The sequence below is a fragment of the Scyliorhinus canicula genome, chromosome 19 (assembly GCF_902713615.1).
Source record: "Scyliorhinus canicula chromosome 19, sScyCan1.1, whole genome shotgun sequence".
Lineage (NCBI taxonomy): Eukaryota > Metazoa > Chordata > Chondrichthyes > Carcharhiniformes > Scyliorhinidae > Scyliorhinus > Scyliorhinus canicula.
Genome location: NC_052164.1, coordinates 29663580 through 29785475, shown reverse-complemented (window position 1 = coordinate 29785475; position 121896 = coordinate 29663580). Strand labels below are relative to the sequence as shown.

The 121896-nt window shown below is 45.1% G+C and overlaps 1 protein-coding gene across 3 annotated transcripts; it reads right to left on the bottom strand.

Moving 5' to 3' along the window:
- Positions 1-15949: 15949 nt before the first annotated feature.
- Positions 15950-88405, bottom strand: LOC119954445 (glucocorticoid-induced transcript 1 protein-like). Of its 3 annotated transcripts, XM_038779659.1 has the most exons (9): positions 87942-88405; positions 74913-75061; positions 41354-41443; positions 28653-28769; positions 27742-27885; positions 23820-24039; positions 22640-22760; positions 20172-20551; positions 15950-18452 (listed from the first exon to the last, which is right to left on the bottom strand). In XM_038779659.1, the coding sequence occupies exons 1-8, from the start codon at positions 88288-88290 to the stop codon at positions 20191-20193; spliced, it is 1551 nt and encodes a 516-aa protein (XP_038635587.1). In that variant the 5' UTR covers positions 88291-88405; the 3' UTR covers positions 15950-18452; positions 20172-20190. The 3 variants fall into 3 exon arrangements, with proteins under 3 accessions (XP_038635587.1, XP_038635588.1, XP_038635589.1); XM_038779660.1 differs by having other exon boundaries at positions 15950-20551; positions 74913-75058; positions 87942-88404; XM_038779661.1 differs by lacking the exon at positions 41354-41443 and having other exon boundaries at positions 15950-20551.
- Positions 88406-121896: the final 33491 nt, after the last annotated feature.

Below are 121896 nucleotides of genomic sequence, written 5' to 3'. Positions count from 1 at the left end.
GGAGTCAAAGACATTGGACAGTTGCAACACAGTGCCTGCTGTACCTGTATACTTGCCTTCAATGACTGGTGTAAGAGGACACCCAGGTCTTGTTGGACACCCAGGTCTTGTTGCACATTCCCCTCTTCTAATTTATGGTCATTCGGATAATAGGCTGCCTTCTCGTTTTTGCTACTGAAGATTTAAACATTACAAAGCAAGAAGAAAAAGAAAGCACCCCATCCCACTCTGCACCAAATTCCCACTCATCAAATTTGCGAGTTTAAAACTTACGCTGGCTGTGCCGCACTTGATGTGGTCTCTCCCACTGCTCACAGAATGTTCACCTTCATTGGCAGATATATAGAATATAAAAGGAAGGATGATATTGATGTGACCATCAATTCACTCAGAACGCGATTCGAAGTAAACTGTGGTTTTAATAGTCTTATAACTGAGCCTGCCTGCGACCAGAAGAACTGAGGGCAGGCTCACACGGCTGCAGCACTTTATACTTCTGGTAGTGGGAGGGGCCATGGGCAGAGCCACGGGTGGAGCCCTGTACAAGCTCCTCATCTCCCCCTATGGGCAAAGCCGCGCACCGGCTCACAGACAGAGCCCACAAGGACACAATACCATAAATACAATAGTGTGAATTACATTCACCACATTCACCCCCTATAAAAAAATCAAGTCCGGCGGGGGTGACGGGTCTACAGGTTGAGCCGGTCCAGTGGCCGAGTCGTCCTTTGGGATCGGCGGAGCACCGGGGTTGCAGCCTCTTCGGGTGGCTGGGTGGTGACGGTCGGTGTGGGTATGGGAGTGGACTCCGAGGGTGTTTCGATCCGAGCTCCATACCTGACCGGTGCGACGGACGAAGGGGGGTGCAGGAAACCTATAGGCGCAGGGAGTGGGCAGGAAACCTATAGGCGCGGGGGCGCAGGGCGTGGGGGTTTGGTGGGGTGTAGTGTGAGGGGCACCTCGGCAGTGGTGGTGGTAGTAGTGGATCCTGCAGGCGCCAGGTCCCGGAGGGAAACTGTGTTCTGACGGCCGTCGGGTTATTCAATAAAGGCGTAGTGTGGGTTTGAATGTAGAAGTAGTACCCTCTCTACTAGCGGGTCCGTTTTGTGTGTCCGGACGTGCTCGAGGCGATGCCCTTGTCGAGCAGGTACTGACGCAGCACGTCGCTCATGAAGGACGAACCCCTGTCGCTGTGTACGTAGCTGGGGAAACCGAACAGGGTGAAGACACTGTGCAGGGCACTGATGACTGTGTGGGAGGTCATATCGGGGCATGGGATAGCAAAGGGGAAGCGGGAGAATTTGTCTATGACGTTGAGGAAGTACACATTTCGATTGGTCGAGGGGAGTGGCCCTTTGAAATCGATGCTCAGGCGTACAAAGGGCCGGGATGCCTTTACCAGGTAGGCCTCGTCTAGTCTATAGAAGTGCGGTTTGCACTCCCTGGTGATGGCTTTTACCTCCTCGGTGGAGAAAGGCAGATTTCGGGCTTTGACGTAGTGGGTGACTCCCCAGGTGGCAGAGGTCGTTGTGGATAGCCTTCAGGCGGTCGTCTTGCGCGCTGGCGGGACAGGGAATCTGGGGGCTTGTTGAGCTTCCCCGGTCGATAAATGATGTCATATTTGTACGTGGAGAGTTCGATCCTCCACCTCAAGATTTTATCATTTTTTATTTTGCCGCTTTGCGAGTTGTCGAACATGAAGGCAACCGATCTTTGGTCGGTGATGAGGGTAAACCCCCTACCTGCGAGGTAGTGCCTCCAGCGCCGCACGGCTTCCACAATGGCTTGAGCTTCTTTTTCGACTGAGGAGTGTTGAAGTTCCGAAGCGGAGAGGGTCCGGGACAAGAAAACTACTGGTCTCCCTGCCTGGTTCAGAGTGGCGGCGAGAGCGGCCTCTGAGGCATCGCTCTCCACCTGAAAGGGGACGGATTCATCCACTGCCTGCTTGGCGGCTTTGGCAATGTCCTCCTTGATGCAGTTGAAGGCCTGGCGGGCCTCAGCTGACAGTGGGAAGAGTGTGGTCTTAAATAGTGGGCGGGCTTTGTCCGCATATTGAGGGACCCACTGGGCATAATAAGAGAAGAATCCCAGGCACCTCTTGAGGGCCCTGGGACAATGAGGGAGAGGGAGCTGTAAGAGGGGGCGCATACGGTGCGGGTCGGGGCCCAGGAATCCGTTTTCTACGGCATAGCTGAGGATGGCTAGTCTGGTAGTGTGAAAAACGCATTTCTCCTTATTGTAGGTGAGATTGAGTTTCTGGGTGGTTTGGAGAAATCAGTGGAGGTTGGCGTCATGGTCCTGCTGGTCATGGCTGCAGATGGTGACATTGTCCAAGTACAGAAACGTGGCCCGCAGCCCGTACTGGTCCACCATTCGGTCCATTGCTCATTGGAACACCGAGACCCATTAGTGATGCCAAAGGGGACCCGGAGGAAATGGAAGAGGCAGCCATCTGCCTCGAACGCCGTGTAGTGGCGGTCCTCCGGGCGGATTGGGAACTGGTGTAAGCAGACTTCAGATCCACCGTGGAGAATATGCGGTACTAGGCGATCTGGCTGACCATGTCTGCAATTCTGGGGAGGGGGTACGCATCGAGGTGCATGAACTGTTAATGGTTTGGCTATAATCAACCACCATCCGGAACTTTTCCCCGGTCTTGACGACCACGACCTGAGCTCTCCAGGGGCTGTTACTGGCCTCTATCACTCCCTCACGTAGGAGCCGCTGGACTTCGGCTCTGATGAATATTCTTATCCTGCAGGCTGTACTGCCTGTTGTGAGTGGCTACTGGTTTACAGTTAGCCGTTAGGTTAGTGAAGAGTGGAGGTGGGTCGATTTTTAGAGTCGCTAAGCTGCATATAGTGAGTGGAGGTAGAGGTCCGCCGAAGCCGAGTGTGAGGCTCTTGAGATTACATTGGAAATCGAGCCCGAGTAAGAGTGGGGCGCAGAGTTCGGGGAGTACGTACAGCTGGAAATTAGACTAGCTGGCGCCCTGAATCGTTAGGGCCGCAACAGTGCGCCCTTGTATTTGGACCGAGTGCGAGCCCGAGGCAGGCCATCTTGGCAATCTAAGATGCTGTGCAGGGAAGATAGGGAGCGAACAGCGTCTTACCAGGTCAGGATGTACGAAGCTCTCGGAGCTCCTGCAGTCGAACATCATCGAGCTCTGGAGGTGCTTCGGACGCGACTGGTCCTACGTGACTGCGTCGAGTTGCGGGTAATCGGCGGCTCGATCAGCAGTGCTGGAGTGGCCCCGTGATGACTGTCCGCGGAGGTCGTAGTCGTCGAGGTGAACATCAGGTGATGGCCAAGATGGCGGCCCCCGTTGATCGCACATGGTGGGTGATGAAGAAGATGGCATCCAAGGTGGCGCCCCCTGTGGATCGCACGTGGCGGGCGGCGAGGAAGATGGCGTCCAAGATGGCAGCCCCCATGACTCGCACATGGCCGGCCACGTGGGGGAGGATTGCCGAGATGGCGGCCCCCATGAGTCGCACATGTCGGGCGGAGGCGGAGTCGGCAGACATGCTGCAACGTTGCGGGGCCAGCGGGCCTGCAAATTGGGGGAGCGATTGTTCTGGACAGCAGGGGAGTTAGAGGGTTTTGATTTCGCCAGGCATACTCTGGCATAATGTCCTTTGCAACCGCAGCTGCTGCAGGTCACGGTGCGGGCCGGGCAGTGCTGCCGTGGGTGTTGGGACTGGCCACAAAAATGGCACGCTGGCGCTCCATAGTGAGTGGGTGGCCGCACGGCGCAGGCCTGGGGCAGTCGCTGGTCGGGGGTCCACGATGGGGTCGCTTAGTCCGCGGGAAATGAGTTTAGACTTCGGAACGCGACCTCCATTGTAGTTGCTAGCTCTACCGTGTCCTCCAAGTTCTGGGCCCCTTTCTCGAGTAGTCGCTGGCGCACATAGTTAAACCGGAGCCCCGCAACGTAAACATCACGGACAGCGAGTTCCATATGCTGGGAGGCCGTTACAGCCTGAAAGTTACAGTCCCGAGTGAGGGCTTTTCAGTCGCACAGGTAGTCCTCTGGCGACTCTGCGGGGCGCTGGCGGCAGGTAGTGAAAATGTGCCGCGTGTAGACCTCGTTTACCGGCCGCACGTACAATCGGTCGAGCACAGCGAGGGCCTCAGTATGGGAGTCGGTACAATTGAGTTGCGTAGAGATGCGATGGCTCACCCGTGCGTGCAGTAGACTGAGTTTCTGCTCCTCTTTAGTCTCGGAGGTGATTGATTCAGCCAGGTAAGCCTTGAAACACCGATGCCAATGTAGGAAGATTTCCTTCGCCTCTGCAGCCTGCGGGTCGAGTTCTAGTCGATCAGGTTTGAGGGCTGATTCCATAGTAGTTTTCTTCAAGTTTTCTAAGACTATTAAATTGATGTGACTATCAATTCACTCGGAGCGCGATTGGAAATAAACTGTGGTTTTAATAGTCTTACAAGGAGGGCAGCAGGGTAGCATGGTGGTTAGCATAAATGCTTCACAGCTCCAGGGTCCCAGGTTCGATTCCTGGCTGGGTCACTGTCTGTGTGGAGTCTGCACGTCCTCCCCCTGTGTGCGTGGGTTTCCTCCGGGTGCTCCGGTTTCCTCCCACAGTCCAAAGATGTGCGGGTTAGGTGGATTGGCCATGCTAAATTGCCCGTAGTGTCCTAAATAGTAAGGTTAAGGGGGGGGGTTGTTGGGTTACGGGTATAGGGTGGATACGTGAGTTTGAGTAGGGCGATCATGGCTCGGCACAACATTGAGGGCCGAAGGGCCTGTTCTGTGCTGTTCTATGTTCTAACTGAGCCTGCCTGCGACCAGAAGAACTAAAGGCAGGCTCACACGGTTGCAGCACTTTATACTTCTGGTAGTGGGAGGAGCGGAGCCGAGGGTGGAACCCTGTACAAGCTCATCATCTCCCCCTATGGGCAGAGCTGCGCAACGGCTCACAGACAGAGGACACAATACCATACAATACAATACAGTGTGAATTACATTCACCACAGATATAATGTTGGAATTGTACAAGACAGTGGTGAGGCCACAACTGCAATTCTGGTCACCACATTACAGGAAAGATGTAATTGCTCTGGAGAGTGCAGAAGAGGTTGACAAGAATGATGCCAGGGCTAGAAAAGTGTAGCTATGAAGAGAGATTAGATTCTTTGGGATTATTTTCCTTGGAACAAAGAAGGCTAAGGGGTGATTTAATTGAGGTGCACAAAATAGAAGGGGAAGAGATAGAGTGGACAGAATAACATTGTTTCCCTTGGTGAAGAATCCTAGAACCAGAGGACATAGATTCAAGACAAGTGGCAGAAGAGGGAGAGGGGACATGAGGAAGAACATTTTTATGTAGTGGGAGTCTGGAATTCACTGCCCGACTTGGTGGTGGATCTGTACCTTAAGTGCTGTAAGCTACAGGGCTATGGACCGGGTGCAGGAGGGTGGAATTAGGAAGGGCATCTGGGTGTCCTCAAACAATATGGGTCAAATGGCCTCCTGTGCTGTAACCTTTCACTGGTTCTACCAGAAACAAGGTGTCTGAGTCAACCTGCCATCCAGTAGCCTAGAAAGAACAGTCAGCGTGATGGATTGCATATTGCTTTGGAAATAAAACGGAGGAGAATCTACATTTAGAAGAATTGGCAGAGGAGCCTGGGGATGCAGATTGGCAAATGTATGCTTCGCATGAAGGTCATAAGCTTCCCATGAGAAAATATAAGCCTGTATTCATTGTTTGACTGACTGGGAAACTCAGAATTGGGATGTCAGGAGGAACTGGGTTGAAAAGATTCAAGCAGATACTGATGAAACTCAGCATCTCCAAAATGGAACCTCCTGAAGTGGCAAGTTCTCTAATGTCAACTAATATTTATTGTCAACTAATAGTCATTTTTTCTCAATTGAATCAGAGGATTATAGGTTACAGCCCACTGTGGACTGCAAAGCAGTTCTGGGGATTGCTGTTGTGTTCCCCCAAAAGCACCGTCTTTTCAACTAGATGTTAAATCAAGATAGGAGAGTAAATATAATTGTATTCAGGACTAGGTGGCATCAAGATGAAATGTTTAATATGGGCAAAGTCAATTCCCTTTGACCGACTGACTATTCAGTTACCTGTGCCAGTTTTATAGGAGCTCAGAACCATGTTGATGATTGAGGATCAAAATTGTTTAATTATTGAAATTGAAGTAAAATCATCATTTTCAAACATAGAAATATGCCAAAGAACTTTACAGGAGCTTCACAAAATAAAGTGACAGAGCCACACAAGTGATATTAGGGCCGCTGACCCAAAGCTTGGGCAAAGGGGTATGTTTAAAAAGGAGGAAATCAAGCTAGAGGGGTTAGACAGGGAATTCCTGAGCTTAGTAGCCAGGTAGCTGAAGGCACAGTAACCAACACACAGCAGTTACATATCGCATATCAGGGATGCTCAAAGAACGAGAATCAGAGTGCAGATATCTTGGATGGTTGTGGGCTGCCAGGAGAGAAATATGGAGGGGTGAGGCCATAGAGGGATTTGCGAACAAGGATGAGAATTTTAAAGTTGAGGCATTGCTTCACCATGTAGGGCCCTGAGAACAAGTATAATGGGCAATTGGTACTTGATACTTGTCAAGACTCGGGCAGCAGTTTTGGATGACATTACTGGCATTTAAAGAGATGCCTTGGTAATGTGTAATTTTAACCATAGTTAAATTCTGGCCTATGTACAAGTGCCTGCTGTAGCCTTTGGCTCTTGGGGGGGGGGGGGGGGGGGGTGGGAAGGGCTCTCGACTTGGAAATTGGGATATGTTCTTAGAATGGGTGGGGTAAGTGAGGTAAGATAGAACAAAGTGTACAGTCCCATTGAAAGACTCTACTCGTGTGGATGTCACAATCGTTTGTCTTCAAGACTTTTCCTGTGCAGTCAAACATCTGGACGATCAGAAAAAGTAACCATAAATATCCATAAATTACTGGAAAATAAAATTGCTGCCCACGTTCATTAGTTTCACTTCTGTGTGCTACTTGCTTATTTGTAGGTTTAATTGTTCAGTTATGATCAGTACCGAACAATTGGATACAACGACATGCATTTTACATTAGAACATTTACAAGTGACCTACTTGCGCAAGATTGAGATCATTGGTGTGCTCAAACTGACTGACGCCAGTTCTTTTTTGGATGTGTAACTTTGCCTCCACTTATGCCATTCCAGGCCCTCCCAAGTCAGGTACAATCTGAGCCAAGTGAATCTTGAAGGACATTGGCTTCTGTCCAACATATTTTTCCAACTTCCTGACCAATGAATTTTCCATTACTCACAGTAACCACCCTTCCACTATCCAGAAGGAAATACATCCAAATTAATGAGTGGAATAGCAGTTTTGTATTGGGAACTCAAGTCCCATTTGGATATGGGTCGAATCAGCCCATAACACATTTCCCGCAAAGTGAAAGGATTTTTATCCATAAGTTGGGTGTTCAAGTTTAACTTATAGACAGTTGAGAGAGAATATCGTGCTACGTAGAAACACAACCCTCAGTTTGATTCCTATGTTTTAAAAAAATATCACTTCCTGCTCCATTATTATTGATGGCAACACACTCCACGTGAGAATCCACCATTGTCTAATCTTGGGAGGGGATATTTCCAAAATATGTTTACCCCCACTACAGTGCTCCTAGCATCACAAATTTTCCATGCTTACTGCAGGGATCTATGCCAGTTTGGAGCCTTTCAGTATTGATGATTGTATGCTTAAAAATAAAAATGCCAGCAAACACCAGAAGTAAAGCCACATGTTTGTAACTTGGCTAGCATGCAATAAAAACCTCAAATTCAAATGAAGACTTGTTACTATGGCAGTGTTATATTACATTGGTTGAGAGTAGAAAACATCACCTCACCACACAGATCGGATTTCAACCTACATTTCACAGCTCTGACTGTGCAACAGATCCAAGCAGCCGCCTGAGCAGATAAATATGGCCCACAGGAATGTGAGCATCAAGAAACACAATACAGAGTGCCCATCAGATTGAATGGGGATCAGGTGATGCTCCCTCGTTTGCAGCACAGCCAACTTGGCTGGATTCCTCATCTGCAAGATCTGCAAAACATAGAAGATTTCCTCTTTCGCTTAGGTGACAATGGTGTTGTGGTAGAGGGGGGGGGGGGGGGGGGGGGAGAGAAAGAGGGGGGACAGAGAGAAAGAGAGAGAAAAGAGATGGAACGAAATGGAAATATAAATGCGATCCTTCCCAAAGGAGACAACAAAATAGGGTCACATTATAGACACATATTCCACTCCTCCACATGACATGCTGCTCAAGATAATTGATGTGAAGGTCTCAGCTACTAACCTTCAGAAACCAATGTGCAGGGGCTGCTGGCTGGGCTAAGACTTGGATCAACAAGTTCACTTCCTACTTGTTGGGAACACCTGGATTTTACTTGGCACTTGAGGTTATACCAGAGTGAAAACCTAATATAATTAAGTTGGGAAAGTCTCTGGAAGTACATGCAAATAAAACCATTGCTGTTCAAATTTGCACGAACAGCAATATTAACAAATGAGAAGGTAATCCCATAAAGTATTCAAACGTGCATTTCCTCAAGCAGTCAAATACCAGAAATATCAACAAAATGTTGATTAAAAATAAAACCAAGCAATGGTTCTGGAGAATGACTTTGCAAAACTCTGTTGCTTGGGTGTGATGGTGGCAATGGACAGGATAGGGTGTGTGTGTGTTAATGGAAAGAATTTGCTAATAAAACTATACTCGACACAGATTTGTTTTCTCACCTGCCAATATTATTACTGGATGCGATGCCAACAACTCAAATGACGGAAGAACTTTAAGATTCAGATGGTATCCCTAAATAACGTTTTGTCTAATTAGGGAATTTAACTGACAATTGATAATCAAGAGCCAACTTCTGGTGGTGGCCATGGTGTGTGTAGACAAAGTCAAGGCGGTGCTCTATCGCCAGATCAGGTTTGGGGTACTTTACCCTGCGAAGCTTTGGGTGACGTATGAAGGTTGGGAATACTATTTTGAGACCCCAGAAGTGGCCAATGAGTTTATCAAGGAGCATAAACTGGGAGAGAACTGAACAATTCTGAGAGACTGAGGTGCTGGAAATGTGAAGTAATTGGGAATATGGGTAGGGTGGGGTTTGGAGGGGGGGGGGGGGGGGGGTTCTTTTCCTCCAATGGGGAGGTTTTTTAAAAAAAAACTGTTGATTGACAAAGGGTAGGACCTGTACAGGGCAGACTCGGGGGTGAAGAGGGGGAAATGGACGGTTCTTAGATGAACTGAAGTTTCCACAGCTGGAGGAAGAGAGAAGGCGGTACAGGAGCCCCTGGGGCTGAGGGAGATATTTGACAGTATAAGGGGTATAAAGTCTAGGAAGGCCCCGGGGTTGATGGCTACCCTGCGGAATTTTTATAAAGGAGTTTGCGACGGACCTAGCACCACACCTCTTGGGGGCATTTAATGAGGCACTGGAGAAGCGGAGCTGCAGGAGACGATGACATAGGCAACGATCACGTCAATACCAAACAAGGGGAAGAACCCGATGGAATGTGGATCGTATAGGCCCATATCTCTGTTAAAAACACTTAAAAGTGCTGGCTAAGTTTGTGGCGGGAAAGATGGAAGGTTGTATCCCGGGTACACAAACAGGTTTCGTAAAAGATCAGGCACCTTTCTACTAATATACGGAGGCTGTTAAATGTGATTATGACCCCGTCAGGAGCTCAGGTGCCAGAGGTAGTGGTGTCCACGGATGCGGAGAAGGCATTTGACGGGGTGGAGTGGTCGTACCTGTTTGTGGTCCTGGGAAGGTTTGGGCCTAAGTTTGTGGCATGGGTGCAACTATTGTATGTGGCACCGAGGGTGAGTTGCGGACTAATGACATGGGTTCATGCAACTTTGAACTGCACAGGAGAACAAGGTAGGGTGCCCGCTGTTGCTCCTGTTTGCGCTGGCTACTCAGCCTCTGGCAATGGCTCGTTGGGGGTCGGCAGAGTGGCAAGGGAATGCAAAGTGTTCCCGGTGAATGAGTTGGGTCGGTGATCCAATTTAGGGGGGGGGGGGGGGGGGGGGGGTTGCCATTTAAGATGGCTAGAGCCAGGTTTAGATATCTGGGGATTCAGGTAGAGGGGAATGGGCGATGCTTCACAAATGGAATTTAACAAAACTGGAGGAGGAGGCTTAGGAGAATCTCAAGAGGTGGGACATGCTGCACTGGACTTTGGCAGGGAGGGTCCTAGTCGTAAAGATGAACATTCTGCTGAGGATCCTGTTTATATTTCAGGATATTCCCAATCTTTATACCAAAGACTTTCTTTCGGAAACTGGACACAATTATTTTGGACTTTGTATGGGCTGGGAAGGTGCCAAGGGTTAAGAGGACCCTGTCACAGAGGCATCAGAGAGGGTTGGTGTTGCCAAACCTGCTACATTACTATTGGGCGGTTAACATGGTGAAGGTGAGGAGGTGGTGGAAAGGAGAAGGGGTAGAATAGGTGAGGATGGAGGAGGAATTGTATAGGGGTCTAGCTTAAGGACTATGGCGATGGCACGTTGCCAATGGCGCCGAGCAGAAACTCAGGGAGCCCTTGATGTAATCCACGGTGAATATCTGGAACCAGCGGAGGAGGCACTATAGGATAGAGGGAATGTCGGTGTTAACGTCATTTTGTGTAAACCACAGTTTTGTGCTGGGGGGATAGATGACACATATAAGAAGTGGAGAGAAGTAAGGCTGGTTAAAGTGTGGGATTTGTATCTGTAAGAAGGGTTTGCCAGTACAGATGAAGTAAAGGAGGGTAGAGCTCCAGAGAGGAAGTGAGTTTAGGTAGCTGCAGGTAAGTGACTTCGCACGGAAGGTTGAGAAAGAGTTCCCCAGATTACCATGGTACATCCTGCTGAAGTGATGATTGCTTCTGGATGTGGAAGGGGAGGGCAGGATCAGAGACATTTGCAGGTGTCTGGGATAACAGGGAGGTGAGCGGTTAGTGAAGATTGAGAAGTGGGAAGGAGGGTTTGGAGGGGAGATAAACTGGGGAGTATGGAGTGAGGCACTAAGAGTAAATGCAACCTCCTCAAGTACAACGATGAGCTGATACAGTTCAAGGTTGCACACAGGGTATATGATGTAGGCAGGAATAAGTGGGCGGAGTGTGGGCGGGGACCAGCCAATCACACATCGATGTTCTGGGGCTGCGAAAAGTTGGAGAGATTATGGGTGGGAGTGTTTGCAGCGCTAGCAAGGATAGTGGAGGAGGAGGTTGAGATGGACCCTTCGGTGGCGATATCGGAGGCTGGAGTTGATGGAGGGGAGCTAGGTTGATGTTGTGGCCTTCTCCTCTGATTCCACAGCGACACATGGTATTGGAGTGGCAGTCAGCAACGCCACCAGGCTGGGGGACATATATGATTTTCTTCAGCTGGAAAAGATCAAATACGAGTTAAGGGATTCAGCGGATCAAATATGAGTTGAGGGGTTCAGCGAAGGGTTTTGAGGCAAGGTGGGAGATGTTTGCGACCATTTGAGGAGTTGTTCATCGCTGGGGGGGGGGGGGGGGGGGAAGCAAAATAAGGGGTAAACATTTGTACAAACTGTATAGTTGGGAAGTTTGTTTCCCGAATTGTGTGTTGTAACTTTTCTTATACGTTTGGAGTAAAATATATTTTTTAAAAAGATAATCAAGAGCTGAATGCCAGAGGTGAGGGGAGAGTGACTGTCCTTTAATTAATAATTATCTTTTTTATTGTCACAAGTAGGCTTCAATTAATACTGCAATGAAGTTGCTGTCAAAAGCCCCTATTCACCACTTTCCAGCACCTGTTCAGGTACACCGAGGGAGAATTCAGAATGTCCAAATTACCCAACAGCACGTCTTGCGGTACTTGTTGGAGGAAATCCATGCAGACACGGGGGAGAACGTGCAGACTCCGCACAGTGAGCCAAGCCAGGAATCGAACCTGGGACGCTGGTGCTGTGAAGCAACAGTGCTAACCACTGTGCTACCGTGCCACCATCATCAAGGCAGCAGTTGACCGAGTATGGTATCAAGGAGCCCTAGCAAAACTGGAGTCAATGGGAATTAGGGGGAAAACACTCAACTGGTTGGAATCATATTTGGCACAAAGCAAGATGGCGGTGTTGGTTGGAGGTCACTCATCTGAGGTCCAGGTCATCTCTGCTGAAGTTCCCAGGACAGTGGCCTAGGCCCAACATCTTCAGTTGCTTCATCAATGACCTTCCTTCCATCAGAAGGTCAGAAGTGAGGATGTTCACAGATGACTGTACTAGATTAAACTCCATTTGCAACTCTCAGATACTGAAGCAGTTCAAATCTAAATGCAGTAAGACCTGGACAATATCCACGTGTGGGCTGACAAGTGACAAGAAACATTCGTGCCAGGCAATGATCATCTCCAAGGAGAGTGGATCTAACCATCCCACCATGACATTCAATGGCATTACCATCACTGAATTCCCAACAATCAACATCTTGGGGTAACCATTGACCAGGAACTGAAAAAGACTAGCCATATAAATACTGTGGATACCAGAGCAGGTCAAAGGCTAGGAACTCTGCAGCGAGTAACTCACCTCCTGTGCCCCACCCCCCTCCCCCAAAAGCCTGTCCACTTGGTACAAAGCACAAGTCAGGAGTGTGATGTCTGGGTGAGTGCAGCTCCAATGACTCTAAGAAGCTTGACACCATCCAGGACAAAGCAGTCCATTTGATAGCTGGGACAAAATCCTGTAGTTACCTCCCTAACAGCATGGTGGGTGTACATATAATAATAATCTTTTACTGTCACAAGTATGAAGTTACTGTGAAAAGCCCCTAGTCGCCATATTCTGGCACCTGCTCGGGTAAGCTGGTATGGGAATTGAACCTGCGCTGCTGGCCTTGTTCCGCATTACATACCAGTTGTCTAGCCCAGAGCTAAACCAGCCCATATAATGCAGGAGGCCACTTGGCCCATCGAGTCTGCACCGACCCTTCAAATGGGCACTGTACTCATGTCCACCCATAACCTATCCCATGGCCCCGTAGTCTAAACTGCACATCCTGGACACCAAGGGGCAATTTAGCATGGTCAATCCACCTAACCTTTGGGCTGTGGGAGGAATCTGGAACACCTGGAGGAAACGCACACAGACAGGGGTAGAACGTGCAAACTCCACACACGAAGTGACCCATGGCTGGAATTGAACTCTGGTCCCAGTGAGACAGCAGTGCTAACCACTGTGCCACCCTACACCTCAAGGGTTGCAGCAGTTCAAGAAAGCAACACATCACCACCTTCTGAAGGGCAACTACGGATGGGCAATAAAAGCTGGCCTAGCCAGCGACACCCACACCTCAAACTGAATTTAAGAAAACACCCATTATATTGTGCAATTTATTTTTTACGTTCCAAATTCTCATCCATTATTTCAAAATGAGGCACCATATATATCTTGTACATTGTTACCATAACTTCGGTTTGCATGGATTTAACCCTGATGGATGTTGGGAGCAGCACGATTGAAAAATTGTATAAGAGTTGCGACAGATGGCTCTGCAACTTAAATGCATCTGCAAATAACCCAGCAAGTGATTAGTGAACATTTGGATTTCTGCAGGCAAATAAAAATATAGAATCAGGCCACGATAGTCGAGCAAAGATTACTGACTCAACCGCAGCAGCTCTGCTCCAACTTAGAGATAACAAACCAGCTCAATTATTCCTAATCCTCGGAAAGAGGCAGTCGAATGGCATCCACCCACCTCCCCCAGGTAAAACAAACCTCACTGCCAATATCTTTCATAACGGTGTTCAAAGCGTGTGTGGAGGGATATTTGATAGCCTGTGTTGAGGATTTTAGGAATATTAGCTTCTAAATATTGGTCTGACAAGTCAACTGTTAAAACCTGGGGTTATATAGTGTGTTTGACTGCAGTGGTCATGTTGTTTTAAAAAGGCTTTCATTTTGTTTCTCGGAAACAGGTGAAATTGACCAGAGGAATGTGGTTTGATTGGGGAAGTCCCTGGATGGTTAATGTGCTTTGCAGTCTGCAGAGATAATTGGTTTTTCAGCTCGAGCAGATGGTGTCATTGCTGGGTGGAGCCTAGAAATGCAGGGAGGCAGTTAGGTTTTGGAAAGGCTTTGGGAGAAAGAGGCGAATTCCGATCTGCCTGAAACTGAGCCCACAATTCTCTCAGTATGATAATTCTAAAAGAGTAATAATCTGTAAAGCAGCCTTGTCTGGAGACCAGGAAGAAGCTGAAACACACCCTGTGAACCTATCTGGGCACCAGGAGGAAGCTGAAACACACCCTGTGAACCAGCTTAACATATTCAGCCAGAGTCTGAAGGGGTTCTAATAGGCGTCAAATCTGTTTTATAAAGCAAGTATTACTCTATGGGCTGCTGATTTTTGATTGAGAGCTGTATGTTTCTTTTCTTGTTGTTTAATGGGAAATTGAGTAGTGTTAATGAGTAATTGGACACTGTTCTTTTCACATGTGAAGATTCATAATAAAGTTTTGTTTTAGAAATAACAAAGCACTATTTCTACATGTGATTACTTCTAGAGCTAATCATTTCTTCCGCACAGTCTTCTAAATAAACTAAAATATTGATGTTTCGGTCCAGTATCCTAGCTACTGTTGGGTATGGTCTGGGATCGTAATACCTGTGATGGATACAATTACATCAATACATGAAACAGAGTTTATGCAGCATAGTGAAGGAGACACTTTGATTCGCTATTGTCCAAGTTAAATTTCCCAGTTAGTATTCAGAAAAAGTCAAAATCAAATGAACTGTATCTTAAAAATCCCATGTGAGTGCTAGAGTTGTTGGGATGAGTCTTGCCATCAGCCATAACAGCATAGAAAGCAAATACACTTCTCGGTATAGTTCCATCCATCAGATTTGCAGAACAGACAATCCTCATTCAAACTACTAAGTTATTTTGTTCTGGATACAGAGTTTAAAATCAGACAACAGGATTTCTGCAATATGGTGTACTTTTTAAAACTTGGAACAGATGCACAATCCCCAACAGGCTGCCTGCAGAAACAAAGATCAGAACTGGGATATCAAAGAAACTATTGTTAAGTTGCTGACCATTGGTGCATGCAAACCCACAATTCAGTTCAGTAGTTGTGCTGTACAGTATAGGAAACACCCATGTTTCTTGGAGACGTGCTGTCAGTGCTTTTTGGCCTGCACCCACCAGGCCATATTTGTAAGCATACCAATTGTAAGAGGAACAATAATTTATACTGTGCGACAAGTGCTGAGGTTGGCAAGTGGACTTGGATTAGTAGAGGACCATCTAGAATGCACCAGGGAGGTTATTGTTTAAATTCAAAGCAGGCAGATCCACTCAGAACAAAATTTAAACAAAGGCTGGGCAGTTCACTGTCCCTTGGTGCATTCTCCATGGCAACACTTCTACCAGAGTCCACTTGCCAACTGATCAGCAAAATCATGTCAACTCTGTACTTTTACTAATTGATGCCTGTAGACATACGAGTGGAATATATTGATTGCAGTTTACTTGCCCTGTAAGAGTTTTGTAATCTTGAGTAGATGCTCTGATGCATGCAGTATAAGCTGTTGTTCCTTTTACAATTTGTATCCGTGCAAAGTTGTCCTGATGAGTTCAAGGCTGAAAACTTTGACAGCATGTTTTTTTGAGGTTCAGTACAACCAAATGGCTATTTGCATACTTAGGTTTCTGTGAAGTAGAGCTCAGTGCTGAACATGTGATGCATCAGAGCATCTACTCAAGATTACAAAATTCTTACAGGGCAAGTAAATGCAATCTATATATTCCACTCATATGTCTACAGGCATCAATTAGTAAAAGTACAGAGTTGGGATGATTTTGCTTAATGAAAATATGTTTCAGTGAGACCATAATCCAAAAAGAAAAACACAACAGGTTTGCAATGGAAATTGGCACTTTTATTTTTGTATTTTCTGAAACTGAACCTACTTCTTAAAAAAACACACACAAATCCACACGCTAAACACAGCTCATGTGGCCAATACATTTGTCCAAGCTTAATGTTCTGAAACATATGTACAATGTCAACCAAACCCCCAATAGTGTGTATAAGACAAAATAATCCTACAAAGATAGAATTCTAGGCCAATTCAAACCTTTAAATACAAAACTGGTGTTACATCAACCAATTTGGTCAGCAATTCACTCATAACATTCACGTGGTATTATCTGCAGTTGTCATAACAGTTCATTCTGATCAACAAATACACAGTAGAAAATGCAATACAGTTATAATTCTTCGGATATGTTCATTTTGTTTCTCAATGTGGATACACATATCAGTGTCTAACAAAAGGAAATGTGTCATGGTAGAGTGTTTTAAAGACAGAATAATGCTATGCTTACAATGCCTTTGCGTTATAAAATCAGCTAGCTGGTTTCACACTTAATTTATTTACAAGGGTCATATAGATATTTTTGCTTTGAATTTTTATTTGCTTGATTCTCAAGTTATAGTAACTAAGGAGATTTATTTTTGCAAAGTAGAATTTAAGCGTTAAGCCAAAAGGCGATTGCAACGTTCTTTTGTTTTAAAAGGAGGCAGCACAGGAAGTGTCATTTGATTTAGATTTTAAAATATGGCTAGAGCAAAACTTCAACAGTAAATTTAATCAAAGATTAAAACAGCAGGAGGAAAACAAAAAGTTTTACCTTGTTCTACCATTGATGCAGTTGTTCAAGACTAGGCAACTTCAAAACGTTGAGGGCCATTTAATACTGTTACAGTACTTGGCTTCTACCACTAGAAGGTGCTAGTTCACTTTATTAACAGAACACTGTTTATTGCTACCCTTTTTCCCAAAAGATGCATTTCTCTGTTACGGTAGCTTCTCCAACATTAGACAATACAACATTGCAGTTTAAAACTCAAAACTTTCACTAGTCCAGATGCAATGTTGGATTTTACTACAAATTTGCACCACCGTCAGTAGTTGTTTTAAGATATAGAAATGGGTAGTTGGAAGATGGGAGTCAGGTTGGCAATATGACTTAATTCACAGTGAAAAGGAAGTAAAATCAGCTTCAAAAGATACTGCCACATTACTTCTGACTTCATACAACTGGTGCAAAGTACGGGAAGCAAAGGTCTTCTGGAACCAAAAATGTTTTTTTAATGGCCCTCAGAAGAAGTTTGCACTTGCAGAGTTTGTTGTTGCTAGACATTGCTTTTCCAGTGGTAATATAAAAATCAAGATATTTTCTACAGCTCGAGAAGACACGGAAATTATACCTTCCAACCAATTTAGAGTAAAATTTTCAAATTGGTTAAACCTTCATTTCCCCCCCCCCAACCTATTAGATTTGTTACACTTGCATCAATGCAGTGTATAGAAGACTGTTCAAACAATAGTTAAATAAGGCATGACCAAGTGCAGAAAGAACTGTATCTCAAGAGTTGCACTTTGGACTACTGCATACCAAATTCCAGAACAAAAAAAAAAACAAGGCTAAGTCTTTACTGAAAATAAAACTGAAATGGCACTCCAGACATTTGGTTCACTACAAGGATCAAGGGAACAACCGCCACAAGTATACTTGACACATTTTTAACTAGCGTAGCCATGCCAATATTGGGAGTGGACAGCCATTTTACTCCACAGATACATATCCTATAACCAATGCCTGGAGGTGGGAGGGGGAAGAGGGGCAAGCGTAGGTCCTGGAAAAATATCAACTTCAAATAGCATGGTCTTTCACTGAACTTGCAAAGTGCAATTTGATAATTGCACTGCACTGTTCAACTTAGCATCAAGCCTCTTTCAAAGGTCATCATAAAGTACAAACCAATATGTTGGGACACTTACTGTCTACAGTTTCAATGCGTAGGCAATGGAAAACAAAATTACAGATTGAACTGAAACTCAAAATGCACGAGCAAATAACACGCCATGACACAATTCTTTTGGGCACTCCACTCTAAATTTGTTTCCGAAACCATAATTAACCACACGATCTTCAATGTGAGACGATAAGATTAAAGAATCTAAATGCTGGTGCTTTTATTTTGACAGGCTCTGTATCAGAATATACCTGCAAATTAAACTGGAATGCAGAGGAACTATGTTTTTTTTAATACATATATATCTGTACACTTTGCTTTTAAGCTAGAGGTTTCAGATAGTTTTTTTTAATACCCAAGTTAGATCTTAAATGAAGCTAGCCCTTTAAATGGGTACATCAATTGTTTAAATAAATACCAAAAAAAATACACTTCTGTATATGTAAGCCCAGACTTATATTAAGTAAATTTAAAAATAAATTTCAGTAGAAAAAGCATTTGAAACAGTGACAATGAGAAAGTAAAGCCAAGCAGATTGTTGTTGGACATAACCAGGTGCAAATAAACCTCATGCTCTTCACTTGTTCCCTCTTTACTCCTTCAAAACAAAAAGCAAACTATTTTTTAAAGTAGTGAAATCAAATATACTGTTGAATTAAGCCATTTGTTCCAATCAACTAAGTTTTATTTTCAGTATGTAATTTTCGGTCTGATGTTTAAAATCTTAAATTTTCCTTCATTACTGAAGAGAATAGCAATTAGGTGCAGAATAGTTCAGAACAGGCAGACCTAAATCTTCTGAGTGGCTAATAGTTTTAAATACATCCATTAAAAAAATCCTCCCCAACATGGAGACAAAGTTTACAATGTGTTACTGAAGTTAGTTGCAGCAATCAATCTACAAAAATCTTGAATACATAACATTTGGCCAGGAAATTATTCTGTTGTGTAATACGCAATAGCAGAATGCAACATGCCAAAGCACATGTGTGCCTTGTCAAGGAACAGAAGTGTTTGCCAGCTAATTGCACAGGTTAGATTATAATTGCAACAGCAATTCAGTTGCATTCAGATTGCTCCCCCAACTTGATTTTAAATTAACCCAGCTACCTTTCACACCAACATTTTATTTAACCTGAACAAATTAATTTCATCAATTCCCAATATTTGAGTTGGTAACCTGATAGGTCTAAAATTCAAGTTTCGATTTTAAAATACCCTCCTGCGCCATTGTGGCATTAATCGGAATGTTTCAGGGGCAATTCTCACCCAGTCTCAATTTTTTTTAAAGCGAGAAACAGGCAGTGATAATTTTGCTCGATATTGGGTAAACAGGAATTTAATTCTTCCTGTGGCATTTTCACTGACAGGCTAAAGTTGTTATCATTGTACACCTTTCACCCATGAAAATATATGACTAATCAGGCTTTGAAGCAGATAAAACACCATTTACAGTTCAGTTTCTTTGCTGAGCTTATATGTCAGATTGGCAGGAAACATACTTGCGGCTACAGGATACTTGCTAAATTCCAGTATTTCACTGTGCTCAATTGTAAAGCAGCACCCAATGGTCTATACTTGTACCAATTCTAATCAGTAACCTGGGATTTCTAATTAGATTCAATATTCTACAACCTTTAAATCAACAGCAGTTGCACATGTCACCTTACGGTGCAGTACACCGCTTAAAATGCTAAACCTAATGCTTTTCATAAAGTAAAGAGCAAGAAAGTTATTTCAAGGAAAAAGCTTCCAATGTGCATTTAATATATAAACAAATTTATTTTCTAAATACTGTAGCAGTCTCACACACAAGGTACTATGAGGTTAAAAGCTGACTGAAAAAAAAAACCCCAGTAAAAAGTGGCCAACATTTAGAATGGTCCTATGTCTTTACATTTTTCCTTAAGGTAAGCTTGTGCTTATTGAAGTTGCACTTGCAACGTGGGCTCAAGCGAAGAAAGTAAATGTACTGCTATGGTTTAAAGGTAAATAAAGGACTAGCAGACATTTTTAAAACTTTATTTGAGCATATATATGCCTAAACTTTCTATTCACATAAGCTGTTTGACAGTTTGGTGCTAAACCATATACATTCGGCACAAATAATTATAGGCAAATCCTAATACTTGGCCCATTCTCCCCTTAAAGATGGATGCTTAACTTGTTGGTTTAGTATCAGTCTGTCAGTCTGTTTACATACAGAACAGTTAAATCTGCATTCAAGATACAAACACATTGAAGGCCAAGAAAGCCAATATCGGTAGTATTTAACACGATAAACTGGTTAGGGGTAAGTTTGCAGTCAGCCGTTTACCTTTTGCAGATTCTCCAGTCTAAATTACTAATGAGCTCTGGAAAAAGGCACCTTCTTCAGCCTGAGCAAGTTTCCAAGGATCAAACGGTAGAGGTTGTTCCTTAGAAATCTCAGTAAAGTCTGTGGTCCCTGAATTCTCCGATGGTTGCTGGAATGAGACCTGAGTTGTAGACTGACAAGAGGTCAAAGTGCTCGGTGATACCCCTGTGCTCGGAGGGGTTGATGAAGCAGATGTTGGCAAGTGCCTTAATATTAAGTCAACAGTTGGTAAAAGAGGCTTAAGAATATGGACTGGGCAGAAGGCAGAGCCAGTGGGGTTGAAATTAACTTTGTTTTTATCTGGACATGAGTACAGCAAAGCCTGTCCAAAGGAAATAGCCCTGAAAAAGAGCACACAGAAATTATAAAGTCACAATCATATTTAATTGAACAGATTTGAAAGCATTTCAGCCCAGACAGAAGTACTTGCATTCAAGGTGAAATCTGATAAACTATCATAATTTACATACTGAATTTATAAATATGAGTTTTAGATTAAATGGAATTGTACCAAGGGTATTTTGTTACTAGCTTGCCTTAAGGTTAAGCATTGCAACTGTAGTCCTGCAGCTAAGCAAACAATAAATTAAAAAACTCCACAGCTTTATTCCTATTCTCACACCTGTAATGAGTTTGTACAGCAACTGTTTGGAATTTTTACAAACTTTGTTCATGGGACGTGGGCGTGGCGTACCCATCACTAACTGTCCTTGAAGGGTCAGTTAAAAGTCAACCAGATTGCTGTGGGTCTGGAGTCACATGTAGGCCAGACCGGGTAAGGAGGACATTTTCCTTCCCTGAAGGACATTAGTGAACCAGATGTTTTTTGTTTTTTTTATGACAATCGACAATGGATTAATGGTCATCATTAGACTTTTAATTCTAGATTTTTTTTATTGAATTCAAATTTCACCATCTGAAGTGGCGGGATTTGAACCTGGGTCCCCAGAGCATTACTCTGGGTCTCTGGTTTACTAGTCCAGTGAGAATACCACTACGCCACGGCACCCCACTTTTCTCACACTATGCACTTTACACTAGAGAAAGACAAAATATCCCAAAGCAAAGATCACCTAAATCCTCTCAAAGGCACGTAACTAGTCTGAGCATGTGATTTCACAAAATCATAAACCTATCTTGTCCTGCCTCTCTTTTTTTGTAAAATTTGATCCAATGACTTCAAACATTATTTTGCAGCCAGACAAAATGAGTTCCAAAAAATTTGATCCAAAGAAAATTAATTTCAAAGTACCCAACTGTGTATATCAGTTTCTCCAGATTTTGGACACTGCACAACATATTCAAAGAGCAAGGTACAGCATTGACTAGTTTGCAGAACACTTTTAAGATTTAAACCTTAATAATCCACAGCCTTTCAATTCCAGCACCATTAAATGATGCATTGGTCACAGTGACCGTTCTGCTACAACGTGCACCTTGTTACAATAAGCTAGTTACTTTCGAATTCAATCAGCCTACTGTTCCATGATCTGCACATTCCTTACATTTATTTACTTGTTCATATTCTATTGAAATATTGATTGCAAACTATAACCTGCAGATTGAGAAGATAGGTTATTTAATCTATGACATTCAATATGGTTGAATTGTTTCTTTATGCAACAGCAGAATTTTAAAAGAGGGATCAAGTGAGGCAGAACCTGACACTAAAGGGCGAAATTGAATGAAGCCCAAGTGAATTGAACTGAAAGCCTTCACCTAAACTTATTTGTGCTAACTTAAATTTAACCAAAGCAATGCCGCTCCTAATTTAAAGACAGACAAATATTAATTCAATTCAAAACAAGCATTATGGCTGGACATTTACAGCCATTCACACCAGTGGGATCGTCTGGTCCCAGCAACGGCCCAACCCCACCGTTGGTTTCTTGGCCGCGATGGGTGCATTCAACGGGAAACCGTGTTGACAACAGTGGGACCACAAGATCCCGCCGCCAGCCAATGGTAGGCTGGCCTCTGCTGTGAAACACACAGCGAGTTGGGGGAAAAGCCCACTAAGTGTCCCAAAACAGGTCATTTTAGCTTCAGAACTTGGCTTATCAGTAGTGCCTGAATCACGACAGGCAGGGCTGAATTTAGAGGCCGAGGGAGCAATAGTTAGAAATTAACTGTGTGGTGGACGGGGGAAGATCCCTACATAACTCCAACAGAACCAAAGGCTCAGAAATTTGAACAGAAAACAAAAGTGAATAAGTGATCTCATTAATTTGGGAATGTAAAAATCAATTCAGATACACAGAGCAGATGCTTAAAACAAATAAGTCCCCAACCTTGAGCCGCAATAACAACATTGTGGAAGTTTGTAAGGAAAATTGGACTTATACTTAGCCAAATTGAACAATCATAAAATGATTACATCATATACGGACTTCTTCTCAAATGTGTTTAGATGCACATCTTTTACTTACGGTGTTTCTTCAAATGCAGTTACCCGTTCACAACCTTCTGGAGGCTCCCGCTTAAACATGTAGCTGTGGTTTGGTTTGGGAGAGGAAGCATACTTCAGGAGAGGGGAGCTTGTGCCACTATCTGTGTTATTGAAAAAGCGGAGGAAGTGACTTAACAATGTTGGTTTCAGAACCAAGACAGCTGGAATTGCAATTATAGTTTTATAAAAGTGACAATATCCATGCTTTTGTTGAACTGGCTCAGTGAACTCCAGAGGGGGAACTGCATTAATGCATATTTTAGAGGCAACTTAAGCAAAAGAAGCCATATATTTCCTAACCAAGCAGTTTTTCCATATTTCTGTATGGAACATTTCTTCTGTAGACAGCTACAAATGGAATATCCAGCATTGCCCCGATCACTGAAAACCTTCAGATATTTTTATCAATGCATGGTAAAATGTAAATTAACAATCCAAAGTCATTCATTTGGCAACACTATTTAGTTGAAAGTAATTATTTTTAGTTGAATGTAATTATTTTTGTTGGTTGACAATATCAATACATTGCTGATCACCCAACTGGATTGCTTTGTTGTCAAAGTACCATTAATAGATGCAGAAATATGGGATTAAATAAGGCCAAACTGTAGTTCAGAAAAGAGACCCTGCAAAAACCTAGAAGCATACTGCAAAAGGAGTTAGAATAAATAGTAGGAGGTTAGAGTGTGCTTAATGCTAGAGAAAAGCTGCAATAGGAATTGACTCCTCAAAAGAACCGTTATGTAAATATTGTCTTGCACTCTTATTATATTCATTTATACTCTTTCCTATGTTATTCAGGTTTTAACTATTGTTGTCCAATAGTTATTTCAGGCAGGACAAAAATGCAAAATATGCTCAGATCCCAGCCAGGGCTGCTATTGAACTATACAATACATCTTTGTCTTATGCACACCAGGCAAACATAGGATCAAGCTTGGCTCCAATGCCCATTAAAATTGAATAAATTGCTGATACTCTGTGTAGCATTACAGAACAAACGCATTACCACAATGGTAGAAAGCTACTCTCACCCGTGTGGCCATACCCTGAGTCAGCACCTCCAGGAGGGGGCAAGGTGGAAGAAAACTTCAGTTATATTTTATTACAAATGATTTAGGTGGAAAACAAATCTCCCACCTGTGCGTTTATGATCTCACCTTTGTCCCGAACAAAAAATGATACATCTTCTATTATACAAGGCCCCTCTTCCTGGCTTCCATTTGGATACGAAGGAGATGGGGATGGGGACGGATATGGAGAGGGACTACTATAGCCACTGGTCTGTTCAAGAGGGATAGGTGAGGGTTCACTCTGAGAACTGCTGCTGTGTCGTTGAGAAGGAAAGGGTGCCCTGTGCCCATCAGGTGCATCCATTATCTACAAAGCATATGTAGTAAAGAGGAAAATCAATGATTAAAGATGGAACACTCCAATTCACAGTTCAACGACTAATGAACATAACAATAGTTCTAACTTGTAGGCAAAATATTTGGCTGCAGCAATTTGAACAAGATTTATAAAATATGAACTGCTTGTATTTGGTTTCTTCACGTGTTCCAGATTCTAGGTAAAACTCTGCTGGCAGTCATCGCCACAGAACCAGCTTATCCTGCAATAACCACATTACCGGAGTACAAAATTCAAACAATAAAGTAACCTTGCCCAAAAGCAGTGTATTGGATAGATTTGTTTGGTAGCATGTTTGTTCACGAGCCTGAAGATTCAGAGCAACCACCACATCAATTTAGAGCCAACAGTGCAAGAATGCAGCATTGGCTCATTTTTCGAGATGCGTTCCTTTGTGAGAATTGATGCAGATTGATCTGCTGTTCCGCCATTGCTTGAACGGCTCCTGACGTTATAGCCACTATTCTTCCCTTAAATCAAAACAAAATTATTTAAAAATTTTTCTTTTATAAATTTAAAGTACCCAATTTTTTTCCCCCCCAATTAAGGGGCAATTTAGCACGGCCAATCCACCTACCCTGCACATCTTTGGGTTGCGAGGGCGAGACTTGCGCAGACACGGAGAGAATGTGCAAACTCCACATGGACAGCGACCTGGGGCTGGAATTGAACCCGGGTCCTTGGCGGTGTGAGGCAGCAGTGCCAACAACTGCGCCGCATGTCGCGTAGATCAACCAGAAATTAAACAGCAATTTATCTTATTACCGTCTGGCAGACCTTGAGCTTTGAAAAGATAGTTGCTGCTTGTAAATTATTGCACAAGTGTTTTCTTTGGGCAAAGTTTAAAATATGGTATATTAGAAAGGCAGTTCGCCAGCCACCAGTCCCCCGCCACAAATAAATCATGTTTAAAGGTCAACTGGACAAACATTTAAATCCATAAACTATAAAAGTTGAATTTGGATGACTAGTGATCAAATTTAGCTGAACTTGAAATTCCACTAAATATATGAGCCAGTTGGATTTCGGAATACAGAAACCAAAATAAATTATAGCAATTCCCATGGTATAATATAAAACAATGATAGGAGCTAAGTTGTGGAAAAAAATCCCACAAATAACAAAATCCCACAAACAGCAATGGAAATATATTTCTGGGTAATCGGTTTCATAATGGCATGGTTGATGTATCAATACTGACCAAAATACTGGGAGAAAGCCCAAGTTTATTTTTAAAATCTCTTCTGAAAGTTGGCACCTGGTGTTACGACACCCTGGGGTAGGGCGTGTCAATGAGCCCCCATTGACCCGGAGTTGCAATAAGTCTTAGAAAAATACGCAAGCCGTTGGCCCCTGGCTGCCCATTAATTACAGACACCAGATTTTAAAATTTAAACACAATTCCTTTTAATTTAGAACAAACTATAAATGAAATGAAATACGCAATATGCAACAAATACAACAGGTTGACCGAACCCCTTTTATGATAAATAGGTTCAGAAATAGAGTGAGGAGAGGGTAAAAGAGAGAGAGATGGGAGTAGGGAGGGGTAAAAGAGAGAGAGATGGGAGGAGGGAGGGGTAAAAGAGAGAGAGAGAGGGGGAGAGGGTAAAAGAGAGAGAGGGCGAGACTCAGGCAGGATCCAACCACCGCCTGTTACCGGGCAGAATATGGTTTTTAGGCCAATTCATTGGCCAACAGCCAATCAATTGAACCAAGTCTCACCCCATCACTCAGGTGCTGAAAAGTCTGAGTTCTCCTGTTTGAACACTAGCACCATAAACTATGTTGCAACTTTTTGAATTGCTCATTCACTCTGCTGCTCGACTTAAGACACATGTCTATTAAGCAGCCATGGATCACAATGATAACGACAAAAAATGAAGGGGAAATAAAGGAATCACCAAGAAGGACCCTTACCCTAGACAGTATTGCATTAAACTACTGGCCTAGACTACCCGCTCAGGTTTCCAGGTTAAAAACCTAAACTCATGACCTGTCTCAAGCCACAGAAGTACCAACACCACAGCTTAGTTAGTTATAGCATCAACCTCATCTCATCAGCGCTATGAGATCTTTCACACCCAATGGCACAAGGTGACAGGGCCTCAAGTTTAAAAACAGATCTGACAGACAACACCTCCAAGAATGCAACTTTCCCTATAGATTCTAGATTGTGTTCAACTTCTGTAATGGAGCTGGAACGTGCAACTATGTCCAGTTTTTTAAAAAAGTATTTTTATTCTCCTTTTTCACAATTTCTCCCAAATTTACACCCAATCAGTAGCAAATGCAATGTCAATCTCCATATCAATAACAACGATCCCATCTCCCCACCAAACCCCCAAAACATTAGCCCGCATGTTAACAAATGACAAAAAAGAATTAGGAATCACCCATAGTCACCATTAACACATACGCTCCCCCTCCTCCTCCCCCCTAATGTTAGATGTAATCTAATTCTCGAAAGTGCATAATGAATAACACCCATGAATTGTAGAACCCCTCCAGCCTTCCCCTCAGTTCAAATTTGACCTTCAAGAGTCAAGAATTCCAGCAGGTCCCCCCGACACGCCAGGGCACAGGGTGGAGAGGCTGATCGCCATCCTAACAGGATCCGCCTTCGGGCAATCAATGAGGCTAAAGCTACAACAACATCTGCTTCCACACCCGTTTCCAACCCCGGCTGGTCCGACACCCTAAATATGGCCTCCCGAGGGCACGGGTCCAGTTTCACATGCACCACTTCAGAGATTACCCTAAAAACCCCCTTCCAGTAATCCTCCAGCTTTGGACAGAACAAAACCATATGAACGTGGTTTGCACCCCCCCCCCCCGCCGCAATGTTCACACACATCTTCTACCCCCTCAAAGAGCTAGCTCATCCACGCCTTTGTAAGATGGGCTCTACATTCTACCTTCAGCTGTATCAGTCCCAACCTCGCCCATGAGGTGGAGGCGTTTTCTCCCTCCGAAGCACCTCACACCAGAATCCCTCCTCCATATCCTCTCCCAACTCTTCCTTCCACTTTGCCTTGATCCCTTCCGGCGGTGTCTGCTACTCTTCCAAAATAGCCCGTAAATGCCTTCTCCAGTCCCCCCGTCGTCAGCACCACCTCCAGCAATACACGCACGCACACACCGCACTCCATTCAAGCAACATTTTCAGGATTACGACTCCATAGATATCAGTAACCTTCAGCTATCTTGCACAAACAAAAAGTCAATGTGAGCATGTTTATCAACCATAGGAACATTGCAGCTCAATAAAAAAAATTTAAAAAAACTTGTCTGCACACACTGGTTTGTAAAAGCTCACTGGATGCTGAACAGAGCAACTGCTGTTGCTAATGTCTTCTTGCCTAGCTCAGGAAGGAAAAAGCCAATTTCAGTATACCTTGGCCTATTCCACTGTAATTCTTGCCAACACCAGCAATCAAACCAGGGACACCATCCTAGACTGAATAGCTCAGTAATGCACCACACAATACATCTGACCTTCAGTTATAAAGGGAACAAATTCTCATGCAAGTTATTTGAAATTCCAGTACAAATTCAATGGGAACGTTTTGTAGTTAGGACTGGATGTTTGCATCAAGTCAAAAAACAATGCTCAAGGGAAAAAAAAACATTCGAGTGACTTAATGAAGAGTTATTAACGAGACTACCTACCCTCAGTAACTCTTTATCTCCAGGTTCTTTAATAAACATTCCTTCAATTTCCTGATTTATTGCCTCCAAGCTGTTCCTAAGGCGTGGAATTAACTTTGTGATGGCGAGGTTTGCTGGCAGAATGGGCACAAATCTGGAAGGTCCCTTTCAAAGGCAAATTATAAGAAAAAGCAATGAACATGAGAAGTTTACAATTTTAGGTGCACACAATAGAATGGATTGTTCATCCTCAACGGATCTACACTAAACACGCACCTCTCCTTGGTCAAATATTCAAAACAAACATGCCGTTGGGAATTTTCAATGTTTTATTTTTATTAACTGTACTTTGTCACTTAATATCAGAGGGCAAACTTAATCTAACAAAATAGTGTTGTATAATTAAAATCTCATCAATTCAAGCAGCATCAGCTATTCACTGAGGCAGTTAAACAAAACTGTAAAAGATAAAAGACATGTAGTTTCCTGATACTTTTTAAAATGCTGTAAAGGCTGTGTGGACTGACCATCGAAGTGGACAGCAGAAGAAAATGTGAATAAGGCGGCTGTTGGGATCTTATTCGCCCTCAGTGCTTACTTTATTTCAATTTAAAATAAGTGGCAACTAGAAATCTCATGTTACATTTCAGTATTAAATGCACACGGTCTACAGCAGGTAGACTGATAACACGTTAGCCAACAATGCAGGTCCTTCAATTATTCAAGCCCTGCCCTTAATAAGATGCCAACAGAACAATATGAATTTCGTTCTCCAGTTGGATTCAAGACATGCAACCACCCCTATGATCATGTTCAAGACTCAGTCAATAACAACCATAGTAGGGTACAAGTTTGATGCACAAGCAATTTCAATTACTACTGTCTTGCGCATACCAAATCTGGACAACTTTTGTCCGCAAATAGCATCTTACCTGCTGCAACACGCCGATAGCAGCATGATCTCCATGCAGAGGTGATTGGCGCTCTTTGTCCTTGCTGTACTTCTTACTTAGTTTCGTGCGTTGAAGTTGCTGTCTGAGCTTTGCAATCTGGTCAGAGGCCACAAAAGAAAAAAAAAAGTTTAAGAAACATTCTTCATTTCAACAATGCTTTTACTACATCCTTCTTTACATGGATAGTATTATAAGAGAACAATTTGCAATGCACGAATCAAATCAATGTTTTCAATATTCAACTGTTGTGTTCTGTGATGTAACTGTTGTAGTGATGTATACAGAACATATAGTTGATTAACTATGAAGTTGATTTAATAAACATGTGGACAAGGTAACTAAGGAACTATACAAGACGATGGCTACTAAGTGAATTCTCCTGGAGCTACTCTTAAGTGCAACTGTCTTCTTGTACGTCTTGCTACCAACTGCCCAGTGTCTTGAGTCAGGTGATAGATCTCTATCGCCACCAGCTGGTTGGAGGTTGCATTACTAACTATACAAAGAACTGTGACAGGCAATATCAAAACATGTCCCTTCCTCTGAAACTGTTAACACTTGTATATAAATATAACTTTTACAAAATATGATCTGCATTGTCTTTTTACACGTCATATATACAGGTGCACCTGTGCTTCACACAACATGATCTGCCTGATGAACATGTCCCTGGTGCACAGTTTATTGAACATGCATGACAACATTGCCATGCTAGGATGCCAAAGAAGGCCCTACAAAATCCAGGAGGGGTCTAGCCCTCCCAAACCTACAATTCTACCACTGGGCGGCGACGGCCTAGCGAATAAGGGGATGGATCAAGGAGCCAGAAGCCGAGTGGGTGCGTGCGGAAAAGGCCTCCTGCGTGGGGACTTCCCTCCTGGCCCTCGCCACGGCAGCACTCCCATCCTCACCCAAAAAACACTCCAGCAGCCCGATGGTGATAGCCAACCTCCAATCCTGGAACCAACTGCGGCAGCAATTTGGCCTGACCAAAATGTCGGAAAAAGCAACCATCTGCAACACCATAGGTTCACACCAGCACTGACTGACGCCACCTTCAAAAAGGTGGGATAGGACAGAGGGACACTGACAGTCAGGGACCTATACACGGACGGCAGGATCGCAACACTGGACGAACTGACAGAGAAATTCCAGCTAGCCAGGGGGAACAATCCAAGGTATCTACAACTCAAAAACTTCCTACGAAAGGAGACAAGGACGTACCCACAACCGCCACTACTGGAAGAACTACTGGACGAAAGCATACTAGACAAAGGAAACTGTAGTGACACGTATGACCGACTGGTAAAGAGGGCCGACACCGTACTGGACGCAACAAGAAAGAAATGGGAGAACGACTTGGGGATTAAAATAGGGTGGGGACTACCTCCACCTCCACGTGCGCAAGGCTCAGCCTGACGCAGCTAAAGGTGGTATATAGAGCCCACTTAACAAGAACCCGTATGAGTAGGTTCTTCCCGGAGGTGGAGGATAGATGTGAACGGTACCAAGGAGGCCCAGCCAACCACGTCCACGTGTTCTGGTCTTCCCCCAGACTTGCAGGGTACTGGACAGCCTTCTTCGAAGCAATGTCCAAAGTGGTGGGGATGAGGGTGGAGCCATGCCCGAAAGTGGCTTCGGGGTTTCAGACCAGCCAGATCTATTCCTGGGGAGGAGGGCGGACACCCTTGCCTTTGCCTCCCTGATCACCAGCTATAGAATCCTGTTCGGCTGGTGGTCAGCAGCACCACCCAAAGCTTCAGACTGGCTGTCCGACCTCTCGGAATCTCTCCAAATGGAGAAAATCAAATTTGCCATCCGAGAGTCAGGCGACAGCTTCCACAGAACGTGGAAGCCATTCACTCAATTGTTCCCGGACCTGTTTGTGGCCAACGAACAAGCATAAGAATAGCCAGGTAGCCAAGAGTCGGGGGAAAGTAGCCAAAGCATAAGAGGTAGAGATAGACTAGGTTTTGGGGAGGGGGGGGGGGGAAGACAGCTAAACCTCAGAGGAAGGAAAGGCAAACCACAGGAGGCCGGGGGGGGGGGGGGGGGGGGGGGGGGGGGGGGGGGGGGGGGGGAAGAGAAGAAGAGGAGAAGGGACAGGGAGCAAGAGAGGAGAACCAGGGAGGTGGGTAGGGGGAGGCAGGGAAAATGACAGCCGGAAGGAAGGCACGGGATACGATAACAAACTTGGCATCTCCAGAAACAGAGAACAAGGAGAAGACAGGCAAAAGACAGGAGAAACGGCTGAAGTGGATGTGAGCGCAAGACGACAACGGCAGTGAGATACGTCTGGGAGAAGCAAGTGACAACACCAAACACATTCGAGTATTGCCCACTGTAATTGTTTCGCCAGCACCCAAATGTGTATTTACCTCCCCCAGTCTCCACCCCCAGCTCTCTCCCCCCCCCGCCCCCCCCCCCCCCCCCCCCCCCCCCCCCCCCCCCCCCCTCCCCCCATAAACAGTCGCCTACTTGTGTTGTAAATAATTTTGCCAGTTGTGCAGAGTTGCTGCTGTTGAGCTGGTGCACAATACCCGACCAGTTATTCTTATTTTATTTTTTATGATGACTTTTGTTTTGGTATTTTTGGGTGTGCCTATATGTATATATTTCTTAGTGTACATAACAGTAAATATACTTTCAAAAACCCAATAAAAACATTTATAAAGAAAAAATGACATCGTCCCATTGGTCTTCTGAACTTTTATCGGCTGCTCGATGTTGCTTTAACTTCCGCAAGACCTGTTTTCTGGCGGGTTGTGTACTATCAGCGTGTTTGGCCTTTTGACATGATGTGTCCAGAAGCCCGGTTTTCTTGCTGTTCTCTTTTTACTGCAATGATTCTTGCTGCATTGTCGTACGCTTTCCGGCCGGTTGGCCACGTTGCCAATGCCTTCCTCTTCAGTAGCGCAGGGGCGACCCACGGTATCCTCCCCTTCCTGCTCATGGGAGGACTCTTGACCGCGCCTCTTTTTCTTTTAGCTCTGTGGCACACGTCATGCCGCTGGACTGTGCCACGCGACTATTTTCTTGTGGATCGTCTGCTGTGCTGGCTGATCCTGGCTCTTGCTCTACCATTGCTGCTTTAGCTGGACCGATAGTTTTGGTTGATCCATGGTTGCGCCCATATGCTGAGTTGCATGCCCATCACCGGGCGAAACATCCAGTGTCGACATTTATTTTTGGATGACTGTGCAGTCAACTTCAGGAGCAGTCTGCAAAGCCTCGCACTCTGGGTTGGCTCAACATCCCTAATGTTGGTTGCTGCTCCTTCATTTTGTGTTTGAGCCCCAATTGGTGGCTCATCCTCACTTGATAGGACAAATTATGGGTCATCTTTTGCTGAAGAGCCGATTAGTGGCTCATCCTCATCTGATATGTTTTGTGTGTCTCTGTGGAACTACACCCAAATGTAGTACATTCTAGCACGTCTCTCGGTAGAGTGGCCTCGAGTTTTGGGGAGCCCACTGCCGGAACCATTTTGTGTGCAGTGCCGATTCACCATACGCCTCTGGAACCAGTTTCTCCAGAATGGGATTATTTCTTTAGTCATCAGTCTGTTCGCAGTTGAATTGCTGTCATCTGATGCGTCTGCTACTGCAATCTCACTCTCAGCCTCTCATACGCCATCTTCTAGCGTTCACACATCATTGTGCTGCGCAGCCTGGGAGTTTCGTGTGATTACCTCGTCACTGCCGCCAAATAAACTGAATAGATTTTCATAGTCTTCTTCTGGTTCAGAATCGGATTCTTCTCTTTTCTCATCATAATCATTGTCATCATGATTATCATAATGATCACCATCGTCTAGCGCTCGTAGAATTGTGTGTTCATGCAAGCGACCAATTTCCAAGTCAGTCGTGGGTCTTGCTACAGAACCTTCATCCAGCTCTCCATGCTCTGGAACTTCAGGAGGACTAAAGAAATGGAAGAAAGGCCATTTGGTACAGTTTGCATAACTGTTCTACCAGTGGCCCGTCCCTTATGCTTCTGCTTCGTTTTAATGGTTTTCAATGTGACATTTTTTTCATTCTTCAAGTCAATCCAGCACCCTGTGCAGTCCGTGATTTGAAAGACAAAAAATTCTGACCCATCAGGATGCGACTCCATCTGGTAGGTTTTTGTCAGTACCTCATTAGTGAAACTCATTTGGCTCAAACCTGAACTTGAGTGAAGCTGTCCAGGATCTAAACATCGTATGTTTACAGGCTTGTAGATGCTTTAGGATATGCATATCATGCTCCTGTATCATGCCACTGAGCAAATCTTCATCTTTGAAGACTTTTTTTTGTTTTTTTTTAAATAAATTTAGAGTACCCAATTCATTTTTTCCAATTCAAGGGGCAATTTAGCATGGCCAATCCACCTAACCTGCACATCTTTGGGTTGTAGGGGCGAAACCCACGCAAACACGGGGAGAATGTGCAAACTCCACACGGATAGTGACCCAGAGTAGTGATCGAACCTGGGACCTCAGCGCTGTGAGGCAGCAGGGCTAACCCTCTGCGCCACCGTGCTGCCCTTCTTTGAAGACTGTTAACCAGAAATCTTGAATTTATTTTGGCTGTTCCATCGCTTCATCTGGTTTGCCATCCTCTATTTTAAATGTTGTATCTCATCGGATAACGGTGACATTATATCTCGTTGCCCATCACAATTATTCTCGGTCGCAGCGCTGCCTGGAATGTACAGCCGCTCAAACTAGGTCCAGGGCCTCACACTCGTCCTCTTCTATGATGTACTCGCATTTCGTGTCCACAATGGAAAATGGAATGTGACTTCTGTTGTGAACCCATGCTTTGAGTTCACATACACCCTGCGTCTCAATCTCCTTCCACTGTAGTCAATCAGTAGTCTCATTTGATTGACAGACTGAGGTTGGCCCTCGCTCTCGTGTCGAGCTTGCATTTTATCAATGTGTTCTTCAGCATCTCTGGAATTGTCCATCTGCCTTCGATGGTATCAGTTTCATTATCACTATTGTCTCAACTGGTCAGTAAGACTTCTTCACTTTTCAGAGTGTCCTTGGTGAAATAATAATAATAAATCATATTAATGGAAAACTGTTCTGCAAGGAACATCTCATCAACTGCAGGATGCGAAAAACATTGCTTGGCAAAATGATGCTTGGCAAAATGATTTGTACGGCCACACTTGGAACATACTTTCCCAAATGCTGGATATTGCTGTGGCCCATGACAATGGCTGCATCGCAGGCACAAAATGGTGGACCCGATAAAATGACCGCCTGCTCAGAGACCACGATTTTAAAAAATAAATAAATTTAGAGCACCCAATTAACTTTTTCCAATTAAGGGGCAATTTAGCATGGCCAATCCGTCCAACCTGCACATCTTTGGGTTGTGGGGTTGAAACCCACGCAAACACGGGGAGAACGTGCAAACTCCACACGGACAGTGACCCAGAGCCGGGATCGAACCTGGGACCTCGGCGCCGTGAGGCAGCAGGGCTAACCCACTGCGCCACCGTGCTGCCCTGACCACTATTTGTATTGAACTGCGTCAGTGCTGATGGCGCTGGAGTCTTCATCTAGATTGGAGCCAAATGTTTTGTGGTTGAGCGTACTGATCTGCTGAGCAGCCAGCTCACTCGAATGGCAGATCATGATAGCGTCTTCTAATCTAGGCCCGTCTTCCTGCAATAATCTCGCACGTATTTTATCATTCGATATCCCAAACAACATCTGGTGTCAGATCGATGACTTAAAGAGTACTAAAATTGCACCACTGCGCCTTCTGCTACAAGTCGGTTACAATGCTATCTAAAGATTTGCCTGCTTTTTTGGTAAGCGTACAAAATATGTATCGTTCAAATGTTTTTTTTTTTTTTTCCAGAGAGCAATGCCAATCAAAGTACTTTATCACCTCATTGTAGCTCTTGCTTTCCTCTTCGCGAATTGTATTGTTCTATTGCTTGAGGACCCACTACAGTGAGCAGCAACGCAATACGCATTTCGTCAGGTTGCCAAGGATCTTCAACATAGAGGGCTGGATTCTCCGCCGGTGGGATACTCCATTTTGCCAGCAGCCCAGGGGTTTCCTGACTACTTGGGGTTGTCCCACAATGGGAAACCCTATTGACCAGCCGGCGTAATAGAACCTCCCGCCGGCGGTGTGAAACAGAAATGTGGCACGGCAGGGCAGAGAATCCAGCCCAGAGTCTAAATTGCTGCTCGAACACACTCCAATTTTCATCTGCATTACTTGATTCTTGAAACTGGTGAAGTGTCTTCAAATCTTCCATCTCTAACTTCACAGTAGTTTGTTGCATTGAGTCCAGATGGCCATAGTTCACCAGGTCAGCGGAAGAACGAAAAGCGAAGATTCTTCGGCATATTTCACCCAGTCTTCTCCGTTGTTACCTTTTAAGTGTTCCATACTCCTGGTACCATATGGTGTTCTGTGATGTAACCGTTGAAATTATGTACATAGAACATATAGTTGATTAACTGTAAAGGTGATTTATTAATAAACACGTGGAAAAGATAACTAAGGAACTGCTATACAGATGATGGCAACTAAATAGAACATAGAACAGTACAGCACAGAACAGGCCCTTCGGCCCTCAATGTTGTGCAGAGCCATGATCACCCTACTCAAACCCACGTATCCACCCTATACCTGTAACCCAACAACCCCCCCCCCCACTTAACCTTACTTTTATTAGGACACTACGGGCAATTTAGCATGGCCAATCCACCTAAATGAATTCAGTATATTTCTCCTGGAGCTACTCTAAGTGCAACTGTCTTCTTCTGTGTCTTGCTACCAACTGCCCGGTGTCTGGAGTCACGTGATAGATCTCTATCGCCAACAGCTGGTTGGAGGTTGCATTACTAACTATTTGCACAACTCTGCACAGGCATATCATCACACCAGCATTTAAAAAGATACCTTACAGAAGAATGGCTAGGTAGCCCTAGGCTTGGATTATAACAGCACAGCAAAAGTGAAGCAAGGAACTCCATAATAAAAACAAAGCGCTGGAAAACCTCAGCAGTGTGAAGTATATATGGAGAGAGAAACAGAGCAAAGGTTTTGTGTCAAATATAACATGATCGGAGTCGGAACTGAAGAGAGAAAATGTGATGGGTTTTATGCTGTTGAAACGGCGGTTGGGACGGTCAGAAAGAACAAAAAGGGAAAGTCAATGTTAGGTTATGGAGACATTAGGTGACAAAGATATCACGGAACAAAAGGCAAAGGGAGTGATAATGGGTGTAGTAAAGAAACAAGGCATTGGTGCAGCGTTAATGGCAGAGTAAAAGGACAGTTTATTCTGAAAGTAAAATCATAAAAGAAGATAGATTGGCACTTGCCAAAAGGAAATTAGGGCAGATTTTGTAGTCTAAAGTTTTTGAACTGAATATGGAGGCCAGAGGGCTGTAAAGTGCACAATCAGAAAATGAGGTGCTGTTCTTAAAGCTTGAATTGGGTTTCACTGGAACATTGTAGCAGGCAGAGGGCAGAAATGGGAGCACGAGAGCAAAGTGGCGAATTAAAATGGCAGCATCTGAAAGGTTGGGGTCATGCTTGCAGATTGAGTGAATCCGCAAAGTAGTCACCCAGTCTGCAACTCGTCACCCAGTCTGCAACTGGTCTCCCCATGTGGAGACCACATTGTGAGCAGTGAATACAGCATATTAAATTGAAAGTACAAGTAAAGCTCTGCATCACCTGGAAAGGGTGCCTTGGACAGAGAGGCGAGGGGAGAAAAAAAAGGGCGGGTGTTACAATCCTGACATATTTGTCCTTATTCAGCCGCAATGTTCCAGCAAAGTCCAACACAAGCTTGAGGGACAGCACCTCACCATCTATTTGGGCACTTTCCAGCCTTTTGGACTAAATATGGAGTTCAACAACTTCAGACCATGAACACTGTCCTCAATTTTGATTTTTGCACAAGTAGAAGTCTGTATCTTGTTTTCACTGTAAGAAGTCTTACAACACCAGGCTAAAGTCCAACAGGTTTGTTTCAAGTCACTGGCTTTTGGAACACTGCGCCTTCCTCAGGTGAATGAAGAGGTAGGTTCCAGAAACATATATATGGGGGGAGGGTGAATGTAATGTGACATGAATCCAAGGTCCCGGTTGAGGTCGTACTCATGTGTGCGGAACTTGGCTACAAGGTTCTGTTCGGCGATTCTGCGTTGTCACGCGTCCTGAAGGCCGCCTTGGAGAACGCTTACCCGGAGACTGCTGAAGTGCTCCCCGGCTGGAAAAGATCATTCCTGCCTGCCGATTGTTGCGCAATGTCCATTAATCTGTTGTCGCAGCGTCTGCATGGTCTTGCCAATGTACCACGCTTCGGGACATCCTTTCCTGCAGCGTATGAGGTAGACAACGTTGGCCGAGTCGCATACGTATGTACCACGTACCTGGTGGGTGGTGTTCTCACATCTAATTGTGGTATCCATGTCGATAATCTGGCACGTCTTGCAGAGATTGCCATGGCAGGGTTGCGTGGTGCCGTGGTCGCTGTTTTGAAGCAACCTCAAACAAACCATTGTTTGCAGCAAACTACCCAGCCTTCAGAAGAGCGACCACGACACCATACAATCCTGGCATGGCAATCTCTGCAAGACGTCGACATGGGTACCACCATTACACATGAGAACACCACCCACCAGGACGGCAGCGCAAGGCAGGTCTAGGCTGGAACAATATCCTATGCATTTCTGTTACCAGGAATGGTTTGAGTGCTTTCCAAGAACCCATGACATCAATAACAATGCCCTCAGGTATATTTTGTCATCTGTTGAAAGTCAGAAATACAGCGAGATGCATTTGGCTGCTTCTATGAACAAATTGCATTTATGCAGTAACTTATCTAATTTCAGAAAATCTTCAAGAGCTTTAAAGCCAGTGAAGTATTTTAAGGGTAGCTGCTGATGTAGTGTAGGGAAAGGAGATGACCAAAAAACTGTAGCCAATTAAGTGGCCAGATATCAGTGAGCGATCTTTCCCAGAATTAAAATTATGACCATAACACCATGAGAACTCCCCTGCTCATCAACAAATAGTGCTATTTTTACATTTACCAGAAGGGACACACAGGCCTGGTTTAATGTCTCAGCTGAAACGTGGGATCTCTCATAGTGAAGTACGCCCTCAGTACAGCTGTGAAGTATCAGTCCAAACAATGTGTTCCAAGTCTCTGGAGCCACCACCTTCAAGGAAAATTAGGGATGATTAACCAATGCTGGTCTTGCCAGCGATGCTCACATTCCATGAAAGAATGGGGGGGAAAAAAGTTTCAGCCTATGACTTGTTGACTCGGGTGAGGATGCTAACACTGAGCTCAAGGTGAATAACTATGGAATGTCTTGATTTGTGTACAACCAACTATTTTTCCCCACAAACAATTAGCGCACATCCTGCTGGCTGTCCTTGCGATTGCTTCTCCAATGAGTATGTACAACTTTGGATTTTATACAAAAGTTTTGGTCCACTTGGAGTTCTTTCTGTGTCAGCAATGTTGAGACCGTGGTTTGTATGTGTGATGAAACGGATGAGAGGACTGCCAGAGGTTTCCAGTTGATCACAACAAGATTTGATTTTTAAACAGAAATCTATGTATATATATTTTAAATCAATCCAATTAATTTGCCTCACTTTCCCAAAAACATTTTCTCCCACAAAATCCCAGACCTACCATCATTCCATTACATCACATGTCTCCTCCATGTTCAGGCATTAATGTATGCATACGCAGTCATATCCATCTCCTCCACTGGAGAAGTGCCTTATGACCACTTGACAAAAGTGCTCTAGGCAGCCAGAAATAAATAAATTGCATTTGTATAGTACCTCCTTATATCTTTCAAATATCAAAGTACTTCACTATAATGAAATGCTGAGAAGTGCAGTCAATGTTCAACTGAGCTTGCTTTGGAAACAGATAATTATAGTTCAACTCCCTGGATTTCCTTGGAAGCAGTTTTAAAAATCAATTCATAGTCTCACAAATATGTGAAGCGTCACATTAATCTCAAGAGAAAGGGAGAAAAAAAAACCTGGCATTCATTGCTCAACACGCTACATGGAAGCAGCCACAATACAGATATCTGTCAGAGCAACCCACAGTCCTAATTGCTGCAGTTAACAGACTCCCACTGGAAATATTTTTGGAGTGGAGGTGATAAAATAGTCATTACACAACAGATTTCACGGCCTTCGAAGATTTCAGTCATTGAACCAAGACAGATGGTAATAACCAATTAAATGCTAGCCAAAGTTGCCCATAAAACAAATTGGGTGCATTGCCCCTGCTGTTGCAAGGAACATTATTCTACATAGTTCTGTGAAACAGACTAGCCATGCTACTGAACTGTACCCATTTGTTTAATAGATTTCTGGTATAAAAAGAGACTTGCCAAAAAGTATTTAATGCTTTATTATCAGTCCCATGCAGTTGCGTGAAATCACATTGCTGTACTGCTCTAAGCACTGGAGGGATTTTTAATCCAAGGTCATTCAAAATGCCCAGATCAAGCAATTGTTAAGTAAAGCAATAAGCAACGGGCAGGAACATTGGCTGTAGTTTCCAAAATAACTCAGACATGGCCTATTTTGGTTGACCAATTTTGCAAGTTGCCCTTTTGACTCAGGGCCACGTAAAAAAAAACAAAAGTTCCAAGTCCTCATCCACAGAATTGCAAGTCATATTGGGGACGATGTATTAATAGACCACATTGCAGGGAAACTATTTCGGGCCTCACACAGCCAGCAGGGATTATTTGATCCAGCAAGAAATTGGAAGGACTTACTTCCTCCCAAGTGCAATCATGTACCCCAGTACACAGATTAACCACGGTTCAAACATATGACCCATCATCAACAAGGCACAGTGTCACAAAGTTGACTTGCAACTGAGAACATTTAATGCTCAGGGTCACTAATTTCTAATACACAAGAATGAAAACGAGTACCTTGTGCCCCTCAAAGCCAGAAAACAAACTGAACGCTGCACAACACAAATACAATAACCTTTTGCAAAGGTTAGATTCAGATTGTAGTCACAGCTATTTCACAGAATCATACAGCACAAAGCCATTCAATCCTGCTTGTACTGGCTCTTTCAAACATCTACTCAACTAGCCCCATTCTCTTGCTATTTCGCTATAGCCCAGCAAATGTTTATTTTCAAATATTTATTCAATGCCCTTTTTGAAAGTTATTTAATTTACCTCTACCCCCCCCCTTTCAGACAGTGAATTTTCAGATCATAACTCAAAGGGTTGAAAAATAAATTCTTACTAACCCTCTGGTTCTATTGCCTAGTACCTGTGTCTCCCCGGTTTACTGACCGTCCTTCCAATATAAACAGTTATATTGTGGGTAGCACGGTAGCATAGTGGTGAGCACAGTTGCTTCTCAGCTCCAGGGTCCCAGGTTCGATTCCCGGCTGGGTCACTGTCTGTGCGGAGTCTGCACGTTCTCCTCGTGTCTGCGTGGGTTTCCTCCGGGTGCTCCGGTTTCCTCCCACAGTCCAAAGATATGCAGGTTAGGTGAATGGGCCATGCTAAATTGCTCTTAGTGTCCAAAAAATGTTAAGTGGGGGTAACTGGGTTATGGGGATAGCGTAGGGTGCTCTTTGTAAGGGCCAGTGCAGACTTGATGGGCCGAATGGTCTCTTTCAGCACTGTGAATTCTATGAATTACTATTTACTCCATCAAAGCCCTCCATTTTAACCACCTATTATACAATTTCCACCCCCAACCCCTTGGGAAGAGTTCCAACCACATACCTGCGCCATTACCAAGAATGCCCATTCCATCTCTGTTCATCTGCTACTTGAAACCTTTATGTCATACCTTTATGTTACCTCTAGACCTGACACTTCCACTGCACGCCTGGCTGGTCTCCCACACTTTATCCTCCAAAAACCAGAGGTCACCCAAACCTCTGCTGCCCATGTCTTAACTTGCAGAGTCCATTCCACTATCACTTTTTTTGTTCACTGAACAACATTGGCTCCCAGTCAAGAAACATTTGACTTTAAAATGCTTGTCTTTGTTTAATGCCCGTCCCCATCTCTAATCTCTGGCCCAAAAAGCTTCAGAGATATTGGCATTCCTCTAATTCTGTCCATATTATAATTGCACTACCGTAATTGGCCATGCTTTCTTTTGCTTAGGCCCCACGCTCTGGAATATGCTCCTTCACGCTTTTGCCTATCCACCTCCTTTAAGACACTTCATAAAGTTTGACCAAGCTTTAGGTCATCTGACTAATTAACTCATTGCGTGTCATGCTATGACAGCTTATCATAATGAAATGTCTGCAAATAGTTCACAAGAGCATTGTAAAACAAAATGGGTCACCCAGCCACAAAAGCTTGGTCCAAGAGTTGGGTATTAAGGAGTAAGGTGGAGCAATTATACGTTGTTTTATCATGCTCCTGTGAACTGTCTTGGAACACTTGACGTTAAGGCATTATACTTTGTTGAACTGTATGCTCAAAACAATTCCACTACTCTAGTCTCTCCAAATAACTGTAACCTCTCCATGACAATTTTCCCAACCTATTCCTAATATGTGAGCTGATACGTTCATTTAGTGTAGTATTTCAGTATGTACAGGCAGATGATAAACATTAAACCTGGGTGGCAACAATCTCAGAGCCACAGCAACATCAATTCTAGTCTCACCTCTTTCAGCTGATCTGCACTGCCCCACGATGCAGAGCGTTTGTGAGAGTTTTTCCTCTTCAGGCCTATCTCATGCCAGGTGCTAGGAGTCTGAAAGCACGAAGAAACCCTTTGATTAAAATACTCTGCCTGCTGCTTGAAATGGAACAAAAATAGCATTTAACAAATAAATACAAGGCCAATTTGTTTCTAATCACAGCGTTCTGCCAGACCAAACTAAAGCTGTTCTGAGCACATCTTTTCTCCTAGACATTTAAGCTGCATAAAATTCCATAGGGTACTTTTATTCAAGGTAAGATATTCCCGTTATGTTCTGTAGTACAAAAGTTACAGCACAAAAGCAATACTTCTAACTCAGCTTTGCCACTGCTAAACTAGTCACTTGCAGTCTCAAAACAGAAACAAAATAATGGGGTTTGGAAGGTTATATTTTGGACGTGGTTATTATTGCCCCACACAACCATCAGAAAAAAGTATGTCTATGGACTTCTTACAATGGTAGACACAGGGGCTGAAGTAACTCCTATGTACACCTGAAGAAACTGAAGCTCTGGACACAATATCCTGATTTGGGAATTTCTAGGCATGGTTCATGTGCCATGTCCAAGGAAATGTGATCTGCATCTTCATTTAAAACATAGTTGCCCTGATTTTGGGGAGGGGGTTGGAACCTGAATAGGGCGAGTAATTTGGCAGTGTGCAACATTCCAAAATGGATTCTGTTCACTTCTATACTCCACATCTGTTGCAGGATTTGTAATTTGCCCATAATGTTCTGGTCACAATAGCCATGCTGACATGATTACAGTAACAAATTTTGTGAGAAAAGAAGAAAATCTGTAATTTGTAAACTTAAGACAGTGATTGATTCAAACACTGGCCAGGACTCAAGATGAACATTAAATTACTAAACAATCTATTGATCAGGGTTAGCCTGGCTTTTTTCACATGTCTCTAGATTTTGTCGAGCGTGCCTGGTTTCTTAGATTTCTAATTAACAGTTTCAAGTGCAAATCCCCACAGAATGCTGACCATTATACACTACCCTTATTCCTCAAACTGGTTGGGCAAATGGGCACCACTTTTAATCAAAAATAAATGTAAAACTTTATTGTGTTTCAATTCATGCTACAAATGGCTCAAGAACCTCACTAAAAAAAATGCAGCAATTTTAAGTCAAAACCTAGTATGCAAGCAATGTGAAACACAGATTATAAACATTCACATAAAAAGGTAGGCACACATAAACCTATCCTGTTTTCTTATTCAAAATAATGTGCATGAATACAGGTTATCCATACAAATTAGGCATCTTCAAAAGGTTGGGTGGGCAAACAAAATTTTCGTTAAAGCATTCAGAAGTTGTTTAAAGAATTCTAAGTTTTAACCATTGCATTGTTGGCCTCTAGAAATAAACAGTAGTGAATATTCTACAAAGGCACGCATCATTAAAGTCTTTTGATTGGGGGGGGGGGGGGGGGGGGGGGGGAAGAGAGAGAGAGGAAGCAATGAGACAGCGGGAGAGAGGAGATTGTGCTGCTGCAGCAACTTTGGACTTGCTTTACATAGCAATTTCCTCTCCCAACGTGTACTTTGTAACAAGATAGGAAATAAATGGAAAACACACCTGTTGAAAGGTAAACCAAATCCTGGATGGTGCTTGGCAGTGTCCAAAACTAGTACAGAATATACCTACATGATTGAGACACCATTTAACTTGGCAGTTGCAGACTATTTCAATCACGCCAACCCCCAGCGTATCAAAGCAGATGACCAAAACCAACCTGGAATTCTATTTACGGAAGTTTATTTCATGCTTTCTGGCACAGACCTACTTACAATTCAACAAACTGCAAATTGGGATGTCTCTTGCTGTAAAGGGTTTATAACCAACAACCTTCTTCATCCGTTGAAAATTTATGTATGTGTTTCTGATGAAGGTTTAATTACTCAAACAAAATTATGGGTATTAATCTTTTAAAGCAGAGTTTCCAAAACCTGGTTATCAGGGACAGAAGCACAGAGTTAAGTTTCAACTTGTTTGATCACAGCAGATATCAGCCAGAACCAAGAAAATATGCAGATCAGCAAGGAACTTACTGGCCTGGTGAAAGAAAACAAAAACAAAAAATGCTGCAAAAACTCAGGTCTGACAGCACCTGTGGACAGAGAGAGGGAAACAGAGTTAACATTAAGTTGGTATGAGTCATGCAGACCAATGTTAACTCTGCTTCCCTCCACACAGACTGGAGTTTATCCCAACTTCTGTTTTTGTTTCAGATTTCCAGCATCTGCAGTTTTTTCTTTTTATTTGTATGGTGATGGTACGGATGGGCCAGTGATTGAGTGGCTGCCAGAGGCAATGCCGCCTCTTCACTCAGAGCGGTTGTCAATGCTGAACTCAAACGGAGATGAAATTTGAACACTCATCCGAGATTTGGCAAGTATTAGCTCTCAAAAGGCCTTTTCAATGCAGTCACAATCTTGAGACACCTCAGGTTTCAGCAACATTTCCAAAACTATATTTTGTCAAATGTATATTTTTACTCTTGTTGAGGCTGCAGGTAATGGAAATCCAGCAGTATTTTGTCCACTGGCCCTTTATTCATTGGATTTGAATTGATGCCATTACTGCCCACAATTCTGTTACAGTAAATTCCCAATTCTTTAGAGCAAAATTATATTTTCTAAACCTATGTTCCCCTGTAATTTACTCACATGATGAATCACGTTTGCCAAGAAATATTTGATATTTGTTTGTAAATCCTTATAGTCAAACCTACTGTTTTACAGGTATAGGACAGGGCAGAATCGGTGCAGGCTCAAATGGCCTCCTTCTGCACGGTAAGGATTTGACTAAGAAGGGAAATTTTCACACCCTTTTAACCAACGATCTAGACACTGGTAAGGTTGGCGGTGAGAGGAAGGGAAGCTGGGTGTAATCACTTCCTTTCTGAAATTTCCTGCACTACACTAAAACTGTACACCTCATCTTTCCTTCAGTTTCCACCTGAAGATCTCATGCGCGCGCGTGTGTGTGTGTGTGTGTGTGTGTGTGTGTGTGTGTGGGGTGTTGGAGGAAGAAGAGAAAGAGGGGTCGAGGTCCAAAATCACCAACAAACCTCATCCTGCAAAGACAAAAGCTGAGAGAGTCATTAAATAATCTTTTGTTAGAGTATATTCGGTAGTGGTACAATGCTATTTATTTACCTTTCAGACTGAAACAAAAAATCCACTCATGCAAAAAAAAATCTTGTGTTAGACAGGAAGGAGGAGGAGGAAATGCTTAGGACGAGATTCTCCAAAAGGGGGAACACTCAGCCAACGAGAATGATTAGTTTTAATGCTTTTCCATTCGTGCAACAGCTTGCCCGCACCCTCCAATATAGAATGCCATTTTGTACTTTGGTCAAAGATTATGGTACCAGAAAATACAACAGACCCCGCAAAAGACAAAACAAGGTCAAATAATTGAGGTAGTGCACATATCTCAAAATGTTGTTCAACCTCAACCCACAGAAAAATGTGGAAAAAATCATACACTACTCCAAGTGTGCCATTGGTGGCTAACTATGACAATACGACTGCCAGGTTGGAAGACGTACTTCAGTGTAATCAAAGTAAAAATCCATTAATAAAAGCATGCAAATCAGTTCACACGAATGTCTCCTTTTCAAAAGCCAAATTTAAACAAGGCACTGAAATTAGGCCACGTTTTCCATCCGTTAACAACAGGTGCTGCAAGACACTGCAATTTTTAGCAGCCAGCTAACTGCAGTACAAGGCCTTCTCTGTCAAATTAGGCTCTCGGAATAATGGTGGTCTTTTCCATTCAAACCAGAAAAATTCAGAAAATGAAATACAGTATTCAGTATTCCTGTCTGTTAGCTTTGACAAAGAGTAATCACTCATTTTCTCTCTCTTTTCTCTCCCTACAGATGCTGCCAGACCTGCTGAGATTCTCCAGCATTTTCTCTTTTGATTCAGAAATATTAGTCCCCTAGCAAGCGCATTTAGCTGCGTGTTTCCCGGCAATTTGTACCAAGAAACGCGTGGCTATTCAACAAAAGGGCCTGAATGGAGCACATGGCCGAGGCCACAAACAGCCCCATTTTGTACAGTGGGGAACTCTGCTCGCCGGAACTCCCCATTGTAGCGAGATTTAAAACGGCATTGTGATCTCAGAAGCCCCCACCAGAAACAATCCTCGACCTCCTCCTCTTTCTCTCCTCCCCTCACTCCCCTCCCCACCGACCCAAACAAAATAGGGGAGGGTCTCTCCTCTTCTCCTCCCCCCTCCCCAAACACCCACGTCGGGCAACCCCGGCCTGATCGCGGGCGCAATTGCCAGCTTTGCACCTCGACCGCGCCAGGTTGGCACCCAGGTGGCACTGCCAGGGTGCCAACCTGTTCAAAGAGCATGCATCCGATCCCCTGGTAGACCTTGAGTGTTGTTGCGTCTGGTTCCCGTTTGTGGGGACCAGTGCTGACCGACGCTTGCCCGAGGTCTGAGGCAAAAGGGGTCGAATCCAAAGCCTCGGGTACCTTGGGAATCTGCACATTAGTGAGGTTTATGGCCTCGCTCTAATATGCAGATTTGCTAAAACATGATCTCGCCCATCGTGGGCTCGCAACATCTCACGAGATTGCGCTAGATCTTGCGGGGTGTTGTGAGCCGGGTCGATCCTGGGAGCGGGGTCTCCGGCTTTCACCGGCCATGCTGTCACACAGCGAGCTGCTTTTCAGGTGCAGCAAGCCCGTTGGATCACGGCCGTTCTTTCCCACAAAATGGATAGCCCCATCCATGGCCAATGACAAGTCTATCCCAAAGTAGCAAAGGAAAAAAAAAAGAGCTGACAAATCACGGTCAATATATTTCCCACCTGCTATTACCAAGTAATACAATGTTATTACTGCACAAAACCAGCTCTACAAAAGCTTCCTCCCATTCTTCATCTAATCCATCAATATATCCTTCTACTCATTAATTTCTAGATTCCCCTTGAATGCATCTTTGTTATTCATCACAAATACACTTTCTGGCTAGAAGTTCCATATTCTAACCATTGCCTGGGGAAAACAGTTTCTCCCAAATTTCCTGACTGTGGATTTACTGACTCATTTGTGGCCCTCCATTCTGGCCTCGGCTGAAACTGTAAAATATTGAGATCTATTACATCAAACCTTTTCATAATCATATCAAGTCACTCCTCAGTTTTTCTCCCCCCTAGAGAAGCATGTTCAATCTTTTACCAATAATTATCACTTCTCAGTTCTGCCATAATTTAGTGCCTCCATTTAAAAAATAAACTAATTTCATGGAATGGGAGCATCGCTGGCAAGGCCAACGTTAGTTGCCCATCCCCATTTGCTCTTTGTTAAGCAAATATATTAAAGGGATATGGGGTGGAGGTAGGCCACAGATCAGCCATGATCTCAATGAATGATGGGGGGAGTTGGGGATTGGGGGGGGGGGGGGGGGGGGGGGGGGGAAAGAGAAGCTCGAAGGGCTGAATGGCCTAACCCCTGTTCCTATGTTTCTCTCGAGATGGCGGTGGTGGTGAACTGCTGCAGTCCAGCTGGTGCACGGGTAGGTACTGCAGGATTCATTTCTATTTTTTTTTTTAAACAAAGCCCTCAGGCCTGTCTACAGAACTCAAAGTCTGGTCCACTGAAAAATAATCTATACAAGTTGAACAAGATCTCTGCTCTTCAATGCTATTTCTTTAGAAATGTGCCCACGGCTTTGTATTTAAAAATGGCTTTATTAACCGCATAACGAGTGATCTGGACATCTCCAGATTCCTGTTCATCAAGCCATTTGGGAACATTTTGCCGAGCAGTATATGATTTTTTATTCTTCAAACCAAAATGCACTCAACTTTGTATTCATATTTTTGCTTCCTCAGTCTCGCAAGAAAAATACCCAAATGCAAGGTAAAGGTCAGCAATACAAAACGTTCTGGAGAAATCAGTGCCAAATCTGAATAGGGGCTGGTTTTGCTCACTCAGCTAAATCGCTGGCTTTTAAAGCAGACCAAGCAGGCCAGCAGCACGGTTCGATTCCCGTACTAGCCTCCCCGGACAGGCGCCGGAATGTGGTGACTAGGGGCTTTTCACAGTAACTTCATTGAAGCCTACTCGTGACAATAAGCGATTTTCATTTCATTTGAAATCTGCAATACACTTGCAGACACTAGTCCGTCCACATCAAATCTGCCTATTAGCAGCTTTTCCCTCGTCTCACATCATGCATGTGCCCATGTTACACATGTTCCCACATGCCTTTAACAGGGCTAACCCAAGCATAACACGCCAAGGTTCATTTACAAGTCTTTATTTATCTGAAAGAATAATCAGTTGAGAGCGTTTTGCAGCCAAGAGCAAATAGTCGTGATTTACATGCCCAATACAATTTACTGTCATCAGCATGTCAAGCTTACCAGCTGGTTGATTCCCATTTTATGGGACAGAGAGCATCCCAAAAAGGTTCACTTTGTACAAATCTGAAACAACTTCATGAACTCTACGCCTGGCAGCAATTATCTTTGCAAAGCTACAAGGCCTTGTATTCAAACGCACTCAGCCTTTAAGTGACTCTGAAGTAGAACCTGTGCCTAGAGGATGTCCACCTGACAGGATGACTTGTATGGCATGTTGGGAACATTTCCTTCACCCGATGATGATGAGCAAACTCAGCTCTCTAACCTGCTCTTGCATTTTGCAACATTGAGGAAACACAGACGAGCCACTTAGAACCAAGAAGCACTATGGCAACATTACAAAAAACCCCACGTCAAACCCAAAGCATAAACCAAGCTCCTTTCCCACATTAAATTTCAGCTGCTGAGGTTCAGCTCGCAAGAAAGCATGTAGAAATATCTGCAGCTTTTCCATACTTCAACTTAAATCTCTGGTTTGAGCATTCTCAACTGTCCCTATATGCGAGAAATTGGAAAATGCTACTTCCTTCATAATTCAAAACCTAAATGCAGAACTGCCGCAGTTGATAAATGGCATTTCTGCCCATAATCGGAGCGAAGAGATTCTCTCTGGCATTTTGGACTGTAATTCTAAATATCACAAGTGCAATGGTTTCTGGCTCATGCTCCAGAATTGCATGCAAGAGCAAACAAAATGTACACTAACCACAAAAAAAAGGCCCAATGTAAAAGGATGTGGGCAACATGTGAGCTTGCCTACATTTATAAATCAACATTGGTTAAATAAAGTAGGCCATTTAACAGTCACCTCTCGATACACCCTGATAATGAATAGTAACACATTTTCACAAGTCAGCACAAAATTAAGTTCAGCAATTTGCTACACGCAGTCCAAATCCACAAATGGTAATGGCCAATTAAATGCAAATAGTTACCGTATTTTGCTGGAAAACTACAGGGCAGCAAGCAAACACTTTACAGGTGATTGAAATCTTACATGCCGATCAAAAGTCATGCAGATAGATAAAACATAAGAGTTGATCTAACTGCCAAAACAGTTCCCCTGAATCTCAATTTCTCCTATTTTAGCATGCTCCTCTGAGCAAGTAACAACAACTTGTGCCTGAAGTCATTGGAATCCTTCTTCATATTGATTAGTTTTAACATCTGGCTCCAACTGCAACTTTAACTCACCTGAGCCAGGAAGCTGACAGGGGTCCTGGGCTCCCCCGAGGAAGTGATGCATGTATCCTGTTAATTACTTGGCTGATTTCTGCTCAGTTAAATTTTGCTTTCCCATTTCCTCAAAAAGCATTCTGGGATCAACACACTAAAAGATGGGAGGGATCTCAGAATGGTTACAACAGAAGCAAATCATTTGGTCCATCATGTCCCTGCATCAGCAACTCATGTAGTCGCACTCCCCACCCTTCCTGTAGGCCAAGGATATTCCCTTCTGATAATTATCCAACTCTTTTAGAAAGCCTTGATTGAATCTAACTCCACCATACCTTCAGGCACTTACTTGAATTTCTCATGCAAAAGATGCGATTCCCTCAAGATTATGTGATTCCCACAGCATTCCCTCAGGATTGTGCTAAAGTGCCAGTTTATACGAGTGAAGGTAAGTGTGCTTAGTGTAAACTTAAGTACACCTGCCCCAAAGTCAACCATAAATCACCATATTGCCATGTGTTTTACAGCATTTCTATCCACATTCCAGGGTTTCAATTATCACTTGATTTGATGCACATTTAATTTTTAAACAAATGCTGTAGATTTGCCACTACTATCTCAGATGACATGCACGTCAAAACTATCACTTTTCCATGAAGGATTTTTTTCAAGTTATGGCCGGTCAAGCATTTTCTTTATTGAAAAGGAACTCTACTCACAAAATGGTAGCCCATGGAATTGTATTTTATATAATATTACAATGGTGCCACAATAATAATCAACAAGGTTTTTAAGTTGTGATATTAAATGCAATGTGTGATAGCTTTGTTCAATTTTTCAGGACACATACAGGAAATAAGCACAAGAGACTATTAACCAGTTGGTCTAGAGCTTACCTGATCCTATGACCCTATTGTAACTGGTATACAGCTCCATAGATTTGGAAAGGGAATATGGAGGTGCAGTCATTAGAGTTAATTTACAGCTCAAGACATATAATGGGACTTCTGCCTGAAAACAGTTCCCAAATGGTTACATAAATGAATGGTTGAGAGAATTATTCAATGCAGTGAAGTTTGCCCAAATTGGAAAATTCTACAAAGAAGAGATTTGTACTTTTAATCTTTCCCCTCTTGCAGGGTTATCATTATTTCAGGATTCCATTAGTGTCCAGGTTCTTCAACAAATCCAATCTGGGTCACAATCGTGTAAATCCTCCCAGCAAAGTGATAGACACTTGAATCCATCAGCTGGGATTGGGGCAGGGGTAAAAAGAAAAGAAAATCCTGGTGCAAGACCTTCCGTCTATTCACGTCAGTGAGATTTTTTGGTCCCGCCGATGGCGCACCCCTGCCATGATCAGAAAAGCCCACTACAGGTCACCTCTTGCTGTCGAGAAACACGCTGCAAGGCGGCCAGAGAACCTCACCCCTCGTCATATCCTGAAAATTGTTCCCATTCGTCTCCCTCCTTCAATCTGGGACAAAACAAGTTACATTTATAGCTCCTAAAATTAAAACATGTCACTAGTTTCCATGTAGCAAACGCCATAATACATTTTGTATGAGGAAAATGCATGGTACGGTACATTAAAATGTAAAATATAGCTCTTGGGGAAACCCTACAATATTAAAAACATAGATATACTTCCTTTAGTTTCTTGCTCATATGTTTGAATGAACACAGAAAAATCTGATCCATAACAAAATACCTGCTTTAAAACCCAACTGTTATGTATCTCCCAATCCAGTTCTAGTGAATAGATTTTTCTCCCCCCATTCAGCTCATCCATCTGTCTTCCTTTGATCAACCTTGGAAGTTGAAACAAAGCCAACTGAAGCACACTATCACCCAAGGCTTGGGAAGCCAGTCGTTTAAAACAAAAGTTGGTGATGTGGGAAACGCAGGAGAAACGTAGAAGAGAGATAGCAATTTTGAAGTCTAGAACGTAGTGATTGGACTTGAGCAATAAAAAGGAGAAAAATCTTGGAATGGGAGTTGGTGGTTTATCTTATTTGGCAAGTTCCCTACAAAATGCTGAATTTGGTCAAACATTTGACCATCAGCTATTGTTAGACTAATCCTTGAAGCGCAAAGATTGAAACCTATAGGTAGGAACAAGATGTACCAACTAAAAGGTGCGCGGAAAAGACAAAAATGGAGAGTTGTTACTTTGGACAAGGGCGTCAAATACTTACTCTTCCAACATGGAGACTTTTGCAACACGTGGGGACGATCATAAAAGCAAGATGGAGCCGTGCGAGCGCATTCGCTCTACACGGGTCAAACCATTAGGCCAGCTTTGTGGAAAGGAGTTTTAATAAGGAGGTGAGTGAGGTGGACAAAGGGAGAGGGCACAATCATGGCCCAAGTTCTGTGCTTTGATCTGATGAAAGTGAATAGAATGACAGACAAATGCAGTGCAAAAGAGGCCCTTTGGTCTATCGAGTCTGCACAGATGCATGCAAAACACCTGGGGCGGGATTCTCCGACCCCCGCCAGGTCGGAGAATCCCCGGCTGGGGTGCTGCGAATCGCGCCCCACCGTTCCGGCTGCCGTATTCTCCGGTGCTTGTTTTCAAACGGGGGTGGGGTATATGCCGCGCCGGTCGGGGGCCGTTGGCAGCGGCCCCCCGGCAATTCTCCAGGCCCAAATGGGCCGAGCGGCCGTCGTTTCCTGGCCAGTCCTGTCAACGTGAAATGGACATGGTCCCACACGGCAGGACCTGGCTTGCAGGCCGGCTAGGTGAGTCCTCGGGGGGGGGGGGGATCTGGCCCTTAGGGGGCTACGGAGGCCTGGCCTGAAATCAGGGCCCACTAATCGTGGGCGGGCTTGTGCCGTGGGGGCACTCTTTCCTTCCGCGCTAGCCATGGCCGCGCAACTCCCTTGCGCATGCACAGGAAACATGCCGGTGGTTCTGTGCATGCGCCAACTCCTCCGCTGCCGGCCTAGCCCCCGGATTCTGCAACTTCCGGTTGGCCCGACGTCGGAGTGGTTTGCACCGTTCTTGGCGCCAGGCCATCCGGCCAGTTGCAGGAGAATCCCGCCCCTGATCTGCCTACTTAATCTAATTTGCCAGTACTTGGCACATAACCTTGAATATTGATGTACCAAGTACACATCCAGATACTTTTGAAAGGATGTGAGGCAACCTATCTCGACCACCCTCCTAGGCAGTGCATTCCACACGGTCACCGCCTTCTTGGTAAAAAAGGCTTTCCTCAAATCCCCCCCGCCTTTGTGTCCCATCGTAATTGACCCTTTAACTAAGAGGAACAGCTGTGCCTCTCCATGCCCCTCAATCTTGTACACCACGATCAGGTCACCCCTGAAGTCTGCTCTGCTCCAGCAAAAACAACCCAAACCTATCCAACTTCTCTAAATGATCCATCCCAGGCAACATCCTGGTGAACCGCCTCTGCATCCCTTTCAGTGCAATCATATCCTTCCTATAATGTGGAGACCAAAATTGCTGTGGCAATAGTTGTCGAAACTTAATGCTCTACATCAAAAGGCTAAGTAGTAAAATAGACTGCCACTTTTAAACCCCCCAAAAATGTTCTTTATATACAGTTCAGAAGTTATTTTAAGACCGTTTAGTTCAAAAGCAGACAGATAGGCATGGTCTGAGCCTGTAATAATATGACAGTTTTTTGGGGGGGGGAGGTAATCACACTTTTCAGCCAATATTCCATACAAGAAAGTCAATTTATTTTCAGTGGTCAACCATCGCCAACACAGGATAACCAATCATTTTTAGTTCAGGCTGTGCGGAGTCTGCACGTTCTCCCCGTATCTGCGTCGGTTTCCTCCCACAGTCCAAAGATGTGCAGGTTAGGTGGATTGGCCATGATAAAATTGCCCTTAGTTTCCAAAAAGGTTAGGTGGGGTCACTGGGATAGGGTGGAGGTGTGGGCTTAAGTGGGATGCTCTTTCCAAGGGCCAGTGCAGACTTGATGAGTCGAATGGCCTCTTTCTGCACTGTAAATTCTATGATACTATGAAAAATCAGATTACACCTGTCGAATCTGCTCGAATGGAGAGTGTGTATTCTCCCTTCTACAAACACTCAGTCAATCCTCAAGTGGTTTCGGTGCTGGGTCACAAAACCAAAACTAAATGTGTACAAGGGTCTACCAGCTAAAACCATACAGCTTACAAGGGGATATGACTTAAATATTTACTGCTACTCACCTGGACAAGACTTTGCTATTCACTTTGACCAGAAAATGTAAATCGGAGGATAATGGGAAGAATCCCATCCAGTGCCAAGCACCTCCAGATGCGATTCTGGTCCTGACTAACTCAATAGGATTCCTATCATAGAATCTACAGTGCAGAAAGAGGCCATTCAGCCCATCGAGTCTGCACCGGCTCTTGGAAAGAGCACCCTACCCAAGGTCAACACCTCCACCCTATCCCCATAATCCAGTAACCCCACCCAACACTAAGGGCAATTTTAGACACTATGGGCAATTTATCATGGCCAATCCACCTCCCTGCACATCTTTGGACTGTGGGAGGAAACCGGAGCACCCGGAGGAAACCCACGCACACACGAGGAGGATGTGCAGACTCCGCACAGACAGTGACCCAAGCCGGAATCGAACCTGGGACCCTGGAGCTGTGAAGCATTTTTGCTATCCACAATGCTACCGTGGAGAGTTTAATTTGGTTCCAAACTGGTTCAAAATATATATATATAATGTCTCACAATGCCAGATATTTTATTGGAAATTAAACAAAGTTGCATGACATAACCCAAGTGAAGATTAAAGCATGCTTTTAATAACCACCATGAATAATCATTCTATATTGGTCATCTACTAGTCATTGCAGTTCTGCTGGCTGCAACCACTATCTATATGTACAAAACCATGAAGGTTACTGCAACAGGCTTTTTTGTTTTCCGTTAAGGAGAATCGGCATTAACCACACAACAACAGGTTGTCTAGGTGTCAAAATTATCAATACAAAAATACTGCTAAATAAACATCTATGTTTTAATCACAGAGCAAATTGTACATTAAACTGTAGGGGACTTGCCTGAATGACCATGCAGTTTTCATAATTCTCAGTTCAAGTCTTGAACTTCAACAGCATTGGCTGCTTAATATATGATATGGACCTGCCTGATTCAGTTGTTCAGATAACTGTGGGGTTATGATGTTGGTTTCCTTGGTATCATAATGTGCATAAATATCAAGTTTCTAATGGTAGCAAATTCACAAATATCAAGCAACCAAAAAGGTATGACTTCACGTTAAGTGAAGTCGGTTTCAAACGACCCGAGTATGTGAAATTTATGTCCACTGGAGCCGTGAAATACACTCAGCACGATTACAGGCTTCATCCCAAACAATTGGTGCTGTATCTAGAAATAGCACGAGCTACACCATACAAGGTGTTTCCAGGGTTATCACTGGTTCTAATTCAAGAAGAATTCCAAATGCATTAGAGCATTACACAAATGGCAAATACAACTTTAAAACAAAGTGCAAAAACACCAAATTGAAATAGATCATTCAACACTGCAAAATGCATAATTGTTACTAATCTACATCCGATATGCCTGGAAAAGCTTCAGCGCAGGATGTTTTTACAAGAAAAAGTGTCCTTACTGGATGGTCATAATGACAGCACCCTCCCCATTTGCAGTACACCTGATTTTTGGCAACTAGGCACAGAACTTGGTTAAATGATGGAGGTATCTTTTAGGGACGACAAGTACAGAATATTTACCATCTTTTGTCAAGCCACATTTCACATACTGTTCAACCCAGAAGCTGACACCATCTGTACAGGAAATGAAACAGCAGGACATCCTGTTTTGTTATTCAAGTTCGACAGGTGCTCTAAATAACAAGACCAGCTAATCCCGATTAAATGCCAATGCAGAAACCAAGTCACAATAAAACTGCCCATTGTATACAGGGAATGTCGAACATTAAGCAGCAGCAATTTTCTGGAATGAAATGAAATGAAATGAAATGAAAATCGCTTATTGTCACGAGTAGGCTTCAATGAAGTTACTGTGAAAAGCCCCTAGTCGCCACATTCCGGCGCCTAGTTCCCTAGTTCTTTCTGGAACTCCAGCACAATATAAAATCTGATTGCCAGCAATAGGACCCGGTCATCAACTGTCAGAAAGAATTTCAGAAGTTGACCTAGACTTGACCCCCACTTGGACTATGTCTTGAACCAAGTGGCTGCACTCGGATTCATGGATATCACATCTGGCTACAGCAAATCAACATGCCCAGACCTCCCTTCTGTAGTCAGGCATTAGAGCCACTATAGCTCGTTTATCACCACAGTTGGTTCTTCCAGAGTTTGCAGGTACTAAACCAAGGCCAATGGACCAATTTGTCTAGTCCTGTCAGTGAGATGATTGCCATATACTGCACCAGAATTGTACCCAGACTGGATCATGCCTCAAAATCTTTTTAGGAGTTGAAGTAAGTGATTACAGCAGTTGCTAGTTGGGTTATTGGGTCAGACCTAAATAAAGTGTCAGCTTGGTCCAAATTATATTTCGGGGATCTGTACCGTTGGGACGGTCTCCACCTGAACCGATCTGGAACCAGTGTTCTAGCGAAGAGGATAAATAGGGTGGTCAGTAGGACTTTAAACTTCTGAGTTGGGGGGAAGGGAAAGTGAAAGCGACAGGGAGCATGGAGTTAAATGCCAAGATACGCAGGAGGATAACATGTAGGCAGGTGGATTTAAGCTTGAGGCAGACTAGGAATGCAACAAAAAGGAAGGATAACTTTGGACATCTTAGGACTTCCAATATCTGTAATGATAAGAAAGTTAGCATTAAGGCACTTTACCTGAATGCTCGTAGCATTTGTAACAAAGTAGATGAACTAATGGCACAGATCATCGTGAATGATTATGATGTGGTAGGCATCACAGAGACATGGCTGCAGGGGGTTCAGGACTGGCAGTTAAACATCCAAGGATATACAACCTATCGAAAAGACAGGAAGGTGGGCCGAGGGGGTGGGGTTGCCTTGTTAGTTAAGAACAAAATTAAATCTATGGCACTAAACGACATAGGGGCGGATGATGTGGAGTCTGTGTGGGTAGAATTGAGGAACCACAAAGGCAAAAAAACCATAATGGGAGTTATGTACAGACCTCCTAACAGTGGTCAGGACCAGGGGCGCAACATGTACCGGGAAATAGAAAAGGCATGTCAGAAAGGCAAGGTCACGGTGATCATGGGGGACTTCAATATGCAGGTGGATTGGGTAAATAACGTAGCCAGTGGATCCAAAGAAAAGGAATTCATGGAATGCTTACAAGATGGCTTTTTGGAACAGCTTGTCATGGAGCCCACAAGGGAGCAGGCTATTCTGGACCTAGTGCTATGTAATGAACCAGACTTTATAAAAGATCTTAAAGTAAGGGAACACTTAGGAAGCAGCGATCATAATATGGTTGAGTTCAGTCTGAAGTTTGAAAGAGAGAAGGCAAAATCGGATGTAATGGTGTTACAGTTAAATAAAGGTAATTACGAGGGCATGAGAGAGGAACTGGCGAAAATCGACTGGAAGCAGACCCTAGTGGGGAAGACAGCAGAGCAAAAATGGCAGGAGTTTGTATGCATAATTGAGGACACTGTACAGAGGTTCATCCCCAAGAAAAGAAAGATTATCCGGGGAGGGATTAGACAGCCATGGCTGACAAAGGAGGTCAGGAAATGTATCAAAGAAAAAGAGAGATCCTATAAAGTGGCCAAAAGCACTGGGAAATCAGAAGATTGGGAAGTCTACAAAAACAAACAGAGGTTAACAAAGAGACAAATAAGGAAGGAGAGGATCAAATATGAAGGCAGGCTAGCCAGTAATATAAGAAATGATAGTAAAAGTTTCTTTCAATACATAAGAAACAAACGACAGGCCAAAGTAGACATTGGGCCAATTCAAACTGATTCAGGAAGGCTAGTGATGGGAGACGAGGAAATGGCTGGAGAACTTAATAAGTACTTTGCGTCTGTCTTCACAGTGGAAGACATGAGTAATATCCCAAAAATTATAGAGGGTCAGGGGGCTGAGTTGAGTATGGTTGCCATTACAAAAGAGATGGTGCTAAAAAAGCTAAAAGGTCTTAAAATTGACAAATCTCCTGGCCCCGATGGGCTACACCCTAGAGTTCTGAGAGAGGTGGCTGAAGAAATAGCGGAAGCGTTGGTTGAGATCTTTCAAAAATCACTGGAGTCAGGGAAAGTCCCGGACGATTGGAAGATCGCTGTTGTAACCCCCTTGTTCAAGAAAGGATCAAGACAAAAGATGGAAAATTATAGGCCAATTAGCCTAACCTCGGTTGTTGGTAAAATTCTAGAATCGATCGTTAAGGATGAGATTTCTAAATTCTTGGAAGAGCAGGGTCGGATTAGAACAAGTCAACATGGATTTAGTAAGGGGAGATCGTGCCTGACGAACCTGTTAGAATTCTTTGAGGAGGTGACAAGTAGGTTAGACCAGGGAAACCCAGTGGACGTGGTCTATCTGGATTTCCAAAAGGCCTTTGATAAGGTGCCACACAGGAGGCTGCTGAGTAAGGTGAGGGCCCATGGTGTTCGAGGTGAGCTACTGGCATGGGTTGAGGATTGGCTGTCTGACAGAAGGCAGAGAGTTGGGATAAAAGGTTCTTTTTCGGAATGGCAGCCGGTGACCAGCGGTGTCCCACAGGGTTCAGTGTTGGGGCCGCAGCTGTTCACCATATATATTAATGATCTGGATGAAGGGACTGGGGGCATTCTAGCGAAGTTTGCCGATGATACGAAGTTAGGTGGTCAGGCAGGTAGTGCTGAGGAAGTGGGGAGGCTGCAGAAGGATCTAGACAGTTTGGGAGAGTGGTGCAGGAAATGGCTGATGCAATTCAACGTGAGAAAATGTGAGGTCTTGCACTTTGGAAAAAAGAATCCAAGCATAGACTACTTTCTAAACGGTGAGAAAATTCATAATGCCAAAGTACAAAGGGATCTGGGAGTGCTAGTCGAGGATTCCCTAAAGGTAAACATGCAGGTTGAATCTGTGATTAAGAAAGCGAATGCAATGTTGTCATTTATCTCAAGAGGGTTGGAATATAAAAGCAGCGATGTGCTACTGAGCCTTTATAAGGCTCTGGTTAGGCCCCATTTGGAGTACTGTGTCCAGTTTTGGGCCCCACATCTCAGGAAGGACATACTGGCACTGGAGCGTGTCCAGCGGAGATTCACACGGATGATCCCTGGAATGGCGGGTCTAACATATGATGAACGGCTGAGGATCCTGGGATTGTATTCATTGGAGTTTAGAAGGTTAAGGGGAGATCTAATAGAAACTTACAAGATAATACATGGCTTAGAAAGGGTGGATGCAAAGAAACTGTTTCGTTAGGCGAGGAGACGAGGACCCGTGGGCACAGCCTTAGAATTAGAGGGGGTAAATTCAGAACAGAAATGCGGAGACATTTCTTCAGCCAGAGAGTGGTGGGCCTGTGGAATTCATTGCCGCAGAGTGCAGTGGAGGCCGGGACGCTAAATGGCTTCAAGGCAGAGATAGATAAATTCTTGATGTCGCGAGGAATTAAGGGCTACGGGGAGAATGCTGGTAGGTGGAGTTGAAATGCCCATCAGCCATGATTGAATGGCGGAGTGGACTCGATGGGCCGAATGGCCTTACTTCCACTCCTATGTCTTATGGTCTTATATCATTCATCCAAGTCTTATTTCAGAACTTTAGCACATAATCAAGGCTGACACTTCAGTGCACTCCTGCAGGAGTACTGCAACATCTAAAGTGCCATCTTTCAGATGAAGGGTTAAGTGGAGTCATATCTGTTCATACAGCCTTACAAAAAAATACAATGGTGCTTTTTTGCCTCCAAAGGTTGCCAGCTCTTCACATTCACTGGTGAACAATTATTTCTCAAGTATTCCCATTAAAAATTCAACTGGTCATTTATCTCATTGCCATTTATCGGCACTATGACATTTATTTGCAGTCCTGTTCACTTACAAAGCAGTTGAGTACTCTGCAGCACTATTAATTTGTTGTGAATGTTCTCCGGATAAGAAACAATCCCACAGAAACCAAGTATTTTTTCTTCTAATGGGCCAAGGAAACCCAATACAAGCAACTAGTTTACATCAGTATTCACCAAAGAGAAGGACTTGGTGGATGTGGAGTCTGAGGAAGGGTGCGTAGATAGTCTGGGTCATAGATCAAAAAGGAGGTGGTGTTGGGCGCCTTGAAAAACATGAAGGTAGATGAATCTCTAGGGCCTGATGGGTCTACCCCAGAATACAGAGGGAGGCAATTGCTGGAGCCTCGACAGAAATCTTTGTATTCTCACTGGCTGCAGGCGAAATCCCAGAGGACCGACGAATACCTAATGTTGTTCCTTTGTTTAAGAAGGGTAGCAAGGATAATACAGGAAATTACAAGCCAGTGAACCTTACGTCAGTGGTAGGGAAATTATTGCAGTGGATTCTTCGAGACAGGATTTACTTCCATTTAGAAGCAAGTAGACATAGTAGTGAGAGGCAGCATAGTTTTGTGAAGGAGAGATCGTGGCTCACTAACGTGATAGAGTTTTGAGGAAGTGAAGGTGATTGATGAAGGTAGGGCAGTGACTATTGCCGACTTCAATAAGGCCTTTGACAAGGTCCCTCATGGCAGATTGGTACAGAAGATGAAGTCACACGAGACCAGCAGTGAACTAGCAAGATGGATACAGAATTGGCTCGGTCATAAAGACAGAGGTTAGCACTGGAAGGGTGCTTTTATGAATAGAGGGCTATGACTAGTGGCATTCCACAGGGATCAGTGCTGTACCGCTGCTGTTTGTAGTATATACAAATTATTTGGAGGAAAACATAACTGGTCTGATTAGTAAGTATGCGGAAGGCATAAAGGTTGGTGGAATTGCGGATATCGACGAGGACGGTCAGAAAATACAGCAGGATCTGTTGGAATCTTGGGCGGAGAGATAGCAGATGGCATTTAATCCAGACAAATGTGAAGTAAGGCATTTTGGAAGGCCTAATACAGGTGGGAAATATGCGGTAAATGGCAGAACCCTTAAGAGTATTGACAGGCAGAGGGGTCTGGGTGTACAGGTCCACAGGTCACTGAAAGCGGCAACACAGGTGGAGAAGGTAGTCAAGAAGGCATATGGCATGCTTGCCTTTTGGAGGGCTTGTTCATGTACAGCACTTTTTTTTGTTCCACAGTACAGATCTCAAGTAGCCTCACCAACAGGCAAGGTTTGTGTGCTGCCTTGGCAGGAAGGAGGACAGTTAAGCTAATAAGTTTTAAAAGTAGCAACCAAATTTCCAGCTCAACAAGTTGCTGGTTCCACTGTTGTCTTTTTTTTTTTAAATTTAGATTACCCAATTATTTTTTCTATTAAGGGGCAATTTAGCATGGCCAATCCACCTATTCTGCACATTTTTTTTGGGTTGTGGGGGTGAAACCCACGCAGACACGGGGAGAATGTGCAAACTCCACACGGACAGTGACCCAGAGCCGGGATCGAACCTGGGACCTCAGCGCTGTGAGGCGGTTGTGCTAACCACTAGGCCACCGTGCTGCCCTGTTCCACTGTTGTCTTAATAGCATTTTGGATACTGGTTGTTGGTAAACAGATTAAGTGATTTGCTTTTGTACCGAGTTACAGTAATGTTTTTCTGAAATACAAATCTTAATCACGAAAGGAGAAAACTTCGATAAAGCATTTTATTTGGTTTCAAAAACACCCGAGTGTAAGTTCTACCTCCGGACAGGTCAATGCCAAGTTTTGTTCCAATTCTGTACCTTGCCAGGATGAACATTTATTTGCCTTGCTCAAAGCTAGGCTAAAATAGAGGTGCTCAAGCACAAGAAATAATAAATATACTCAATCCACCCACATCACAAATTAAATCTAAACTAAAAAGAGCAGCTTTGGTACAACCATCATGTATTGCTCTGGTAGCCAAGGCTTTGGAATTCATTTCTTAAGCTGGCCTGCTTCTTGAAGATGTGAAACCTGGTCCTGATTAAGCTTTTGTTCACCTGTCCCAATAACTCCTTGTGGTTTGGTGCCAAACTTTGCTGTCACAGTGAAGAATCTTGGGATTTTTGAATATATAAACATGCTCATTAAATGTAAATTGTTGTATCTGGATTCAAAGAAATTCAAGAAATTTGCAATGCAAACTGATTTTCCCTAAAAGCAAGCACCTAACTAATAAAATAGTCGACTCATTACGCAGTTAAAATTAATCACCAAATTAACAAACACATCATACTGTGGTAATTTAAAATACATGCATTTTAATTAGCCAAAATTCAAATATGCAATAAACTCAACAAAATCACAAAGCATGAAGATTAACACTCTATACTTCTATATTAAAATTCCAAACACCATTATTGCTCAACGCAGAAAGATTATGGAATTGTTCTTGCCTTCAGAAGTTTTAATTGCATGGTAATAGCATTTTTTTGGATAGCCACAAGATAGGATTATTTAGGAAATAATGCAGATAGACATGTATTGCAAAGGGGGTGGACTGCATTGTCGGAGACAAGCAGTGCAGTGCATATCTCTCGCTATAACACGATGCAGCTACTCTTAGAGGTTGGTGCTCAAAGCTCTTTTGCTGGCTAAACAAATCCGTTGGGAGGGAATGCATTGGGCGATAATATGGAAAGGAATAAGCATCTTTCAGATTCAGTTTCCCAGCTGACTTAGCACTCAATCAAATTACGTTCACATTTTTCTTTCCATTCACGGCTCAGCAATGAAGACTGAATTTGAATCAAAATTAAATTGACCAATTTTGGTAGCTGTAAATGCTGAAAGCACAATTGTACATGAATTTCTTTATGCTGCACATACCCTCAAAAAGTGGTGGGGTTACAGATACAACCTAACAATTATTTATTCTTTAAATTTTCCGAGCCAACCATTGCTGTATGAAAAATGCTACACAGTTCTCCATCAAATCATTACCTATCAAAGAACAATACAGAAGGAGTTATATTGGCCAATCATGCATGCACTGATTAAAAACAACATTATTCACATACATAAAACGATGCAAGTAGATCTTTCTTCTCCCTTAGGATCTCGTCATTGGCACTGAACCACCGAGAATATTTACACAAAACGTAGAGGTTGGCAAATTGTTCAGCAATTGCCAACAGCTTCATTTGTATCACTGAGAATCCATGGAAAGGTCCAATCTTTCGCCGAAGTGGGTGGGTTGTCATGCAGGGGGTTGGTTGTGGAGTGACCCAGCTGTTGGACCAGGATATAAACTGACTCACATTTCCTGGATAAGTGTTCAGGTAAGTCATGCGCATCCTGTCTTGGGACAGGAAGATGGGAAGCTTTTGGACAATTATGTCTTGCCTTTTGATTTCTCAAGGGTTTGGGAGCAGAAATATATGAATGCCCTGAGAGAAAGCACGGGCAAGCACGCTGAAAGAAAGTGCAAGTGATCAAACTAATGCAGTTTTTGGAATGAGCGCAAAACACACAACATTAAACCACTGTATGGCCAACAATCAAGCATGCAAAATAATTGTGCAGGAACAGGACTTTGAGCAAGGAACAAAATGCATTTTTAACTGTCAGCAAATAATCACAAACCTTTCCTAGATTCTCCCTGCTGAGTGCTTTGTTAAACTCTATAAATACTACAGAGTCAAATTCATTACCACAGAGCTGTTGAAAAGAAAAGATAATTGAGTGCAGGAAAATGGGAGTGAAGGGAATTTGCAGTAGATGCATTCAAATTTCAAAATGCACGCCAGTGGAGAGATTTTTACAATTAGTGCTGGGGAAACATTTGCTCGAAATTATTCCGTAGCCAAATTTCCATTTCCAATTCCTGCAATTTTTTACATTGTAATTCGCAGCACAATGATAGTGCATATCAGAGATATGTTTGTGTGTTGAGGTCTTAGAAAGGGGAAAAAAACCATGCAGCTTAGCTAGAATGCAAATTTGTTGCGCCTGCTGGAAAGCGCACTCCCCTTTAAGTAGCACAGATTTCGGCATCCATCAGTCGCCACAAATAAAACACCATCCTAAAAATCACAGGCTGATCACAAGATTCCTCTTGCTCCTCTCCTCTACAAGTCTGAAGACTCGAAGAAAGGAATTCAGGTCAACATACACTTCGAGCACAAGCTAACATTATATTAAGAATGCATATAGACCTCCCAACTCACCACGTCAGCCACTTTTTCAAAACTCTTGGTCAACTACATCCTATTACATCACTCAAATCAATTGTCAACGTAGTTTGGGTGTATGTATATATGTGCATGCATATATAAACACACACCTTTGAGTTTGATACAAGTTTTTCAGTACACAAATTGAACACGACAGTTGCTCATCACATTCTTTGGACACAAATTGTCTACCCCCCAGTTTAAGAGACCAATTTAGCTGGATTTGCATACAAACTTCATCAATGATGTTTTATTACAATTGGGGTCATCCAATTTCCCAAAATATTCTTTATTCAGAAAAACTTGTCAAAGTCTAAATCTTATGGGCGTGATTCTCCGCTCCCCACGCCGCATGGGAGAATCGCGGGAGGCCCCCCCCCCCCCGACAATTTTCACGCCCCCCGGGATTCTGCCCCCACCGCCGCTCGGAAGAATCGCCGCTCACCGTTTTTAGTGGAGGTAGCCACTAGAGAGGGTGCAGAGAAGACTTACAAGGTCGATACTTGAAATTTGAGAGAATACATTTCAGGAAACGATTGACATATTGGGTCACTTCTCTCTTGAAAAAGGAAGGCTGATGTGTGACCTAATAAGAGGTCTTTAAATTAAGAAAGATTTGAGTGCACAGAAAGAATGCTTCCTCTTTTGGGAAGCAACATAAGGTGGTCACCAAGAAATCAAACGGAACGAGTAAACTTTTTTTTTTAAACCCAATATAGAACTCACTATCAGAGGGAGTGATTGAAGCAAGTAGTGTTTAAGGGGAAGATGGACAAACGTTTAAGGGAGAAGAGAATGATAGAATCCCTACAGTGCAGAAGGAGGCCATTCGGCCCATCGAATCTGCACCGGCCCTTTGAAAGAGCATCCTACTTAAGCCCATGCCACCACTCAATCCCGGTAACCCTTTTGGACAATTTGGGCAATTTAGCATGGCCAATCCACTTAACTGCACATCTTTGGGCTGTGGGAGGAAATCGGAGCACCGAGAAAACCCACGCAGACACAGGGAAAAAGGGCCAACTGAAAACAGTCACCCGAGGCTGGAGTTGAATCTGGGTCCCTGGGAGCTGTGAGGCAGCAGTGCTAACCACTGTGCCACCGTGATGGTAGATTTAGATGAGAAAAAGTTGGAGATGTGCATGTGGCACATACACACCAACATGGGCTAGATGGAGCCGATCGCCTGTTTGTGTCTCAGTAATCCAATGCAAAGAATTTCAGACCACAGTGATATGCCTATTCCCCTCATGACCTACGCTAACTGGACAGAAGTACAGCAGAATGTCAGTTAAACTACATGGGTTGTTGTACAAGAATAGGGGGCTTCAATTTTCCATCCATGACATGCCACCTTGAAGCTTCCTCAAGCACAAGCCTGTCTTTGCTACTCTGACCTTTCCTCACTCCATTATACTCTGAAAATTCACCTTCTGGTCAGCTTTCCGCTCACAATACTAACAATAGCACAATGCAACATCATTAGCCAGCCAGCTGTCTTTGTGGGATACTGCCATGCTGACAACTTGCACAAAGACAGTGTTAGCACAGAGAGGCTTCTTTTAGGGTGGAGCTGGACTACATTGTATGTTTTCAGACACAGCCATCTAACATTCGGAAGGGACAATATTAGTGCCTGGATGCCAATATGCTGAAGCAGTTCTGAGACTTGTGCATTGTGACAAAGAATCAGGTTTGCATTACAGGCTTAAATCTATCAATTTTTAAACATTTGATGAGCTAATTTTTAAAAATTCAGTCATGGGATAGGAGTATTGCTGGCAAGGTCAGCATTTGGTCCCCATCCCTACCTACCTCTGAACTAGTTTCCCCACCAAATTATAGAACGTCTCTCAGCTTGCTAGAAGCGGAAGAATAAGAGGAAGAAAAATGTTATAATTAGGTGCAATAAAGAAAACAGTAACATTTACGTTATTTTTTTTTTAAACAAAGGGAGTAGCTCAGTTAAGAGTGACCAGGCCAGAATGGTTTTATGCATCACATCTTAAGAGCTCTATTCCTTCCCAGTGTCAAATATGAGCGTTTCAGTGAGTTGCTCTAGACCAATTCCAATTCTAGCTCCAGGCAGTGCTACAATTACTAGTCCCACTTGCCAAACAGATACATCTGGTTTCCGTATAATAGTTTAGCAGCTTGCAGTTTGGTTCACTTGGCATGCTAGAAGCTACATGTATTCACACAGGGCCCTGGTCTTCGCAAACATGAACAGACACTGAGCCTTTTTCAACAAAACAAAAGCTTTGGAGACAGCCATTCCCTGGTTCATTCCCCATGGCAATGCCTTGACCAGAGCTGACCCTCCTGGTTTAAATTTAAACACAAGCTTGACAGTTAATTCATCTCTGGTGAAATCTCCTTGGCAACACCTCTACCAGAGTCCACTGCTTCTTTCGAAATTCCAAACTTTTCCAAATCTGTCCTGGCGACTGCGAGACAAAAAGCTTCAACAAAGTTTTTTTTCAGCAATACTCTCAAGTTCTGTACTATAATAGCTGTGTCAACACAGTGCACTAAGTGGAGCCACTCAATTGGGTACAAGCTGAGTTTAGTTCATATGAACCCATCAGTTTAGGAACTTTATTTCATACTTAATAGTCCTGTTCACTCTTCAGGCGACCATGTCAAATCAGCTTTAATATGACATATCCAAAATACATGTTACTGCATCCAGTAACAAATTGATACGTACAATTTAAAACATGCATTTATATAGCACCTTTAATGTACCAAAATACCCCAATATCTACGCAGCTACAGTCAAATTCAAAACCACAATTTTCTGAAACATTTCCTAATGCCACCAGTACGTGTCCAGTCTGGCAGCAGTGCAATTGGTGAACAATCGGACATTTTGCAAATTTCAAATGTGGTGTAGAAATCAAGTTACTCTTAATTTTGCTTAACTTTAATTCAAGATAACCATTACACAATAAAGTTACTACATCATGCAGCATCCCATTCAATATCAAGAATGGATAGAGGATTGGCTGACAGGCAGAAGGCAGAGAGGGGGGATAAAGGGGTCTTTTTCAGGATGGCAGCAGATGACTAGTGGTGTTCCACAGGGGTCAGTGTTGGGACCACAGCTATTCGGAATATACATTAATGATCTGAGAAGGAGCTGAGGGCACTGTTAAATTTGCAGATAACAGAAAGATATGGAGAGGGACAGGCACATTGAGGAAGTGGGGGGGCTGCAGAAGGACTTGGACAGGCTAGGAGAGTGGGCAAAGATGTGGCAGATGGAATACAATGTGGAAAAGGGTGAGGTTATGCGCTTTGGTAGGAAGAATGGAGGCAGAGACTATTTTCTTAATGGGAAAGGCTGAGGAAATCAAAAGCACAAAGAGACTTGGGATTCTCTTAAGGTTAATGTGCAGGTTCAGTCGGCAGTCAGGAAGGCAAATGCAATATTAGCATTAATGTCAAGAGGCCTAGAATATAAGAGCAAGGATGTACTTCTGAGGCAGTATAAGGCTCTGGTCAGACCCCATTTGAAGTATTGTGTGCAGTTTTGGGCCCCATATCCAAGGAAGGATGTGATGGCCTTGGAAAGGGTTCAGAGGAGGTTCACAAGAATGATCCCTGGAATGAAGAGCTTGTCATATGAGGAGCAGTTGAGGACTCTAGGTCTGTACTCACTGGAGTTTAGAAGGATATGGAGTTGGGGGGGATATTATTGAAACTTCTAGGATATGGAGAGGCCTAGATAGAGCGGATGTTTCCACTAGTAGGAAAAACTAGAACCTGAGGGCACAGCCTCAGACTGAAGGGCCGATCCTTTAAAACTGAGATGAAGAGAAATTTCTTCAGCCAGAGGGTGGCAAATCCATGGAACTCTTTGCCGCAGAAGACTGTGGAAGCCAAATCAGTGTCTTTAAGACAGAAATAGATAGGTTCTTGATTAATAAAGGGATCTGGGGTTATGGGAAGAAGGCAGGAGAATGAGGAAGAGAAACGTATTAGCCTGATTGAATGGCAGAGCAGACTCAACAGGTCGAATGGCCTAATTCTCCTCCTCTGTCTTTTGATCTTACTCAAGAGTAGAATTCAAATGATGGACAGCAAGGATGGGTGAGCTGGTAACGTATGAAATAGCCTTTAATCATTCCTGCAGAAAATACTGTAATAATCAATGGCCATTTCATCAGAAAGATCTATTTTTTTGAAGTGTCACATTTGACCTAATGCAACCAACTGCACTAATTGTGTTAGACCTTACACCAGACAGTGCAAGTGTGTAATATAATATCTATCTCATACACATCAAGATTTAAAAAAACTAGAATCTGTATTTTAGTCTGATAATCCAAACGCATTCTAAAACAGTAGAGATCTCAAATACTGCTACATAGGGACTCTTTCAAAGTTTGGGATGGATAGTGAATTAGAACATTATGCTTTCAGCAAGGAACCTAGGTTTAAATCCAGACAGCTGAACTAGGACAGCTTTTACAAAGCTTCTAAGCAAGTAGCCTCAACCCAGTTCCTAGAGATTACAGGCATACAGTGCAAGAGGGCTCACAATTCAGCACTTGGTTGACAGCTTCAGTCCAAGGACAAAGATGGTTGGTGTGGGAAATTGAAACTCACACCAACTGTTTCTCTTCTGAACATGTCACATTTTGGCAATCCTCGAGGACATCAAATGCAAGATGGAAAGCAGACTGCCCACCAGCATGGGAGTCTTCATCTCAATAGGCATGTAATTTATATGGAACAGGTGCAAATAAAAAGACCTTCCAATTTAAAAGAAAGGAACACAATCCAGCAAGATGTAACATCAGAGTGTCACTTCCCTTCGCACAAGCATGTACAATTTTCAATTAAGTAGGTCAGTTGCAAATCATGTTCGTTTCCTACATTTTCCAATCACCAACAATCCCCCTTTGCATTCCTTGCTTTCCTCCACACATCTCTCCTGAACAATTCATGGGAAGCAACAGGATACTTTGACAGAAGGAAACATCTACCATTGATTAGATCATTCCTTACCATTCCAGGAATACAAGAGATATGCTCAACAGAAGTTTGAATGCCCCAAATTACATTTTATAGACATTGTTGTTCCAAGTCATAAACATAGGGGCATGTAGCGTCAAACCATATTGTGGCAAGCTATCTGTTCTAGCAAATGGAACCAGTCAGCACTAGCCAGGAGTCAATTTCCCCTGAACTCTTTCAGTACAGCAGTCAGCGTCAAGGCAGACCGCAGACGAGTGTGATTCCCTGCTGGGTCATTGTCTGTGCGGAGTCTGCACGTTCTCTCCGTGGATTTCCTCCGGGTGCTCCGGTTTCCTCTCAGTCCAAAGACGTGCAGGTTAGGTGGATTGGCCATGCTAAATTGCCCTTCGTGTCCAAAACATTAGGAGGGGTTATTGGGTTACGGGGATAGGGTGGAAGTGAGGGCTTAAGTGGATCGGTGCAGACTCAATGGGCCGAATGGCCTCCTTCTGCACTGCATGTTTGATGTTCTATGAGTGTTTTATCACAATGCTGGGACAGTGAGTAAATCTGGGGAGTTAAGACAGATTTTTAAATTGGTAATGGGTTGAAAGGTTATGGAGTACAGGCAAGATGATGGCGTTAAGGCCGGGATGAGATCATCCATGATCGAATGGTGGAGCAGACTCGATGGACCAAATTCTGCTCCTAGATCTTATGAACTTACATTTTTTTTTAAAAAGAGAAAGTTCCGGAAATATTCAGATCAAGCAATATCTGTTCAGAAAGGGACAGAGTTCATGTTCTGTAAATGTGTGAGCACAGCACACAAGTCTGAAGAAAATGCAAAATATTTTATAACCATAACTACTAAAAGACAAGTTTTTAAACAATTTAAAAAGTGCCATCAAATTAAATGGGTTGCCAGGGTAGGTGAATTGGCCACACTAAACTGCCCCTTAACTGGAAACTAACATTTATTTAAAAAAATTAAATGGTTTACCTTAATACACAGAATCCCCAAATTGACAAGTCAGCATCCTTTCCCCAATAAATACAATCCCACAAATTCCCAAGTCACTTTCCTCCCTTATACAGGGACATAAAACCAAAGCCTCAGGTTCATTGTAGAAAAGGAAAATAGGGCAAATTTAAGTGCCATCAATAACCAGATATAATCAACCCTTGTTGGATTAAAGTAGATATAAAAATGCTGGAATGATCTCAGATAAAGTTTCATTGCACCAGAGATTGCGGATAAGGATTTGGGTGCATCTGTGTATCAACCAAGCAGAATCTTGCTAGAACATAAGGCATGATAGTTTGATAGAGCAGGATGCTTTTTCGCCACAAGCCAAGTTTTCTTTCCAGGATATCAACTTCTTACTTTCACATCATTAGTTAAATTAACAAATGGAGAAAGCAGTGCTGATACAACAGTTAACCAACAACCCAAAAGGTTCCTGAGCGTAACATTCAACTGGTTCTTAGTTTAACAAAGGGTCTTTGTATCTGTTACACTAACTGGAAATCTACTTCATGTGGTGACTATTGCTTTGTGAACTGCTGTTGTGCATTGGTTGGAGACGCTGAATAGCATAACTTAAGATGCCCAGGTCGCTTTCAGCTTCATCTGCAACAATTTGAAATTCATAAAATACATAAGTCACCTGCTTTGACTTCCCATGATCAGCACTTGCACTTTCCCAATTATGCTAACTATTCCAGAGTTCCTCTTCAGTTTGCATAACCTCACCTAATTTGGCAATGTATCAGCACATTGTATTTTTGATCAGGTTTCTGCAGCTAGGTCATTTACACTAAACTAGAACCAGTAGGTCCTGAGACATCTCATTCAGGACATCTGCCCTCAAATACACACATAACTCCCATATCAATTACTTGTATGCTGCCTTGCAACCAGTCTCTGATCCATTCCGAAGTTCTCCCCAATTCCAAAGCTTAATAACATTTCAGGAGTAGTTTTTCCAAGGCCTTCTGAAAATCAAGGTACATCACAATTGTTGTGCTTTCCAGTCTACTTGGGTTGTCACTTTTGTAAAGATATCACACACTATCAGACAATGTATTTTCCTTTCGAAACGATGTTCCTGGTGCTTACAAGGCAACTTTAGAAATAATCTTATAGGGAGTTTCAAATTAGGTGTTATGGTACAGAAGGAAGGACTAATGGGTCTATAGTTGCCTACATCAGTCTTGGTGATAGAGAGGATCTGACAGCATCCAGGATTTCACAACACCCAGGCCGAACTATACCAAGATTTTATTGGTCCTTACTTTTTTTTTCACGCGCACACACACACACGCACGGGGGGGGGGGGGGGGGGGGGGGGGGGGGGGGGGGGGGGGGGGGTGGTAGCGCCACTGGCAATTGATCCCTGGCCAGGTCGCTTTGGAAGTCTCAGATGCCTGATCTCCATTTCACAGTCATACCCAGGAACAACAAAAACCATCACCGTCTTTCAGCCACTGGAAGCCTGGGTGTGTCACTTGGAATGGGTGTCAACCATGAGAGGAAACATTGACCCTTGGAAAGGGCCGGCAAAATGCATCCAAGGCTGGCCTGGCCATTCCCACAGATGCAGAGTAGGAGGTGGCAGTTTTTTTTTCTTCCTGGCATGTGGTGAACTGTTGGGCCAGTTGTTCGATTGCACCATCCATTTCACTTGACACCCCGAAGAATGGCATCTCTGGCCTGTCGTGGAACCACAATGTGAGCAACACACAGAAGGATGCAGTCTTCTATCAAAGGCCCAAATCTTCAGCTGGCTTCCCTTTCTGACCCTCATGTAAGATGGTGTGGCATACTTTTGCCAATATGGAGTCTTTCTGCATCCAGTTGTGTATCTGGGCGGCAGTGACCAGCAAGTGTCCATTAGTGTTGAAACAACTTCACATTGGTAGTTGGAACCTGCTGAACATATTCGCTATTTGCATACCTGGGCGATGTTCTAAGGTGTACTGATACGATGCTAGCCCATTGCTGAATCCAAGTAAATGCTTTAGACAGGATCGGCTTGTCCTCTTCACAAAAGCACGTGATCCATCACAATAGTGAATCAGTGCCCGTGTGATACACGTACTTATTAAACCACCGCAAATACGATAGCCAGGCCCCTCCTGTTCTATCTGAACGTAATTGTGCTCTGCAGTGGCTAATGTCCTGGACACAAATGCTGTAGGCCTTTCTCTTCCGCCAACCACATGATAGGACAATATTGCTCCGACTCCGTAAGGGGAGGCCTCGACTGTCACCAAGAGAGGCTCGGAGGGGTCATAATGAGTCAATAATTCAGATAACGTTAGCTGCTGCTTTGCCCTGGCTTCCTCTGAAGGCGCTCTTTGTGCCCATCCTTTGAGCTTCTTCTGTAACGTGTGCAGAGGCATGGACGGTCTCGAGGCCAGGGATATAATTTTCCATAGTAGTTTACGAGATCCAAGAATGACCAACGTTTACTGGAGTGGGGGCTTGTCTGATTACCTGCACCTTCTTCTCTACTGGGTGTAGTCTGACCCGGTCCACACAATACCCCAAATATGTAACTTCCTTGACGTGGAAAAATATCTTTCCCCTTTTGTGGCGGACACCCATCTCAGAAAACCAGGGGAGGACTTTCTCCAGGTTTTTCAGATGCTTCCTTTCCATTGCTCTGGTGACCACACATCAAAGTAGACCGTCAAATGCGGTAGCCCTCAGGATACTCTCCATAACACGCTGGAAAATTGCACAAGCCGTGGCACTACAAACAGCAGACTCATGTATTTGTGTAGGCCACTATGGGTATAAATATTTATCCAACACCTGGAATCTGCATCCAGCTCCAGCTGGAGACAGACCTTCGAAAAGGAATCACCTCTGGCTAACTTCACGTACAGCTCTTCTATCTGCAGCATTGGGTACCTTCCAGACAGGAGGCTTTGCTGACGGTCAACTTATAAATCACCACAGATGTACGATTTTGGCAGATTTTAGTACCGGGACTACCTCAGCTGCCCAATCAGCAAACAGTACCGACCGGGTGATCCCGACGCCTTCCAGCCAGTGGCGTTCATTCTTGACCTTTGCCAGGAGCTCATGGGGGACTGGGCAGGTGGGCTTAGGTTGGGCCTCAGCTCCCTTAATTTTGCCCAGGCCTTCCTGAAAACTGTGTACACTTCCCCTATACTTCATAGAGTCCTCCGGTGGCTATCGGAAGATCTGCTGCCAGTCCAACCGGCAACGTTGTAGCCAGTCCCGGCTCAGCAGACTTGGTCTGGAGCCCTTCACTATCAACAGCAGCCTACTGGACTGCTGCCCGAAGTTACTGGGGTCATCATCGTGCCCGCTATGGCTAGGTGTTCACCCGTATAGGTCGCTAGCCTCGGTGCCCCGCAAACTCAACTGTTGAACCTAGTCCTGATTCGCTCAAAGGTCTGTCTCCCAATTACCAAAACTGCGGTTCCAGTGTCCAACTCAGTTTCTAGTGGGTGGCCGTTCACTTGGACAATAATCCTGATTGGGGCAACTCATGGCATGACAATGCAACTGAATTGCATTCAGGTTGTTCCAAGTGGAGGGCCCGGGCTAGCGTCTCCCTCGAGTAGGGCGGAGTGTTTGCTGACTGATGTGCGGTTTCTTATCCCTGTGGTTTTGCCGGCCACAAGTGCTGCACCACCTTGGAACACCCTCCATACATTCTGGGGATGTGTCCTGCCTGGCTGTAGCAGCCCTTGACCAATGAGCCTGGTCCCGGTATGTTTGGGCCAGGATGAGATTTTGGGCATGCTGCGTGCCGGATTGAGGGGGGGGGCATCCTACGCTGTTTAGGTCAATCCCTTCTCCGCACTCGTCCACGGGAGGGAGATCTCAATGGATTTTGTTAGGTCCAGCAATTACCGCTAGATAGCCATATTATTTACTCCACATACTAAATGGTTAGGGATGGCCCACAGTCGCAAATGTTTGCAGTGCACCAAAAGATTGCTGGTAACAGACTCCCCTGGGGTCCTCTCAGCTATACTGAATCGGTACCTCTTTATGATAACTGACGGTTTAGGTTGTTGTGGTTTGCCACCAGCTCTTCGAACATCTTGGAGCCTGTGGCCCCAGGATACATCAGGCTCTTTAGGAGACTGAAAATGGGAGTCCCACAGGAGGTCAGAAGAATTACTGTCTGGCGATCATTCTGAACAATAGTGTTCGCCTTAAAAAAAAGCAAAGCAAAAAGGCTCCGCATGCAGAGTCCAGTCCTCCACACCCGCATCGAATGAAGAGAGTCTGTCAAAGAGCAGCATTTTAAACATGGTGTAAACCTTATTCTTCCATGAAGAGAGGTGGCTGTTCTCCAAATATATAGCAGCGCTGACTGTAGTTTTGCTTTGCCCTCACCAATTTGTCAGGGAAAACTGAATGGTAATAAAGTATATCAAGTAACGGTCCCACCAGGACAACTCTGCCATTCAGTTCCTACCTCGGCTGACTTTTAATGTCCTGAGTTAACTATCTCGCAGCAGGGGAGCTCCTACTCCACGAGACTCAGGGAGATATTAAATCGGGTCTTCCTTTGGGTCTCAAGTGGGTTCTAACTATCTATTCTGTTAAATTTAGCTAATTTCAAGTGTCATGCGAGAGTACCTTTAAGAAATGGGTGTTTATCAGTGATGTCAGAGTGTGGGTGGAGCTGGGCTGTTTGTCAGCTTTTTACTTTCGTTTTTGAGCAGGCTGCGTTTTAGTTTTGTTTTCAGTGTTGGAGCTGAAGCCAGAGAGCAGGTGTACTATTGATCTCTCTGTCATGAAAAGACTATCTCTTGATCATTTAGTGAAATCAGAATTATAAATGTTCTCAGTAGTGAATGTAAATCTAATGTGCTTCTGTTAAAAGGCGTTTCTTTTGTCTTCTGGATGTTGTTTGGGAAGTTATTAAGGATTACTTTGTGTTGTATTCTTTGGGGGTCGTATTTGAATTGATGGTTGCTAAGATGTTCACTGTATGTTTTAAAAAGGTTAACTTCAGTTCATAGAATAAACATTGCTTTGCTTAAAAAAATACTTTTCCATTTCTGCTGTACCACACCTGTAGAGTGGGCCGTGTGCTCCCCATACCACAAATGTAGGTCAGGTAAACTCCACGATACACTTTGGAGTTCTCTAAACCCTGGCCCATAACACAAGCTCCGTCTTCCCTTGTCCCACCTCAGCAGGTGCTGCAACTTCAATTTTGTTATTAACCTAAAAATTGATTTAAAGATATGCATTGCCTCCCATGGCTTCCTTGACACAGTTTTAGATATTGAATTCAAACTTCAAATTAACTCCAAAAAAAAGAAATCAATAGGGAAGAACAGGAACAGAGTAGTGTTCAAAGAGCGCCAATGAGTTATGAAGCAATTTAACAGTTAGGATTGCTTTTTGAGTTATACAACTTGTTGTACAAGTTATTTTCAGGGACCTCTGGAATGATATTGCCATCCAATTAATGATCACCAGATATCCATTCAGGATTGAAGTATTATATTTACAGCACAAGAATAATTTGAAACCTTCAGATCAAAAAGGGATTTTAAACTGTGGAAAGCTGCACAGTACATGGCTCTGCACATGAATTTTACTACAGTCAACATTTTAAATGTCCATTTACTTCATTTTGCTAGTTTTCTAAAAGACATTGTACAGTCAGCTGTTGATCAATACACAGCTCACTACTGATGCTTTTCAGGCATCAGATTATTGTAAACCTCTAGTGATAGTACCTGTGTAGCTTTCTCGTTCTCCCATGATGTAGAGTGTACATCAGCGTCGCGTGGCCACTGTCCTATTAAATAAGGTCCAATGATTGTGTCAAGAGAGGAGGTGCGTCGAATGCAAGATCTTGTCTGATGAGACTTGGGTTTCTCAACTGCTGGAAAAGAAAAAAATACTCATTTTAAAATTAGTATTAACATTCTTTCCCAAATTCCTACACGGCTGTTTCAACAGAATTTTTAATATATGCCCTCATCTATTTTTCTTATACAACATTGCTATGAATGTTTTGCAACTAGACAAGAGTTTAAAAACTCAGTATGGAGCAGATTACATGATGCAGCCAATCTGGAAATCATTCCACATAGAAAATAGGAGGGGGCAATTCAGCCCTTCGAGTCGGCTTAAGATCATGGCTGATCATCAAGTTCAATACCCTGATCCCACCTTCCCCCTTTTTTATTTTTTCTAAATTTAGTACCAAATTCTTTCTCTCCCCCCCCCCCCCCCCCCCCCCCCCCCCAATTAAGGGACAATTTAGCGTGGCCAATCCACCGACCCTGCACATCTTTGGGTTGTGGGGGTGAGACCCACGCAGACATGGGGAGAATGTGCAAACTCCACTTGGACAGTGACCCAGGGCTGGATCAAACTCTGGTCCTCGGCATCGCGATGCATCGGTGCTAACCACTACGCCACCATGCTGCGCTCATACCCAAAATTATTCAACACAAATAATGTCCAATAAGCATGATCCACAGAACAAACCGCCTTCATTTAAAATTTTTTAAAATATAAGCAAAACAAACTGCACTAATTAAGTTGCCAATAGAGCAAACCTGTCATTTTGGACTAAAGCAGTCAAACACATGATGAAGCTTTTCTAAAATGCACTTGCATTAAATAGCAAGGCTGAAAAATATTTGGTCAGTACCATGCAACTGTCTACAGAGGGGTAAGATTTTTACCATTATAAGTCACTGAGGAAAGGAATACAACGTTGGGGTTAGAGGTAAAACTCTTCTTCGAAAAGTTACACTGCATGCAAGTTTATTGTTGGAGGACTTTTCAAAGCAAAGATGATAGCGTTTCAAAGGTGCTGGGTCTGACTGCAGCTTCATAAAACAAATATTCCATATTGGGAAATGCTGTGTTAAATACATCCCGAGGTGCAGTAATTTCAAGTCAGTTTACTCTTTAACATCAAACCCAGGGTGAAAAATTAGGATTCGTGTAACTGACACCTAGAAGATCCTACTTAAGAGTTATTGGCAAGACGTTGAGCAAAGTATCATGCATTAGTCATTGAACGGCAGGTTTGTTGAGTTACAGATTCTGCACTGGGAGCAACTAGTCCAGACCATTTTCTCAAACTAAACGTCCCCAGTGATATGCCTTTTAAACTTGGAAGCATTTTAATTTCCCTTCACGAAAGGCGTATTGGGGGGGGGGGGGGGGGGGGGGGGGGGGGAGAAGAAAATAGAGACAATTAATTTGTGGACCACAAGCAAATCTGCTTTTTCAATATATATATAAATAGTATCAGAAAGGTGTTCAACTCAATTTGGTCTGCAGCAAAATTTTGCATGCATGTTCAGCTTAACAGGATGAAGCTTTATCAGATAAGTGTGCTAGTTGTCAACGTGGCTTTACAGAGGATACTCCAACATAGACAGGAATTAAATTGAATATATTTTTTGCTTTAATAACCAATTAAATGCAATCAAATTATATCTGCATCAGCAGTCTCCTTAAAAAGCGAAAACATGTTGGTATGCCTTGTAATCAATATTTACTTCATTGATCAAAATAGATACTTCCCGCTGACTTTAAAAAAAAGATTCCACATCCTCTCCAGTAACAGGGTTCACTAAACAGAAATCTCTGATTTGGCATACGCAAAGCATAGGATATGCAGGCCGGGAGCCTCACCAAGAGATCTGAGACGAGTAAGTGCGCAAACAAATCGCAAGGCAGAAATAATGGATTATGAGCAGCAAAGCACAGATCACAACGTGCTCCACCCTTTCCTAAAACCTGCATGTTGCAGAATGCAAAGTCTCCTTGGGATCTAGGGTACAATCACCCGGCACAGACAGGAAGAAACCTAGGCAGGAAGAACAATTTCAAATGGAAAGAACAAGAGATTTTAAACTTATTGCACAAAGGAAACCTTAATAAAGTCCAGATTGCAAAACAACCACAATCTGTTATATTTAAGTCAGTTTTTTTTTTAAACTTAGTATTTTTGATGAGTTCAGATATTTCAGCCAAGGTAGGCAATTAATCAACTGTGCCTCTGCAGTATTAACTTATTTCCTTTATTGCAATATTTCACGAAAGCCAACCAAGGTGAACATCAGGAGAAATTAATATTGTAATTCTCCAAGTTCCATATAATTTTAATTATCTTTAAAAATTGTGACAAAAACATTTATTTGAGAGATTGGTCTCCCTGATGTACCACGTATGAGAACACTGGGAAGAAAAGGAAGTGATATGACCACCTTGTGCAGCAAGATGTGCAAATGAGTAAATCACACCATTTTGGGTACAAATCCACAAAACTGCTGAAACTCCTGAAAAAGCAATTTTATTGGTGAGAGGCTTGGGCTGGGGAAGTGCAGATTGGCGAGAGGCTTGGGCAGGGGAAGTGCAGATGAGAGAGAGAGAGAGTTAATCCACAAAAAAGATACCCAACAGATGGAAAATATGGAGAACCCGACTCATCGGGAAGGGGCGAGGGATGAGGAAGGAGGCAAGAGAAAGTCAGTTTGTACATTTTAGATAACCATGTATGGAACTTGATTCATAGCATAGAATTTACAGTGCAGGAGGCCACTCAGCCCATCGGGTCTGCACCGGCTCTCAGAGAGCACCCTATCCAAACCTACACCTCCATCCTATCCCTGTAACCCAGCAACCCCACCCAACACTGAGGGCAACTTTGGACACCAAGGACAATTTAGCATGGCCAATCCACCTAACCTGCACATCTTTGGACTGTAGAAGGAAACCGGAGCAGCCGGAGAAAACCCATGCATACACAGGGAGAACGTGCAGACTCCGCACAGACAGTGACCCAAGCCGGGAATCGAACCTGGGACCTTGGCGCTGTGAAGCAATTGTGCTAACCACTATGCTATCCTGCTGCCCAGTATGTCGATCAAACATAAGGGAAAGTAGGTTAAGTCTGGATTTGGCTAATATATGCACCTACATGGCACAATTAATGACCATAACGTACTGAACATTCTGAAAATTATGGTGGCTATCACCCACAACAGTAGATTATTATTCCAACCATTCTACGGGTTGAAAGCAGTTCCACAATGTAAATTAACACCAACAGAATTAAATTTCATGTAATACCACAATTGCATCTACATCGCCTTACAGTCATAAGGATGTTTGGCAATGCTAACACCCACATTGATAAGCTGCTTTGAGAAAGTAAAATGGTAGGAGCTTATCCTCTATGCACTTAATTTAATGGTTATCATAATTTTAATCTTCCTGCTCAGGCATGCTAATAAAGACATTGGAGTAGAGAATTATCTTGGAAGTCCAATTTCAGTTACAGCCACTATGTTTCTTTGTTTCTCCAAATCTATGCGAGAAGCCAAGAGACATGTCCCACCAGAAGGGGAGTGACATTTTACCCCACCCTGCATCGCTCCCACTTCATAAGACAAAACTTGTCAATTCTATCCTTTCCGAAAGGTGCATGACACAACAGTGATTACCTTGCGCCATCTGCTTGTCTGACAGAAAGTACTAAGTAAACTCAAAATATACAAGATCTGAAAACTATCTTCCAATCACATTAAAATACAGTGAATTACAACTCTGGCTGACAATTGGAACTGAACTTATTTCCACATTATAGAATAAAACTGCAGCAACTCACCAAGACTTCAACAGCACTTTCCAAACCAGTGACCCCTGACGTTTAGAAGGACATGGGCTGCAGATGCAAAGCAGCGCTGCCATATTCTCATTCAAGTCACACACCCACCCGAGCTTGGAAATATGTCATTGCTCCTTCATTATTATTCAGTCAAAATTCTAGAACTTCCTTCCCAACAGCACTGTGGGAATATCTATAGGAGACTGGTTGCAGCAGTTCAAGGCGGCGGCTCACATCTTCCCAAAGCCAATTAGGGATGGGGATGAATGATGGCCTTGTCAGTGACGCCCATGTCACACAAAATACATTTGTTGTGCTGAGCCAGTCAAACCTTTCTTAGAGAAAGACGCCCTCATTTAATATTGCTTTCAGAATAGTCAGCCAGACAGGTTCTGGCTTTTCTCGGGAATTGGCACGTGGGCTGTGTGTTACACACATTTGTTTTTATCAACTAGGTTATTAGGTCACTTTAGGGGACATCAAGTGTCAAACACCCAACATCTCAAATGGCTGGCTCGCTTTCCTGTAAGGAAAAGCATCTAGCTGCATTCATGTCACCTTTCTGGCCCACAAATGTCTAAATCTATCGAGTTCAGTTCTCGCATGATCTCTGGGTCATTTAGTGTAGAAAAAAAACACCAAGACCAAGTCGAGATATGCAATCAAGTTGCGCCTTCTTCCACCAGGCACCCACGTAGGTTACAACACACCTATTTCCCCTGCCACCCATAATGAGGTACCAATTTAAAACTTAACGGGATATAGAGTTCAGCCTGAAGTTTCTGCAAAAACTTGTTGCTTCTAAAGACATGAAGGATTTTTTGGTTTTCAAATTACTTAAATGACATATGGCCACAATATCTACAGCTAAAACCTATCATAATATAAAAGAACTAAATATTTATTTTGAAGTCTTGGTTTATAAATCCTGATCAACTTTGCTTTGGTTGCATTTATCTTTAAATAGCATGCAGCAAAATTTGCCAAGTAATTCTAATTATACCTATTCCTCAATCTCAACTTCTGATATTTAAGTAGGATTACTGTTATACTTTTCAAATAGCGAAAATACGTACATCACATGAAATGTCTTACTCCCATATTTAATAAGCATTGTTTTCTTCCTCCAACATTATTATTTTTGTACGCATAAAAATTCCACCACAAAAAGCTTGCTTTTCCATAAGCAATAAAAGGCAATTAGCTAATTAGACAGAAACCAGGCAATGTTTGTTGTGTCGTCTGATTACTTGCACCATATGCAAGGATGACAAGTACCAACTTGGACTTGAAATCTGTTTTGCAATGAGGTGGAGGAACAACAAAATTTGCATGCAAGGATAGTTATTAGAGGCATAATAATGATGCCAAATGCCTGCAATAACTTTCATTAGACCAAAAATTATGGCTTAACCAATCTATGCTTTTGTTGTGAAACAATGAACCGCCAGTCTACACCCACACCCAACAGCTCTCATCTACCTAAAGACTAGGAGACCTGACCATTTTTGACACTTCATGCAGCCTCATGGGTCACGTGTAAAAAGTCACCATTCACATTAATTTATAGATAGCTGTTGCTAAAAGTAGAATCTGGTGCTTTGATGTAGGATATATTTATCCACAATCTTCCAGTCAAAAACTGCAAAAAAGCAAGAAAGAAACAAGCACAAGTCAAAAAGCTGCCCAGGCTGGAGGTTCAGATCAGCGACTCATGCAGCTGCATTTCTCAGTGGGCAGCCCAAATATTTGAACATTCTGAATTCTGCCTCGGTGCACCCGAACAGGCACCGGAATGTGGCGACTAGGGGCTTTTCCACAATAACTTCATTGCAGTGTTAATGTAAGCCTACTTGTCACACTAATAAAGATTATTAATCAATCTCAATCACTTCCGACGTGTCTGTGTTAGGGAAACTAACAGAGGTTAGATTCAGGATTAACGTCCCCAACTTTATCCCGATGTGCCTGAACACCAATGTCTCGAGGTCACTCCCTACCCAATTATCCTTTCCCACAAAGCACCTTAGCGCTGATGAATTTGCACGAAAGACACTAATACACTGGGTAACACCATCAAAACTGCCTACACTCATTCCAATTAGGCTCTCCTATATTGGATTTTTATTCCATTATTTGGTGCTGGATTTTTGCCCAAATGCACTCTATGGAGTGAATTTAATATTTATTTACATATCAGACCAACATCTCACTGTATTTTGGTGGACTCTACCTTACACTTTAATGCATAAATCTTCAAATCTAGAAGCATGAAGAAAAACAAAATAAGCACATACCAGGCCAAAACTTAAATGGCAAGAACTGTATTGAGCTCCAGAAGTGAATTAAGGTTATTTGAATAGCTTAAGTGCTATGAATAAAAAAAAAAGAGCCAGCAACAATCTTCCAGTCAACTGCAAAAAGAGCAAGAAATAAATAAGCACAAGTGCTTGTGCTTCTGATTTTCAAATTAGCAGATCAATTAGTATGGATGTCACCCCAGTACACTAACTAAATTCTAGATATATTTTCAACAGGACAATCTAATAGCTGCTGCATCTCAGCTGCAGGAACTTAAGGCACTATTATCTCGGTTATGGCAGGGAAACATTGATTTAAAAAAAACAATTATTGACTTGCAAGTAAAGTGATAGTTCAAGTTCATAGTTAAAATACCTTATCAGACATTCCTGAATTGCAACCCAATAAACTGACAGGCAGACAAATAGGTAATGAATTCTGGAATTTAAAATCCAAAGATGACCATGAAATCACTGTCAATTGTCGTAAAAACCCATCTAGTTCCCTAATCACCTTTGGAATTACAGTACTGGAATAAAACGTCCAATATAGGAAAGCCTACCAGGGAAAGAAATCTGCCATCCTTACCTGGTCTAGCCTACATGTGACTCCAGGTCGCAATATGGTTGACTCTCAAATGCTCTCCGAAACAACGGGCAGTGAGAGACGGGCAATAAATGCTGGTCCAGCCAGTGATGCTCACGTCCCATTAAAATGAACTTTTCAAAAAATTCTGATAGTACGAGTGGTTATAGGGAGGTGGGGAAAGCAGAGAAATTGTAATAGTTAAAAGCCAGCATGATCCACAGTGGTGAACAAAATCACCACTATATCAACATATCCAGAGATGTTCTATATCTGTTCTCCTATTACCTATTGTAAAGGAAAGGGGAGGGGGAGGGGGGGGGGGGGGGGGTGGTTTAGTCTCGCTTTACCTGAGGCACAAAGTATTTACCTGCTCTACACTTGCTTTCAAAACTCTCCAAGAGTACAAAAATGTTTTCCGTATTGTTACAACTGCCCTAATATCCATTTGGATTTCTGAATCTGTTATACATTGTTTGGTAACGCCTTAACTAGGATCATAAAGCATTTATTTACACATCCTGGGAATAAATTACATTTTACTGCCTCACAAATATAGTTGAGTTACCGCAAAAATGAGTTTATAATGCTGACAAAGAAATTCATCTGCATAATTCAGTTACATGGCAACACAGAGCTCTGCTCGAGCTCCAACTGGTGAAATGTTTAATATGAGGAACAAGCTGACAATATTTGCTCCATATGAAAAGAATTACAGCACCAAACAGTAAATGACTCGAAAAGCCTCAGGATTCAGCTGTGCAAGTTGACTATTGTGTAACTAGTCTGAAACTGAAATGATACAAGATTACCTCCTCCAGATGGTCCTGCATGTCTATTTAAAAGAAAATAGTATCAGTACAGTAATTGTTCCCCATTTGGTACCGGGAAACAGTGGTACACAATACCGCTTGCAGCACACTGATCATATCATAACCACATGCCTCCTAGACAAGTGACAAATATTCACCCATCATGCTGAAGAATGCCAAGGAAGATGATTCCAGATGGCATATAGGCCAGTTATACTACTGCCTCCACAAACAGCTCTGTGACTGCCAGCATGGCAATAATGCCCACCTCTCGAAAACAGAGCGTCAGCTTCACACGAGGTTGGAGCTGTACCCAATTGGTACCAGGTTACTACTTTAAGGTGGTCTTGCACCTCTTAAACGTCCTTTGTGTGCCACACCTGAACTGCAGTGGTTAGCGTTGGCGCAAAGTTGGGAGCTCCTTGTCACAAGGCAGCAATATAGCTATCTTATTATTTAACATCATGGGGTCTCAGTTGGGATTATATGGATCATAAAATCCAAACAGGTCACTGTTATGAATGAAGGCAGTTACTCTACTTCAGTTGTGGATTTTAAAATCAACAGACTATTATAGAGAAGGCCGAGAGGAGATATGATGGAGGTATCGAAAATCATAAGGAATTCAGGCAATGTAGATATGGAGAAACCATTCCCATCGGAGGAAGGATCAACAACTAGACTACACCAATTTACGTTGATCAGCACAAAAAGCAATGGTGGCCAGTTACAAAATATCATACAGCGAGTGGCTAGAATCAGGAATGCATGCTCACAAGAGGGTGGCTTGAGGCAGATACAATGTTGGCTTTCAAAAGACAATCGGATCATTAGCTGAAGAGGAAAGAATTGGGGGGTTATGGGGAAACGGATGGGGAGTAAATTCTAAGTGAATAATTTTGCGTTTGATAAAGTTTCCCATGGCAGGTTGATGGAAAAAGTGAAGTCGTATAGGGTTCAGGGTGTACTAGCTAGATGGATAAAGAACTGGCTAGGCAACAGAAGACAGAGAGTAGTGGTGGAAGGGAGTGTCTCAAAATAGAGACGGGTGACTAGTGGTGTTCCACAGGGATCCGTGCTTGGACCACTGTTGTTTGTGATATACATAAATGACCTGGAGGAAGGTATAGGTGGCCTGATTAGCAAGTTTGCAGATGATACTAAGATTGGTGGAGTTGCTGATAGCGAGGAGGACTGTCAGAGAATACAGCAAAACATAGATAGATTGGAGAGCTGGGCAGAGAAATGGCAGATGGAGTTCAATCCAGGCAAATGCGAGGTGATGCATTTTGGAAAATCAAATTCAAGAGTGGACAATATGGTCAATGATAAAGTCCTGGAGAAAATTGATGTACAGAGAGATCTGGGAGTTCAGGTCCATTGTACCCTGAAGGTGACAATGCAGGTTGATAGAGTGGTCAAGAAGGCATACAAGGGCAGCACGGTGGCCTAGTGGTTAGCACAGCTGCCTCACGGCGCTGAGGTCCCAGGTTGCTCTGGGTCACTGTCCGTGTGGAGTTTGCACATTCTCCCCGTGTCTGCGTGGGTTTCGCCCCCACAACCCAAAAATGTGCAGATAGGTGGATTGGCCACACTAAATTGCCCCTTAATTGGAAAAAATAATTGGGTAATCTAAATTTTATTTAAAAAGGCATACAGCATGCTTGCCTTCATCGGATGGGGTACTAAGTACAAGAGTCGGCAGGTCATGTTACAGTTGTATCGGATTTGATTATGCCACATTTGGAATACTGCGTGCAGTTCTGGTCGCCACATTACCAGAAGGATGTGGATGCTTTAGAGCAGTGCTTCTCAAAGTATGGTACGAGTACCGGTACTCGAGCCATCGTCTGCCGGTACTTGGAGTGTTTCCAGAAAAGAAAGAGACAGTAATCCTGGATTGGCTTGTTTCGCTTACCGGTCCCCTGCACATTGAAAAAAAAAACTGCCGGTACACCACATCAGATAGTTTGAGATGCACTGCTTTAGAGGGTGCAGAGGAGGTTCACCAGGATGTTGCCTGGTATGGAGGGTGCTAGCTATGAAGAAAGGTTGAGTAGATTAGGATTGTTTTCGTTGGAAAGACGGAGGTTGAGGGGGACCTGATTGAGGTCTACAAAATTATGAGAGGTATGGGCAGGGTGGACAGCAACAAGTTTTTTCCAAGATTGGGGGTGTCAATTACAAGGGGTCACGATTTCAAGGTGAGGGGGAGAAAGTTTAAGGGAGATGCGCGTGGGAAGTTTTTTTTACGCAGAGGGTGGTGGGTGCCTGGAACGCTTTGCCAGGGGAGGTGGTAGAGGCGGGCATGATAGCATCATTTAAGATGCATCTAGACAGATATATGAACGGGCGGGGAACAGAGGGAAGTAGACCTTGGAAAATAGGAGACAGGTTTAGATAAAGGATCTGGATCGGCGCAGGCTGGGAGGGCCAAAGGGTCTGTTCCTGTGCTGTAATTTTCTTTGTTCTTTGAATGGCCAGCAGACACAATGGACTGAATGGCCTCCTTCTATGCCTCACTTATATCATGCCTTTCATAACCCAAAGTGTCTTACAGGAAATTAAGTGCTTTTAAGTGTCATCACTACTGTAGCGCAAGAAACAGCAATCAAATTGTACCTATGCCAATCAGTTCCGAAAGCACCAAAACCCATCACTGGATCACTTACGGGTTTAACCACTGCGACCCTTTTGTGCATATCCAATTCTGGCCTATGCACATTCCCAATTTTCATCAGTCCACCAAAGGAAACCTCGTCTTCAGATAGAGAAGCTCTGAACTAGCCTTTCAAAAATCTCTCCTCCATAAACCTCTACTACCATCACCCTTTTTAGCTCAGTTATGGAAGGGAAACATTGATTTTAAAAAACAATTATTGACCTGCAAGTAAAGTGATAGTTCATAGTTAAAATACCTTATCAGACATTACTGAATTACAACCCAATAAACTGACTGGCAGACAAATAGGTCTGCTGGAGTATTTTACTGCCAAAACCACGATACAAACAAAATGTGTTCCTGTTAAGGCCGCCCCTGCATCCAGAAAGTATTCCAAACCTGCCCCCCCACACTCCCAGAAAAGTCATTAATAATTTACGAGTGGGTCGCGTGACTGTGTTAAATACAGTCTATATATATTCCAGTAAATACGATACACAAAAGCTTTTTCATCACCGCAAAAACAAAATCCAGCACTTCAGCTTTTAACAGCTGCAGCAAATATGCGTGGGAACAAAGTGTTACAACCAGTAAATATTTAGTACGCTTAAACAAACTACTGTAGATGGTGGCTGATCTCAAGAGAAAGGGTGGCACCGTCCTAACATGGGACTGTACAGATAAATGGAAATGGCTGTGTGCCGTTTACAATCTACCCCACATGCAGTTTATTGATACAAGCCTATCTTCACTCAAAAGAAGGTCAACCAGTTTACATGCTGCACCCTGCACAACAAGGAGTGTAACTGAATGCTCAATCAGCTGTTCTTGGCCAGCTTTTCACATAAATTACAGGAGCATTGCCAGTTCAGTGTGCAAGGTCTCATTTTGGATGTGAACAATCTGCAAATAAAAACTAGTTTCCTCTTTTTCAGCAATGCAAGCAAAAGCTGTCAACTTACTGCAGCACCAACTAATGGACGTGCAGCATTATTATTTGGAAGAGTGTAATCGTCACAGAAATATTGGTAGATGTAATTAGACATTATAAGCTCCACCTGGAACAAGAAAATCTGTATAATGTGCAGATTAAACAGCAAATTACAAATTCTAAATGCCAGAATGTGGCTGGTCATGCATCCTAATTTTGTAATAACCTTGCTAAACTGCCTTATAATCTGTTTAATACATGAATTAACACAATAAATATTTTATTTTCTCATCTTTCACCTGTTTAAAAAAAATATTCCCCAGGGGTCCCCTTCAAACCTAGCTCAACGGTTTCTTTATGGAAAAGCTACATCAAATGTCAAAAGCCTATAGATTCTCACAGCTGGAAGCATATTACTTGGGACACTTCCACATTCATTTTGACAGCTTCACCAGCTCCAAACACATTCAATGCAGTTACTGTACATAAGTAATGTGCCATAAATGCTGCCATTCTACTGGCATCTAGTTGCAGCTGGATTATTTTCTATTAAATTTCCAGTCTGAATTAGGCTCTTTCCTCCTAAAACACTCTTACCTATTTATTTCACTCATCCAGTCAGAATGAACAAACTGCACTAGTATACAATTTTTATTTAAATAGCACAGGCAACTTTACAAAGCAACAACCACCTAGCACTGGAATTTAACATTCAGAACCACTCAATAGAAGATAACTGTTTCAAAAATTAAATTATAATCATTGCACAATTCATATTAAGAGTCCAAATTACTTTAAAACTAGATTAAATCATTTGGCGAAGAAAATGTAAACTTGTTGTATTGAGCACAGTAAAGTCACATTCAAAAACTATAGCAGTAACTTATCTTGGACCAAAAAGCACCATTATCAACAGCCATTTAATTTAGCACAACAATCTGAAGGATCAACAGTAGTAACCCCTGTGTACCAGTACTCAATTTGATGCTGCTCCTTATTGCTACCTAAAAATGCCCTTTTAAAACAAAAATTTGTCAGAAACAAGTGCTAATCATGAAGAAATGCTGTACAGTATTCACAGTGGCAGGGTCCCAGGTTCGATTCCTGGCTTGGGTCACTGTCTGTGTGAAGTCTGCACTTTCTCCCCATGTCTGCATGGGTTTCCTCCGGGTGCTCCGGTTTCCTCCCACAAATCCCAAAAGACGTGTTGTTAGGTAATTTGGACAATCTGAATTCTCCCTCAGCATACCCAAACAGGCACCAGAAAGTGGCGACTAGGGAGATTTCACAGTAGCTTCATTGCAGTGTTAATATAAACCTACTTGTGCCAATAATAGATTATTATTAAGTCTACTTTCTGACAAAAATGCATTTCCATACTTCCAGAAATCTCTGCAACTAAAACATCCCAATTTAAAAGATCAAACGAGTTTGGAATATTGCTGATCACAAAAAAAATGTGCAATTTACTCCTCAAGTTGCAGCTAGCACTGGTTAAGAGAGATTGCAGCTCCAGGCTGTCATTTAATGGGAGGCTCTCCTGTGTCTGTGTGCTGGGGGGGGGGGGGGGGGCAGTGTGCGCTGCAACAACACCACCAGAAAAAGCAATCGGGGGGAATAAAAAGCAAACAACGTTCATGCTCAGATTGCTAAATCGCTACAAGGGAAAGGGGATTTGGGAGAGCCCAAGTGGAGCTGATTCATTCGGGTAGCTCGCCTCCACAGGCAAAAAAAAAGATAACTGAAACTTATTGTCCCCGTCGGCAGTGCTGGGGTTGCTGCTCTCTGCAGAGGGAGAGTGTCTGCGCTGCTGTGGCCAGGCGGCAGGTGCAGTACCTTTACTGACGGGAGATGTGCAGCAGGAGGCGGAGTGATGGCCTTTCCTCTCCCCGGACGGCGCCGCTCTCCAGGCCGCCTCTTGCTCGCCCAGCCCGGGGCTGGTGGAGGTGGTGACGCTGTGGAAGGCGCTGCGGCCTCCCGGCGGAGAGACGGACGGAGCCGGGAGCGAGGAGGCGGCCGCGGTGGAGGAGGAAGAGCCGGGGACCAGCCTTGGGCCGCCGCCGCCCGGGGTATTGTTGCCGGCGGCCGCTCGCAGCTGGAAGGGGACGGTGGCTCGCAGCGGCTGAGGGCGGCTGGAGGTCGGGGAGCCGCTGGGCCGGACTCGAGGCGCCACTTGCGAGGACATCGCCGATCGACTCGGAGTTCGAAGACAATAAATGGCGGCGGTGATGCTGCTCTTCGGCCCCCACCCGCTGGCTCCCCGAATGCGGATCTGCTCCCCGCGTTGCTCCCCCTCTGCCTCCCACTGCAGATCAACACTCACTCTAACTTTCCCTCAGCCACCACAGCGCCGCCCCATCGCCGCCTCTCGCTCCTCACTGGCCGCACGCTCAGCGGCCCCGACCGCGATTGGCCAATCTTCCCGTCACTCATATCCATATTAGCCAATCGCAGAAGGTAGATGGCACATTACTGGCAAGGTGCCAGCCATGGCGAACGTTGGTTGGTTGCGGGCGAGAAGGCGGGACGTACCCCTAGGACCCGTCTTCCTATTGGTCAGCATCGACGTCGCTCAGGGCGGTTGCTTCCAGCGGTGGTGTTTGATTGGATAAGCGTCATTGAGGGCACCATGGCAACGTTAATGAGTGATGTCACAATCAGTGCCTGTGCGCGATCACGTGACTCTTTCTCAGTGGGTTTTACTACCAGCCTCTGACGTCACATCAATAATAAAAATAATGAAAAACTCCTTCCATTTCTCAATGAGTGTCTGATCAAATCGCTGCTTCTGCCTCATTGCAATGCAGTAATCTAATGGGCGAATTATTTTTCACTGCAGTTTCTTCGCATTGCTTTTGCTTCAACTGTTTCTCTACCAGCCCACCCTGCATTACCTCCCATCAGCACTGACATTCTCCTCCTCTCATCCTGCCACCTAGAAACATTTCAAACCAGTATCCTTATTTCCCTTTAACTTTTTTTCTTTCTGGGCAGTCAGTGCGACAAATTCATGCTAAGGTCCCCATCTCATGCGGGGGAAGAGGGCACAGATGCCCATCGCGAGCCATGCGGTTGCAGGTACCATTTGGTTGCCCAGCATGTGCAGCTGGATAGCCTGTGGCCTGGGCGCTGCCACACTGACAACCTTGGTGATCCCCAAAGCATTGCCACTGTGCTTTCTGAATCAAAAAATTTTGCCAAGCTACTGTGTCCGCACAGATGACTGTGCCCTTGTTGACCACAAAGTGAGCAATTTGGTCCCCCTTCATCTGTAGAAGAGGAAAACTATATATTGTGATAGCGTGACCTCTTTAATGGGTGATCTTACACAGGTCATGTGATCGACCCAGGACCTACTGTGCTGGAGCACGCAAACCCTAACCAAAGGGCAAAAAGCGCAGGGCCCCATGAGCAAGGGGCCTGGGCAGTGTGGAGCTGGGAGTCAAGAAGTAAAGACCAGTGTGATATGCCTCTGTGTCTGAATATAGTTAAACCTCATTGTCCTTTCCAATAAGCCTCTTTGTTATACAAGAAGCCTCTTCAGTGATACCCCATCCAAAAACATTCACTCCCTCCACCACTGACGCACAGTGGCAGGAGTACGTACCATCTATAAGATGCATTTCAGGAACTGATCATGGTTCCTTGGACAGCACCTTCCAAATCCATGACTGCTACCATCTAGAAAGACAAGGGTAACAGACACATGGAAACACCTCCACCTGGAAGTTTCCCTCCCAGCCAATCACCATTCACATGGAAATATATTACCTTTTCTGCACCGTTGTTGGGTCAAAATCCTGGAACTCCCTCCCTAACAGCACTGAGGGTGTACCTATCCCACAGGGACTGCAAAGGTTCAAGAAGGAAGCTCACCATCACCCTCACAAGGACATTTAAAGATGGGCAATAAACGCTGGACTAGAAAACAACAGCCGCATCCTATAAATTATTTTTTAAATGTTTTAATCTCATGTATTTTAAACATGGCTCAGCAGGTTTGTAGTTTTGTTCCCCTAATAAAACTGCTTGGTTTAATAATAATCTTCATCTTTATTAGTGTCACACGTAGGCTTACATTAACACTGCAATGAAGTTACTGTGAAAATCCCCTAGTCACTACACTCTGCCGCTGTTTGGGTACAATGAGGGAGAATTCAGAATGTCCAATTCACCTAACAGCATGTCTTTCAACACTTGTGGGAGGAAACTGGAGCACCCGGAAGAAACCCACGCTGACACAGGAAGAATGTGCAGACTCCACACAGACAGTGACCCAAGCCGGGAATCGGTCTTGGGACCCTGGCATTGTGAAGCAACAGTGCTAATCACTGTGCTGTGTTGCCCCTGAGGTTTAGCAGATTGGGTGGATCCTTCACTACGAAGAAGAGAAAGGCCACTATTAAATAATGGCCGCCTTGAATGTAACCAGGCCTGAAACCCTCTTTCTTATTTGAATGGTATTTGAAGCATTTCTGCAAATGCTTACCAATGATTCGACCTTCTCAGTAACTGAGTAAAAAATCATTCCCATCCGCTCAGGCTCAAAAGACATTTTAGACAGGCAATCTGGATGTGCTAGCTGGCTGCATAATGTGTCCAATTCTTCCATTATTCAAAACAAAAAACTTTCTGGCCTGATTTGAACAGTTGGTTAAGGGAAACCTGGAGCCTGTAACAGATTCTGGAAACACTCCAGTTTCAGTATTGACTTCAGTTTTTGTTGTCCTTCTATTAATATGGGCGGCACGATAGCACAGTGGTTAGCACTGTTGCTTTACAGCGCCAAGGACCCGGATTGGGTCACTGCCTGTGCGGAGTCTGCACGTTCTCCCCATGTCTGCGTGGGTTTCCTCCCACAAGTTCCGAAAGACGTGCTTGTTAGCGGAATTGGACATTCCGAATTCTCTCTCAGTGTACACGAACAGATGCCGGGGTGTGGAGACTCAGAGATTTTCACAGTAACTTCATTTCAATGTTAATGTAAGCCTACTTGTGACACTACTAAAGATTATTATTATTTGTACTTTCACCAAAGTCTCATCTCATAATTGAAAAGAAAAACGCTGGATTTTGTGCTCGTTTGGCTTCGGGATGTTGCTGTAGACTATGTCTGAACTTTGTGCAGTTACCAACATAGCCCGGTGCATGCACAGCAACCATGTTAAAGTGAAAATGGAGGCAGCACTTAGTGTCCCTTTTTTCAAACTACGCTAATATGAAAACATGTTCGAGATTCTCTGCTCGCCGACTCCGATTTCGTAATCGGCGATCGGACGGAGAATCTTTTTTTACGACAAAATCGGGGCCTGTTGACGCAGGTTTCGTAAGTTCCGCCCCCTCCAAAATGGCGTCCTCACGGCAAATAGCGCACACTGTTGGGATGGCTTCAGCGCGTCACCTGATGGCCCTCGCCCGATGCTCCACCCCCCGATGGGCCGAGTTCACGACAGCGCGGTTAATTTCCCAGCCATGCGGGAGCCCGGCATGGCAGCTGCGGACTGTGTCCAGCAATGCCACAGTCGGGCAGGAGACGTGATGCTGGCCAGGGGGTCTTCCACAAGGGCTGTGGGAACTGGTATAGGATGGTCAAGGGATGGTGAGGGGGTTTCCAGGGGGGCACTATCTGGCAGGTCGGGTCTGCACGTGGCGGGCACCATGTTTTACATTCGCCATGCCCATGCGTGGCCATGGACCCGGCCATTCTCCGGCCATTTATTTCACAGAGGCGGGGGCTTTATGTAGCGCGGCTGCTAGCCCCTCACAAGTTGCAGCATCGGTGAGGGGACAGAGCCGATTTTTTCCACGTAAACAGCCATGGATCCTCCGCCCTTAGCCTCGGAAGTGGAGAATCTGGCCCCCAATATCTGTACTGTCCTTACTGTATGTATGTGATAGCTGGACGATTTACATCTGCACATAAAAAAAATGTAAAATTTCCACTTAGGCTGCCCGCTAAAGATTGTGATTAGTCAATGGCTGCACATGATTCACACATTGAGATCCTCAAAAGAGTAAATATGCCATGTACAGAGACGATAGTAAGAGTACAGCCAAGGTTGGCTAGATGAATCCCCGATACTAGACTACTCAAGAAAGTATTCTACAGTGAGCTGAAACTTGCTAAGTGCTCACACGCACGTCAGTTCATAAGACACGAGGGCTGCCTGAAGACCAATCTAACATAATATGGCATCTGGATTGACAAATGGGAGCATAATGCTTGTGACAGGAAAAATAGTACAAGATGATTCACAATGCCATGATAAAGCTTGAAATAAGTTTGAAGCAGTTAGGCAAAGAAAATAGAGCATAAAAGAAATCAAGATTCGTCCACAGATAAGTCTGACAGCCAATGTTCTGTATTTGGGAAATATTCCTCACGAAAAGTGGACCTTACAGTCACATGAAAACACACAGCTTGTATTAAATTGGAGAGGATGTATAGACTGATCATAAGGTCCGCCAGTTCCTTCCCCTTAAAAGACCCACGCTACAACCTCCCTCCCCCCTTAATTACATTTCACACAATAGCTATTTAGAGCTTCTATATACGTGACAAAAGACATCATGGCGAAAAAAGCTCATCAAAGAGTCAATCAATTCGGGATGTTATGTGCATCACCACAGCCCATCCCCTGGCCACCACCCAGCCACCCCACCAGTCCCTCCAGCCCTGACAGGCGACCCCCTCCACCAGCGGCACGGATCCTGGCCGAGTGTGGCGGCGCTGGACACAATCCGGAGCTGGCACGCCTGCTTGGACCACACGTGTCCCGCACCATCGGGAATTCGGCCCATCGGGGGCGGACCATCGTGAGTGGGCCAGCTGCTGAGGCGGCAACAGTATTGCGACCGCGCATGGCGCGCATCACGATGACGTCGGTTTGGAGAGGGCGGGAATCGGAAACTGCCGTCAAAGTGGCGCCGGCCCCGATTCCGGAGTCGGAGTCGATTCTACGCCTGATAGCCGGTTATGATTTCAGCGATGGGCAACGGAAAATCCCGCCCCCCGAATGTGAGAAATGTGCAGAGAAAACAGCAAGTGCTGCATGGATTCCACAGGCCAGTCAGCATCTGAAGGAAAAAAAATGAGAAACATAACAATTGGGACCCTTCATCAACGCATCATCAGCACCATGGTAAAATGGAACAACTTGAACAGAAATTATTTGCTTATTACAAAATATCAATTGCCCTCCTGAAACAGTGCTTGGGAGTTGAAAACAAGGGTGCTGATTTTTTTTTAAAGCGGTTCCATCAGATACGACCTTCAGAGCAGGAGCAAGACAAAGGGCTAGATTCTCCATTCTGAGACTAAGTCTTGATGTCGGCAGAGGATTCGTGGAGTTCCAAGACGGTGAAGCCAGCGGCGCACGTGGACCGATTAAGTTACTGTTGAGGGGCTAGCACCAACACCACGTGGAACACAATCAATGAGGTGCGGGATTCGCCTGATTTTCGATTGACACTCGGGAGGCTGACAAACTGCAGCCGCATATACACATTCTACCCCCCACACACACACCATCCCAGCCAACAAGGTGGCAACAATGAGAGCAGCTCCACGCTTCACCGATGCCGAGCTGGAGACCATCCTGGACGCCATGGAGGAGAGGCGGATGACCCTGTACCCCGACCCTGGAAGGAGGCTGCGATCCACTGTCCCTGGGGGCAGGGGGCAGAGACGGTCAGTGCCATGGGCAACACCGTCCGGACCGGCCAGCAGTGCCGGAAACAACTGCATGACCTTCTCAGGGTGCCCTGGGTGAGTAGGCAGCACTGTGCCCCGGCACTAACCCGTGCTCCACACACCCGTAACCCAACCCCACCCCCCCCCCCCGCCCCCACAACCCGCAGGGCGACAGAACCCCACCCTGCACCCCATGCCGGTATCCATACCGCCTGTCATGGCTGGGTGCCCAGGCCACTGAGGCCACAAACTACCACCCCCTGGGCTGCATGTGTTGGACTATCTGACACTGTCGTTTTCCATTTGCCCCTCACCCCCGGAGAAGGCTGTCCATAACCGTCGGGAGCGGGGGAAGACTGGAGGGGAACCGCTGGACCTGCGGCTCCTGACTGTGGCAGAGCAGAGGGCTCAAGACGTGATCGGTTGCCCGAAGGAAAAGGAGGCCATCGAGGTGGAGTTCAGCTACGGGCGAGGAAGTGAGACCCTGCTGAGTTTCGATTCCCCGTGACACGTGTATCAACCGCCCCCCAATAACACCACCGCACCACCCTCACCACACCACCCTCACCATCACCCCCACACTCACCACCGCCTGAAGCCCACCCTCACTCTCACCCCCACCCTCACCACCCCGTTACACCCACCCTCAGCCTCGCCCTCACCCCCACCCTCGTCACCATCAGCCTCACTCGCACACCATTCTCACCATCAGCCCCACCCTCATGCCCACCCTCACTCCCACCCCCACCCTCACCGTCACCCCCACAGCTATACTGCTCTCATCCTCACTCCACCCCCACCCTCACTCCCACGTCTCCGGCCGCAGTCTAATCATGCGACCTGTCTTGTGTCTTGCAGGATCTGCTAGAGATGCGGCGGGTCCATCTGGCAACCCCGCCCCCAGCAAATGCCACTCTTGGAGGTCCCCCATGAGCCGAGCACCGACGGCGAGAGCAACCCGGACCCGAGGGACACCCTGGAGCTCGAGACTGAGGACGACACTGATTTCCCTTCACAGCTGCTTCGAACATCCTCCATCACCCCAGAGACACTCACCTCGATTGGGCACTTTAGTGAAGAGGCTCCTGGAACACTATTTGGTGTGCAGCACACAGCTGATCCGGTATAGCAGATGGAGGTAGAAGCACCTGAGGAGGCGGATGGTCGGAGGGCAGGCTGACCACCAAGAACGAGCTGCCTTCCAGACGGGTTTCAGGCTTCTGGAAAGGACAGTCCCATCGATTGTGGAGATGCAGTTACGGAGCCAGGGACTACATGAGCGGTTGTCGGCGAGCATCCAGCACCTGCTGGTGCAATTGGAGGAGTCCAACTGCGTGCAGGAGCAGGAGGTGATGTCGACCATTCATGCCCCCCAGGCCAACACAGCATGGGTGGAGTCCACGGTGGAGGCATTAGGGACAATGGCCTGTGGCATTATGTGTAGATGCTGTCCAAGTCCAAGGCCTGTGGCATTATATATAGATGCTGGCCGAGGCCCAGGACAGGGTTACCGCCTCACAGGCAACCATATGCCAGAACCATCGGGTAATTCTGAGCTTGGCCTAGTAACCATCTCCATCTGGGACTGTGCCACCACCTTCTGTGTCACATCAACCAGTGACTGCACCATCTTCCTCTGGGACTGGGCCACCTCTCTCTCTGTCATGTCAGCCAGCACCTGGGCAATGCTGCTGACATTCCCAACCATAGCCTGCTATAGTTGATGTGACACAGAAGGTGGTGGCACAGTCCCAGATGGAGATGGTCCACCCCCTGTGCTCCATGGCCATGAGCATACAGACCCTGGTCGAGACCAGAGTGGGCCTTCAGTACTGGCAGTGCCAGGTGGTGGGGGAGCCTCAGGAAATAGCCCTGCGCGCGCCCCCGTCCATTGGAGAAGACAGTGCATCCAGATCACAGGGCGGACCCAGATCACAGGCCGGGAATCGCAGCAGGCCACTTCCATTCCTGCTGTACCATCTGGGGTTCCATCAAGACATAGCATCAGGGCCCTCAAGGCCAGAAAGTGACACACCAGTTACGTTGGCATGAGTGCAGGGCACAGTTTATTATAGGGGCTAGGGCACAAATCTGCACATACGTTGCCACATTAAACACCTGTTCACAATTTTACAAACTACCTCCGTGCTTTGTCAGATGGATGTGAGGGGTGGGCTGGCCAGAGAGGGAGTGCAGTGGGGATGAGGGGATGGGCAGACATTGTGGATGAACTAGTCACCCCACTCTCCCACCGCCGCCACCCCAGGGATGCAATGGCATGTGTGATGGAATGGCCAGTTCGCCTGCAGGGATCACCCAGATGCATGGTGGAAAGTACTACCATGGGCAGGAGTCAGATATTGTCACACGTTGCGGAGCACCAGGGCTCATTACAGAGGAGGTTGTCATCAGCATCCATCCCATGGACCAGATCCAGTGTTGCTGCCAACCGAGAGCCCGCACCCTGTAGTGCAGCAGGTATGTATAACGGAGAGGGTGTGGGTGGTTGGGGGGGGGGGGGGGGGGGTTTGCAGGGGTGGAACGCGTTGCCGGTGGGAACAGAGAATCCCGATGATTGGAGAACTCCGGACAAAATGTTTTATTGTATTCTGGGTGAACCATAAAGCAGAACTATGTTCTGCTTTATTTTGATCTATCAACATGTCAGAAAATTTCTTGCAAGGCTGTTGAAGGTTCAACTATAAGAATTTGTGTGGGCTAACTGTTGGAAATTTATACTTTGATAATAAATTCTGCAGATAAGTTAATCTGCCAGTAAAAATGACAATTGGACTTTCCATTACATAGGTAACATTAGCCACAGCAGCAGTGTCATGGAATCGCAAATGAAAACAGGCACAATCTTCCCCCTTTCCTCAGTGGGGAATCAAAAATATTTCTTATTTGTGTAGTTGAATTCTAAAAAAGGTAAGGAATAGAAGTACGGTATCCCCCCCCTCCCCACATCCTTGATTGCCAGTGCTACTGTAAACTGCAAATAAATGAATTGTCAAGAGGGATGTGGTGGTGTAGTGGTATTGTCACTGGACTAGTAATCCAGAGATCCAGGGTAAGATCTGGGAACCTGGGTTCAAATCCCACCGTGGCAGATGGTGAAATTTGAATTCAATACATTAGTGGCATGGTTGAAGCTGATGCCAATCCAAGCGAATCATTTGTTTGATCCGGTAAGATTGGATGCTAGGTTCTGGGGCTGGGAGGAGAGGGGGGGGGTTGGCGGAATCGAAGGATTTATTTTAGGAACGGCGGTTTGTGAGCTTGGAGGGGTTGGTGGAGAAGTTTGGGATCCCATAGTCGGAGGCCTTTAGGTGTGTGCAGGTGCGGTATTTTGCAAGGAAGGCTTTTCCGATGTTCCCGGTGACACCACCCCCCTCGTTGTTGGAGGGGGTGTTGTCGGTTATGGGGTTGAGGGGGGGGGGGGGTGACTTTGACTGTGGCGATCTCTGGGAGGATTCTGGAGGAGGACACAGTGTCGCTGGAGGGTGTTAAGACCAACTGGGAGGAGGAGCTGGGGTGGCGCTGGAGGAGGGGTTGCGATGTGAGGTGCTGCGGAGGGTGAACGCCTCAACCTTATGTGCGAGACTCGGGTTAATACAATTACTAATGGTGCACAGGATGCACCCGACTAGGTCGAGAGCGAGCCGGCTGTTTCAGGGGGTGGAGGACACTTGCGAGCTGTGTGGGAGGGGCCCGGTCCACCATGTACACATGTTCTAGTCCTGCCATAAGTTGAGGAAGTTTTGAGGCTCTTTCTTCAGCACCAGGTCAGTGATCTTGCAAACGGATATGGAGCCCAGTCCTGGGAGCCACATTTACGGAATTGGCCCTGCCGGTGCTGCAGATGGGGGCAGGGGCGGACATTTTAGCCTTCGCCTCGCTGGTTGCTCGAAGGTGAGTTCTGTTGGGGTGGAGGTCAGCTTCTCTGCCCTGTGTCTCGGTATGGTTGGGGGACCTAATGGATTTCCTGAACCGTTAAAAGGTTAAGTTCATCTCGAGGGTTTTTTTACAAGAGTTGGTGCCCGTTTATTCTTTACTTTAAAGAGTTGTTCACTGTCAGTTGTTGGGGGTGGAGTCCGGGAGGAGGGTAGGTTCGTGGGGGGAGTTAGTTTTTTAAGCTTTTAGTGTGTCGATTGAAGTATGAGGGGGGCTTGTTTTGTTACCTTTCCTATTTTTTGTTCTCTGTTTTATGTATAAAATGTTAAAAGCCTAATAAAAATATTTTCAAAAAAATTTAATTCAATAAAAATCCAGGTGTAGATGAAACCATTGTTGGAAAAGTCCTCACCTGGTCTGGCCTTTGACTCTCAAATGCCATCTGAAATGGAGGGCAGTTGGGAATGAACAATAAATGCCAGCCTAACCACTGATGCCCACATCCCATAAATTATCTCAGGGCTTGGCAAAAAGAAATCATTAACCAAGGAATGCTTGTTGGCCACGTGTTCTGAGGGAAAAAGGCAAGTATGAGTAATAGAAAGCTGTAAAAGTGAGTAGCAAAGCAAATAACTGTGGTGAATGTGTAACCACGATTAACTCACACTGTACATTACTGTGTCCCTGTGGGCTCCATCTGTGAGCCGTTGCGCGGCTCTGCCCACAGGGGGAGATGAGGAGCATGTACAGGGCTCCGCCCTTGGCTCCTCCCCCAGCAGGAAGTATAAGTGCTGCGGTCCTGCGAGTCCGCCCTCAGTTCAGTATAGTCGCAGGCAGGCTCAGTTGTAAGCCGATTAAAGCCACAGTTTACTTCAACTCGTGTCTCTGAATGAATTGATGGTCGCATCAATAACTTAATCAGGATAGGAAGGCAATCTACAGATTGATAATGAAAATTTAAGTTAGACAACAGACTGAACAGAATGCAATCTACAGATTGATAATGAAAACTTAAGTTAGACAAAAGACTGAACAGAATGAGTAAGTCAACCCTTAAAACATTGTTTAAAACATTGACACCATGGGATTTCATTTTGATACCAACTCTGTCCCCCAGAACAAGTCTGAAAAGATAAGGGTTTAAATGATGCTTGGTGATCTTATAGAGGGAAAAAGAAGAGAAAACACGAGAAAGGATGGTTAAAAAGGGAAGAATTGAGGGATTGCAGCAAATTCATTTGGGATTAAAGGCACATCTCCTGGAACCCGTGTAACAGATGCTGCTGTTTTGCTTTTAAGCAGATTTATTTTCTTGGTGTGAATTGACACCTCAGTATTCTAACTCTCCATGGGTAGCATCCAACTGCATTCGAAACAGGCACATGCAGGACTTATGTATTGTTGACAGTCTGTGCACAACATTTTGATTGGTGGCTAATTGTGCGGTTGCATTTTATTCCTGACGGATGGAGGATTGGAACACAACATTTCTCATCGGAAACGCAGATGGATCCTAAGGTTTTTTAAAAAATGCTTGGTGCAAAACAAACCGACCCGATTGCCGACAACCACACCAAGCAATTTGAGCAGGCAGCCAAATTGCCTTTGAGGAAGATGGATCCGAATTGAAAATGAATACAGACCAAAATGATTTGAATTTGCTTTTAAACAAATTGTTTCAACAATGACTCCACTTCATGTAAACCAGAAGGATCACTATAGGCCGTCTTTGAATGGTTTATTTACTGAATATGAACTCAGGTTCCAAACCAGGCCATTCGCCTTTCAATTCGTTAATGATTCTAGGAGGATATATTATAGGTTAAAAAAAAAGAATGTTCCACAAAAGGCCCCAGCGAGTGTTCACGGCACACAGTAATGTAGTGAGTTAATTTGTTGAACACAATGATTGCCCTGTTAGTTTTATCTGCAGCAGTTCTTGACTATTGCAATGACCTGCCTATCAAGGCTGATGGTGCTAGAAATGATTTTAGACTAGCCCATGGTTACAAATGAGTATTATCCTCAGTAGGCTGTAAGTATATTCTTGTATAATATATCATTGCTTCAGTCTACTATTATCACTTGCCCAAATCCTATTGACTGGGGACAATTGGTTATCCCATGAAATATTTTTATTAAAAACAGTAAACATTACAGTGGTACAAGGCCACAAGGTACAAACACAAATTTTGAGTTGGAGAAACTGGGTACCCTCACTTCTGTACCAATGCTATTCTGATTATTAAAACGGTAAACAATACTGTTGTACAACAATTGACGGTACAAGCACTAAACTTTGCGCTGGAGAGACCAGATACCCTCGCCTCTGTACCAACATAAGGGGGAGGAAGGGGAGGAGGGAAGTTGGTGGTGGGGAGAGAGGGGAAAGGGGGTGATGGGGAGGGAGTGGGGTTGGTGGAGGGGGGTCCAATAGGGCACTGCCTGAACGATCTATGGAGGCAGAAAAGAAAGTACCCTCAATTATAATGTGACAGATTTCTGGAGTCTCCCAGAGGGGGTGAGGGGTGACACAGTGTCAGGCAGGAGTGAGCCCCTCACCCCGCTGCAGAGAGCCTCATGTGCACCCTCCGCTCCCAACAGCGGGCAGTTGGCAAACTTCGGGCAGTCACCCTCCGGGCCCAGGTCCGCCACCACACTGACGGGTTGGGCGGACGACACGGGCCCACCTACTAACCCAGGGCCTGCCTTGACCCCCTCCGGCCCCTCCCGGGATCTCGGGCCAGAGAGAGGCAGTGGTGCAGATCCCTGCTCTGTCCCCACTGCTGGTCACCTGAAGGCACTGGAAACAACTCCAAGATGGTGGCGGAGGTGCCCGAAGACAGCGGTTGGGACAGAGGGTCTTCCAAACCATAACCCACTAAGAACCCAAGAGGCAGGGGGTTATCGCTGCCACCCTCCCCTGAGAAATCGAACAAGTCCAGGGTGCTAAATTGCACTGGGCAGAATGGGCTCCCCAGGGTCCCGTCCGACCCTGAAGCACTCTGCTCATGGGACGGCGACAGCTTCTGAGTTTTCCTCACTATCCCCTTGCCTCTTTTGGGCGCGGCATCAATGTTTGCGGGGGAGAGGGTCACGCACCGGGGAGACCTCTATCTCTTGAGGCCCTCCTGGGTTGTCTCCTCGTCCCTCAATGCTCCTCCCCCCAATTTGCGACTGCGACAAGGCACCCTCTGAGTCCAGGTTGCGAACCTCACCGCCGCCACCCACAGGAGCCTGCGAGGAAATGTCGCTGGGCCTGGCATCCGATGACGAAATGTCACCGAGCTGGGGGTGTTGCTGGGTGATGGTGGAGCGAGGCATAGCGGTTGCACCTGAGCCGGTAGCCAGGGGCACTGGGTCAGAGGGTCAAAGGGTCAGAGGGATCTGAATCTGACTGCTGTCAAACCATTCTGTTTGTCTTCTTCTGCGCCTTCCAGCAAGGGGAGTGCTCCCTCACCTCCACGCCAGCAGCCGAGGTGTCGGTGGGCGCAGGCATGGCTCCTCCCAACAAGGGGTTAGTTGCAAGGCCAGTGGAAGGAGAGGGGCAGCGGCACCAGCTGCAGCTGCCTTGGTGGGTTCGGCAGCCTTAGAGGTGGGGCAATTTTTTCTAATATATCCCATCTTCTTGCAGGCGCGGCACCGCATGCCACCCACGGACCAGAGGACCCGATAGGTTTTATCCCTGAAAGAGGTCTCAAAAGCCCCTTCCAGGACCTCCTCCCGAGCCAGGCGAATAAAGACCTGATGCCGGAAGGAGAAAATATGTTTGAGGGTGTGGTCTCTGGGGGCTGCGGTCCCACCCCGGACCGTACCTCCCCCAGTAGATGGAGGTGGGCAAGGAGGAACTCCATGGGAATAATGGGTGGGACATGAGAGAGAATAGTCCTCTCGGCAGTGGCCTCCAACGGGTCCACTGCCAGGTAGATCCTGCCCTCCGTGGGTCCCTTTTCCAGGGCAAGGTAGACCACTCGCTCGGCTCTGAGAAAGAAGACAGCCTTGCCATACATCTTTGAGAATGCAAATATGGCCGAAGGGCACAGACAACGTCCGCCACAGCAAAGACGCAGGCATCGATTGACCTGGTGACATGGGCGTAACACATCACCCCAAGTTTTTGTGTCAAGAGACAAAATTATGACAGAGCCTTTGGAGCATTGGGGAGGGTGGAGCCCACCACTCCCGCATAGGTGGTTTTAGAGGGCCCCGCCACTGACGTAGGCAGCATTGCCGCCATCCCGGTGAGTGGTGGACGATAGGGGAGAAGGGGGAGGGAGAGATTGATTGAAGGAGGGGAGGCACAGGAGGATGGGGCACAGGGGGATGGACCAGTGCCTCAGGTACAATGGAGGAGAGCAGAGGGAGGAGCAGGAAGGTGGGGCACCAAAGGATGGGCTGGTGCCCCAAGCATGGTGGGGAAAGGCTGGAGGGTTGGTCATCCAAAAGGTCTTTGATTCAGATGGCGGGCGGGTGGAGGACAGGGTCTTCAGCTCAGCAGGTCCCAGCAAAACAGTCCACAGATGTTATCCCATCTCAGCGCAATCGGCAGATGATAAAGAAATAAACTCCGGATGCATCAGCCTTCCTTTCCTCATCGTCCTCTTCCAGGTGTTGCAGCAACCTCCCGTTTGCTGGGAGGCCTCAGGCCCTAGGGCCCTGCAGATGAAACAAGCAGCCAACAGTCCCAGCCACTCCTCCCCTCCTTCTGCTGCTGGCTGTGGAAATGCAGGGAGGCAGGCAGGCAGTATGTAAATCCAGACCTAGGCATCAGGCAAATGTTAGTACCTTTGTACGTGCAAATTTTCCATTCCTTCTTGCAATGGATCCCATGATGGGCGAGAACGAAGAATCCCGCCCTTTATTCTTATACTTAGTGTTCACAGTAAGTACACAGTCCATGTAAGCCAAGAGGCAAAATGTGGTCAGACAGACCACACTCTGAAACCATTTGTCAGATGCCACCCAATATAACATCTGTGGATTTCTCATCAATTCCATACATGTTTGTTACTCCTTGAGCCAATTAGTCTCACTAGACCTCTGAATTTCACAGGCGGGTTTCCAATCTCAGCTCTTGAAGAACTTGCCTTGGAATCTTCTAAGCAATGCTTTCTCTCAGATGCCTTCACCAAGCATCCACATCCAGGATTTCAACCTCTCCTTTTGGTATTCGCCTGCCTTGGATCGTCATGCATATTTAAGCTTCCATGCAATCTCTCAAGTACCCAACCATGTCAACAGCACATCGCTACTTCAGAGAATGTATTAAAGTGTCAGCAACCTTTTTTAATATGTTTTTCCAATTAAGGGGAAATTTAGCATGGTCAATTCACCTACTCTGCACATCTTTGGGTTGTGGAGGTGAGACCCACGCAGACACGGGGAGAGTGAGAAAACTCCATATGGACAGTGAACCAGGGCTGGGATCGAACCCAGGAACCAAAGTAAGTGAAGTTCAAACCATTGTGCTACCATGCCGTCCAGATGTCAGCAACCTTTTGATTACTCTGAATACCTGGGCCGAGATTCTCCAAAATCCCGGCCAGGTGTTGACGTCAGCGTCAAAATCGGCGCGAGTCTGGTGTCAATGAGCCTCCAGGCCCAGTCATTCTCCCCTTCCTCGGAGACCCTACAAGCCGACCCTACATGCCAGCATAGGTCTGCGCATGCGTGCCATGGCCGTCTCTGCGCCGCCCCCCCTGCAACATGGCGGAGCCCTACAGACGCCCGGCGCAGAGGAACATAGGGCCCCCCCCGGAATGATTGTGCCCGCCGATCGATTGTCCCCGATCGCGGGCCTGGCCACTGTGGAGGCACCCCCCGGAGTCAGTTCCCTCCCTTCCCCCCACCAGGATGGCCCCTGCAGCCAGAACGCCGAGGTACCTCCGGGTAGGACCATACACGAAAGACGCCGGTGGGACTCAGCAGAACTCGGCGTGCACTCAGTCCGTCAAGCGCGGAGAATCGCCGGGGGTGGGGAGGGGGGGTGCCTGACCAGTGCCGTGGGCGACTACGTCGGCGAGATTGCTGCTGATTCTCCGGTCGCCGAAGAATCGACGGCCCTGTGTTGGAGCGGCGTAGCGGGATTTGCGCGCCCCCATCCTGCCCCTGGCTTCTCACTACCTGATGTATCCAAATCAGCACGCTGCAGCCCTGATGTTAATTGGGAACCTCTCTCTACTCCTTACATTAGGTTCCTTTGACTTCACAGTCTTGCTGGGACTTTGCTCTGTCCCATTCTCTAGTTTCTGGAACATTTTGTTTTTTAGCTTGGGATTGGCTTTCTTTCCCTGTGCATTTTCCTGCCTGTCCGAGCAGTTTTTGTGTAATGCTTCATGCCTCTGGGTTACTTGGTTCCAGACTGAAACTCAGGGGGCTGGATTCTCCGATTTTTAGGTTATGTCCGGAGGATCCGTGGCGTTTTACTGGAAAAAAATCGGCGCCGCACCAGCTCCGATCCTCCGACCGGTGAGGGGCTAGCAGCCAAACCACATAAAGCTCCCGGCCTCCACGAAATAAACGGCCGGAGAATCGCCGGGTCCCTGGCCGGTCATGCTCACAGTGAAGACCTGCAGCGGTCGCGCCGCAGAACACGGCGCCGACTGTGAGTGGACCTGACCTGCCAGATAGTGCCCGCCTGGACCCCCCCCGGGCCACCCCCCCACTAGTCCCCCCAGACCTCGCCGAACCTCCCCACCCAGCAGCAGTGCTCCTGCCCGACTGTGGCGGAGCTGGACATAATCCGCAGCTGCCATGTTGGGTTCCTGCATGGGTGGGACCACACATCAACCACGTGGTCGTGAACTCATTGCATTGGGTGCGGAGCATCGGGGGAGGGCCTTCGGGTGACGTCCTGAGGCAGACCTAACGGAGGGTGGCGTGTGCTGCGATTATGTAATTTTGGAGGGGCCGGAGCGTGCGAGAACAGGCGCCGCCCCCGATTCCATCATTAAAAGTGATTCTCCGCCCGATTGCTGATTACAAAATCGGCATCGGGGAATGGAGAATCCCGCCCAGGATCTTCTGCTTTTCAGTGTGGACTTTTGGTTGTTTTCATGTTGTAAAACCTTACTATACATGCAAAGTTTAAAGTGCAACTAAACCCACGGACTTGCAAATACCCTTGTTTCATATGAAAATAAACTGAACTCAAATACAAATACAGAAACACAAATTGAGCTTAAACTTATACCTTGGGCGGGATTCACTCACCTGGGGCTGGGCCGGTGAATCTACAGCGCACCCCACCCCTGCCGATTTTCGGCCCGTGATGGACAAAGCGGCCACACAAAACCCTGGGGCCTCCGCTGTGGCCTGGCCCGAAATCGGGCCTTACCGATCAGCGGGCCGGCCTCTTGGGCTAGGGGCCTCTTTTGTTCCGCGCCAGCCCCTGTAGCCCTATACCATGTTGCATCAGGGCCGGCATGGAGAATGGAGCCACTGCGCATGCACAGACCCACGGCGCCCATCTGACGCCGGGGATCGGCAGCTGGAGTGGCGTGGGTCGATCCAGTGCCATGCTGGCCCCCTGCAGGGGTCAGAATCGCTGCTCCTGAGGCCATGTTGACGCCATCGAGAAACGCGACGCCAACACTTAGCCTCAGGATCAGATAATCCTGCCCCTTATTCCTCACGCAGTCAAAACAAATATAAATTACTTGAACTATTTCTCTTTCCCAACACATGTTCCTGTGTGCAAAGGCTGAGTGCTGGTCACAAAAGCTGTTTTAAAGTACTCTCCAAAGGATCTTCGGTAAATCACTGTCTTTTTTAACTCCTACTTGCCAAAGCCTCACAGGCTTTCAAGTACAGGTGAGTTGTACTGAATTGAGGATTTTCTGGTTGAAAGTGAACACCCACTCTGAACTGCAGGTAATACAGGGACTGAGAGAGAGAGAGAGAACTTCTCCCAGGCCAGGCATTTTGTGCAGGGCACAAAGTGCGATTTGGGCCTCACCTGCGATTCACCCATCACCCCCGACGTGCAGTGGTAGACCCGCGTCAAGAGATACAATTAAGCTGTTGAAAGGTAAATTCTTTAAACGTTATCTGCTGATGAGAGTCCAGCAAAACTGGGAAAGAATTTGATTTTCGCTAATTTCGAAATTAGCCTTAGATGAGCAATCCAAATTACTTACAACCTTTAATACACCTTTTGTGAGATATTGCTTTCTCAGATTACCTTTTGGTATCATGTCTGCACTGGAAATTTTTCAGTGGGCAATGACATGTATCCTGGAAGGATTGGAGGCAGTAATTTGTCAGATGGATGACGTCATAACCCATGGTTCCACTTCACCCGAACTTGATGTCAGAGTGAGAGCAACAACTTCTGCAGGATGCAAAACCTTACCTTGAATAACAAATGTGAGTGTTTGTAACTAAATTCCTGGAGCATATTGTGCATGTATCAGGGGTCAGTGCAGGCCCACAGAACATAAAGCAATCAAAGAATTTTCACCTCCTTGAAATGTTGCCAAGCTCCGGCAATCTATTTTTGGGTGAATCAAGTAAGGATGTTCTTACCCAACTTAACAAATTTGAATGAACTATTTCATCAGCTGATAAGACAGGACCAGGCTTGGTGCTGGGAATAAGCCCGACTGCTGTTGTTTGAAAGGATCAAGGAAATGCGAATATCACAGGACATATTGGCTCACTAGGATCCAGAACTGCCCATGGTTGTTGCTGCAGATGCATCATCGACTGCAGAGGAGGCTGTACGTTTTAGGATTCAGATGGATGGTATACGTAGATCGATGTGCTGAATATTGTGGGCTGGATTCTCCGTTTTTGGGACACGCCGTCGTGAAAACTGTGGTCTTTTAGGGCAGGAAAACTGGCATCAAAAGGCCACAGAATGGCTTGCAGGGTTCTAGCAGGCAGCTATCCTAGAGCTCGCAGCTCTAGCTGCCAATACGGCTCGCTGCACTTCCAGGCCAGAGGCCGTGCATGCGCAAGGCGGCGGCCTCCAGCGGCCGCGCCGTGCTCCATGGCGGACTCAGCCCACAGACCTGGACCATCCAAATAGTGCCCCGCATCGGCCGCTCGCCTGCCCCGGACTGCCCGCACATATAGCCCCCAGTCCCGAATTAAGCCCCCCCCTGCCCTTCGACCGGCCCTCCCCCGACTGTGGCGGCCCTGGACTGAGTCCGCAGCCGCCACACGAGTATAATGGACGGTGGGACCATGTTAGAACACGGGGTTGGGAATTCGGCCAGTCGGGCACGCATAATCGCGTGGCAGGCCTCAGGCGATGGCCTGAGGCGGTGGATACTCGACGCGACATACGGGGGGTTGGGAGGGGGTGGGGGGGGGGGGGGGGGGGGGGTGGAGAATTGCGAAACCGGCGCTGGTGCCGATTCCATGCGCGAAAATGCATTCTCCACCGCATCGCTGACCGCGATTTTGCCATTGGGGTGCGGAGAATCCAACCCATGTTCTTTTGACCGAAATGGAACCAAGGTGTGCAACCATTGATAAAGTGGCTTTAGCTGCCCTCTGGGCATGCAAGACATTTGCAGAAAATGCCTTGGGTCTTCACCTGCCTTTAATTACTCTACTAAATGACAAGTCATTTGCAAAATTGTTGCCAAGGGTGCAAATAATTCATATGAGGATGATGAGATTTGATGCTACAACTGAATATCTGTAAGGGAAGCAACAGACTACAGCTGGTGCATTGTTGCTTACTCCTGCAGCAAGTCCAGAACAAGGGCATGTGAGGCCTTTACTTCACTAATGACCAAATATTTACCAGCTACAAAACTGTGCTTAAATGTGATCCAAAATGTACAAATGTCAGATGAAGAATGTGCTCAAGTCCATGAGTACTGCATTGGAAGATGGCTGGAATATATGGCACAATATTTTATGCAAAGGAAACAACTCAGCATCGTGGATGACTGCTGATTTACGATGAGAGACAGGTTATACCTAGAGTCCTACAACTTGATATACTTCATCGGTCACTTGGGTGTCATAAAGTGTTGTGCCAGAGCAAGAAATTCTGTCAGCTGGCCAGGGCTCTTCAAATCATTGGAAAAGGTGATGTCCAATTGTGTAACATGCATTATCCATCAGCAGGAGCAGAGGAAAGCCCTGATGGCATCCTCACTTCTTGGGATGGATCTTTTTGCGTTCAGAAAGGCAAATGTTTTGAGAGTGATTGACTGGCATTCAAAGTAGATAAAGGTAAAACATCTACATGGCCATTCATCTGAGGTTGTCATTGCATTGCTGATAGAAAGTTTTGACACACATGGGAATCTAGAGCTCTTCATTTCAGACAACAGTCCCCAGTTTTCCAATGGATACTTTAGGGAGTTAATTGAATCTTACTCCGCATGACTAGCTCACCAAGACACACACACGCACACACACACACACACACACATAGAGACACACAGTCTGACAGCAGCAGATTCCGACAAGGTGAGACTGAAGGAGGATAAATACCATTCCAGTCAAACACAGAACTACAACAATCTCCACTGAGTACACAAAGTACCAGACCTCCAGCCTGGAGGTGTCAGTGTGGATTCATGATCAAACTCATCAAGGTCAAGTTCCTGAGAAAACACCACATCCGCAATCCTATCTTGTGGAAACCGAAGAAGGTTAAAGTGTGAAGGTATAGGACTGTCCTAATCTCTGCAAAGAGGCAACACTCTACAGAGTGGAGCAGTTCTTCAGGAGACTTGGAGGATAGCCTCGCTAATGAATTGGTATCCTCTGACAATTCTCATTCTGCCCAACAGAGTTCAAGAGGTGGGGGGCTGAAATTCTAAATGTCTTCCAAGACACCTGAGAACATGATTGCGTAGACTGGTGAAATCAGAGTGGTTGTCTCTATGAATCAGAAATGGAGGCCTGGATTTTCATTGGATCGGCTTGACGGTGGACGACTTTAAAAATGGTGGGTCAGTACTGGGTCTGGGAATCCCAACCCCATTCTCGAGCTGGAGCAGTCAAAAGCTGGGATAGTCCTAGTCCTATTCCTCTGCAATTTTTATCGAGTTCACGGCCCCAGAGGGTAATCATGAACCCGAGACTGCATGTGGGAAAATTTCACGAGGTAAGTTTAAAAGGTCCTTCCAATGCCCTCTATTCACAGCTCTCCCCTTTCACCCACTCCTCATTACCCTTCATGACAAGGTTTGATAAGGTTCCCCATGGTAGGCTTATGCAGAAAGTAAGGAGGCATGGGATAGTGGGAAATTTGGCCAGTTGGATAACAAACTGGCTAACCGTTAGAAGTCAGAGAGTGGTGGTGGATGGCAAATATTCAGCCTGGAGCCCAGTTACCAGTGGTGTACCACAGGGATCAGTTCTGGGTCCTCTGCTGTTTGTGATTTTCATTAATGACTTGGATGAGGGAGTTGAAGGGTGGGTCAGTAAATTTGCAGATGATATGAAAATTGGTGGAGTTGTGGATAGTGAGGAGGGCTGTTGTTGGCTGCAAAGAGACATAGATAGGATGCAGAGCTGGGCTGAGAAGTGGCAGATGGAGTTTAACCCTGACAAGTGTGAGGTTGTCCATTTTGGAAGGACAAATATGAATGCGGAATACAGGGTTAACGGTAGGGTTCTTGGCAATGTAGAGGAGCAAAAAGATCTTGGGGTCTATGTTTATAGATCTTTGAAAGTTGCCACTCAAGTGGATAGAGCTGTGAAGAAGGCCTATGGTGTGCGAGCATTCATTAGCAGAGGGATTGAATTTAAGAGCCATGAGGTGATGATGCAGCTGTACAAAACCTTGGTCAGGCCACATTTGGAGTACAGTGTGCAGTTCTGGTCACCTCATTTTAGGAAGGATGTGGAAGCTTTGGAAAAGGTGCAAAGGAGATTTACCAGGATGTTGCCTGGAATGGAGTGTAGGTCTTACGAGGAAAGGTTGAGGATGCTAGGCCTTTTCTCATTAGAACGGAGAAGGATGAGGGGCAATTTGATAGAGGTTTATAAGATGATCAGGGGAATAGATAGAGTAGACAGTCAAAGACTTTTTCCCCGGGTGGAACAAACCATTACAAGGGGACATAAATTTAAGGTAAATGGTGGAAGATATAGGGGGGATGTCAGAGGTAGGTTCTTTACCCAGAGAGTAGTGGGGGCATGGAATGCACTGCCCGTGGAAGTAGTTGAGTCGGAAACGTTAGGGACCTTCAAGCGGCTATTGGATAGGTACATGGATTATGGTAGAATAATGGAGTGTAGATTAATTTGTTCTTAAGGGCAGCGTGGTAGCATTGTGGATAGCACAATTGCTTCACTGCTCCAGGGTCCCAGGTTCGATTCCGGCTTGGGTCACTGTCTGTGTGGAGTCTGCACATCCTCCCCGTGTGTGCCTGGGTTTCCGCTGGGTGCTCCGGTTTCCTCCCACAGTCCAAAGATGTGCAGATTGGGTGGATTGGCCATGATAAATTGCCCTTAGTGTCCAAAATTCTATGATCTATGATTAACCTATGACAAAAGTTCGGCACAACATCGTGGGCCGAAGGGCCTGTTCTGTGCTGTATTTCTCTGTGTTCTATGTTCTCTGTTCTATAACTCCATGCCAAGCTATGGCATTTCCATGCCCATTAACCCACTGTACACTTTCTAGAACAATGGCCCTTTAGTGAAAAGTGGCATGCATAAAACAAAAGCTTTGAAAAAACGTAATTCACTCATAACTTACACCTGTGTTGAAAAAAAGTGTTCACTACAAGTTAATAGAAGTGTCAAAAATCTAGGCACTTGAAAGTTTTCTTCTTCAGCGATCACTTGTGAATCAGTCTGATTGTCCACCTGAGAAACTCTGTAACTGGCCATGGGTTCTGTGAGTCCTTGCATGGCTGAGGATCCCAATCCTAGAATTGCATCTTCAACCATACACTTGGTATGTGTTTCCAGGAGGTGGGATCAGTCCTTAGACTCTATGTTACTGGTATTCCTAATCAGGCTCTTTTTTCTGGGCCTCCTCTTGCCATCAGATCTCCTCGAAGAATTGTGGCCCTTCTTTCATGAGGCTCTTCCAAGTATGTCTCCTCTGAGCAAGGCGTTGACGTCTATGTTGTATTTCTTGAGGTAAGCCTTCAGGGTATCTTTGAAGTACTTCCTTTGTTCTCCTCTTGTTTGGGTGTTTTATTTGAGCTGGTTCCTTTCCAGAGTCCTTCCCAACTCTAACGTTGAAGTCCCCAAGGATGATGATCTTGTTTTCTTTAGGAATGTTGGAGAGTATGCTGCCTGGGGTGGAGGAGAAGTCTTGGGACTCGTCAGTGGCATCAAGGGTTGAGGCAGAGATGTTCATGACCGTTGCCTGCTGATTCTTGGCAAACTGTAGATGAAGGGCCATGAGGCGCTAGTTGATGCCAACAGGGAGCTCCAGGAGTCGGTTGATGAGTCTGCTGGTTGCAATTTTCCAGCCAGGTTGGGGATGGAACAGATTATTTTAAGGGCATTTGTTCTAACCCTTTCCCCATATGGGGTGAGTAGATTGGATCCTGAAGGGGGTTACTCCGTCATGAAGGAAGCTGCTGAAATGCTCTCCTGTTTCTGCTCAAAGAGCCAGAGAACTGAATCAAACGTGATCGCTCAGGTGCCGGTCTGAAGCTAGGGACTCCCAAATCTCACAGTCCTGTCCCTTTCACCTCTTGCCGAATGCCACAGGGCTGGTCTGTGTGTGTGTGTGTGTGTGTGTGTGTGTGTGTGTGTGTGTGTGGAGGGGTATGTGTTGGGTTCCTCCACGTAGGCGCCTGGTGTGGGACATCTTTTACCGTGGGAATTCCGTTGCAAATCAGCAGATGCACACTCCTTGATAGATGGTAGATCCAATTCCAGTGGCAAGGGAACCTTGATGTCTGAAGATCTCCCTGTTGCACTAAAATGGGATGCATAAAACAAAAGCTTTGAAAACAAGTAATTAATTCATAATAATCAACTATGTTCAAAAAAAGTCTTCATTACAAATTGGTAAAACCTTGGATACTGCATTGATGAGGGCTGATTGCACCCAGTGGAGGAAAATGTCCAAGTTATCGCGGAGCCCCAACACCTAACAACACCATGGAGTTGTGGTCATTTTTGGCTCTTGTAAATTATTATGGGAATTTAATCCCGAACATGGCTACCTTGTTGGCGCCATTGAAGAAAAACTAAAATGGGCATGGAAAGCGCTGCAGGAGGAAGAATTTGTTGGAGTGAAATGGCAGTTGGTGTCATCTAAGCTATTTATGCACCATGTGGGAGGTACGGTGGCACCTAAGAGCGCCAGATATCTGGGTTCAATTCAGGCCTTGGGTGGAGTTTGGAGCCTGTGTGGAGTTTGCACATTTTCCACTTGTCTAGTGGGTTTCCTCTGGATGTTCCAGTTTCCTCCCACAGTCCAAAGATGTGCAGGTTAGGTGGATTGACCATGCTAAATTGCCCCTCAGAATCAAAATGGTTAGATAGGGGTTACAGGGACAGGGTGGCGGGTGGGGGCCTAGTTTGGGTGCTGTTTTGAAGTGTTGGTGTAGACTTGATGGGACGAATGGCCTCCTTCTGCACTGATCTGTTGAGATCACTCATCCTCACATGTAATGCCTCCCCATATGGCATTGGGGCAGTGTTGTCACACCGGTGGGACGATGGGACAGAAAGATCGATAGCATATGCGTCCAGACTCAGGCCAATCCAGAGCACTGCTACGTGCAAATTGAGAAGGAAGGACTGGCTGTAAAGTACGCAGTAAAGGAATTTCACCAGTACTTCAATGGTCGGCATTTCACAATGATCACGGACCATAAACCCTTACTCAGCCTCTTTAAGGAAGACAAGATGATTCCACCAATAGCGCAGCTAGAATCTAATAATGGGCACTGCTCTTGGCGGCTTATGAGTATTTGCCTGGATTGAACTCCATCTGCCATTTCTCTGCCCAACTCTTCAATCTATCTATATTTTGCTGTATTCTCTGACAGTCCCCCTCACTATCTGCAACTCCACTCCACCAATCTTTTTTTTTATAAATGTTTTTTATTGAGTTTTCATATTTTATATATGACAAATTACAAGTTATTAGAGAGAGAGAAAAAAAAAAAGAAAAAAAAACAAAGGAAAACACAAAATTTTTTTTTACATGAATATTTACAGGTAAGCATCTTCATAACAATAATTGTGGCCGCCCCCTTTAGCCAGCATACAAAGTTTACATTCCCCAATATGGCCGAGGCACATGTTTATAGGCATTTATTTATAGTTTGGTTTTGGGCCTTGGCTTGCCATCAAACCCCCATACCGAGCCCGTAGCCCCCCCCCCCCCCCCCTCCCCCCGGCTACCTTCCCCCGATTCCCGCCCATTTTCCCCTGGTTCTTGGCCACCCGACTATTCTTCCTCATGTACGTTGGCCACAAACAGGTCCCGGAACAGTTGCATGAATGGCTCCCACGTTCTGTGGAAGCCGTCGTCCGACCCTCGGATGGCGAATTTGATTTTCTCCATTTGGAGAGATTCCGAGAGGTCGGACAGCCAGTCTGCAGCTCTGGGTGGTGCTGCTGACCGCCAGCCAAACAGGATTCTACGGCGGGCAATCAGGGAGGCAAAGGCAAGGGCGTCCGCCCTCCTCCCCAGGAATAGATCTGGCTGGTCTGAAACCCCGAAGACCGCCACTATCGGGCATGGCTCCACCCTCACCCCCACCACTTTGGACATAGCCTCGAAGAAGGCTGTCCAGTACTCCACAAGTCTGGGGCAAGACCAGAACATGTGGGCGTGGTTGGCCGGGCCTCTCTGGCACCGCTCACATTTGTCCTCCACCTCCGGGAAGAACCTACTCATACGGTTTCACTCCACCAATCTTAGTATCATCTGCAAACCTGCTAATCAGACCACCTATACCTTCCTCCAGATCATTTATGTATATCACAAACAACAGTGGTCGGAGCACGGATCCCTGTGGAACACCATGAGTCACCTTTTTTCATTTTGAGACACTCCCTTCCACCTCTACTCTCTGTCTCCTGTTGCCCAGCCAGTTCTTTATCAATCTAGCTAGTACACCCTGAGTGAAGCCATGGGAAACTTTATCATACGCCTTACGCCATGTATATGACATCTATAGCCCTTCCCTCATCAATTAACTTTGTCACTTCCTGAAATAATTCTATTAGGTTTGTAAGACATGACCTTCCCTGCACAAAACCATGCTGCCTATCACTGATAAGTCTATTTTCTTCCAAATGTGAATAGATCCTATACCTCAATATCTTCTCCAACAGTTTGCCTACCACTGACGTCAAGCTGACAGGTCTATAATTCCCTGGATTATCCATGCTACCCTTCTTAAACAAAGGGACAACATTAGCAATTCTCCAGTCCTCTGGGACCTCACCCGTGCTCAAGGATGTTGCAATGTTATCTGTTAAGGCCCCAGCTATTTTGACCCTCGCTTCCCTCAGTAACCTGGGATAGATCCCATCTGGACCTGGGGACCTCTCCACCTTAATGCCTTTTAGAATACCCAAAACGTCCGCCTTCCTTATGCCAACTTGACCTAGTGTATTTAAACATCAATCCATAACCTCAACATCCGTCATGTCCCTCTCCTTGGTGAATACCGATGCAAATACTCATTAAGAATCTCACCCATTTCATCTGAGTCCACTTTTTTCTTTTGTCCAATTTCCTCTTTTGTCTTTGAGTGGGCCAATCCTTTCTCTAGTTACCCTCTTGCTCCTTATATATGAATAAAAGGCTTTGGGATTTTCCTTAACCCTGTTAGCCAAAGATATTTCATGATCCCTTTTAGCCCTCTTGATTCCTCGTTTCAGATTGATCCTACTTTCCCGATATTCCTCCAAAGCTTCATCGGTTTTAAGTCACCTAGATCTTATGTATGCTTCCTTTTTCATTTTAGCTAGTCTCACAATTCCACCTGTCTTCCATGGTTCCCTAATCTTGCCATTTATATCCCTCATTTTCACAGGGACATGTCTGTCCTGCACTCTAATCAACCTTTCCTTAAAAGACTCCCACATTTCAAATGTGGATTTAACCTTAAACAGCTGCTCCCAATCCACATTCCCTAGCTCCTGCTGAATTTTGTTATACTTGGCCTTTCCCCAATTTAGCACTCTTCCTTTAGGACCACTCTCATCTTTGTCCATGTGTATTCTAAAACTTACGGAATTGTGATCGCTATTCCCAAAATAATCACCGACTGAAAGATCAACCATCTAGCCGGGATCATTCCCCAATACCAGGTCCAGTATGGCCCCTTCCCGAGTTGGACTATTTACATACTGCTCTAAAAATCTCTCCTGGATGCTCCTTACAAATTCTGCTCCATCTACGCCTCCAACACTACATGAGTCCCATTGAATGTTGGGGAAGTTAAAATCTCCCATCACGACCACCCTATTGCTCCTACATTTTTCTATAATCTGTCTAAATATTTGTACCGCTACTTCACACTCGCTTTTGGGAGGCCTGTAGTAAAGTCCCAACAATGTTAGTGCACCCTTCCTATTTCTCAGCTCTACCCATATTGCCTTAGTGCTCGAATCCTCCATAGTGCCCTCCTTAATCACAGCTGTGATATCATCTCTGACCAGTAATGAAAATCATCCACCCCTTTTACTTCCCTCTCTATTTCTCCTGAAGAATCTATATCCTGGGATATCTAATTGCCAATCTTGCCCTTCCCTCAACCAAGTCTCAGTAATACCAATAACATCATATTCCCAGGTACTAATCCAAGCTCTAACTTCATCTGCCTTACCTGCTACACTTCTCACATTAAAACAAATGCACCTCAGACCACCTGTCCCTTTGCGTTCATCATCTCTTCCCTGTCTACTCTTCCCCTTCGTCACAATGAGTTTATTATCTAGTAACTTACTGGCTTTATTTGCTGCCTCTTTACTGACCTCTAACTTCCTAATCTGGTTCCCATCCCTCCTGCCACATTAGTTTAAAACCTCCACAACAGTGTTAGCAAAAGCATCCCCTAGGACATTGGTCCCAGTCCTGCCCAGGTGTAGACCATCCGATTTGTAATGTTCCCACCACCCCCAGAACCAGTTCCAATGTCCCAAAAATCTTAACCTCCTCCCTCCTGCACCATCTCTCAAGCCACGTATTCATTCTGACTATTCTTGAATTTCTACTCTGACTGTCTCGTGCACTGGTAGCAATCCTGAGATTACTATCTTTGAGGACCCACATTTTAACTTGTCTCCTAACTCCCTAAATTCTGATTGTAGGGCCTCATCCCATTTTTTACCTATATCATTGGTGCCTATATGCACCATGATAACTGACTGTTCACCCTCCCCTTCAGTATGTCCTGCAGCCGATCTGAGACATCCCTGACCCGTGCACCCAGGAGGCAACATACCATTTGGGAGTCTCGTTTTCAAACACAGAAACGCCTGTCTACTCCCCTAACGATTGAATCCCCTGCCAGTCTTTATCCCACCCTTCTGTGCAGCAGAGTCAGCCACGGTGACATGAGCCTGGCTACTACTGCCTTCCCCTGGTGAGTCATCTCCCCCAACAGTATCCAAAACGGTATACCTGTTTTGGAGGGAGATGACCACAGGGGACACCTGCACTGCCTTCCTGCTCTTTCTCTGCCTTTTGGTCACCCATTCCCTGTCTCCCTCACCAATCCTAATCTGCGGTGTGACCAACTCACTGAACGTGCTATACACGACCTCCTCAGCATCGCAGATGCTCCAAAGTGAGTCCATCCGCAGCTCCAGAGCCGTCATGCGTTCTAACAGGAGCTGCAGATGGACACACTTCCAGGACATGAAGGAGTCAGGAGCATCGGCCACGTTCTTGAACTCTCACATTGAGCATGAGGAGCATAACACTGGTCTGGGATCTCCTTCCATTTTTCCACTTTACCTTAACTGATTACAAATATAATATCAAATAATGAATAAGTGAAAGGAATAAAGATTTTACTTACCAATCACAATACTTACCAACACACGAAGAGTTAAATTTCTCCCAGCTCCTGCTAATTGGAGCACTTTCCTTACCAGCCAATCAGGTCACTGCTTTGCTGTGATGTCACTCTTCAAATTTATCCCCAAAGACCCTGTGGCCGCTGTTTAAGCAGCGAAACAGCTAGTTTAAATACTCACTGCTCGACCCTGTAGCTCCGCCCACTCCAACAGCTGAATTCCTGCCGAAAAAATTCCAATTTGTGAATCACCGTGGAAATATTATACCAATCATTCAGCACCCATGGGATCCTAGAGGTGCTTGTCACAGACAATGGAATCCCCTCTACTGGTGAGGAGTTTAAGTCATTTATATGAGCCAACGGGGTAAAACACGTTTGAACTGCTCCATATCATCTATCTGCAAATGGCTTGGCTGAATGGGGAGTCCAAATGTACAAACAAGGTATGCAGAAACTGAACATGGGTTCCCTTGAAACAAAACTGGCACGGGTTTTTATTCAACTAACGAACGACGCTGCACATCACACCAGGGTAGTGCCAGCAGAATTGCGAATGGGAAACGCCTCCCAACTTGCCTGAGTTTAATATTCCTCAGTCTTGCTGGGAAGATACAAATGAAGCAGGATTTCCAGAAGAGGTGCCATGATCTCTGAACATATAACAAAGGTTTTAAACCGGCGGATGCTGTTCATGTTCAAAATTTCGTGGACAGCATCTCGTGGGTCCCAGGGACTATATTGAAGAAAACAGGACCAGTTTAGTACATGGTCAAGACTAGAGAGTGGACCGTGCTGAAAAATGTAGACCACCTCAAAGACAAGGATCCTGGCCTGGAGGAAGCCACACTGGATGAATCTGTGCCTCGACCACCCTGTTTAATATCCTGTATTCAGGGCGCACTTCCCACCAAAGAGCTATGCCCGGACTAGCAGGATGTGGATGACCTGGCCTCAAATATGGACACAGAATTCTCAGCACTCTCAGATGATGTTGCAATCAGTGGCGGGAACCCAACATTGTCCCTTTGTCCTTCTGCATGAAAAAAAGCACCCCCCGAAACGATGTACACACGCTGACCTGGCCCCACAGCTGGTGGAACTGCAGACATGGGTGAAATGCCGAAGGAGACCCCTTCAACAACCCACTGGAGAGGAGCCTTCAGACTTGGGGGCATGGGGGTTGGTGGTGAAGGATATAATAACACTCACGAGATCCACAAAGGCACATCAATCGATCTCCTCTTGGGACTCATCAAATACAAGCTCCCCCGCGAGTGGGTGGAGGCCCGCCCAGCTGGGACTCGCAAACTCGCCCTATAAAAGCTGGCCTGGTCTGGGACCGACACTTCCAGTAGTTGCCATTGAACCTTTGAGCTGTGAACCACGTTGCGGCCTTTACTTTAGGTCTATGAATTAAGTGTGTTTCATTTATCTTTTTGGGCCTCGTGAGCTTTTATAACGAACTTATTGGAGTTCTTTGAGGAAGTCACATGTGCTGTGGATAAAGGGGAACCGGTGGATGCACTGTAATTAGATTTCAAGAAGGTACTTGATAAATGGCACATCAAAGTTTATAGCAGAAAATAAAAGTTCTTTGAGGGGGGGATAACATATTGGCATGGATAGAAGACTGGCTGGTTAACAGAAATAAAGAGTAGCCACAGGAGTCAGTGCTTTGACCTCAACTGCTTATAATGTATATATAAAGATCCAGGAGGCCCGAGAAAGTTAGTTAACTGGAAATTATTTAAGGTCAAGAAAATGGGCCGCTACGGTGGCAAAGACACAATAGGTCGCAGTCGGGACTATGAGGATGCTGGTCCCAGTCTGGGCCAGCTTTTATATAGCAAGTAATGAGCCCCATATGGCCAGGCCTCCACCCGCTAGTGGGGAATCTCGTAATCTATGAGTCGCACGGGGAGATCAATTTGTGTATCCCCCTTGGCCTCACGTGGTTTTACAGTATATAAATGACTTGGACGAAGGGATAGATGAAATCCGATGATAGATGGATAGTTGCCAAATTTGTTGAGTTCTTATAGATAAAAATAAACTAAAGATAAACTTTTTGGATAAGGTAACTGATTGGAGATTCTCAAACTAGGGGGCATAGTCAAAAAAGTAGGGCTAGAGCCAAAGGCAGGTATATGGAGTTAGGTCACAGAGCAGTGTCATGTGAGAGTACCTTTAAGAAATGGGTGTTTATTACTGCAGTGATGTCAGAGAGTGGGCGGTGCTGGGCTGTCTGTCAGCTTTTTACTTTTGATTTAGGCTGTTTGCTGCAGGGTGTGTTTTAGTTTAGTTTTCAGAGCTGGATAGCTGCAGTTACAGCCAGAAGGTGTATGAATCTCTCTCTGTAATCTAAAGACTGTAAATCGATCCTGGTGATTTAAAACTAATAACAGTAGTGACTTTAACCTGATGTGCTTTTGGTAAAAGGTTTTTTAAAGTCATATGGATGTTAAAAGGAAAGCTTAAAGGATTACTTAGTGCTGTAGTCTTTGGGAATTAATGGTTGCTAAAATGTTCACTGTATGATTTAAAAGGTTAACTTGAGATCATAGAATAAACAATGTTTTGCTTAAAAAATACATTTCCATTTCTGCTCCACCACACCAGCAGAGTGAGCCGTGTGCTCCCCATACCACAATCTAGTAAGTGTTGTGGGTCAGGTGAACTCCATGATACACTTTGGGGTTCTCTAAACCCTGGCCCATAACAGCAGACATGATCTCATTGAATGGTGGGACAGGCTCGAGTGGCTGAATGGCCTATTCTTGTTCCTATGTTTCTATGACACAAAGAAAGGTAGGAAAATAAGTTGTGAAGTGAATGTAAGGAGGCTCCAAAAAGTTACAGCTAGGTTAAATGAATGGGAAAAGGTCCGGCAAATGTGGGGATATGTGAAATTATCCATTCTGGTAAGAAGAATAAAAGAGAAGCATGTTATCTAAATGGTGAGCGATTGCTGAGCTCTGAGGTGCAGAGGGATCTAGGTGTCTTAGTTCATGTATCACAAAAGTGCATTATGTAGGTGCAGCCAATAATTAGGAAAGCTAATAGAATGTTACATTTATTGTGAAAGGAAGTGAATACGAAAGTAGGGAAGTTATGTTCTCATTATACAGATCACGAGTGAGGCCATATTTGGAGTACTATGTACAATAGTGGTCAACGTATATAAGGAAGGATGCAAATGCTTTGGAAGCAGTTCAGAAAAGGTTTACCATACTAATATCCGGAATGGGCGCATTATCTTATGAGGAAGGGTTGGACTGGCTAGGCTTGTATCGGCCGGAGTTTAGAAGAGTAAGAGGCGACTCGATTGAAACATATAAAATGCTGAGAGGTTTTGACAGCGTGGACGTGGAGAGGTTGTTTCCTCTTGTGGAAGAATCCAGAACTAGAGGTCACTGTTTAAAAATAAGAGATTGCCCATTTAAAATGGACGTGAGGTAAAAGTTTTTGTCGTGAGTCTTTGAAACTCTCTTCCTGAAAAGTTGATGGGAGCAAAGCTTTTGAATATTTTTAAGGCAGGGGTGGATAGATTCTTGGTAAGCAAGGAGGTATTAGGTTCGCAGGCGTAGGCGGGATGTGGATTTGAGGTTACTATCAGAGCAGCTACAATCTTATTAAATGATGGAGCAGACGCAAGGGCCCGTAATGCCTACTCCTGCTCCATGTTCATATGTTTAGCTCACTGGCTGGTTTAGCTCACTCGGCTAAATCGCTGGCTTTTAAAGCAGACCAAGCAGGCCAGCAGCACGGTTCGATTCCCGTACCAGCCTCCCGGACAGGCGCCGGAATGTGGCGACTAGGGGCTTTTCACAGTAACTTCATTGAAGCCTACTCGTGACAATAAGCGATTTTCATTTCATTTTCATGTTCGTGAAATTGACAGCAGAGATCTGAGATTCTGGGCTCAATGTCAGGAAGGGAAAATTTTGCTCCGAGTTATTCTTTGCTACACTTTGAATGCAGTTAATCTAATACACTACCTCAGAAGACTCCAACAACAGCCATTAACAACACCTCGAACACAAGAACATTAGATCTGCCACCTCGCTTCTCAATGTGCACAGGATAACAGGGAGCTGAAAACCCACCCTTCACATTTACAGCACCTGGGTGAACAGTGTGTGAGGCTTCTCCATTGGGTGGATTTGACGGGATTGATGCTTTTATCTTGCCTTTCTTTTTATATACTTAGAGGTTGCTTACTGTCAGAATTAACAGAAGAATAGCTAAACGATACCCAAATAGTATGAACTGCATTTGAAGACTGGTTCATAATCAGATTAAACTTCCGTATTGATTGACTAGAGTTCATGGGCAGGATTCTTCGGAAACCGGCAGAGCAGGCAACTCTGGCGCGAAGGAGTGGCGTGCACTACACCGGCATCGCCCCTCTCCGAAGGTGCGGAAACCTCCGCACCTTCAGGGGCTAGGCCGGCGCCAGAGTGGTTTGTGCCGTGCCGGCCGGCGCGGAAGGGGCTTGGCGCCATGACAACCCATGCCAAAGGGCCTCCACCGGCCGGCGCAAGTTGGTGCATGCGCGGGAGCGCCAGCATGTGCTGGCGTCATCCCAGCGCATGTGCGGGGGGGTTCATCTCTCTGCCGGCCATTGCGGACCATTACACCGGCCGGCACGGAAGAATAGAGTGTCCCCACGGTACAGGCCCGCCCGCGGATTGGTGGGCTCTGATCGCGGGCCAGGCCACCATGGGGGCACCCCTCCGGGCCAGATCCCCCCCCCCCCCCCCCCCCCGAGGACCCCGGCAGCTGCCCGCGAGCCAGGTCCCGCCGGTAAGTACCTGTCGTAAAATACGCCGGCGGGACCTGCCGTAAACGGCGGCCACCCGGCCCATTATGGGCCAGAGAATCGCCGGGAGGGGGGGGGGGGGGGTGCTGCTAGCGGCCGCCGACCAGCGCGGCGTGATTCCCGCCCCCTCCAAATCCCCGGCGCCGGAGAATTCGGCAGCCGGTGAGGGCGGGATTCATGCCTTCCCCCCAGCGATTCACCGACCCGGCGCGGGGCGGAGAATCCCTCCCCATGGATTTTGACAGCAGTCTACAGAATTCATTGAACACTTTCTCAGCAGATAGAGAGAAAGAGGTACGTACTGTGGTTTTTCAGATGCATCCAATCCCATGGAAGCATTCCAGGAAGATCTGCTGGGCAAGCGCAAAACATCTAGCGGGTCAATAAAACCTACAGACCCTAAGTACAATCTCAATTGTTAACAACTTTGCTGGAACACACAAA

Bases quoted from the DNA above. Each gene is read 5' to 3' on its own strand.
- LOC119954445 (XM_038779659.1), bottom strand. From the start codon at position 88,290: ATGTCCTCGCAAGTGGCGCCTCGAGTCCGGCCCAGCGGCTCCCCGACC. The intron at 27,886-28,652 runs GTAAGATGCTAT...TGCCTTTGAAAG, and splicing joins CTATCGGCGTGTTGCAGCAG to GGACCTTCCAGATTTGTGCC. The intron at 20,552-22,639 runs GTAAGTAAAAGA...GCTCTTTTTCAG, and splicing joins ACTGCATTTGAAGAAACACC to GGCTATTTCCTTTGGACAGG.